The 144,179-nt window shown below is 38.9% G+C and overlaps 2 protein-coding genes across 2 annotated transcripts in view; one reads left to right on the plus strand and one right to left on the minus strand.

The window, feature by feature from the left end:
- Positions 1–19,184, plus strand: part of cadpsb (Ca2+-dependent activator protein for secretion b) — a 59,005-nt gene extending 39,821 nt beyond the window's left edge. The window contains 16 exon segments of the mRNA XM_034532248.1: positions 781–882; positions 991–1,054; positions 1,157–1,280; positions 6,152–6,258; positions 7,869–7,877; positions 9,755–9,911; positions 10,020–10,161; positions 10,879–11,040; positions 12,550–12,705; positions 12,844–12,991; positions 13,096–13,170; positions 13,731–13,814; positions 14,251–14,283; positions 14,473–14,580; positions 18,821–18,925; positions 19,008–19,184. Coding sequence (XP_034388139.1) covers positions 781–882; positions 991–1,054; positions 1,157–1,280; positions 6,152–6,258; positions 7,869–7,877; positions 9,755–9,911; positions 10,020–10,161; positions 10,879–11,040; positions 12,550–12,705; positions 12,844–12,991; positions 13,096–13,170; positions 13,731–13,814; positions 14,251–14,283; positions 14,473–14,580; positions 18,821–18,925; positions 19,008–19,184 — 1,753 coding nt within the window.
- A 4,025-nt stretch (positions 19,185–23,209) lies between these two features.
- ca16b (carbonic anhydrase XVI b) lies at positions 23,210–115,011 on the minus strand. Its single transcript, XM_034532247.1, has 29 exons — positions 114,363–115,011; positions 94,784–94,888; positions 65,669–65,848; positions 60,470–60,618; positions 54,465–54,560; positions 52,502–52,568; positions 49,956–50,113; positions 48,680–48,872; positions 44,356–44,540; positions 41,166–41,274; positions 41,040–41,089; positions 40,177–40,921; positions 39,327–39,465; positions 36,408–36,499; positions 34,594–34,685; positions 33,011–33,107; positions 32,821–32,903; positions 32,343–32,477; positions 32,111–32,245; positions 31,421–31,593; positions 31,153–31,288; positions 29,369–29,515; positions 28,852–28,945; positions 28,229–28,305; positions 27,914–28,042; positions 27,546–27,692; positions 27,238–27,380; positions 25,938–26,073; positions 23,210–25,244 (listed from the first exon to the last, which is right to left on the minus strand). The coding sequence occupies exons 1-29, from the start codon at positions 114,445–114,447 to the stop codon at positions 25,098–25,100; spliced, it is 4,224 nt and encodes a 1,407-aa protein (XP_034388138.1). The 5' UTR covers positions 114,448–115,011; the 3' UTR covers positions 23,210–25,097.
- Positions 115,012–144,179: the final 29,168 nt, after the last annotated feature.

A 144,179-nucleotide genomic window follows, 5' to 3' on the forward strand; every position in this document is an offset into this window, starting at 1 on the left:
CCCTAATCCTTTCTTTTAACTTGTTTGTGCTTTGTAAGACACATTGCTGAACAGGATTTGAAGATGATAGTGTAGATTGTATTCCTTTAGGCAAACTGATAGTTTGTAGGTAGATACACTTATTTCCACTGGACAAGAACAGAATAGAGAAGGCAGCCTCATGGCATCCTCTGCATTTTTTGTCTTCCATCTATGTCATTTTGCCATATTTATGTTTGTTTAATTTTCTGTTAACTTTTTTTTAGCTTTTTGTGTTACATGTTTGGTTGTTAATCAATTGTATATCTACACATTTCCTTGTTTTCTACCATTTTTCTTTGTTTTCTTTTCTCTCTATCCTTTGTTGCCATAGTCTCTTACTGTCCATATTATTCATCCTCCTATGCGTACGTTAAAGTCAGAGAGGGCAACAATTACTGGGGTCCGCTGGGCTATGAGGCCTCGTTGTCCCCAAAGACCTCCCAAAGCCCAGATCCTCGCACTGCCTCTAAACAAGCACGCATATTCAAGTTTAGAAAGCGAAAGGATTCCAAAATACCACTCTTTCAAGGGCAAACAAGGTGAGACATTGTCATCTATTTGTATATGTAACACAAAGGAAACAAAAAAATACATCTGACACAATTTTGCAGGCAGGTCATTGGGAGCGCTTAGCTTTCCACCAGTGTTTTTAATTAACTCTTTGGTTCTTGCTCCCTTCGGACTCAGATGAGAGGTTGCATAACTTGAACCTCTTCAGGGTTACAGCTGCTTTAAAGTGTGTGGGTGTGATCCTCATAGGCCAGACGGGCTGAGCACGGTGAAAGTGGACGAGAAGGAGCGCTTTGAGGACATCAAGGAGAGGTTGCGTGTGATATTGGAAAACCAGATTGTAAATTTCAGGTGACTGCCGACTCTCAAACAGCATGTAACCACAAAAGTCCCAAAACACTATGCCTATCGGTATGTTTCAACTTGAATTACATTTTATGCCTACATCTTCTTTTGTAGATATTGTTTCCCCTTCGGTCGTCCAGAAGGAGCACTGAAGGCAACTTTATCTTTGCTGGAGAGGGTTTGTAAATATATATAAAAAAAGCATGTTATGCTCCATGAGACAACAACTGTGTTATTTAATAAAACAGGTTACATAACTCCTCTTTAACGTGGCCTGCAGGTCCTGATGAAGGACATTGTGACCCCAGTTCCACCAGAAGAAGTTAAAGGAGTGATCCGCAAATGTTTGGAGCAGGCCGCTCAGCTGAACTATGAACGGATTAAAGAATATGCTACAATTGAAGGTAACCAGAAACACACAACCTAACATCGCAAAATGACTGCTGGAGTAAATGAGTTCATTATATAATGATGACACCTGTTATAAATGTAAGTGTATGCCATGCAGTCATTTAACCATGTATGCTTTCAGATTGAAATGCTCAGCCAGTGGTTGTCTGTGGAATAAGAAAGGAAAAAAACACTTTTTTACAATTTTCTTTTTAACAATGAACTACAAGTATATTCTCAGACGTCCTCTTTCTTACTCCAGGATGAGATTTTACTTGTCACTGTTATTTATTTATTTACACATGGTGAATTCACTTGGTATATGGTATATTTGTGTCCATATCCCAAATGATTTGTCGCATCCCAAATTATTTGTGACAGTGTGTCGGTCACTTTCTGTCTCTCAGTCCAATAACTCTCTCCTTTGTTTCAGGCCTGCTTTAGCTCTGTGCTGTTCTGTAGGTCAAGTTGGCTTTTGTGTAGAGGTGTGTGAGTAAAAATGCATTCAAATCCAAAGCCCTGAAATCTGTTGATGTGCTGATCTCTCATTGTGCCTTGACTATTCAAGCTGTGTAGTTTCCTGGCCTCTGACATTTGATGATTGGACTGTGAGTTCAGCTTAACTGAATGTCCTCTCTGACTCCCAGCTCCCAGTCGATGCACCTGTCCCACTATCTTACTGTAGCTTTTACCTCTCTGATTGGACTCTGCCCACCCCCCTTTACTCCCTTGTCTTGAAATACCAGCAGCTCTCCTTTCACCTCTATCTTATGTTCTTTCTAAATACCACAATCTTCCTCTCCCTCCCTGCTCTCTGCTCCTGCTTTTTTCTCCTCCCTCACAGTTGTGGGCTTTGCCACAGTTATCACTTTATTTGTGGCTTTTAACCAAAGGAATGCTGGGATTGAACACCTACAAACCAGCATCAGCCACCTGCATGTGCTTTGAGACATAACAACACAGCCTTTCTTTACTGGCATGGATTACATATCCAAATCAATGACAAGACATTTTTATAATGTCTTATTCTCTCTTGCTGTGTATTTTGTTTCCAGTATCCCCATTAAATGCATTGACATGCATTTAGTATTTTCATAGGAAACTCTGATGTTGTTTATGCCTTGAACCAAATCCCCCAGGGTGCTAAAGATACTAAGGACTTAAACCTTATTATCTTGCCATGCTATGTGAATTTATTTTTCCACTGTCCTTGTGAGGCGCCGGTTTCAAAATAAACCAAACATTTGACTTTGCCTCCTGGCCAACAGAATTTCGTTTTCACCTGGACAGCCCTCTTCCCATTAGCCTCTGACCTCTTGCCTTCCCACCTCTGACCCCAGCCTCTTGCATGCCCCGATCCTTTTTTATAGGAAAAAAGAGGGAAATGTTTGAGCACCCTGTCTTCTGCTTGGCGTCTCAAGTGATGGATTTAACCATCCGTGAGTACCTTCATCATCATCTACCCAGTCTCTCTCCTCCTTATTTAAGCACTATGTCACCTCATCGCCCCTCTGCCTCTCCTCTTCCTTCAGAGTTGTTGCTCTTGCCATGCTTGTTTTTATCTGTGCCTTTGTCTGTGAGAGTGAGTGGGGAGCACACCAGTTAAGAGATCTGAGCAGTACCACACTGAATCAGTCGGGGTCCTTTCTTAGTAGTACCATCTGTTTGTGATGGACATGAATGAGCAGTCTGGTCTGTAAGCTTCTTTCTTTTGGTTGGATGCCGATTCCTTTGACTTGAATGCATTTTTACATTGCTTACATTGTTATCTCCTCCAGCCATTTGGTCTGTGTCAATGGTGTGCTGTGCCAAACAGGTAGGCTTTCCTTTCACCGTGACGCCACAGATAGTGAAGGAGCATCTATTGTATGGGGATGACAAGACAGCTTCTGTTTGTGTATTATATTCACTCAGTGTGTCCTGTCTATGAAGTTGGCAGCTGTTTGTGTGTCTTACCTGTTTACAATAGTCTGAGCCTTGTCTGTTTGTTAACAAACATCTTATCACTTTTTTAATTTCCAATTTTCCACAGGCTAATATTTCAGTGTGTCTGTTTTTTATTGTATGTTTGTGACGTTTGTCTGTAGCCTAGAAACCTCACTCCCTGGACCTGAAATTGTCCCAGCAGATTCTTTGAAGGGTCACATGGTGATGAATACCCCCCCCCCCCCCCCCCCCTAACCCTGTATCGTGAAAATAACCCTAAAACCGTGCTAATTCTAAACATCTCCTCTTTATCTTTTCTCTCCCTTTTTCTCCCTGAAGTTGAGAAAGGTCAAAAGGATCAAAAGGATCCAGGTGAACCCATGTTTAGCTTGTGGTTTAGCCACAGTGCACACATACATGTACATGCACTCAGACCTCACTCCTCCACACACAATAGATACAAAACATATGCATGAATGCACTGGATTTACCTGTAGCACATCTCCATATAGTATATCAAACACCCTTGAAATATACATGCTCATTCAAGTTCTCAAATGTCTTGGCATGTTTAAAGCATCTTTTTATAAAGTAAATACTTGGAGATTGTATTACTTTATATAATTTCAGATGTGGCTCAAGACTAGTTTGTCCGAGAAGTGTTCTCACCATTTAATTCAGCTTTAGTGGAATGTTGTATTCACAGAACAGTTATGTGGTTTTGGGGTTGTATGTGACTGGAAAATATATTTAACTGACATTTTTACATAAAGAATTATAGAGTAATACAATCTCTTTAACAAAAGTCACATATTTTCCTACATGTTAAAGTATAAAGGTAAAATAGGGACATAATCAACATGTTATTGTTATCCTCATCATCATGCAACACATGTCAAGATGATGAACTTGATAATCATACATTTATATAACATTTTAGATACAAATAAATGTCATTTTAGATACTTAAAGGGTCAAGTTAACTATATTCAAAAAAGAAAACAAGAAAATATGTCCTACTTTCCTGGTATATAGTCTTCCAAATAGTTATGTTTGTATGTTACCTAAACTTAAACTGCACTTTATTGTCCCTAAGGAGAAATGTTGGCTTGACAAACAGTCATAAGCAAACATTATATGTAACATAATAAAAAATCATAAAAAAAGACAAAAAAAATACAGACAAAGTGTTTGTCGCTGGTTTCAGATGTCTCACTTTTGTCACAATCCAAAAAGATTTGCATGGCTAAATACCACCAAGGATTTGTTTAAAGTATTTCTTTTTTTATTGTTTGTTTTACACTTATTGTAATATTGGTGAACTGGCCCTTTAATATCCCATACTAGTTAAACACATTGTATATTGGTGTTTGAGCAGTGCCATAATAGACGTATTACATACTTATATGTAATACGTCATGCATAGCTTCTGATTAAAATGCGTTCTCGGTGCTGATGAAGCCACAAAGGTTCACTCTGCTTTACTTCTAGACAAAATACAATACAAGCATTTTTCAGATCTGCTCCCACTGCTGCCCTTCACAGGGCCTTATGACCACAAAATATATAGCTACTGTAATATAAATCCATGTGATCCAACCATTAGTATTGATTAAATGTCCCCAAAGACAATGTCTGGAGTATTATCTCTAATCTTAAAATAAACTTAGAAAGTGGCAGATTCAACTTTTTAAAATCTATTTAAGCCAGGTTTCCAAAATAGATGCAGGTTTCCATTTGGCTTGAGTATAAATATCTGAGAACATTTTTATAAAATGCTACTCCTTACTAAAATAATAGTGAAAGCAACAAAAGACCCCCAGTCAGAACTGCAGTGTAAAGACCACAACTGTTGTATGTAGAGCTATGTATATATGTGCTTTTGATTTGCGTAGCCATTCAGTTCCATGTTCCAATTATACACTTATCATTCCATATAGTCGTGCTTTTTGAATACTCCCATTTCATGACGTTTAACTGTCTTATCAGATCATTCCGTTAGCAAAGGTATAAGCAAGTGATTTGGAGCTTTTGCAAATTTAGATCAATGTTGATAAGTAAAAGAGTTCCAAAGCCATTTTCAGTGTGCCAAACTTGATAACAAACCCAACACCATCACACTGTACAAAATATTCATTAAAACATAACTGAAAGTCATTCATTCAAATGATTGGTTACTAGTTTATTATTTATGAGCTAATAGCAGACTTATAAAAAATGTTTAAAGCATCTAATGAAACATACATATATTTTATTTTAGTTTCTTTAGACACAAAATCCATGACCTTGCTTCAAGAAAATTATTTTGTATAGTATTGTCCAGAGATTAAAAGATGAAATTCAATATAATGTGCAAATGTATTTAAAGAAAAATCTACATAATTGTCTTTAAAAGTCTTTAAATTACCTACAAATGGCTATAAATGTAATTTGAATACATTTGTATAGTTTATGCACATATATTGCTGCACACTATTGTTACTTTTTATTTTACCAATTATTTTACCAATTATATATAATTCTCTTTTTGGATAGGAATTGAAACTCTTCAAGTTTCAACAGAAGTAATGAATCATCTTTACAGTGTGCGCTCATTGAGTGTTGTTGTTACCATGCGACAGCTCCTTATGCAGATGGCTTATTCACGACCACTTCACAATATGCATGTTTTCGATGCCCCATTGCACCTTCATCTCAAGACCACTATGCTCTTGCCTGATTCTCTTCCAACATAAGTCTGATTATCCTTCAACATACATACATTATCTTGCCCTTTGTCATGCAGCCCAAAATGCATCTAAATAAAAACACATTTGACTTATTATGAGGGTATGGTTTATACTTTTATTTAAAGTTCAAATATAAACAGGAAAAATCATCTCAGTAGTCACAATCCCGCTGGAATCCTTCTCTGTGCTTAACTAACCACTCATCCCTCATCCTCATCCTTTTGTCTCAGAGAACGTAGGCCGCTTAGTCACGCCTGCCAAAAAGCTGGAGGAAACAATTCGCCTGGCGGAGTTAGTCATAGAGGTCCTCCAACAGAACCAGGAACACCATGCGGAGGTGAGTGAGAACCCTCTGCTCCTCAAAACACTTTCCCTCTATACTCTCACTCTTATCTCACTCCGCCCGTCAACAGGAGAGTTAGTCGTATTATCAGCCCTCTATAAATAAAGCTGCTTTCATCTGTGAGTAACAAAGATGAATTTAATTTCAGAGAGCTCTAATTGGTATTCAACAGACCATAGCTACATGGAATCAAAGCGTCGTGTTTGAGGAGAGACTGTAAATTAGGCATACAATTATATCATGCAATTCTTTGCTCTGATTGCAGTTCATAACTCTGTGCTTCAATGTTATGTAAGCATTAAAAAAAATGGTAATAGTTCATCGGTAGTTCAGTATAAAGGCAGAAATACAGCACAATAAACATTACTCACAATATCTGCGTTCTCTTAATACTTAATAATAAAAACAGACAAGACAAAATAGCCAGTGGAGGAAGAAGTGCTCAATCTTAAAGTAAAATTACCTATTTAATAATGTAGTAACACACCTTCCCTTGAGAAGTCCTGCATTCAAAATCCTAGTTAAGCTGAAGTACAGAAGTATTATCAGCTAAAGATACTTGAAGTATCAAAAGTGAGATTGCTTAGTTTATAGAATATGAGGGATATATCAAGATAACATTATTAAATTGTTATTACTGATGAATGAAGAAAATACAATGAGTCAAATTTCATTTATTTTAATTAAATTCCGTTTATAAATTTTGTAAAATATTGGAACGCACCCGTTTATTCCATAACAATAAAAAATATTTCATATTTTCATCATTTGTTTTTTATTTTTTGTTAAATTCTATTCTGAAAAGTAGCTAGTGAATAAAGCAGTCAGATAAATGTAATGGAGCAAAAAGTAAAAGTACAACTATAAAGTAGCATTGCCACCAATGATAATAGTTTATTTATTTTATTCAGTTTGCTTCTATAAACATTGAGCTGGTAGGAAAGCATGATGAGCATGTGTAGTTGTGTAGATCTGAAGGTGATCCGATGTGATCTTAGAATATCCAGATAAAGCAGATTTATTGTATCTCTCTGAATATGCTTGACAGGCGGCAGTCACAAGTTCTGGAGATCAATCGGTACAGTATTTGTATTTCTTTTTCCTCTTCAGTCCCCATCACGACCCCCCTGTATGGCATGTGCGCCATTATGGCAAGAGGCACCTCTCTAGACAGAGAATGATGTCATAGATACTGTAGCAATGGGTGGGATTTTAGGCATAGCAGTGAGAGAAAACATGTTTTCAAAATAAAAGGCACTCTAGCTTGCGCAACATAATTGTGATCATAAAGCATGTTCATCGGGCCATAAAGAGGTTTCCTTTATCTTCAAGCATGCTAAACCAGTAAATTTCCCAAAGTATGCTCCATGTGAACTTTTTGAAGTTTGATCCACCATGAACATTTGTTTCCCCTCCATCCAACAATTAATTTCACAGTCCGTCCTTGCTCAAGCATTACTTCCCCAGCTTCTCCTCCTCCATCCCTCTCTGCTGTCTATTCTTAGTTTAAAACCCTTTGAAGAGAAATGGCTCAAAAAATACTTTATTGTTCTGTACATCTTCCTGTGTTCTCACTGTCATATGATTGGTGACTGTCCAAGCAGGGAAAAGAGGTATGTAGTAAAGTTGAATGAGAAATTCCCATAATGCTTTGTGCATGTCCAGTAGATGATGCCACGTCTCCTTAACCCCTCAGCATCAGTACCCTCCCTCAGGATTGTTCCCTTGACACAGTTGCATTGTTATAGTGCTAAAAGTCTGTTTGGCTGAACACTGGGTCTGTCCAAAAGCTTTCAGGGCCCTGTATGTGTCCCTCAACCTCTATCAAAGGTTGGACGCCTCTCCGCCTGGCGACCTTTGAGCATTTCCCTCTCCCTCATCTATCGGAAACATTTAATCCCCCCCCCCCCCCCCCCCCCCCCCGCAATAAGAGTATCACTCCTTGAATGTGATGGAGAAGAGCTTTGTTTGCTGCCTGTTTCTAGAACTGTCAAGCATTTTTAAATGTTGGGAGTGGGCAGGTAAGTAGGCAGGTAAGTTAGGGTTTGACTGCAATTGTGACAGTAAAGCCACATGGGAAAATAACAGACACATTGTAAAAAATAAAGCATGCAGCATAATTTGGAAAGATCAAGCTACATGTATTGAACTTGGCAACATGATATGTCTGAATGATAAGCAAATAAGCCAAGCCAAGACTGCCAGCAAAGCAACTACCGTACTCCTGCTGTCGACGGGTGCGCAAATCCTGACTGTGCTAGAAAACGGTCAGCTGAGTCTTCGACTTATTTAACTAATTTGAACGGATGCATTCCAACTCAAGAGATGCTGTGTGCTGCAGTCTTTGGTGTGCCGACTAGAAGATGCGCATGAGTCATATTCACATCTAGGGGGGAGCTATGGGTTTGTCAGTGATCTGAATGGTGGAACCACTCATCTCTTAGCTTGAGAGAAAAGGCATGCATGGAGCTCCACATTTGCATGAGAAAAGCACCTTTCCCTAATATCTATAGATGCTGTCATGTACATACAAGGCACGGACATGCAATCCTACTCTGTGATTAATTTGGTACAGATAGACTCGATTAATCCCACCCTTAAATATTTATCAATATGAACTGTTAATCTCAGAGTATGTATGCAATTGGAAAAACACACACAATATATAAATAATTCAGACAGTTGTAGTATTTTTTCTGTGAAAACTATATTTGAAAGGAGTCCACGTACAGCACAAGACAGTTACTCAGTATTCATCAGAGTGAGTTAGATAAGAAGATAGATAGATACCAATTTTATAACTATTAGTTTTGTATAAAGCCATAGCCAGCACCTGGTTGGCTTAGCATAACGCCTGGAATCAAGGGGAAACCACTAGCTGGCCTCTGTTTAAAGGTGAAGCAAAATCCACCTAGCAGCTCACTAATTAAGAAGTGTTATGTTGTTTGTTTAATTTTATGCACCACAATGTGTTAGACTGCCGGAGGCTCTGGTAGCCGTGGTGACTCCAGGAGGTCACTGAGCACATAACCCTTGTAGAACCACAATGTGTTATTTATACACTTTGGTTTTAATGGATCAAACTAACCAGATATAACATTTTATTAATGAGTTTCAGAAGTGCTGGTCGGATTTTTAATTTAAATGTTGTACTAAAGATAGAGCCAGGTTGGTCTGTTTTCCCCTGTTTCCTACTAATGGACTGCTGGTTATAGCTTTATAATGGGAACAATATGAGAGAGGTCAATCTTCTCATCTAACTTTCAGCAAGAATACAAATGAGCATATTTCCCACTATTCTATTCCTTTGACATAGATTACCATAAAGCATACAGAGCTCTCGAGGTATATTTTCTTTTAAGAACAAATGAGCTCCAGCTGTGTGTATTATTCCCTCCTTCCTTGTCTTTCTTTATTGCGTCTTTACTGTGCATCTCTTAACTGGAGCCCTTTTTTCACATGTGTTTCCTCCCTCCTGCTGTGTCTGTAGGCTTTTGCATGGTGGACAGACCTCATGGTGGAGCACGCAGAGAACTTCCTGGCCCTCTATGGCATCGACATGGATGCCGCTCTTGAGATCCAGTCCCCTGAAAGCTGGGACAGTTTCCCCCTCTTCCAACTTCTCAATGACTTCCTCCGGACAGACTGTGAGCTCCCAAATTATTTTAGACACTTAGACACAGGTTATTTTTATGTGTAAACAAATAGACTAATATTCTTCTGTCACTGCCTCTTTTTTCTCTTTTTTGACACAGATCATCTGTGCAATGGAAAGTTCCACAAACACCTTCAGGATCTGTATGCTCCTCTGGTGGTTAGATATGTGGATCTGATGGAGTCCTCCATAGCCCAGTCAATTCACAAGGGCTTTGAGCGAGAGTCCTGGGAGCCTGTGAAGTAAGGAGCTGCCGTCTTTATAGTGAGGCTGTAGGATTGGGGATGGAAGGCTTTTATATTCAGATGTGAGACTGACTGTGTGGAGGCTGACAAATCTGGGAGAGCAGCTGTAATGTTCACCCGGGCTTCCTGTAGGTTCACTTTTAAAGAGTGAGCCATGAGTGGGCTGATAACCTATTTTCTCTCTGAAATAAATGGGTTATTTATTCTGAAAATAGTTTTTGACTAATGTATGTGTCTTACCAATTTCTCCCCGACACATTAGGGTCAGGGCAACACCTCATATCCCTGTTGTTTTGTTTTGTGAACTAACCTTCATAATGTGTGCTTTAACATGTTGCCAGAAACAAAAGGCCTCCAGTCTGTTATGTTGCTGTTATAATTTATAAGTTGTGGTGTTCACACTTTTGCTTTTATTAAGGGATTTCTTTTTCTTGGTCTTTATTTATGTTTATTCTTTTCATTATTAATTTGCTTCTCTTTCTCGCTGCATTTAATACAGTATTTGTGTGCATCCTGAGACCTCTTTACTATTGGAGGTCTTTGTATAATGTACATCTTTGACAATAACTGTTGGTCTTGTTTATGTGTGCACCTGTATGTCTTTACCTAATTTCAGATTTTACATTACTTTTATGATGAATGTTACATGGCTTTTTGGAGCTCCCACACCACTGTTATGGATTCTTTTTTTCTTTTTGTCTGTCTTTTCTGCAGGAGTTTAACAAGTTCTCTGCCCAATGTGAATCTACCAAATGTGAACCTCCAAATTCCCAAAGTACCAAATCTGCCAGTGCCAGTAGCAGGACTATCAGTTAACCTTCCACAAATGCCTAGCTTTTCTACCCCGTCATGGATGGCTGCTATATATGACTCTGAGTGTGTATTCAACTAGTTTGCTTTAGAAATATTAAGCAACCAGAGACTGCCTTGGTATGAAGATGCCCTCAGCCAAAAATTAAACAAAAAATTCAAGTAAAGACACATTTCTTCTGTATGACTCTTACTGGAGATCAATCAATCAATTGCTGTATGTTTTCTCTCACTTAAATACTCCATGGCGTCCATGTTCATGCCAAGGGCACTCTGAGAGGTGTTAGAGTAGATGCTTTCTAAAATGAGAAACACTCTCATTTGTCTCAACATGCATGCTGTTGAGCTAAGGTGTGGAGATACAGGCCAAAACAAACAAACAAACACACAAAAATTGAATAAATAAAATAACGTATATATATATATACACACACATTTGCAAGTCAAGTTCTCAGTTATAAAAATGTATCTCCCCTGAGTTGTTGCCCACAGACATTTGCTTTAGTGATTCTTAGCACACTGTAGATTGCAAATGGCCGTAGATTCATCCCTGACCTTGACCACCTGCTAGTAGTCTGATTGGGAGGGAAGATAAGGGATTGGAGATGATAGTGCGGAGAGACTAGGCGACGGTTGTTCAGACCTCTACCCCTCTGCTTTATCGCCTCCCCTCCCTACTCCCCATCTTCCCTGCAGCTCTTTCCCAATGAGTTCTACTCAGGATGCCCTAAAAGGTCTGCATGGTTTGTTTAGTAATTCTTCCAGGGGCCCCAGCAGCCTGGGGACATGGATGTTGAGAGAGGGCCTGTGATAAAAAGAGAATCAATTTGGAGAATGTTTTTTGTGGGAAAAGAACTTGGCCTATGAATGCCATTTGTACATGCCCTCTCACTTCTCCATTCCCATCTCCTTTGTCTTGACACAGTGTGATTAGCAGCTGTATCTGCAGTGACTTTACCTGCATGTGGCCACTTCACATCCCAGTCAAATATCACACTCTACAGCATGGTTATTGAGTTGTGACAGTAATCCCTGCCCACTCATTTTCACCCATACACTGACTGTCCACAAGCACCTGTATTGAGGCAGATATTTAGACAAACCAGTCAGTATATGGTCGGAGTATAGTTTGACACTGTTAAGGTGCGAAGGAGCAGCATCCTCCTCTGCACCTGCCACAGCACCCCCACCCCCATCCCCTTTCCAGCAGGATGGCGTTTGTCCTCTGACCTGTGTGTGTGTGTGTGTGTGTGTGTGTGTGTGTGTGTGTGTGTGTGTGTGTGTGTGTGTGTGTGTGTGTGTGTGTGTGTGTGTGTGTGTGTGTGTGTGTGTGTGTGTGTGTGTGTGTGTGTGTGTGTGTGTGTGTGTGTGTGTGTGTGTGTGTGTGTGTGTGTGTGTGTGTGTGTGTGTGTGTGTGTGTGTGTGTGTGTGTGTGTGTGTGTGTGTGTGTGTGTGTGTGTGTGTGTGTGTGTGTGTGTGTGTGTTTGTGTGTTTGTGTGTTTGTGTGTTTGTGTGTGTGTGTGTGTTTGTGTGTGTGTGTGTGTGTTTGTGTTTGTGTTTTTGGGTCGATGGTAGTAATGGCTCCGGAACGTCAGAGGACCTCTTCTGGAAGCTGGACGCCCTCCAGACGTTCATCAGGGACCTACATTGGCCTGAGGAGGAGTTTGCCAAACACCTCGAGAGTCGCATCCAGCTTATGTCAAGCAACATGATCGAGAACTGCGTCAAGCGGTGCGTTTGTGTGTCCCTGCATGAGAAATAGAAGGATTGACAGACACATAAATACTAAGAGGCACCAAATGTCAAGAATGAGTTCTTCACTAAATATTTTATATTATAGTGGGTATAAATATTTCACTTGCATTGCAGCACTCGAATGGCATTTGAGTCCAAGCTGACAAAAAGCAGCAAGTCCACAGATTTCCGCATTTCTCCAACATTATGCACCATGTTTAACGTGATGGTGGATGCCAAGGACCAATCAGCTAAATTGTGCGCAATGGAGATGGGCCAAGAGGTAAAAACTGTACATGGGACACAGACTGCATGTTAATAAATAACAATTAGTTTGTGTAGTTAGTATCTGTCACACTGATGTTTTGTTCAAACTTATCTTCACAGAAACAGTACCACACACAAATAGACGAACTGATTGAGGAAAGTGTGAAAGACATGATCCAGCTTCTGGTTGCGAAGGTACGACTGTATAGCAACTGTGAAAATGCATCGATTATGTATTATATTATTTGTTAGTACAAGTTAGGATAGTTAGAAGTCTGTCTGCGGGTCGGTACGTTATTTAATGAATTGCCTTTACATTTTGTCGTGATCCCCAAAGAAATCCTAATGACGTTGGTGACCCCTTGAATTTTCATCTTGTGCCAACATCAGATCTAAGTTTATACTTATTCTGTGATATAGCTCCATATCTACAATATCACTAAATTGTGGGAAGACAATCACGTTTTCCAGATGATGAATCCATTTATTTGAAGTTCTACGAAATGTGCATTATCACTTGGTTTATGACCCACAAACCTCCTGATATTCCCATCACCGTCAGCTAGTCTTTGTATTTATTGCTAATGCTAAACTAAAGAGGTGAACATAGAAGAAACACACTATCTGCTTAACTTCAGCATGTTAACAGTGTCACTGTGAGCATGCAAAACATCTAAACTATTATAGCAGTGCTGTTAGCATGGATTGCCTTGGTAAATTATTGAATGAAACTTGTTATTTTTCATGTTTCTCAGTTTGTTGTCATTCTGGAGAGCGTGTTGGCAAAGATTTCCAGATATGATGAGGGCACCCTCTTCTCTTCATTCCTCTCCTTCACGGTGAGATGCAGCTTCTCTTTATTCAGTCCCTCATTGTCCCATTGACATTAATGGGCTGATGCAGTTATATTTAGGGGTGGTTATTGAACATCAATAGAAATGTGTCTAGCGAATATTGTAGTTCATAAAGCTGGCATTAAAGGCTGCCTCAGATTTGTACTGTTCTGTACTTTTTCTTTGATCAGAAAGGTTCCTGTCTTTTTTCAATTTTAGACCATATTTTACTTCCAAGAGGGTATTTGTTAAAAAAACATGTCTTTCATAGTAAGCTATTGTTAAAGTTCTGCTAAAACTCATGTGCTATATCTGCACTAGAAGAAAAAAATGTAAACTAATTAAAATGAAAATGAAAACCAGCGCAAATTGTCTAAATATGAATTAAAATGTTCTTAAACAAACTCTCAGCCTGTGTTTGACAATATTGTTCTGTTTTCAGGTGAAAGCTGCCTCTAAATATGTGGATGTACCTGTAAGTGCAATTACACCCTACCTCCCTGTGTGCTCGTGAGCTGCTGCGTGTTTACTTACAGTTGAACAAGCTACTTTTTGTTTTAATCATCAACAATATTTCTTTTCTGCCTTTTTTGATTACAGTCATTTGCCAGTGTTTCCGTATTCCTCTCCTGAGGCTCGACCCTGTTCTGTTTCTGTTTTACAGAAACCTGGGATGGACGTGGCCGATGGCTATGTGACCTTTGTGCGCCACTCTCAGGATATACTTCGTGATAAGGTCAATGAGGAGGTGTATATAGAAAGGTTATTTGATGTAAGTAAGATGCCGTCTCCTCCTCACAAGAAGGGAGGGGCCTTCCAAAATGTGGCAAAACAACAGGGCAGAGAGGGATAAGTCCCATTTTGAGAGCAGGAAATGTATTTCAGCTTTTCTGATCTTCTACCCCTCTTGACTTTTCTCTTTCATTCTTACTTTCTGTCCCTCTTGACCTTAGCTGCTGCCCTCTGCATTATGGTGTGCGTTGCCACAGTGCTTTTGGGCTTTTGTGTATTAAAAAAAAACAACTTTTATTTACAAAGAGTCCATAAAAGCATCCTCAAAAAAGGATTATCTAAAACAGTGCTCTCTGGAAAGGACAGAACTATAAGATAGTGATCACATACTACACCAACTTATACATTTTTTTTAGCTCACCACTGCTTTTAGATACTTCCCACTTAAAGCATGTCAGCCCCCTAAGTAAATGACACTCAGCCCTCTTGGCCTCAGTCCACAGTGGAGCACCCATGCAAATTTCTCCGTGAAATGAAAACGCTGGATGAAGGTTGCACTGCTGGATGGGCCAGGGTGACATAATGATGTCAAACTCTGAGGCTGACATGTCGTATACCCTTGGTAAGTTAGAGCAGTGGTTCCTAGCCTGGGGATTAAGGTCCTGCTATGTGGCCATCAAATAAATCTGAAGGATTAAGAGATAATTTACTGGATGGATAGGCAAACAAAATAATGTAAATTTTTCTTGACCTTTCCGAAATTTGAGCTTTTGTCTCGTGAAATACGTTCAGCACCCTGTTGCACCAGTTTGAGTATAAAGTCAACACTATCTGCTCTAACTACTAACGAGTTTGTTTTGCAGTATCTGAATTTACATGAGCAGAGCATGATGTTTGACCTATTTATCATTCTGATTAAATGGGAGAGAAAGCATCTACTAAGTAGTGACAGAAGTTAAGAGACCTATACTGTTTAATTTAAGAGGAGGAAGTCATCTATGTTATCATGTTTGAAATAACATAATGTATGATACAACACATATTTGTCCTCATTATTAACATAAGAATCATTTATCGATCGCTAAAGATAAGCCACGTTAGTTGGCTGGATGACACATAAATAGCAACGGGTCACAATAAATAACAACATAAACAAAAATCCTCCTCTTTCACGAGAAAAGCATTTCAACTGCTTCTCACATCATTACTGTCTGTAGTTAATGAGGAGCGACTCACAGGGAAGGTGTCTTTTTTTTTTTTTTTCAATCTTCAGAGCTGATTAATTGATTTGTTGATTGACAGAAAAATGATTGCCAACTATTTTGATAAACAATTATTGCGTGAAAATGTGATTTTTCAAGCCAAAAAAAACGAATATTACTAAATTTAAGCTCTGGGAGCATGTACTGCTCTTTCTGGTGCAACAGCTCACAGTTAATAGGAATACATGGGGGGTTATGAGTAAGCGTGATATGGCTGTAAAAGGTTGGGAACCAGTGTGTTAGAGGATCAAGAGAGCACTGTCTTACAAAAACATAATCCTAATAGGATACATTGACAATAATGTCTCCTCCATGTGTGATTCAAACGACACATAATGCTGTGATGTGTGTGTGTGTTTCATGTCATTCAGAAACTATTTGTACAGACCTGTGTCTCTACAGGTGTGTTACGGCTTTATGTGTTTGACTGATTCTCAGTTCTGTGACGCAGTGACGTGAAGTTTTGATGTCTGAGAGATACTCAGAAGTCTCCCTTTGGTCATATTTTTTTTTTTGTGTTTGGCTGTAGAAGCAGTCTTGTGTCTCCGATAAATATAATTTTTTTTCTGTTTGTTTTGGAGTGAGGAGTGATGCTGTTGTGAAGTGGGTCTGCTTTTGTCTTTGAGGTCCACACTAGCTCCCCTGTCTCCGTCTGTGTGTCAGTTTTTCTTGTGTGGAGTTGTCCCCCTCGTGTCCTCTGTGTGGCCCCAAAGTGCACCAAAAACCTACTCACTACTGTAACGTTAAATTCTTCTCACAGATTTCTCAAGCTGTGAATGTTTCAGTTTTAGCATTTTAAACTATACTTCAGTTCAAGGATGTCTATGTTTTTCTATTTCATTTGAATGCATTTCCATCCATCCATTTGCATGCATGTGAAAATCAGTTCCTTGGTGTTGGCTCTACTTTATCTCTCTTTCTTTCACTAATTAATTTCAAATCTTTTTATCTCCTCTTTTCTGATTAACACCATTCCTGCTGCCTCCTCTATTTAAAAAAAAAAAAAGTGGCACTTATCTCTAGTGTTGCGTTGCGTTGTTTTATCACATTATGTTGGTTGGCATGATTTGAGAGTCAAATAATCTTCCTGTGTACATCTTCTAGCATGACCCTCCTTCTCAGAGTTCTGCCTCATTTGCACATAGAGCAGTCTTCCTTAGCACGCACTCTGCCACCCGCCCACCTGCGAGGTCTGCATGCACTGCACGCTCAACTGGACTGTGAAGTGGACAGGCATCTGCATATCCGGCCTCAAGTTCAAACCTTTCAACCATTCACCTAAACTTCTTCTTCTAAAAAAAACCTTGACTCAAAACTAAACCTCAACAACCAAACAAATGAAAACCTCCCACTTCTAATTCGGGCCAAAGAAACCTTTTTCTGTGCTCCTGCCTACTCACATGTTTAAAGTTGACTTCTTTATCTTGAAATTGGGGGGTGTGACAACTGTTTCTACTATACTTGGGTGCTGTTCTCTTGTAACTTTAAACTGGAAAACTGTCACCCAAAGTAATGCAGAGAAAAGGTACAAGAAAATAGCACCGCTGCTCCCTGCCTGCTAACCATTTACTCACTCATTCTATTTTTCTTTTGCTAATGAACTTGTGTCAAAACTATAATTTCAATTCCCCATACAGTAGTAGTTTTCTATCTTCAGTGTAGGGTATTTAAATGCAGCTCTGCATTTCTACTTGAATAAATTATAAATATAGGCTAAGTAATTTCCTTCAGTAATTGATGGGCCATGCAGCATTTACAAAATATTGACATGCGGAACATTTCTTTTAAAATATCTTAAAGGGTACAGTTTGAGACAGATAATTCTGTCAATGCTTCATTTATGTCCTCGGTTTCATCATTTTCTTCAAGTAGCAATAGTATCAGTGCTCTGAGTAAAATTGATCTTTTCAGCTCTTCAGAGTGCTTTATACATAAATGGTGTGTGATTTTCACGCTCATAGTGTGCCTGAGTGTGTGTTGACAACATTACTTTAACAGTAAGGGTCACTTTCAAGAAAGTCTCAACTTACTTTGGTAAATATTATTTAATGGGATCATTATTTTCTTTATGGTCAAATTGTAACTGGTCCAATTTTCATGTTTAATTCTTAAAGAACTCAGTGAATACTATAGATGAGGTTTGTGTTCATTATATATGTAAACGCCCTGAAAACAGTTTTACAAATCAGTTTCTTACAGATATAGTTTGACCTTTTGGGAAATATGCTTATTGACTGGAAACAGTTCGTGTGACTCTGTCCAATGGTAACAAAACGATAATTCAACAATATAGAGGTTGGGGGTGGAGCAGTAACTTCATGGAGTTTCTTCCTTTTGTTTGTACATATTATACAGACAGGTGTTGTGTTTGGTATGTGACAGAAGCCGGCTAGTGGTTTCCTCCAGGAAACTGTCTGCTGGCTGCGGCTTTGTACTAAGCTTACAGACAAGAGAGTGGTATTGACCTCCGAACATAAAACCTCGGCAAAAAGTGAATTAGCGCATGTTTATTTTCCAAACTTTTGATCTTATTTAGTCATTTATATTTAAATATATTTTGTTTTTGTTTTCAGGGGCTTTAAAAGCACTAGATAAAGGCAAAGAGAAATCATAGTATAGTACATTTGAATAGCATGATACAAAGAAACAGTCGGAACAAGTACACATAACTTTAGCTTGTAATTCTTACCAATTTGTTTATTTTGAACATGACTACATTAAAGCCGCCTGTTAACCTGCATTCTGAGGAATGTCCGTCTTGTGAAGTCAGATAGAGACTTGACACTAAACCTTCCCAACTCGTAGACATACTGGTCAAATGGGCTAAATGAAATGTTTAATATTTTAAGTGATGCTTGAACACTCGACTAGAGGATGCTTGAATGTTATGGTCATATACTGTATGTGTTTAGTTGTAGTTCTTTATGTGTGTCGTAAAGGTTAGTTTTATGTTATGATACCTTGAGTATGTGTGTGAGTGTGTGTTTTGCTGGAGAGTGTTGTGCTTATGTGTTTCAGCAATGGTACACTGCCACCATGAACCTGCTGGGGACCTGGCTCACTGAACGCATGGAACAGCAGCTCCACGTCTACCAGCTAAAAATCCTCATCAGGATTACGAAGGTAAGGCTGGAAACACCCGACAGGAAGATGAATTACCCAGAATTCTTTGTGGCTTTGCTTATGTATCTCTGTCCTGTTTTAGAAAAAGTACCGGGACTTTCGCCTGCAGGGTGTCCTCGACTCCACCCTGAACAGTAAGATGTACGATACGGTGCGCAACAGGCTGACCATCGAGGAGGCCACAGCTTCAGTGAGGGAAGGAGGCATGCAGGGCATCTCCATGAAGGACAGCGATGAGGAGGATGAAGAGGACGACTAGAGCCCGTAAACTGACAGTCCAACCCTCGCCCACGACCCCCTTCACCCCGACCCCCTTTCACACTTTTGACTTTAGCCTGGTTACCGATGCATGTACCAACTCAGATAGCCACTCTAGGACCTCTTTGTCAGCTCGAAATGCCTATGAAGGAACTATTAACTATTACAAAATAGTACTTATACTGAGGAAAATCTAAATAAAAATGTTAAAAAAATATCGATGATTGGCAGTTTAGCTGTCATAAAGATAGCAGCTATCTTTGATTCATTCATTTCTATGTTACTAAGCAATATGGAGAACTATTTGTTTGACAATGTTGAGTGAGATTAATAGGTGTGTCCCTGTCCAATGCAAACCTATGTGGCGCTTCTTTGTCGTATTCTACATTCATTAATGGTACATTGTCGTGATGATGAGTGTGTGGACCCTTTTCTTTGTCTTGTCTGTTTTTAAGTGAATGCCAACTGCTTCAAACTCAAAATAAACCTCTGTATTTGTTTACGGCTGTTACAGATACACCGTTGTCTACTCACTGTTTTTAACATCAACAGTAAGTCCAGACCTGCATTTCTATCATGTGTCAATGCTATGTGATCTTATCTCAATTACTAATTAGACACGGTTCAACAGGACTCATGAACTTCAACGAGTTGGTATTCTAGAGATGCAATATTCTCAAAGGTCAATTTTGATAACTTGGGAGATTCTATTTTTATTTCAACATAAAAATGGCCTTGAAACAGGTTCTATTTTAATTCAGTTGCACTTTTACAGAGAAAAAAAAAAACGTTGGTATGTCTTTGTTCTGTAATTGTGTAGAATGAGATGTCTGGCATTTGTTTGGGTCTCACTGTTGTTTTGTATATATTATATATAAATATATATATAAATATAAAATGCTGTACATTGCATTCTGAGCCATCGCTGCATGCCTGTGGGTTCCCACCCTCCCTAAACGCTTTCTGTTTTCTGTGTGAATTAGCTGGTGGATTCATTCTTGCTTTTGCCTTATGAAAGCCAACAGTTGTAATATGCAAGAGCTGTTGCCTCTAAATAAAAATTACTGTACATGTGCATTTGCTGTCATGTTTACCAGTTGCATGTCCACCTAAGATACACTGAACAGTACTTTAAGTGTTGAAAAAAATTAAAAAGACAAAGTTCATCATGTTGAAAAGAAATCATAGAATGTCCAAATATTTTTTTTAAATGCTTTGTAGTTTGTCAAAAAAGTCATAGTATAGTAGGTCGAAATAAATTTTAGATTAGTAGGTCATGAAAAAGCCATAGTATAGCATTCCAAAAAAATAAATCAGAAAAAGTACTACTATAGAATATCTAAAAAACAAATTTAAAACTCAGAGTATTAAACAAACGCCAATGTTTATCATGTTGAAAAGAAGTATTAGTATAGTATTCATTAAAAGGCCATAGCATAGTTTTCGTAAGAAAAGTCATAACAAGCCACCTGCCATATTATACTAGGTTGAAACATGTCATAAAAAGACATGGTATAGTAATCTTAAAAAACATCATAAAAAAGTAATTATATAGTATTTTGGAAAATAGTCATGAAAAGTAAAAGTATAGATTGTTGAAAAAAGTAATAAAAACTCAAGTCACAGGGTAGTATTTCTGAAAAAAAGTATTAAAATAGTCAAAGAGAGAGAACTCTATAGGTACATTTTTTTTATAAAGATTTCATATCGAAAAAAGTCATGAATGGAAAAAAAGTAACATAACAAAGTCATGAATAATAATGTCACAGGATAGTATGCCACAAAAACGTTAAACAAATGCCGTAGCATAGTATGTCATGAATTAAAACATAAATGGAATAATTTAGTATGCCAAAAAAATTTAACAATTATGTATGATGAATGTCATACAATATGTATTATATGCAGTTATAAAATAAAAATGTAAATTATTAAATCATTGGAATAAATATGTATGTCATAAAAATAATCTTTACTAAATGTCATAAATTATGTCATAGTTTAGTTTGTAAAAAAGTCACCTCATATTATACCGTAAAATGATAACATATCTCATTGCATAATAAACTATGAATGTCATAACATTTTTTGTATTTATTATTTTATATTTTTCTGTTGCGGGGGAGAGGGATGTCTGGAACACCCTCCCAAGCCTGTTGCCACCACAAGCTTGCGCCGGATAAGTGGAAGCTATATTATGCCATACATAATTAAAATAATCATATTTTATGTAATAAAATATAGCATGTCATAAAAAATGTCAGTCATAGTCAAGTATGTATAAATCTGTATACATTATTAAAAAGTGGTATTAGTACTTGTTATAGTAGAGATTGGAGTGTTTTAATATTGAAAGAGGAGATACATATTTGAAATGTTGAGCTCTTTTCAGTTTAATGGAGTTCAAAAATAGGTTTTAATATATTGCCAAATATATACTAGTGATAAGTTTATTTTGCACACATATTTATATATTAACATAAAAAGGCATTTTACTACTTAAGTTTCCACAAATTGCTTTACAATGTTGTTTATTGTTTATCAATTTGCTGGCCTTAGCTTTGCCAGCATATATTACCTCAAGTGAAAGTACATTTATTTTAAAAAGGTTTCCGTGTGAAATCTCTAGTTTTATTCTGCACTTTTTCACCGCTGGTCAATTTCTTGCTGTATAAAATATTCTTTTCACGACCACCATCAACCCCCCACCGTTGAAGTCCAAATTTAGCCCCTGAATTATACAAACCAACAGTATAAACTCTTCAAAAGTATTTTAAGTGCATGCTGTTGCTTATGCTGTACTTTTATCTCGAGTGAACATTTTGTATGCAAGACTTCAATTCTTCTCCTACCACCACTGTGTCTGCTGACAGGCTGCCAGGGGGCGGCTGGATGAACAGCTTGCGTATTTGCTTTTCATCAGTTGAAGTGAAAACTCCTCCATCAGTAGTTCCATGTAATACAGATGCTGTGCACCCAAACCCAAACTTTATTTCATGAATATCAATACAGTTTACCTATTAAATAACACTATTACACTATAATATGATATATGACAGCATCATAGAAATATATGGCTATGATAGTATCATATAAACATGTGATATGATGGACAAAACCATTTTATTTAAGTTACAAAATAGACTTCACTACCAACCTGGCAGAAATGCACTGAGGCGAACACACTGGATCCCTGGACCATTGAGGAAATGTCAGGAAATGTCTGATTTAAATATCAGCATGGACCTCAGAGGGGCAGGTATGACTGTGGGGAATCTGCTGTAAGTATTTGGATAGTAAATTTCCCAAAAAGTACAATCTTTTACAGGGCCACTATACAAACCAAATATTTGTATGAAAATATAAACTTCTATGATCACAAAGATTACATTAAGATAATTGTTTTTTGAAGCAACAGTGTGCAACCACAGTACTCCACGAGCATAGAAATATCAAACAGAAAGGACGTTGGAATCCATACAAAAGAAAAACTTTTTTGTTGCAGAGCTAAGTGATCAGCAATCTGGACTTTTGTCTCCAAATGTTGGAGAGGTTTTACTGACATTAGCAAACTCCCCTTTGTCAGAGAAGTGGGTGTTTAAAGATTTCTTTTTTTTTTATTTTAACCAGAGAGTACATCACAGAGTATGAGGATATACATAAATCAATCAAGAGAGCGGGATGTTCAGGGTTGAAAAGGGTATGTAATTAATAGTCACAAAATGGTGCCGAGACAGAATATCAGCCCAAATAAAATATATTTTACAGTCTGAATTTTTTAAATCGTGTACTCTGGTTATTTACTGTGAGGTGAGTTCCTGAGGCAGGAACAGAAACATGCTTAACTCTTGTTCAGTTCACACCTCTGACACCGGTAATCTGCACAGGAAGAGTTAACCATTTTCATTTTAAATTCTAGTTGATTAAATAGATCTCAAGACAAAACCACTTACATGTCGCAAACTAGAACCACATCTTTGGTTACAAATAAAGCATCAACCCCCCCCCCCCCCCCCCCCCAACAAGAAACTACAGTGCCCATTAGAAAGTATTCACCTCCTATTCATCTTTTTATGTTTTATGTATTTCTAACTTTGAGTCACAGTGGATGTAATTAGAATGTTTGTCTCTACTCTGATCAAAAGAAAAAGCTGCAAACTAAATAAGACTTATAAAAAACATAAAACAATTGATTGCACACATATTCACTCCTTTACTATGTGATCTAAATCATCACTGGTGCAGCTACTTTTTTTTACAAGTGGAATGGAGATCACCTGTGTGTAATCCTGTGAGTTATTTTAGGTAAACTATACCTGGAATCAACAGCCATGAAGTCAATTTCCCAGCCAAAAATGCACCATGTCAACAAACAAATCTGAGTTTACTGAAGAGTACTAAACTGGGGAGGGACATAAGAACGTTTCCAAGGCACTGGATATCCCTAATATAATTATAAAAATCTGCCTCAATCTCAGTGTGTTGAGGAGAAGGGCAACAAGTGAGACCATAAAGAGGTCCCACGAGAGGAGTGTAAGCAAATCCACATCCGCAGAAAGACAGCGTCCTCATCCTGAGGCCTGGTGAGGACGCTTCTCTCCAACAGGCAGTAATAATATAAAGCAATCTTGGGAGGAAACCTCGGTTCTCGATGTCAGAGAACGGCAAGATTACATTTTTCATCAAACCAATGTCTCCAAATATGAAGCCACAGCTACATAGGAATGTCATAAAAACATAATGATAATGTTATGGAGAGATCAGTTAGGTCTAGAATAAGTGACAGGACATGACACTTTGCTGTTCACTGTTCAAATGTGATAAACTACATACATTTTAAGATATCCAAATAGAGTCACTGTAAATACTGCCAATGTGTGTTTAACACAAAATAAATAGCAATCAATGTGGAGTTTACTATTTGTAATGAATTTAAATGGATTTGTGGACATTTATTTTCACTTAAACAACATAAAGTCGTTACTTCTATTGATTGGCAACAACACATTTATCATAATTTCATCCACTGCAATTTAATGTTGTGAAACTATAAAACATGGAAGTTTGTGTCGGGTGAATACTTTTTGTAGACATTGTACTGTGTTGATACGGATACCCACTACACATGTTAACAGTTGAGCTTTGACAGTTGAGGTTTAAGAAGCTGGAAAAAATCATGACAATCTCATAAAACATGAATCTATGCCCTGCTATTGGACAAAAAGGCAAGAGCACTAAAAAAAGAAAACATCGCTTGGCTGCTCAGGAGATATATAACAATGTAACAATATAAATCCCTGTAAAAAGAAATTAATGTTCACATTAGATCTTGTGACACACTTTAACATTGTACAAGACATCAGTGAAATATTTGGACAATAATATATGAATATTAAGCAGGTAAAAGTCTCTTAGCATGTGATAAAGAGCTTTAACCGGGTGGAGCGGAGCCTCAAAACAGTTTGTTTTATTGAGGGGACAAAGTGACAAAAATGCGTGCTGGGCTACATTGTAATGTGATGTTTTTGTTTTGAGAAATTACTGGAAGTGGATCGCTTTAACTCATCCTGGTCTTCATGCTTCAGGTTTGTCTCAATACGGTCCAAAGATCTCGGTTGCGTCGTGATGCCACCATTTAACTGTGAAACGTCTTCACTCACTGGACAGAGGCAGTAACACTGATAGTATAGTGCAAACTGGACAGAGCTGCTTTTTCTTCACGTCAACTTAAACAGGTGCAAACGCTCAGCAGGATAACATTTAAAACAAGAAATAAATGACAAAAACATAAATATCAAAAACTTTTATCAGTATAAAAAGTAATAAGGTTATTCATTTTAATCAATAGTCTGGCAAAAAAAGGCCTCAGAAAAGTTCTCTGGTTTTTACAAATTAAGTGCCTGTGAGAACTTCCTCAGACGAGCGACTCCATGCTCTCAGCGGGGTCCGACTCGTCTGCAACCACCACGACCCCGTTAGTGTCCATGTGCATGGGGCTCAGGCAAAACTCTCTGTTACTGACCAGGCTGAGCATGGCTTTGTAAAGGTACTGGTACTGTTCCTGTGCACAAGAACACAAACACACAATAGGTTTGCATTACGGATCACATCCTGGAGCAGAACAGATTGTGACATTTCTTTCTGCATTAAATCAACATTTTTGATGCAATCATTGAATTAAATGACTGATATGAAAGGTGGCATTGGTAGTGATGAACCCAACTCTGCACGTCTCTGGACCATTTGGGTTTATTTTAGCTAATTGTTTTGCTTTTACATCCACATTACTGGATGGTTTTGTGGAAACAAAACTCTGCCCTCCATTAGATAACTATAATCGGAATAACTAGAACCTACCCAGCACTGAATGGCTAAAGAGAAAGTGACCAAGTGCCCGGTGAACATAGTGGAGCATTTCGCAGCTAACGCCCCAGATATTTTAGTCAAAAGTTGATCTGAGCTGAATATTGGACTTACGTTCAACAGGTTTGGTAAAACGTGACTTCAAATGAATGCCAACAATGCTCTGTGTCTACTGGATGAGAAGTGGGCTTGTTTGCCAACATGTCAGCCATAAAAACGTGAGCTAGTGACGGTGGTTGCTGTGATGTGTTCTAGTTATGAGAAATGGACCAATGCAGCCTTAAATGTTGCTTAAAGCAGTAGTAATTTCATGTGTTGGCCCCTTGGGGAAAGCAGAACAAGCTTTAAAACACAAAGTTGATATATTATCATCTGATGAACTTGAACTTACAATATCAGTGAAGACTCCCGGCCTCATGAGATTGATCATCTTAGCCACCTGATAGATGTCGACAACGCCTTCGTTCTCCAGCTGCTGGGACAGCGTGGTGAGGGCACAGAGCATGCCTGCTGACACGGCTCCATACCTGTGTGGAAATGTTCAAATTCAGCACTGTGGGACAACTGCGTGTCTAAACTGTGTTCCTGTTCAATTGTTCTTAAACATTGTTACATCACACCTACTAAATCCTTAGTTCAACGGCATCACACATGACAATGTGTTTGGCTGTTTTCTTGCGTGTTCCTCTGTCACAAACAAGTAATTGTCGATAAAACACACCACAGTATATGCAGGTATAATGTGTGAGGTAAGCAGTTACTTCCACACAGATTTTTAGCAATTAGCTTCCCATCACGTTAGCATCTGGTGTAAGTAGGTTGGGAGATAAGAGTGGCCCGTTATTTAGTCTGCGGCAACTTCAGATACAGCTCTTGGAAAATGAGGGATGAAGTGTGATTGATTATTAAGGCCATTAGCTGATGCTTTCAGTAACAGCAGCTGATGTGCTGAAGGCACAGAGGTCTGCATGAAAGACATCAGCTGGGAACATTTGTGGAAATTGTTATGGTTGCCTGGTTTCTAAGAGACGTCAGATTGATACTTATGATTATCTTGGTAGATGCCTGTAGATTCTCAGTGCTGGCCTACCCCAGAGGACTCTCAAACCTGATGCAATCGAGAGCACTCCACATTTACTGGCTTGTTTTCCATCCTACTAGTGCAGACACGAAAGTATGACATGGACAAATCAAAGGTAATTAAAGGTCTCGGGATTCTGTTACTACTTCGGAGCCCTTAAAATACATATTAAACATTAAAACAATAAGAAGTAGAGACCATCTGGCGATGAGAACACACCGGGGCCATAACGTGTGGAGGCCAATGGTCCCTTCCCCAATTTCTGACCCTCTACTCAAACTACACCCATCTTCTAATTCAACCTTCATTTTGATCTCAACTACACACTCACAAAGTGTTCCAAACATGATTCTGATAGTGCCAACAACTCTCTCAGTGGGAAGTGCTGGATTGGATAAGAGTCCTGCATGCATATATTGCATTGACAAAACTAGACAACACCTAGACTCACAAGGTTAAAACAACGACAGTGTTGCTGTCGCAGCAACAGTGTGTGGAAAAAACAAATAGATATCAATTCACAAAGTCCTGCACTAGTCTATGACTGGATCTTTGGTACAAGTAGACTTTCCCTGTGGTGACAGAGGACAACATAGAGATAAACACTTACTCATCATGCACAATGGTGGGGCCATCTCGAGTCATGGCCTCCTCCTTGATGACACTGATGAGCTCAAAGGTGCTGCTTAGAGGAGCATCAGGGTTGGGCCATTTAGGGCACTGAAAATGTCTCACCTCCAAAACGTAGTCGTCCTGTGACACAGAGGAGTCAGACTGTCACTCATACACACGTCACATGACATTGCAATCAAAACACCAGGAATGGCCAAGAACACCTGACCTGTGATGCTTCGTTTCACTGCAATCTACGTACGGCTGTGAGGAAGAAGAGGAGAGGACAAGAAAAGCTCCAGGTACCTGTGTGGCCTCTAGGATAAAGTCGTGGATGATGATCTGCTCCTCGTTGGAGAGGCACAGTCTGTCCTTACTGATAAGTGTGACAGTAAAGGCGATGCAGTTCATGGCCTCCTCCCGACTCGGCCAATAGACAAATTCATCCTCAGCCTGCAAAGAAAGAAAGACGAGTCAAACCAAGTCTGTTGCAGGTACCTTCATTTATCAATTATATAGCTGATTCTCTGTTTCACTTTAGCTGTCATTATGCTTTTCATCTGTTTGTAAATTATATTACAGTTTTGCCCTTAATTAGACATTCTGGATCTAATGGGCAAATAAAACCAACAAATAAAGACTACAAGTAGTAGTAACTTTTTAGGGTAACTTACCAGGCCCTGGTTGTCAGCCAACATGACAATTATTTGAGCGTTATGGTCCCAAATCATCCTCCAGAAGTCTGTGGTGGTGTGGGGCAAAGGATGCTGGGTAACGATGAACTCATTACTCCTGAAGTAACCCTGAGGTGACAGATGTGAGCGGTTAGTATTTCTGAAGCTCAGAGTATTTATACTGATGGATGACTGTAAAGGCTGACAGACTTAACTGATCATTTTCAGCAATATTTGTAAGACCTGACAATACAGTTCTTCAATAAAAAAAACAAAAGTGAGCAAGTATGATGAAGCTGGACTATTACACTGTACCATTACGTAGGACGCATTAATGTAATCTGTTCCTTTCATTCCAGGCAGAGTGGTGAGTCCGACCCTTGCTCGCTCCGCTGAAGAGAGGCAGAGAGATAGAAAAAAAAAAAACACATTAAATCACAAACCCAGGCCTCTATGGTATCGCACTGGCTGATAATGCAGACATTCATTACCAGTCTTTGCTGTTGCTATAGCAACAAGTAAGTCCTTTTCCCTGTCAGGGCGCAGAGAACGCATAGAAAGATTAACTTATAGGATTATAGGAATAGATTGTAAATTTGGTACAAGGATTGTCTTTAATAATTTACAGACTGAAAAATAGGAAAATGTAAAAATCTTAGTCTTATTTTCTTACATTTCCAAAATGAAAGAAAAGTAGCCAACACATAAAATATTCTATTCGTAGATAAGCTTTTAATGGTGTCCACATTTTTATCATTCAAATTTAAAAATATTGTTGCTCTATGACTCTTTTCAGGACAGCAGCCCCAATAACTAAACTCATTCCAACCGGCCCTCTTGACATGAATGCAGACTCCAGCAGCTTTACATGTTCAACATGACCTTGGTTCTCCAAAACCTTGGCTCTACTGCACCGTGGTAAAAGATAAGATACTCACAGGGAACCACTGAGGAATTGCGGTTCTTCTCCTTGTTGCAGTCTTTGTGGGCACTAAAGCACTCCACAAAGCGTGCGTTGCACTGAGTCAACAGCTGGTGAGACAGAAAGCAAAGACCAGAAGATCACTAAATCGGATTTATGTCCTGAGAGTCACTGTACATTAAAATCATAAGTTACAATGTTGTGTAACAGCCAGGATTAAGTCTTTCACATTAATGCATGTGATGTTCGGCACAGAGTGACATTATGACATTATTATTTGTTTTCCTGATCATTCATCACGCTTTGCAAAAGGCAGCAGAGAGCAGACATGACTTTCATTTTTATTTACTTTAATACAGCCAACATCAGAGACGCTTTCAATCTATTCCCGTCTCAAACTGGAAAGCCACCGTGCACGTTGCTAACAAGCTTCTGAACCAAAGACAGCCTTGATTTCAGCTGGCGGTGGTGACACTGCAGATGATGACAGCTCATCTAAACATACCAGTGAGACTCCCAGAAGATTTACTCACCCTGAACTGCTTCTCCAGCAGTGTGCGGCCTGTCGAGTTGGGCGTGAGGATGCTGTTGACATAACTATGCAGCTGCCAAGCGGGCACCTCTGTCTCTCTACTCATGATGGCCTCCATCAGAGCATCGTGGATGAACACATACTGTTCCTGAGGGGAGACAAATGATATTGAGACGGAATGGGTTTGAAATACACAAACACGTAATGTTAATAATAATAAAATATATATATATATATATATATATATATATATATATATATATATATATATATATATATATATATATATATATATATATATATATATATATATATATATATATATATATAACCCTATAAAAAAAAATGCTCAAAATGCTATTGTGAAATTGTATTTCATCCAGCTTTTTATCGTAGGTCATTTTTATTCATTTCCTGTTTGTCACAGGCCAAAGGCATTCCGTGTCCTGTAACACATTTACTAAGTCTGATCTAAATGTATTTTTCTCCTGTGGCTATGACTTTAGAGTATGTGAAAAAAAGGTTTTGTTAGTATAATTTCTTTAAGTTCCTTTAAAAAAAAATGGTAAAGGTGAAAAGTGTTTGTTGCTGTAATACTAATTTCAGGCACAAGAGCATCATTAAAACCTAAATGTGAATAAAATTATATTTTCTTCTCAGTGAGTTTTCATTTGCCCATGCACTCCAAACTATAGGTACATATAGTACCTATAGGAATGCTATGTCCTATTTATAACATGGGGCAGTGGGGTACTTCAGCCTCTGGTTGCCGAAACAACTATGACAATAACTAACAATAATAAATAATGTTTTCCAAGATGGAAGGAAAGTTAATTGGCCAAATTATCCTGACTAACTATCCTGAAACACCTTTTCTTAAGTCATAAACACAAGAAGGAAAACTATTTAGGTCAGACTTTAAAAACATGTATCATCAGAATGTGTGTCTCACTTGACTCTCAAGGCTTCCATGATGTTAACTTATCCAGATGGAAGCAACACTCAATGACAGTCAGCCTGTTTTGCTTTTGATTGATGGACAAATACTGTGATGATAACTAGCATCAGGAAATAAAGTGATAATTGGGAAAAATAAAACAAATTGTAACTGAAATGAATTTACTGAAGTAAATGTAGCAAAAGCACAGAATATAAATGCTCAGTTCTGCATTCATGTTGTGCATTGGAAATTCTACTCAAGTAAAAGTACATCAAGTATCAGAATCAAAATATACTTAAAGTTCCAAATGTAAGTGCTCATTTGGGATTTCTGGATGCTTTATGTGTCAGCATTACTTAAATATTGAGGCTGGTAAAATGGATGGGTCTCATTTTCATTACTGCATATACGTAAGTAGCTAAATCTATAATAATCACTCAGTAGTTCATTATATTTTGTATTCATAATTTGAACCTGCAAATTAACAAGTAACTAAACCAAACTTTTGGATTAGAATTAAAAACAGTTATTTGAAACTTGATCACAGTTACAGAGCTGCGTGTGGACAGACCCTGATAGTGAGTGTAGGAGGACACAGAAATAACATCAACCCTCAGTTATAGAATCAGATACATAACTGTGCCCTGAGGACAGTCAGTATAGACATTTGTCTATATTGTGGTGATTGTAAAAAAGTTTCTGATGTGTCTTACAATTAAATTGCAGTACGTGTGACATAAATCTCAGCCTACAGTATCAAACTGAACAGCTTTCATAACTTTCATAGCAAATGTAAAAGAAGGAATCCAGTTTCACAAAATAAGGGATGATTTAGGGGTTCTTACCTCAGTCTGAACTAGGTAGTTGCGTTGTGTGCGGATATGTTTGAGAAAATCCAGGACGCTGACTGTGCTTTTGTCCTTGATCTGTTGTAGCATGCTGTCAATGACAATGTATGTTCCTGTGCGCCCAACCCCTGCACTGAGGAGCAGAGCGTAAAGCAATATGAGCACAATGGCAGGCTCATAAAGGGAGCTGTTAACAATGAGGCTCCAGCACTCATAAGTAACATTCATTCAGCACAGGAGCTTGGTAATACGGTAAGTAGCGTACCTGCAGTGCACCAGGACAGGGCCCATGTCTGCAGCGCGAGCCGCTGATGAGCGGTTGATAAAGGTGAGGACGGGGAGGGTGTACTCTGGTACTCCCATGTCAGGCCACTGCGTGTAGTGGTACTGGACAACGATGCGCTCATTTAGCTTCCCTTTTGGGTTCCCCTTCTGACCCTGGAACACGAGAGAAGATGTGTGATCATAGTGAGTGTACAATATAGACTATTCATTCAAGATAAAATACGTTGTTTTATATACTGACATACCACACAAATATAACAATATACCTTTAATTACAAAATGGGTTGTTTTACCATTATGTCTGAACATGTATATACAATAAAAAAACAAAAACATACCTGTAAATGGTTAGAACACAAGTTAAATATATTGCTTGGCCCTTACCACTGTTATTTTAGGAAGTTATGCTGCACCCTGTGATACAACAGAGACTTCCTGTTTACTCAGTTGATTGCTCTGATGTTTCCTAACAAACTATTTACAAATTACTAAAGTCTTTTCTAGCTAAGACATTCATACATGTACATGGTGCAACCCAATTCAGTAAATTACTAGTTTGAATCTAATCTAAAAAGGATTTTACACACACACTTAGTAATAAATACCTAATGCAACCTGATTACAAATGTGAAATCAAATTCAAACGAAACAAAGTCTGACTTTTAGTTACCTTTTTAACTTTAGTGTTCCTTATAAGGAAACGCCGCAGTGTGTAGCAGGCGTGTACTTTGGTGCATTTCGGCGTCACCACAATGTTTCCATACTGCTCGGTGTTCTCTGTTGGCCAATACTGGTCACATTTCCTCTGAAGGACACAGCAGACACAATACATGATATACCGAATACAGCAAGGGATTTGTTTTGTATGTTTACTCCTGCAAATGACATTAAAGTGAACTTACTCTCCCTTTCTCCACCAGGTTTGTGATCATGACGATGATTCCTGTGTTCTGCTCCCACACCATCCTCCAAAAGTCCTCAAATGTAGACTTGAGAGGTCCCTGAGCAGCTATATAAGCTCTGGGCCGGTTGTAGCCCTGAAAAAGGAGAGTAGTGGAATATATTTACCGGTAAGATGCAATCAATAGTCCACAACCACTGATGTGGGTAATAGAACTGGTTTACTGACACAGGTAGGTCATGCAATCTAGTCCTTCAGCTGAATAATTGTAAATATTCATACGTTAATCAATATTCCTAAAATAGACACGTTATTGCTCTGTCTGTCGCTGACATTATGTTGATACCCAAATAAATATTCTAAAAAACAAAGTCAGCATTTATCACCATTTAGCAAACGACACAAGACAGGACCATGCAGATGAATTTCACAACCTTTCTAACACAAAAAACTAAAAAGAAAGAAAACTAGTCACTAACATCGACGTAGTTGGCATTGATATAATCCGAATGTTTGGCATCTTTCCCCGCCAGAGCTCGTAATTTCACCCTGCTGTGGTCATCTGGGGAGATAATTGATATATTTTGGTGGATTACTTAAAGAATGAAAACATGTTATGAACAGATTATTGGATTGTGTAATCATAATCAGATTGTACAGCTTACTCACAGGCCACAATGTTGATGTATCGGTTTTTGTGCTTGTTGTCGGGATGATTCGAGTGTTCTGCAGTGATTTTCAGGTCTGCTATGGAGCGTTGGACCTCCTGGAAAGAGAAAACACACAGATGGATTTTATTAAACAAGGAGAAAAAATGTAATGGAATTACCCTCGCTAAATGTTACAGGGATTTTATAAAAAATCAAGTAAAACTTGTCCGATTTCTATTTTATTCTATTTTTCTTCAAAAGGTAAATGTTTCTTCTTGCAAACTTGCTTCCTGCATAAGGAGCTCAGGATTAACTGCAAAGCAGAACCACTGGCAGAGATTCAGTGTCTCGGTCAAGGACACTTCAGAGGAGCAGATGCTTTCTGCCACTGGGGCTTGAACTTAGACCTCCAGTGATACAGCCCTCATCTCCTCTTCTTCACAACACAACCTCACACTGCACCAATCCACGCCTAAAATCCATTTTCCAACACAGCTTCATTGCAATGCATTTGAAAATTATGCACACGGGCTTCACATCAAATGACCCCAATTAGAAAGAATCCTCTGGGAGCAAAACGTTTGCCTTGTTTCTTAACCTGGTTACACAGAGAATGTGTTCCCATCCAGTCAACCAGCAGACAGACCTTCTCTAATTAACCTCTGTCTCTCTTTGATCTTTCACTGCGTCTCTTTCACAACCATCTGCTCAAAAGTAGTAACCCCGCACACAAACACATGCATAAAATAATCTCTAACCAGTGTTCAGAACAAGGCCCACTTGCAGCCATGTGTTCACAGTAGAGGGGGAGATGAACAGTGCTGAATAGTCAATCAGAACTTACGGAACCACAGGAAAAAAAAGACTCTTTGTTTTCTGCAATTGGATGGTGCTTTCACACCAAACATGTTTGGTTCCGTGCAAACTAATATGTGCACTTGCCTGTTCGGTTCGTTAAAGGTCCAATGTGTAGGATTTAGGGGCATCTAGTCTAGACTGAGAATCGTTGTGGTTTTTTATTGCCCCGCCATGTTTCTACAGTAGCCCAGAACAGACAAACCAAACGCTCGCTCGATGCGACTAAAATCATACACACTGGACCTTGAAGGCTGGTGCGAAAGCTGTAATCGGAACTTTGGACCAAACAACCAGACCAAGACCACCTGAAAAGGAGGTTATTGTTCGTTTATCTCCAAGCAGAAGCTTTGGTGAGGTTTGTTTGTGGTGTGTAAGCAAAACAGAACAAGCACTGGATTTTACTCTTCGGTCATTGCTGATTCATTGGTTCATTTTAAATCATTACAAAGCTGAACACTAATTCATTCATCTGCTGATTGTGAACTGTCAAGAAAACAATCCAGCCACTAACAATTGAGTGAAATGCATGACACTATTCATGACAATGCTCATTATCATTTGTTTCTTCATGAGCTCTTTAAGACACTCAATGACATAAATGAACACCTATGGTACAGTTAAAGTGCTGCGTGACTTAATATACTGCCTATTTCTCTTGCTTCGTACGGACTGAGCCAAACTCCAATGTAAAACCACCATTAGTTATATAACAAATGTGGCAAACAATGCATCAAAACGATGTACCTCGAAATCCTCAGAAAACCCTTGCAGGTTGTTCTTGTAGAGCTCCATGATGTGTTTAATAAACTGCTTAACGGGGATGGCGTCCATGTCGTCTGCAGGACAAACAGAACAGTTAGCAGTGTGTCCATGACTGTGTGTGTGGTTATACAATACATGGTAACCATAGTGATTTATCTTTTATTTTCTATTATTATTCTAATGCAACCAGGCACAAATGTAAAAAATAAATGTAAAAGAAAAGATAAGAAGAAAAACCTCAATCACAAATATACAGATTTGGTATTTTTAGCATTTATCGGCGGAAGCATCTGTTTCATCAGAGTCAAATCAGCCCCAAATCACACATGAGGAATCCTTGACAAGGCTGGTCACCATCACATTGGGACAATAGGTTAGGGGACCCAGCTGTCATTGCTGCTGATACTCGCAAATGTCTTAACTACTACACCCTCGCAGCTGGGGCTTTTAGGGGATCTTACTTGCCTCAGTGGTTACGACGTAAAGGTGAATTCTGGATTGTTAATCTGTCCATTTATCAAAATGTCCTCCTCTCTATTAGTCTTAAGAGTCACTTATCAGTCTAATCAGTTCATCTGGAGGGTTCTGGTTGAAATGTGGCTTTAGGGGCTAGAAATTGAAATGAAGTAAGGTTGATTAGGCCTTACATTTGTTCTTTTTTTTAAAAACTGTACCGAAGTATGTTCACATGTATTCTTGCATGTACCATAGTATTATGTGCAATTCAAATGCTTTTAACAGCCAACACATCCTGTCATTTTGCACTTGAATGTCAACAAATATCCATGAAGATAAGTGATCTAAATGTTGAGCACTGTTCTATGAAATTCATTTTCTTGCACATTTTCAATTCCAATCAAGCACATGGTCAGTCATGCAGAATATATGTGCTGTAAGACAATCGCCATCGTTTGGAGCATAGCAGACAGAAAGAAATGGGGAAGAATAAAGAAAGGCACAAAGAATGAAAAAGACGAGTAATAAAAGCCTAATGAATGTGGAGTCAATACTGAGCTCTTTAACTGTGATATCACAGCCTTGAAATGTCCCCGAGCAGTCGTAAAGTCTGATATTGATTAGCTGCCACTCCGCTGCTGCACGAGACATTAAAGGCAACAAAAGGCCAGTTATACAATTCCTACAGAGGTGCTCTCAGAGTCATGTAAATGGGCAGGAAATGTGCAAATGCAGACATCAAGGTAATAGAGAAAACCATTTGAAAAGCGTTCATGGTGGTTTGTACATATGACCTTTAGCATATATTAATTATATACAAGTAAATCAAGATCACTTTTACATGTTGTGGATTTAATTTCAGTCTTCAAAATCACTAATAATATGAATATTTGTTTGTCCATGTACACCTACAGTCCTGTCAAATGCTTATTTATTTCAATCGTTTCTTGTATTACTTTTATCTAGCTATTTTAAATATCTCGATCCATTTCTTTCAACACACTTTTTATTTATTTTTTTACTATTTAACCATCAGCTATTTATGTTGGTCATTCATCGTGTCTATGTATTACCTTACATTAGCAAACTATTTCAACTTTGCTTGTTTGTTCACTGTTAAATATTCTGTATCGGTATTGTAGTATTCATATGAGGATGCATTTTTATATATTCCAATTATAATTTCTATTTGTTCTAATTTTTTGAGCTATTCCATAATCGGCAAAGTATTGCTATATACCCCCTGGAGTACACAACTACCACACATGTACCATATAATGTAAGTGCCATGGGAATCGGTGATCAAGAAAACTGAATATAATGAAAGAAATATGACATACCTGGTATAGGGATGATGGGTATATTCTCATTGGCCACCACCCGTGGAGAGCTGCTTTCCTCCACATAGAAGTGAGCTGTCTGGAAAAACCTCCTACAGGGACACAGAGAGAAGAACACTCATATGCCACAGTGAAGTCTATTAGGGAGTCGTTATCACGTTGTGCTCAGAGCCAGTCTGTCAACAACATCCTCTACAAGTTGAATATTTTAGAATGACACGGTGGGGAACGACAGAAAACCGCTAATGAAAACCCCAGAGTGAGTGGGAGACAGCTGATCGCACAGCTCCTGGAAACAGTCTTACGGGGGAAAGGTAAACAACTCACAGCAACACACAGAGCAGCGGCAAATTTAGCTCTCTACTCAAACTGAAGGCAACTTATCCGAACACAGATTCGGTCTTCAGGTCAACATATACTTCTTTCAAAAAATCCCACTCCACTTGAGGACAGCAAAATCAACTCAAGTAAATGTTTGGGATACAATGTGCATGACTGCTGCCAGTAGATGATGCGCAATGTGCCAATGTTCAAATTAAAACCTGTATTGGGAAAATGTCATGATTGAGACCTTGTGAAACATTTGACACGTGTTACTTATCCACAGGGATAACATGTTTGTGCAGCTTCTTGCATATTTCCAATGTTACACAGTTCACGATTCAAAGTTCAGACTGAAAAACTTGTATGCTGACTGCAGATGGGCTGCAGGCAGCCATGCTTTTTACAGAATATATATATATAACTTGGATATAACAGCTTTGTAAATAGAGGAATTGCTAAAGAAAATTGGGCTAAAACGTTCCACATTGAAGATGTCCTTCCTCAAATGAGCACAAACAAATAAATAATACTTTAATAAGTATCAAGATGTCGTCTAAATAGAATAAATAAATAAAAAACAATTGGTTTCCTTTCCAACGACTGCTGTCTGTCAGTGATTCATTTTTAAGGTCCTGAACTTGCACAGCCTTCACTCCTTCATCATTCACAGACGGTGTATATGAATGAATGCATATAACCCGGTTAGTTTCAACCCAGCATTTCCTAGGTTTAATCCTACCTGTACTTGATGCAGAGGAGAGAGCAGATGCTTGTCATTCTTCAAGTGAGATAAAGCAAAGTATAGAGAGAAAAATAAAAAAATGGCTGAACTGCATTTAAAAGATATAGAAAGAGAGGGAAATAGAGAAAGACTGAAAGGGGAGGGTGAAAAACAAAAAGGGATGGGAACCCCCCCCCTGGCTTGCGTCACAGCCTCCCAATCCAATGGCCCCCCTGTGGGTGTAGATGTGGTACGGCTAACTAGACAGCATAGTCGACACCCCCTCTATGGTTCTCTTCCATGATTTCAAAAGAACAGTTTGCTTTTGGGGGAATGCAACTGGGATGAAATAGGCTTTCTGCATGGATGTCAGTGGAGAGGTGCATCCCATTCAACACTGGTGTCAGCAGCAACGAGTCACTCACACACACACTGGGATTTGTTTTCTCAGTTGAACATCTGCTGGTTTTCAACAAACACCTCGAGCCTATGAGGCGTCCAGATGTGCACTGTAAGCAATTAATTCCATTGTAGACTAACTGTGAAAATGAACAAGCTAAAAATAGGACAAAGCAATTCATCTTCAAAAGATGCACAACTGATCACATTTTAAAGACAATTTTCAAATGAGATGGATTGTGATATTAAGTTGCTAATGACCAAAACATCTGTGAGCAGAGAAACACACTGGCTATAATAGCGGCACTGTCACTAAGAGAGGCTAGTCAGAGATTGAAGAGTGAAGCGAGTGTGAATGGCTTGATTTCATCTTTCATCGTGGTCTTTTCCCCAGAGGAAGCAGCCATTGTCTGTGATAGCCATTTATAATCTCAAAGCTGCCCCTGCTCTTCTACTCAAATACCACAACTCTCAGTAATCTATCCACAGACTGAATCTGCTACAGTCGTCTTGCTTTCAACGGCCTCTTTTTGAACACCTCTATGGAGCTGATAATCAGGCTGTTATTTATACCACGCTCCTATATTATCTCACACCACAGAATGCCGCAGTAAGGTTTTGTTGGCCCATAAATTTGCTGCAGTGATCTCACACTTAGAAAAAATGTCATGGGTGTAATAATTTATGAAATGCAACTAACACATTTCAAGTATGAATAAATCCCAGGCTGTAAATAAAGAAAATGCTACCCAACCAGAAACAGACCTTTTGCAGACAGTAAATATGCATGGGACCAGCTGAGGATATGGTCCATAGTGCTATTTGTAATTTATTACCCATCCCACATGTGCCAGTGGCCTGTGTAATTACAGGGACTCCAATAGCATTGCTGGAAATTAGCCCAGCAGATGAAGACACAGCTGGGACCCCTGCTGGCTCTGCCGGGCCTCCGGGTCTCATGACCCTCACCCAGGTGGGTGATGGGCCTGATGTACGACACCAAGGCATGAAAGCAGTCTCGCTACCAGACTGTTTAAGATTGACGCACACTCATGCATACATATGCATAAAAGAGACGCATCCAAACTAGACGGGTCTGAATGTGGAGCAGACTGACTGGAGAAATCAGACAAGCATGTAGGCTTGTCAGTTAACCTGAAATGTGAGATTTATGGGAGGAGTCAGTGTAAGTGAGGGGCAGCTAGTTTTTCATATCACTGAGGGAGGCATCAATGATCCCCTTATCAAGATGAGGCATTTCTGTATGTATGAGCACTTCATGTAAAGTAAATATGTATGGTTTCTATTATTATTGCTTATTAGTCTCTTCATCTTCTCTCCATTTTTGTCTTGTCAATCATTTGTAAAGCACTTTGAGTTGATTTGTTTGAAATGGGCTATATGAATACAACTTGATTGATTGATTGATTTTACTATTGTCCCATCTGGAATGACATTTGGTTCACTGAACTCACCTCCAGTAGACCATCACAGTCAGCAGCATTATGAGGCAGAGCAGAGTGAGAGCAGACACCACAACCAAGGGGACGATCCACACCATCCTGCCTATCCCCGGGTGAGGGGTTCGGGTCGTGTTGGACAAAATGGTGCTGTCTGGAATGTAACACAGGCACATAAATACATGTTAAGAAATATTCTACTGAATTACACAAGCTCATTTGCCAACTTTAAATGCCTATGTGCAGGATCTTTATCAGCGGAGAGGAGGGGTGTATTAGCATACAGTGTCTGCTAAAGTGTGTTTAAAGCTAGCACTGGAAGTAGTCAGAAATGGTTAATTCTACTAATAGGGGCTTTCACCATACGTCCCTATACATCTAATGTCAACCTGAGCCTGGTCTGAGATTAATATTTATGAAAAATAAACCTGTCATGAATAATAAACCCATAGGTCTATCATGGTAAATCACACTGACATCTAACATTGTGAGGGTACAACATCGGGCAAAAGAAATCTTCAAAATGCTTTCTCTCCAAGCAAACTCTTTCAAAATGTGCTAAAAGGGATTCCTCGAGGCAGAATCCCTATGGCAGATGCCTTCAGGCCTCTGTGTTGTAGTGACACAAAAGCCTGGAGCTTTATCTTTGACTAACATAGTAACCAGTGTAGTCACTGTCTTAAATCAATGTAATTGTTATGCTACATGGGCTCAATAACCTTTGGTCGTGATTACAGATTTATTGTATGATAGCTGACAACAAGGAAAAGAGCCTTGCAGCAAATTGAAAAGGGATGTGTCTGTTCTGGGAGGGACAACAAGCAATATCATGTCATATCTGTGTGGGAGCGAGAGGTCTGCTCACCAGTGTGGACAAAGAAAGGCCAGGAACTCTTGCCATCATTACTGATCTTTGGAGACAGTGTGGAGCTCTGGGGAATCTGCATCTCGGCCGTGGCATTACGAGGCTCCGCAGTGGAGAACGCATTTACATCTGTGGAATTCCTCTCTGCGTTGAGCAACTGATCATCACCAGTGCTTGTGGGTACCGTGGTGCCTTCGACTGTAGGCTTCCCTTCTCCTTTCTCTTTGGCTGTGGACGCGGGGGTGGGGATTAAAGGCTCTTTGACCACAGTGCTGTTGGCTTGCTTTTCCTCATTATCAGGTGCAGTCTTGTTCTTTCTCTTCTTCTCATCCTCTCCCTCCTCCTGCTCTCCTTCTCGCTCCCCCTCCTTCTCCTCCTCCTCATCCTCATGTGCAGCCTGCTTCTCCTCAGACGGACTATCTGTCTCAGAGCCCTGGGACGCTGCCTGCTCGGTGCTGGACTTTGCAGGCGGGATGGATGGACGGGTGGGATTCTGCGTGGCTTGGGGAGCTTTTGTGGGCCAAACAGAGCTGGGCAAAGAAGAGATGACTCCTCCGCCCACGCCCAAGCCTGCCAGCAAGGTGCTCGTCACCACTGATGCCACTGTGGCCTGGCTGCCACTAGAGGAGGGGCCCATTCCCGTTGCCATAGAGACAATAGAGAAGTGGATGCCAGAGGATGTCCAAGTAGAGGAACCAGAGCTGATGGGAGCCATGTCTGCTGAGGACGCTGGAGAAATTGTAGGCTGACAGATACAGGCAGAAAAAAAGCGGTTATCCAACAGAACCATATGAATTACATTACATACACGAGTTACGAACGTACAAAAATAAATTTTCACTGCCATCTTCTGGTCAACTCACCATCCCAGTCTTCACAATACGAGACCCTTCAAATATTCTTGTTGTATTAGCTGAAAACAAAGAGCAACATTAGTTTTTCTTCAAAAGAAATAATGACTCGGTGGCTGGAGGGTTTTGACCAGATACCTCTGAAGAGCAGAGTTTGACTGAAGTCACTGCGCAGGTCATGCGGACACACTGCCTGCACTCTGAACAGGTACAGGAGATCAGGGGACACATTCGTAATGACGGCTTTCTGCAAAAATAAAAGATGCACACATACATGTACACTTAGGACCACATGTTGTAAATACCGTTTAAATGGGTAAATTAAAATACATTTCAAACTGTGGATGTTGTTAGTTTATACTGGCCAAAAAGAAAACAAGCCACTGTTCTGTCAACAGCTTATGACCAACAACTTTGATTCATCATTTCCTGCCTAATTTTTTGTGTTATGCACTTCGCAGATGGCTCTACTTATTTTTAAAATTGCCCTCAGAATGGATGGGTGATTGCCTCTTGTGTTAAAATGAATTCAGATAAAAAGGTGTCCAGAGATAGAAAAGGAAAATTGAAATGGAAATGAAGTGAGCAAAATAAGAAAGACTGACAGCAGAGAGAGAATACTGTCACTCCGACTGAGTGTATTTATGGAGTGTAACCACATTGAGCACCTCATGGACACATTAATCAGTCTTTCAGTCAGCCATCTGTAATAAATGCACAGCAACATACACTTACAAAACTTCAAGCAGAAAATAAAGATATGATATAAAAACAACAAATAAATATTAATTCTGAAAATTGTTAGTCATCAAGTAGCCAAACACATCTCACCAGTCGACTTATGTGTTCAAATGTAGGTATTAAGAAATGACAACTTCATATTTGACGCCTAGGTTTCTCAACCAATTTATACTACAGCATGGGGGATGCTAACAGAGAATGCTGGAGCCTCATGTCAAGGCCACAGGATATAGAACATGAATACTTGGGCTGTAGAGATACAACTGCTATGCAAGAGGACCTAAGAGAGCAGTATGGCTGATAAGGAATTAAAAGGTCAGTAAATGTAGCTGGAGGAGGATGCTGAGAGTAGCAGGTTGAAATTGCGGTGAGATGGTTTCTATGTTTAACATCAGACAGAACTGTTGTGGCAGGCTGGTCTCTGAACAAGCTGCAGGAGGGACGTGGACCTAAGGGGCACAGGAGTTAAACTAATGAAATACATGTTAATGCATCTCTAGCTGAGGATAGCGTTAGTTACATTTTGTGGGGATGCCCTTGACTGCAGGAAGCCTGATTGCCTATTAATTTCCACCTGCTTATCCATAGTTTCTATGCCTTGGTAACTATTTTAACAAGGTTTTTTGATTATCTTAAGTAACTGGGTAACCATATCTGGAAAGAGACATTGCGGTTGAGTTTAAAAAAAATTAGGCCCATTGAGCACCACAAGCTGAGTGCCATATAGTCCTTTAAGAGATACATATACACTGCATTGACTAATAGTATGTTTGATAAAGTAGTTCCACAAAATTACATTTACTCCTCCTCTCTATCAGAATCTATGAATATGCAATTAAAATGTTTAACCACGAAACACGAGGTGTCTCCTAATTCACTTATTGGCCCATCCTCAGTGTATCTGTATTGTATGTAAGCTGCAATACATAATCATCAACATTCAAGTGAAGTAAACTAAACACATTATTGGGTGAAATGGGTTATTAGCAAATGCATTTGCTAGTATTTAAGCATTAGAAGGAAGGGAGGATGAAACGTGCAACGGTTTACGTCAATCCCTTCGCATCCCACTTCCTTTGTGCAGTTGCTCCAATCAACCAGTAGTAGTCACTGCAACATTGCATGATCCCTCACCGGCTACCCACACATGATAACTGTGTTTACTGAAACGCATCCTGGATGTAGTCCTGCCTCAAGGGAACTGATCTCCGGTCTCTGAACCAGTCGGTGAGTGTTTTGCCCCTGCACTGTTTATATCTAAAGAGTTAGTCATGCAGACTGTCAAGACAGCTGGGGGTCAGTGGGCTTTAAAAGAGATGCACAGCTGGGTACTCGATTCCCTCAAATGGAAGTTATATGTGACCAGGGAGAAAAATATGGAGTGTGGAAAAAGTACAGCCCTTTAGGTGTAACCTCCTGCAGGGGGGAGGATATATTTCAGTGGAGACAGTAAATGTTCTGTTGGAGATATAAAAGAAGGAATGATGTGGTAACGCAACGTTTAAGGCTCACAAGCAGAATTGTGTGATCACTGGTGTCAAAAACTTCCCTGAGATCTAAAGGACTACACTTGCACAGTTGCCTGAGTTGGTTGATAAAAGATGACAGTTTGTCATCAAAAAGCTGCTTTCAATGCTTGAAAACAAACTGTATTTTTTTTAAATGTGAAAAAGCTTTCCAATTGTGAAAAATAAATACTTGTACAATATGGATTTTTTTCCCTGTCATTACCAATAAGTACCTACTTCTCAACTCCAATATTGATAGGATAAACGACAATTTTAAAATTACTAGTGTTATTACAAAAAAAACAAAGAATAGGTCTGCTTCATCAACAATTCTTTTATACATAAAAAAAAACATGGATTGTAAATTGCAATTGTTTTATCTTCCTCTAAACCTGTAAAGAAAACATCCACACCGGCGACATGTTTGGCTCTAGGGAGAGCGCTTGTTTCTTTTTCTCTGTTTTCTAGAGGATTTTAAAAAAATAACGAAGCGCATACGGCCACCTACTTTATTAGAGTGATGCACTTGTTAACTCAATGAACGAAATGTGGCTTCCGTATTATAAGTGATCATTTTTTGGCTATAATTTAATTATCGGAATAATATATAATGATATAAATGTACCATTATCTGCCAATAATGTATGCACCTCACCCTTACATTATTTGGTTTATGTGTCTGATATATTTTGCTCTAAACGACTACAGTAAATAAATAAATGGAAAATGTTTTAACTGAGACATAGCCACAGGCACATTTGCCAACACATTACATATATATCAGTTAAACTTGTCAATGTGTGCGACAGTCCTGCGTGTCTATTTTCAGACAGGTGAGTGACAGGGGATTGTCTGGCCTCTCATATCAAGCGACAGCCGAGTGCAGAGTTCATCACAACCTGTCACCTCCGATACACACTGTCACTGATCAAGCCACCCTGTGATCCGGCCTGATACATTAGAGGCTCTGCAAACCAATCAGAGCTGTTAAAACCATATCCATGAAGACAAGTCTGAAAAACTGCTTTGGAATGGTAGGAGCAGTTGTTAGTGGCAGCTGATGAAACCTTAATACACACCATGCTCTGGTCCCCAGTCTTGGTGAAGGTCTTTTCGTCAGCAACATCACGTTTCACCCAGCTGTAGGAGACCATGTAGCTGGTGATGGGCGGGTGGTAAACAGCCTTAGGGCGCTCCCAGCTCACCATCAATGCTGTCTGGTTCAGCGGCTTGATCTTCATGCTCACTGGGGCACTGCTGCACACTGAAAGACCAGAAAGTAGAGGGGAGTACGATTTTTAAAAAGCAGCATGAAAAGAAAAGAAAGACATAATCACTTTTTCACTGCATGAGTGAAAATGAAAAAAGGCTGTGTTGGGAAGACTGCTTGACCACATGTGTTTGTGTTTGTTGATGCATGTTGGCAGAATGCACGTTGCCTTTTAACAAGCCTATCATTACTGTTTGCTGCTGACTGTACTCACAGCCATTTCTACTTGAGGAACCTCAAGGTGCACGATAATACAGTCACTCAATAAGTAAAAACACTCCTGGAGGCTTGACTGGGGTCAGGTTCGGTGTCAGAGCAGATTATCATTCTGGACACTTTTCATGCCATATCACTGTCAGAGATTCCAGGTAGAATACCAAACAGCTGGGTGTAGTGCTAAACATGTGGTACAGACAATACAGCAATTTCCTGCCCGTACGTAATTATGGAGGATGAAAACCCGTAAATCAGCCTCAAGGTGGCAGTGTAGGCTGCAGCACGGAAATTTACACAGGGATCAGTCAGTATGAGTAAAGGACAATCTGGACAGGCTTCTCAGCACATCAGGGCAACAACAATCAGGAACCAGAGTCAGCTGATTAGGTGCACAAAGGGTTTCTGTCAAATTGAAACTGTCACCACAGTGCCACATTTACATAGTGACGCTCTGGTGCAAATTATGCACCATGATATGTGAAAGGAAGACAGGGTGGGAGGAAATCAGACAGGAACACAGGGAGGGAAAAATACACAATAGCAAGAATATCTTGGGGTGTTGATGAGGTGTGACAGGTGTGAAATGCATTATAACCCGTCAGATGTTCGTTGTCAACTACAGTAGCTCAAAAACAGCCTGTTTAATAACAGCTGAAGACATCATGATGGTTTTACTGCCTGCATCATTACCATCACGTCAGCCATCATCCTTTTTACCAGCAACACAGGTGCATTAGTAGCCCTAAAAGCAACAGCAGGTGCATCTCGACACTCTTATTTGGCACTCTTTGTATTTTTGTTAAAAATGTTGAGTTTGTTGAAAGGGCAATATAGGATTTCTTTTGCAGATGGCAATACAAAACACAATAATGAATTGCTGTGAATTTCCATTACCGAGATTATAAACTTTAAAAAAAACAACAACAGTGTATTTATCCTATATGTGTGCAGCGGGGCCCAATGATTTATGGTAACCTTATTGAATTGTTAGTCACTTCACATCCCATCTGTGATGCAATAAATACATTTTTTTCTGAATAAAATGTAAGGTAAAGTGATTTGAGTATGTTTTAGTGCCATTTTAAGAGTTTTACGCATATCTTTGATGATTACTGGGATAACATCGTGAATCGGAATTAATTTGGCCATGATAATAGGGACATGAAATGTTCATATCATCCCATGCCAAGTTTGTTCACTTTTTTTTAAATCTGTTTTACTGATGAGCAATCATGATGTCTCTGTATTAATTATAAACTTCATTGATCTAAGATAGTTGTTCATTTCATGAAAACCTTTTAATAAAATGGCAGATTGCCAGCTGAATTAACAAGTCTAAATCTGTTAAAAATGTCTATGCAAAAGGTTCAACGAACAATGTTGAGTATAAATCAAATGAAAAAGTTCCTAATGCTTCTTCACTGGCACAATCACTTATCATGCTAGAGTAAAAAAATGCTCGTAAAAATCCTATTAATTTTCGGTTCTATTGTAACATAGTGGTTTCACCTTAGTCTGCAACACCACTCAATAGAGCACGGATTATTTCTCCTGGCAGATCCAACTATAGAGGGGATGTATTGACAGTTGTAAACAAACAGCAGTTCCACTGCTTCTCTCCTATCAAGGCTGATCAATCTGTTTTAAGGAGGCAGTGTATAGTCACTGGAATAGTAGGAAAAACTACAATTTCATTGAAAACAGAAAGAACGCTGATTCTGACATAAATAATTGTATTCTCTGAACTTTGCAGGAAAGTCAAGGTATGCATGTCTTCTGAGGGCTGAATACCAACACTGCAACTACATTACTTATTTCATTATAATATGTCACTCTTGCTTCAGCTACCGTCAGTCCTAAAACAAACTGACAACATTTCCATAGAGGAAATGTTAATAATGTCCTTATTTGACTGAAAAAGAATACACTTGAGTCATTGCTACTATGTCAAACATTCTTTGGTTCCAGTTGCAATTTGAGGATTTGCTGCTTTATAAAATTGCATTCACTGATTTTGTATACTAAGATGGACATGTTTAGTGTATTTATCCCTATTGACTGACACTTTATAGACAATGTATCATCCAAACAAGAGAATGGTAATTAACAACAAAAAAAACAAAAAGAAAACAGAGGTACGCCAAGTCTGTCTCCTCCTGAGAAAAAGCCTTGCATGCACAGGGTGATAGAGCATTGTTTTACATGTGCAGATATAAAGTATCAACACAATAAAGCTAATTGCCCTAAACATCTTGGCATCATTACTTGACAAACTAATTTGCAACCTGTTAGTTGCATCAGAAGTTATACATTTCTAATGGCCAAACAATTTCCATGACTGTAAAAGCCAGTGAAGGGACATTCAGACAAGGTATGGCCCTGGCTCTCACAACATCTACAAGCCAAACAATCATTTATTGTGCGCAGATAAATTCCCCCCCTATACAACCTTGACAGATCTCACCCCTGAAGACAAGACCGTTTACTCCCAGTGCCCCCCCCCCCCACGCCCGTTAAGTATGAATTCTTACATTTTAGCACAGTGAAATAGAAATGTGAGAGAGACACAAAGAGAAAAAGAGCAAGCGAGAAAAAAAAAATGGAGACACACTTGACCACATTCATTCTGCCTACTGACATAATGCCACAAAAGCAATTTCACAACTTAATTTGTATGGGTCTATTTTAGCTGTGCCACGTATTAATGATGATTGCTGATCGGCCTTGTGAGAGTGCTCCAACTTCATCACAAGCATTCCCAATCAATTCTCCCCGCCAGACACCAACAACACCACTTTAAAGCGCAGCAGTCTTTCTCATTAGTCACCATAGTTCCTGTACTGTTCTGTTAAAGCAAGCGCTGCCAGATGCTCACATAAAAGAGAGACAAACAAAAACACTCTAATCAATCCCTGCATGAGCTCTGTCCTTTGTATTAATATGTTCTTAAACATACAAATTAGTTGGAACAATGAGAGAATGACATGTGCATTAATCTTTATCTTAAAGCCTTTTAATATGGTGCTTTTAATTCGCAGAATAATGTGTTCTGGGATTAACTTTTTACCCTACTGAAAAGAAAGAACATTCTTTTTATGGTCCTAATATATGTATTGATCTCTTGATTTGGTTGGGGTCTATGGATAGGTCTACATACTGAGCAGAAGCTTCCTGAAATTGTCGCAAAACACTATCGAAGTTCAAAATAATAACTTTGGCTGAAGTCCCTAGATTGTTGACCAGCGTAAATAGTGCTGGTAAATCAAGTTGTCTTTGTGGAATAGTATGGAAGATATGTGAAAACTTTAATTTACACATTATGGACATCCAGGGCTGGGCAATAAGGCGAAAATCTTCTATCACGATAAAGGTTATTATATATATCGATCTATCTAAAGACGATGCATTATTATAATGAATTATCACCCCGTCCTATGATCATCTCAGATTCACACCGAACTGAGAACATCAATACTATCTGCAACAAATCACATGACCACCCCAGGTAATGCTAGCTCTGTGCAGCACAGACTGTATTCACTCAGAGGTACTGTTGAAATACTAATACCAATTAAATATAAAAGCTGATCAATTAAGAAGACGTTCTTTTTTGAACTTTCATTCTACATTAGTATGGAGGCATCATCGGACACAATTTAAATTGACAGCTTGACAGTCTCTGCATGAGGGCCAATGTGGAACCCAACTGAGAGATCTGTCAAAACTCTTCAAATGAGGAAGCGATGAGAGTGTCACTCGTACGACATCATCGATTGCCATTTAACGAGTTTGGTGGGTGATGTTTTTTCTTTATTTCAGCCTCTCTAAAACTACAAGAACTAATAAAAAAGTCATGATTGTAATTACAGGAGACCCTTGGGTTAAACCGTGGTGCAACTGCAGGAAACAAAGCTTACCTCTTGAAGCTTCAGTGCTGTGAGGGCCTCCCAGGACTTCAGTTAAATCTTTCTGCCATGCATCTTTTACAGCCGACTTAAAGACTTTCCTATTGTCCAAGTCCTGCAGGGGCCGGAAGTTGTTCCTGAGGTACTCGACAGACTTGACGTGGTCCTGTTGCTCTGTTGTAAAGATGGAGTAAAAAGCCTCCAGCTAGATGGAAAGAAACAGAATATAATATATCATACGGGACTGCATTTGTAGCCACTTGACAGCAGCTGACGGTTCACAACTGGAGCAGAGGATCTGCAAAAAACATTCACACCACAGGCACAGACCTCAATCATCATCCTGGCTACCTACCGAGCTGTAACTTCTCAATGGGGCAAATTTGTGGCCATTGATTGCCATGAATGATCTCCTGCCGCGTGCTGTAATGACTACACATTACAGATACTGTGGAATCAATGTGTCCTATGCGTGGTTGGAGAAATAAATTGCAGGTTCATAACAGACTCTCTGTAAGCGTCACAAACATTGTGGCGGTGGTCAATATTCTTGCAGCAGAAGTCATTTCTGAACAAAAGATTTGTCCTACTGCAAGTTAATAGAAATTCCAGTGAGCCCTGCACATTTCTATAGCTCAGAACGCTCTGGAGGATATGCAGCTGGGTAACCTAAGAATTGTATGTATAAAAGATGTAGCAACAGTGTATGGGATCAGCAAAAAGCGCGGGGAATGATTTGGCATATATTACCTCTCAAAATTGCAAATTGGAAGAAAAAAACAGCTCGAAAGCACATCGTGAATCCTGTAAAATACCACATTTTGCATCGAGCATATGTTAAACCTTTACTACAATAATTTAAATTAATGTACATTTAAATGAATGGACGTTATGCATTTGAACAACTTTAATAATGTGATAACCAGCCTCCATGGGCAGCAGTATTCTATTTAAGACCCTATTGTCACGGTCTCAGACCAAAAATATGATACGTGTGTGTAAAGGTTATCTCACATTATCATTTAAATGCCAGTAATTGGCACCCACTTCCTGCTTACTCATACACTATATCTGCAGTTTTGGTTTCATACGCAGAGGAGTTGGGGAGGAACGAAAGAAAAGGGAAGATGGGGGAAAGGGAGATGAGATGCTTGTGTGCCGATACTGTAGGACAGCAAGTGATACTTTAAATGTGTGCCAATGGAGAATATAGCTGTCTGGGCCTGTGTGTGTGTGTGTGTGTGTGTGTGTGTGTGTGTGTGTGTGTGTGTGTGTGGACTTAACGCACCTGTGAGTGGGACAGATACACAGGCCTGGAGAAGATGATCCACTCCACTACCTTGATGCAGGGCGGTGTGGTCAGAGAGCCAGTGTATCGGTAATAACTGTCTAGTGACGATGGCAGCAGATCCCTCAGGATGAACGACCTGAGGTTGGTCTCTTTTTCTGTGTAGAGTATGGGATCAAAAACATCACATTTTTACTGCCCTTAAATGCTTTGCCAAAAACCCTGAATATCTTCAGTTGCATTTTAAATAGTTGTTTAATTTCATTCTCCCTGTGGCATTTTAACTGCTTTCCTGAAACCTCAACTAGTGGAATGATGGTGACAGCAGTTAAAAGCCTCACCACTTGTTATCACTCTGGCCAGATCTCTGTACTCAGAGATCTCCCTTTGGTCCTCTTTATAATGGAGCAAAGGGAGGGGAGTCAGATAAAATGGCCTGCTCTGACAGCTGATCTGTGGCTGGGTGGTTTCCTGCTCTGTTACGTGTAACAACTGTCACATGGGCCATGGGGATTAAGACAGATCCTAATGATTACCGGATCTGTTCCACCCTTTGTGATCAGAACCATGGAAGGCCGTGTAAAAAAGACAACACAGCAGGAAGATCCCTTCATCCCCTGGGTGAGCTATGCAAGTGGACTTGTTTTTTTATTAAATTATGACGCTAAATCCCCAAATAAAGCAAACATTATATAAAATCCAATCTCTCACAGTTTATTAATTTATCTAAAAAAGCAGAGGCTTTGGGTGATAGGACTGATAGAACTACTGAAGGACTGGATGCCTCGCCTCATCTGTACTCAAAGTCAAATTCAGTATTCACAGCCTTTCTTCTCCCCGTCTTCAGACAGTGTACGTGCCCTATCGCTCATGGGCCGCCGAGATGCTGATGGATGGATGACTGTGGGATAACGAGCTAGCGGAAAACCATACACCCTAACGGGTGAGGAGGCGAGAAGCATTTAGCGGCCAGCAGGAAGTGAGTCCAAGGAAAACCCACACCCACACTGAGCTCTCTCTCATCTGGGAGATGAGAGATACTGTGGTGTTAGCATGGAAATCTGTGAAGGGTTCAGACACTTTTAGAGGCTAATGGAGATTCATAAAAGAATCTAGCAAAAACCAACATGTTTTGGCAACCGGCCTTTATTAAGGTTATTCAATTCAATTCAGTTTATTTTGTATATCACAATATCACAAATTTGCCTCAATCTGTACACATACGACATCCCTGTCCCAGGACCTCACATCAATTATTAATAGTTATAACAAAAGAATACCGGAAATACCTCTGTGAAATTAAAACCACAGGTGAAACAGCCTCCCAGCTGATAACGCGGCAATCAGAAAATAGTCAAATTTCCTTACTGCAATTACTTCAATGGAATTTTGAGTGTAGACATTTTATTTAACAAAGCAACCAATGTTCTGAATCTTAACCAATTGACATGGTTTTTGAGAATCTCTAGTGGTCTCGAAGTGAGCTTTTTTAACCTCACGTCTGTCTTTTCCCACTCATTCAGAATGTTGTTAAAGTAGTTTCCTCACCTACAATGTTCAAAACCGTACAAGTGCACACCAACCATCCATCTCCACAAAGTACATGGATTGAAATCATAATTAGAAACAGCCCAACAAAGCCCAGGACTAGTCTTGTGAAACCAGCATGCAAATGCTCCTATATATCCTCCTCCATTGACGTGTCCTTGTCAGTGTATGATTATGCTCACATACAGTTAAACACTGTCACCGGCAGGTTGTAAAACAAGCCATACGTGTCTGTGTAAACGAAGCTGCTGTCCCAATATGCAGTAAAGGATAAAAAAGTCATGTTATATCATCTGCTTATGGTCCACAAAAGTCATGCATGCAGCGCTGCACTGTCAATACGCCATGAAGACAGTTTATGTGTGAGCCTCTGCAGGAGCCACAGGCCACAATGTATGTCTGCGTCAGAATGCTGTCTAATTGAGGCTCAGATGTAATTAATAGCTCTTTGTCAGTAAGTGAGACTCCTCAGAGGTTTCCCATTGTGCAGCTGCACAAGCAAAGGAGAGGCGGTACCTTGCAAATGTTGGCTCCTTTTGAAGTTAAACTCTGTTTATATCTTGTGCTTAGACTCTAATTTGGGGTTTTAAAAAAATGAAGACCAGTGGTTACGCAGCTGAAAGCAAGAGAATCAATCTTTGTTGTATGGAGAAACAGCAGGGGAGGAGCACGATGTCAGCACTGTCGCAAGGAATTTTCCTCTGGGATCAACCAAGATCAACCAAAACAAGAATGTTCATGTTGATGTTTGTGAGGGATTTTATAAGGGATATCAAGGGATTGAATATTCCACATACAATTAATTTCCACAGTATTGCTTCCTGTAGAAGATTTTAGTTTGACAGAAAAAATCAGTAGATAGTAAATAATATATATATATATATATATATATATATATATATATATATATATATATATATATATATACACACACACACATATATATATATATACATACACACACACACATATATACAATCTAATTTCCTATTACTTACCATGATGCACTACTCCTTTCAATCCCTGGATGATGGGCTCTACAGCTGGATTGTCTTTTTGCCCAAGCTGCAGGAAACATCCAGAGACAAAGGATTACAAAAGGGGATTACAAGATTTGAGGAATAATCTAACATAATGACTAAGGACAATCAATGTGAAGAAAATACTGCAGGTGGACTCAATGAGGCCAACATCTCTATGAGACAATATAATCTAGCAGCATCTAAATCCGTCTTTTGTTTTTGTGAAGTCTGTGATAGTTTTTTTGGTGAGATTTTGAATAGATGGTTGATGTAACAGACGACTTGATTCAGTCCCCTGGTCATTTACAACACTGTTGTTTCTGGTGTTTTGCTAGATGGCTTTATTGACTTGTATTTTGAAGGACATGTACCATTAAATACCTTGTATTAGGAGGACTAACACGAGTGGTGATTCCCTCCTTTGCTATAAGGCCGACTGTTAATTCCTTGAAATAAGTGAAGATCATCAAATATTGTAATGTCCTACTTAAGGGACAGGAATGGACAAACCAGTATTGGGATGCAGGGACCAATCTTCCCTTGCTGAACCTTAATTCAGGTCAGTCAGAGGAGAATAATTGTGTGGAACTGAATGCTGAATGTGGATAATATGCACACCTGAAAGGCTGTTAATAGGCCTTTGGGGAGCTAAGGAAGAACTCTGCTCATTGATTAGAAATGGTAGACCTGAGCCAATGTGTGTGTGCCCGCTTAAAAACTATGGCACTGTAAACTGCTATTCAGCGGATTGTGTATGCGGGTGCTAATTGCAGTAAGCAATAGGGCTGTCAGGACCCAGCGGAGGCATTTAGGTCCTCGTACAAGTGCGGTGTATTAGTGTCCAAGAGTAGACCTACATTACAAACACCTGTGTCCCCATTCTAGCCTCCCTCTTCCTGAGAGCTGACCCCTGCCTACATGCTATTAAGCTGAATGTTAGCCCACATTGATTGCCTGCCATCAATTGCAAAAATATTGCTACTAAAAGTAAGAGTGTAAAGTGCTGCTGGTGTTTGCTTTTTCCCGGTTCATAAATCTCTGAGGTGTTTTTAGTGTTAACAGAAATTAGGACCATTCTTGTCCATTAAGAGCTTATGTGTGCAGACCTTCAGGGGACAATTTGTTGTAAGGTAAGCAATCTGCAATGTGCCACAGAAAACTGAAAAATAATCAGCTGCAAAGTGAAGAGAAACTACGCTATCGCAACACAGGTGCCAAAGACCACTTCTAATAAATATTTATAATTTATTCACCTCAAAATTGGACTAATACAAATCACAACAATCCGCTGATATCATAATTGTCTTATTGAATTAGTTTTCCAGAACATTTGAGTCTTACTCTTATTTTCTTGGTATGATTTCCTATTTTCCTCTCATTTCCGTCATTTCATCCGCTCTTGTTATATTTGTTCACTCATCTCGTTGCTTCTGTAATCTATTTCCAACAGTCCACTAGGCGGTAAGCATAGTTTGTGTAAATAAAGTTATTCAATAAGCCTGCGAAAAAATATATTTTCCAAGAAGGCTACCAACAACTAAAAGCAGAGCCATTATAAAGGTTTCCTTTCAGAGCAGTGTAACTCTTCTAAGCAAATAAAGTTGTATGTTTTAATATGACTAAGAGTCTAAAGCCACGCTAGCGACTCAATGAGGCTGTACATCAGGGGATCCTTGCTTTTTATGCATTCTGGGATCTTGTTTTATCTTAAAAGTAAAAAAATAGATCCCTTTGTGAATCAATCAATTTTCATATTGAATTAGAAAATGGTCGGCAGACCACCTGGCACCCGATAGGGGTCTTAGTTGAATATCACTGCCTTAGAACCATGCTGCTATTATGGATACAAATGTTCAAGTACACTCTAAGTACAAGTGCACTTGTCTCTGATTTCTTCAGTTTACATTTGTCTTGACCTTCCGACCCGGTGATACCTTACCTCAAAGAAGACGACCATGGCAGCAATGATGCGTCTTTCCTTGATGGCAGCACTGAGGCTGTCAAAGTCATCTGAATTGTAAAGGTAGATCTGCATCTGGGATGGGAAACAGAGCATAAATAGCTTGAGGAGTGGACAAGGAGAACCAACAGTCCTGTCATTAATCACTTGGACACACTGCTGGGGAGCTGATGAAAAGCTGTTTTGAAGGACATAAAAAAGGGTGTATTTATCACTCCCATAAATCTCCCATAATCTGTGTCATTCCTTTTTGCGTTCTGCCACTCTTGGGGGATGTTGGAGAAATACAGCATCCCATTCCTCAGGGCAGATGTCCTCACAGAGACAAGTTACGAACTGAGAGGAAGAACTATAGGAATGTGCTCTTTTCCTGTGGTGAGATCGAGGAGAATTGTATGCATATAATTGTTGCTTCCAATTACCTCATATCACCGACAACATTACTTCTGATTTCACAAAAAAAGCTTTGGTGATGTGTGCATATAATATGAAAACCATCATACACTGAATGCATCATATATGTGTCATGGCTCTGGTTTTCCAATAAAAACTTTCATTTCGAAGCAGACATATTATGGAAGTGCTGATCGAAATCGGCAAATGATTCTAAAAGTAGCAATTGGAGCTGTCCATCATCTTGCTGTCTCTAGCCTCTTTAAAATGAAAAACCCTCTCATGTCACTGAACCAAGTTAATTGGCAATACAAAAAGGTCCTCGATGTTGGGTAGGCTTGCCTTTTTTTCTTTTTTCAAAAGAAAATTACGGGGGGAGGGGACCCAGCCACAATTGTCTGTACAGAAAACAGATGCACAAAGTTGAAATAAATAAGCTTGTGACTAAGGATAAATCCATCACTACATATTGGAGGCCTAAACCAGGTAAATGACTTAATCCAGAACATTCAAGAGCATCAGTTTCCTTCAAAGTTCCTTTAACTGCAGCCTTTAATGGAACTAATTTGTTGTGCGAGAACTCTGCAAGAAAGAGCTTCAGCTATTCATCACCCTTCAGATGTTATTAACTACATTACCCAATTAAGCTGCCCCCTTAGGCTTCATTTACTCAGTGACATTGGCTCACGTGACCTGCTCTTATTCACAGCACACTGGGAAAAGTAATATTCGACTGTCAAACACTTTCATTGCAGCCAATAAAAATAAATGTTGGCGAATGCAATTGAAATCCCTTGATTGCACGCTTTGTTCCTCTGTATGTATGCAAGCTCTGGCACAAACCCCCCTTCTTAGAGTAAACTTCATTCACATCCTGAGATATCGCAAGTTGTTGATAGAACAAGTTGTTGATTTTAAGCAGGACAGACAGGTGGTCTGACCAATTTTTAAGCTCTCTTAAATCATTCAGATACACTCATACATGTTTGTTTTGTCAGCTCAAAAGTGCCAAACTGTTGTACAGAGAAATATGTAAAAAAAAACAATCTGAAAAAAGCTGGCGAAAGACCAGATCTAACTGGCGGAAACTGAAAGAACAAACAAAACATTATTTGAGCTTTATAATTTACCTCCAGTTTTGTCTGTGGAGCAGACGTCCTGCAAAGTGAGTGCAAACACACGCTCTGAAAGCTGCTCTGCATTCCCAAGTTCCATTTAAGTACAAACGTGTGCAAATCAGAGTCATGTTTGGCCTGATTTTCCAAGACAGCGAGATATTGAGGCAAGACAAGCAAACTACAAGAGATGAGTTTATGTGCAGAGAGATTTTAGATTTATCACAGCAGCACAAATATATTCTTCTTTCCTCACTTTACAACAGTGCTACTGCAGCATTTTGTTGTTAACTGTTAAATGTGTCTTTTTCTTTTAACACCTTATGATTATCTCATGAACATCTACCGTATCCTTCGACCGTATACTTGAGCATCTACTAAGTGCAATAGCATTCATTTAAAAAAAGGATTAAGTGTCACAAAATGTGTTCAGTACGTGTTAGTGAGCTAATCCATGAAACTTGGTGTTTCACATCCAGATCACTGACAGAACTTCATGCACAATTAAAAAGAGAGCACACTAGAATATGATGAGATTGGATTATGGATTAGTAAACAAATATAATGTAATTACAATCCATGCATGTACATTACAAATGACAACAACAAAGCCCCAAGAATGCAGAAAGACTTACCACAAGATTTACATGACTTTGCACATTTTCATGTTGACCTGATCCTAATGCTGCTAAACAATTACCTGGTCAACACACATTACAACTGTTCCCAGCAGAACAACCAATCATATGGAAACATTATCATATATTAAAATATATCCATTATGTTGATGATTTGTTGGCATTGCTATGATGCCTGTTGCGAATCAGATGCTATAAACGTGCATTATTCTTTTGTCCTTTTATTGCTACGGTGACCCTGAGAGCAGTTTAACACATGAATATTACACAATTCAGATATTATTGCAGATGTTTGCTTTCTAGCCAACCAGTTCATTGTCCACTGGTTTTCCAACACCACTGATGGGGCTTTTGGCCACAAAGCAGTTGCCTATTCATATACCAGTTTTTAGCTCCATCGCATTTATGTATCGTGTTTTCTGTGTTCTTTCCTTTTAGTATGTGTGTTGAGCTCTCAGGGTCGCCATATCCACCTTGATTGGTCTTGACTGCAGATATACTTTCAGTGCTACTGGAGCTTTTCTCTTTCTGAAATGGGCCACACTGTACACCCACCCCAACACTTCATACAGCCCCAGTACTGTGTGTACCCTCCCGAGGTGTGATTTGTAAGTCATGTATAATTAATCTAACTTTGGTGACACCCTAATATATTATTAGAAAATATCTCCTTATGGCACCCTGAGGCAGAAAAATAAATCCACTGTTTCATTTTTCATTGTGCTGTTTGAGCGAACAGGTGGTCCATCTATCGATTTCCCCACTTCATTCCCATGAAAGAGACCGTGGTTAGATTAATGTCAAGCTCATGAGCCAAAAGCTGAGCTGCCGCCGACGTTGTTTTTTTTGTGTGTTTTTTTTTTTTTACACTGCCTTATTACAAAAGGCAGAGCAGCTCTATAATACAGCTTTATGTTTTTGTCTTTCCAGCCCTTGTTCCCATGTGTGAACTGAACTGTATGTGTTTTCAAGCAGGTGGAATAAACATTTTTGAGGTTTTGTTTCTTGGGCCATAAGAATAAATGCTTCATGTGGTATGTGACTCAGGGCTGAATGTGTCTGTTTAGCAGAGAAATTTAAGCCCTGGAGCTCAACCTCCAAGGTCATGCTGCTCTACTCTCGAATAACAGAATATATACAAAACAAAACAAAAGCCAAGCTCTACTGTGAAAGATCACTGGCTACGTCGAACACAAACAATTATGAACATAACATTTTCCTGCGTATCTGGTGTCAGATGTAATATAAAATTAAATACATCAAACTCTGTCAAGGCATGGATATGAAAATGTCACATCTTACAGGATGACGTTTAATGGCCAAAGGCTAGATCCTGTATAACCACGTCCCCTTTCAGCCATACATCATTTCATTTCCCTCCTTCACTTTCTGATTCAGAGTGTAAAATAATACATCATGTTTGATACATTTAGTCGAACCTAAGGAAAAAAGAGAATAATTTTAAAACGCAGACCTCCCATTGCACGCTGTTTCTGCATATATGGTGCACATATACAGTATGTAGTTAACAGGAAACATCTTTGCGGATATGTGGATGGAATATTCTTTTTTGTACTTCCTGTATGCATTTCCCATGAGGATATGACTGCTATGTTGCCATGCGTGGCTGTCTTTTATTGGGCCTCTTTTCACTAATGCTGAACTTTCATGGTGTCATTTACGAGGCCTCAACCCCATCATACGCATGTCAAGTATGACACTATGAGGGCTGTGTTCAAAGATTAAATAGTACGAGAAGAGGGTCACTCATCCTTTGGGTTCTAAGAAAATAATCACACTACCTCTGCATCCAAATAGCACAGCTACTGGCAATATAAATGCCTTTACATTAGCAAGAAATACACAGACACATGAGCAAAAACACTCTGAATCAACCCTTTTTGTCATATTATTTGTTTCATTCTATGTTCCCAATTTTTTTCTTTAAAATGCATTTAAACTGATAGTTATTGAACTCTATCAGTTTATAAACATGGATAGAATTATTATATGTTTTTATACTGTACCGGACAAAGTAATCCTGTTATTGTCTTGATCCCTTTCTTTGTTTCAACATGTTTGGTCAAAGTTTACATTCATATTGTATCCATTACTTTTTAGTTGTCCATTTCAAGATTTCTACTTCCTTGTAAACTAGTTTTTATGCACTCCTAATTGTAGCACATAGCGTTCAGGTTTTACAACTGACTCACGCAGTTACAACATGAAATATCAAAACAATATAACATTTTAGTTTAATTTCCTCTTATACACACACACATTTGTGGACATATTTAGACCATATCCTTACCTCTATTTTGTTCTTACTTTCATTAGCTGAGCGACGTGACAATTTTTCCTTGATGCAAAAACCTTGGACTACACACAAAAATATACAAAGCTACAAATCTATATTTTACATTTATAAATGATGAATGTAAAAGGGCATAATTGTCTTCTTCTTGCTCAGCTTTTTTTCTAACGACTGCCTAAATTGGTCATTAAAGAAAATCTTATTGTCTTATTTAGAAGCACGCCATCAAAGGAGCCATAAACACAACAGCTTTATAGTGGCTGTATATAATCTGGTGCCCTTTAACACTACATTGAACACAAAGTGATGTGGCAAAAAAAAAATCTAATTACTCAGCAATTCAGCATCAAAAGCTGTGCTTGCTTAGAGGGCCAAAGAACAGGGCCAAGAAACAAACACAGGAGAACTCTAGCTGCGTGTTTTGAGATAGAGGCACACTAACAGCCATTTCCTGTTTTCCTACGCTGTTATATTTACACTAATTATTAGTGTTTGACAATAGAGGGAATAAAAAAACATTCTGTATAACCCCACACAATTTACGAGTAAGACACATTTGCTAATTCATTTTAGTTAATGAATAGAAATGGCATTGTAAATCATAAACATTTGAAAGGCACTAATAGCTCATTCTCTGCACCACACAGAACTAGTCGAATTTCTGCTTTAATCCAGGAGCCAGAATAAATAATACCAAAAGGTTTCAGACTGAAGACCCTTTATATCTGAGCCACAAGAGTGGATGATAATTTCTTTTCTTCTTTCCTTCTTTTACTTCTGCAGTCTCATCTCCCTTTGTTTCTTTTGTCTGCTCTTTGGCACAAATGGCATTGAGAAATTTGTTGTGACCTTGTGCAATATGCATTTTTAGAGAAAAGTAAAAACTTCTGCTTCAATGATCATCTTATATAAACTCTACTAAATGTCGCCTTTTCACTCTGCTTTCATTGATGACATTTTTCAGATTTTCTATTTTAAATTCAACAAAACAATATCTGATTCCGACAGTGGTTCAAACGATATTTCAAAGAAAGATGTTATTATTGTATTTTGATTAACAACTGACCATTAACAGTGGGAAGATTTTGAAAAATAGAAGCCATTTTGTTTGTTTTTTGATTAATGTCTGTTTCTTGTACTGTTTTTAATATCTGTACAGGTTTTAAAAGGGTTCTCCAGTAATTTTCTCAAGTAATATTTTATATAGACTAATAAAAGGGTTAGAATCAAAGCAGTAGAGACTGAACTAGCCATACTACTAGTCTCTAGCATGGGTTAAGTATCAAGAATGCTGGATTCTATGCTTCCCATAATGCAACTCAAATGCCTATGTATGTGAGGCTTCACAGTGGTGCTTCTTAGAGACGAGGTATACTGAATTTTAGAAGCATCAATGTGCTGCCTCAATTCTGCTCCAATATTCAATACGGACTCTTATGGCCCCATATATGGACCCTTATGGCCCCCCTTATGGCCCCGTATTGCACATTTGTCAAAGTGTATTGTGGTGACAGGATATGTTACCTCGACAGGAAACCTTCTGCCATTTATGCTGTGTTCTGAGCCTGCTGATCCATTGCTATGGCCCCAGTGAAACTCCATCTTCTCAGCCTTAAAACGCCCTGGAAGTCCAGCACCTCTTACAAAGTAGTCATCCTTCAGGAGAACAGCAACTAGAGACAAACAGGGGTGGAAAAGATGTAATCAAACAAAGAAGGAAAATGAAGTACACTCATAGCAGCAAAATGGAGATAGTCAAAGATCGGATTCTACAGAAGCTCAGAGCGTCGGAGGCTGCTCATTTTCTTTGTTATTCGTTATCTCAAGATCAAAACTTATTATCTAAACTCTCATCAGTTTTTTTCTGTATAACGACAAATGAGTAATCGCATGATCTCAAAATATTACAGTTAAATTCTGGGGTGTTCATATTTATTCGATAAGCTTTTGATCCAGAGATGATGAACTTTGCTATCTCCAAATATCAAACATAATTTGTTTTCTATGATAACATGACACAATGCAATTTCTACCTGCTTCAGACACTGATTCATTTGTTTATCAGTCATAGTCTCTCCCTGTGACATTGTCAGTATGAACTAACAACTTGGAAAATATTGTAGACTCTCTCTGATTAGTTTTAGTGTTTAATGCATATGGGAACTGTTCAAACTCCACATTTCCATTGCTACTTAAATGTTCTTGATGATATTGTATGTTAAACAAGCTTCCTTGAAGACAGACTTGGTTTTGTTTTGAAATTATTACACAGAATATATATTTTAATTGGGACTCATCAATGTGCTTTTATAATTCCTTCAAGGATTTTCAAAGGGCAAAGGAATGATCAGCAAGAGGGACAATCTGCTACCTGGCAACCCACAGCATGACATAATGTGTTTCTGTAGAATATACATAGTCAGTGCACATTTACAATGATGCCACTGACACACCAGCCTCTCCCAGTGTCCTTGACGCCCCATTGGTTGACTGTGGGGAACTGTGGTGAAAAGCTAGAGGCAAGGCCATTGTCTCTGAAACTTGTTGCTTGGTGTTTTAGGAAGACATATTGGAATTTGCTTGCTTTGTTATCTTCTTTCTTTGCCTAGCTTTCTGTGAGGCTGTAAGGCCGTTGCTTCAGCTGGAGAATAGCAAGCATTTTAAATGGTATCTCATGCAAGGTTACGACCAATGTCTGCATTGCTGAAAGTTTGACATTTTGTTCCACAACTTTTGCTTATAGGCGTTTGCTTAAAGTGAGCATATCATATCAAACAGCATCATCACAGAGGAAATGACACCTCAGCTTTGCTTGTTATTGCCATCTGCCAAAAAAGATCCATTAATTTTCAAAAATTACTAATTTCTGAGTAGAAATATATCATTGTTACTAGCTTGAGCACTTTTAAAACCATGCAGTGGCTTCTGAGAGTATTTCTTAATTTAAAGTGGGCCCTGTAATCCGCATCCTGAGGTTAAAACAGACATTACTGACAACAGCTATTTGGATTCCCCTTAATAGTTCAGCGCGTCTGCTTTTCCTGGAAGCCTACGTTTTTTAAGTGTACTCAGCGTTGTCATGAACGGGCGAGTTTAAGCTCTATAAGTTCTTCAGTTTTCCATGACATCCAAAACACCACCTTGACCAGGCATATAACATCCTTCTGCTATCCTGGCTGAAATTATTCGTTAATGTATCATAAGTCTTTAACAAGTCTACAGTAGACATCATTAGCCAGAGTAGTACCGGTGCTCTGTCGGCTGATCCCCCGTTACAAGCAAAGTCAGCCTCTCTGAAAAGGGACAGCCCACTTTTAATTATATCACACGAAGCAAACCACGGGTTGGATCGTTTGTACAAGCAAACAGACTGTCAGTAAACACAGATGACATGATGAACAAGCTGTGCAGAGGGAATGGATGACATCAATATAAGTGAAACAGATCACCACTCAGGGATTACTAGCAGGAAGAATCTTCCAGAGAAGAGGACGAGAGCGAAGCGGAGATCTGAAGAGAGGAGAACCTTGTGTGATGAAGGATGAGCTGAGCCCCTCTCGTGAGGCAAGAAAGAATCTTCCAGCAGTAGTAAAGTGCCAGTGCTGCTTAAGCTGATGGCCCACAGTATGAAGGAAAATGGCTTAGATGGAGGAGATTTATGAGAGTAAAAGCATCAGGTCAAAGAGAAAATCAGTCCGTATAAGAAAGAACTACCACATGTTCATAATTTGAGCAACTCCTTTTACAAAACACATACATATTCACAAGGATGGTAATACATCACTGTTTTGCTGATGTTGAGTTAGTGTAATCCTGTCTGCAACACAGGGAAAGACAAGGAAAGGGGATACTGGCTGGTCATGGGAGTTTCATTAGAAATGCTGCCCAACAGCAGAGCAGGAATTAGAGGCTAAGCCAAAAAGACCTTGAAACACATCCAGTGAGAGACGAGGACTGTGTGTGAAAGAAAATCCTTGATCAATGCAAACGTCTCTGAGGCCTTCCAATTCCATGAATTTGGTTGAAAGTTGTTTGAAATTTTACTGAGAAATGTTTTGTTGAGGAACACTGTTTGAATGGCAGCAAGTCAGCTCAATCTCAAAGCAGGTCAAGGCACAAGGGAACCTTGTGAAATCAATCTGAGGAACTTCTAAGATCTATTCACTCACTTCTTAATTACAACATTTACATTTAAATATAATGAAAGATGTTAAAGCCTAGGATTTGACCATTTGGACCCTCGTGGCTGCAGTAAAACACTGTCAAGGATTTTCCCGATTCAGAATTTGCCGAAGCATGAAGCACGACAGAATGCATAATCGGTCCATGGACAGTAAAGGCAATTTATCTGTGTTACTATATTAGACATAAATCTATACAAATAGCTGGACAGTCTGACTATGGATGGTAAAATTGAGATTAAACACTACCGTTAAAAAGGAACAGTGTGCCGCCTTTAGGGGAATCTATTGACGGAAATATAATATTAAGAAGTATGTTTTCTTTAGTGTTTTATCACCTTCAAATAACCGTTGTTCTTCATTAACTTCAACTAAGCTGTATATATGGGAGCGAGTCATCTTCAGGGAGCCTACTGCCGTGTTTCTAAAACGGACAAACCAAACAATAGCTCTAGATAGGTACATTCTTTTCAGGTTTTTGCATCAGCCACTTTACTTAAACGCTTGGCACACTAACAAATAAAAAATATAATTTATGACAGGTTTACATCAAAAGTTAAATGAAATGTTTACATGTGAGCACATGTAGATGTAAAATAGTCATACTCCGATGCACATCTGACTGAAGGTTTTACATATGAGACTTAATATTTGGGACTAGAAGTGTCCCCCTTCATCACTATGTAGCAGTCCATGTAAACAAATGAAGCCAGCTAAAAGTAGTCCTCGTCATGACAATATTCTGTATATGAATGGACAAAGGGGCATATTGTGATGTGTGTGAAACACTGCAGCTAAGATTAGAGGACAGACTGCATGGTTGAATTTCCCTGAATCAAATTGATCAAATCCATGATCAAAGTTGAAGTGTCACTAACGGGCCTCTGCCCGACTCCTAAAGGACTACAACGCTGTGACAATCACACAATAGGCTTGGATACACTCGGCCATGTTCAACGTCATCTTTACCAACTTCAGTACAGATCAAGCAGAAAAAGCTTGTCAGGGACAGCGCATGAACAAAGATTGTCGACTGTTCATACGCAATGCACCAAGGAAGCATTAAGACCATTCCGAAGGCCAGTGATTAATTTGAGGAGAACGCATCACATTCAAAACTTTGAAACTGTCTTCCAAGAACATGAAGGATGAATATCTACTAGGATCAATAACACACACAAAAAAACTAACATTAAATGCGTTCATCTACATTTCAAGTGATACAAACGATCAAATTCAGCCCTGAAAATAAATGTATATATATATATATATATATATATATATATATATATATATATATATATATATATATATATAAAAAGTAATCTTTCAATGAGCAATTACGTCTACCGGTCATGTCATGTCATGATTTTTCCAAAAGAGTAGTTGTGATGGCAAAGTTTAATAAAACAAATTAAAAGCTCTCACATTTAGGGGGAAATTTTTTAGAAGCAATTTCACAATACTGTGAGGAGAATTTGCTTAATATTAGGTTGCCCTCTTCTAAACAGTGAATGGATAATAATTTTCGGTGGTAACATTGTTCCATTTTCCTGATTTTCACAGTGCTTAGCCATCTAAAATTCCCTCTGTGCTGTTTGTGCCCAAAATTACAGCCAGCCGTGTTATTTCCATCTTTGTAAATAAGCAGCCCGCAGCATAGCTCGGCTGTCCCGGCGGTCTTGGTTGTCATGAAGGCTAACAACTCTCATTATGATCAAACGCAAAAGATGAAACTACCCTCAGAGAGAAACAGTGCCAAAAGCAGAAGAGATCAATTAAGGTCAGGATTTTCACACCAAAGGTCCACGAATTAGCCGATTGAAAAATAAAATGGTGGCAATGGTTTGGAGTAGTTTATCAAGTAAGCTTAAAAATGTTTCTGTAAACAAGGCATGCCGCATGGCTGATACAAAGAGGAAGGGGCAGAGAAAAGGAGAGCAGCAGGCAGAACGATAAAGGCAGTATTAAAACAAAGATAGATGTACAAGAATCATTACAGATTGATATGATTATGAGTGATTGTTATTTGCTTCACTGAAACGTTACATTTTTTAATTCAGAATTTATATCTGATATGGATACAGTCTTTCATCACTGTGTATACATTTATTACATTGTTAGTATACTGTAAATTGTGGATTGGTAAACTATCTGGATATTCAGCTGATGTAAAAATGTGACCACTTGTATTTTCTACTTTTGGCTAATCCAGTAAATAAACAACTGTGATGCAAAAATCTTTTAAATCTGATATTGCCATAAGGCTTTCCTGCTAAATGATCAAGCAACACGGTTTGCAATGGCCTAATACAATCAGAAGTAAACTAAAATGGATAGCCATCATAAGTTTATCAACTGACAATATTTTATCCACCTGTAGTCATTTGTAGTCTATTGCAGTCATATTGTCCAACTCTACGCTGGTATTTAAAAAAAAAACTGTAACTGTACAAAGAAATCTAAATTTTTGCATTATTATATTATTGTCTAATGCAATTTAGGGACAAAACTAGTCCGTAACTAAATCTGTAATGCCGACCTGTCTTTCCCGTGTTTTTCATGGTGGTCTGGTTGGAGGTCTCAGCGTTGAACTTGTCAAGCACCAGCTCCTGGTACTCCTCCGAAACCGAAGCTCGTTCCTCTGCAATGTCCACAGGTGATTGGTTCCTCGCAGCACATTCTGGGTATGAGGCAGGCCAGCTTTGAGGTCCATGGCTTCCTGTGAAAATAGAAGAATCAAGAGTTTAACAAAAATGTAGACGAGTCCACAGAATTCCCTTTTCTCTCAAGATACTAGCTATAACACACACACACACACACACACACACACACACACACACACACACAATTAGAATCACTGTGACAAAAGTACTATTACACCAGCGGCCAGGTTTCAATATGCCCTTAACGGAAATTGAGAGAAAGAGAACAATTATTCTTTTATATTCATTCCGCTGCAGTGCCCTCTAAACCTCTCCAACAGCTGGGAAAACATGTAAACACAATGAAAATTCATTATCTGGCTACAGGCAATTCCTGTGTTAATTGTCCATATATGATATAAATATCCAAATGAGGCAGATTCTACAGTGATACACAAACTAAAACTGAGCCTAGAATGGGTACAAAGTTAATGTGGGTCTGTGCCTCGGATAGGTTTAAAAAACAAAAAAACATTACACCAAATAGGCTTTTCAATAAAAAACACTCAAATGTAACAATGAATGTGCAGTGTGTGCTGCAAACGAACTTCCTGTAGAATCCCCAACCACTGTCTGCTCTTTTAATCCCCGATCCCCTACAGTGGCGCTTCTACAAAGGAATAATCCACAACCGACAGGGGTCCCCTTGATCTCTTCTCGGGTACAATGGGCCAATGCAACAACAAAAGCTGAGGGATCAGGGGAACAAGGAAGCATGCATGGATTTGAACTTTTCTGGGTTAACACAATATTCATGATCGCATTCCCTACAGATAAAGGGCAACTTTTCTCCTGGCTCATTGCAAAGATATGAGAACCCCTCTTTACTAAAAACACGCTGGATAAAGGGTGGCTTTATGTCTTGATATGTATAAACACCTTGCACTGTGCTCGGGACCCTCGAAAAGACAGTGCCAATCAGGATTATTTTTGAAATATCCAATGTTTTACCAGTCAGCCATTGAGCAAGCAAGGAATCATGTCATTCATCTCTCCAATGAATATGTCACTATGTTAGGAAAACACTGCACTAAATACTGTTAAGCGCTTGGAAATATCTCCAATTTGTCCATTGACAGTCAAATTAAGATACATCGTCATCGAAAAACATCACCCACAAGATTATTTGCTTGTGAGGTCTGGATTGCAATTGAATGTTGGAATGGGTTTGAGCTGCATTTCTAACAAATGACTGCATTAGCCAGCAGGATTAAATGTGTCAGTCATGGCTTTAGACTAACCAATATGTCTGCAATAGTATTATTGTTAGGCAAGAGAACGCTGCCTGCCAATCATAAATACACAGAAGGTATGAGATATCTTCTATTTCATTTGAGTTGTGCTTTCTGGCAGGTTAGCCATAACCTTTCCATCAACATGGAAGCTGTCAGAAACTAAATTAAACTAAATTAGCTCCAATAAACAATATATTGATTAAAGGTTAATGCTTTGTGAGGCAATATTTTTTTATATCATCACTAAAGCAAATGACTCACTATAATTGAAAAGCCTCGCTAACAAGGCCAAGAGCTGAAGAAATGTAAAAGTAGGTTTGATGAATAAATAAACCCAGTCATCATTACATATATTGTCCACACTGACAGGGATATGTTTCAACTAAACTTTTATATATATATATATATATATATATATATATATATATATATATATATATATATATATATATATATTAAGAGTTCATGTTCATGACACTTTTGACCTGTGTATTAGATTTTGTAAACTCCTAAATATCCGTATTGGAATCAAAAATCCAGTATCTGTCGGACTGTAATATGTATTGATCAATGATGACATTTGTGAGACAAGTTATATTATTAGTTCACTAGTAAACCCACACATTTTAACTAGTTTTCCCATATATGTTTCAGAATATTTCTAGGACAAAAAATGGAGCTCAGACAGTGCAGGGTTGGTTGTATATTTATGGAGTACACACTTGAGGCAGTTATGCAATTGGTTATGACTTCCATCCCATTTGTGTTCCCAGAAAATATACATTCTCTTTGGCAGCGCTGTGTGAATCACCATTCCTTCAGTTGCTTTGAATATGTACCATTCCCTGAACCCGAAGTTCTCTGTGGACTACCAACAATAAACAAACAGAAAACTTTTCGGGTTCTCCAGGTGGCAGTTCCAACGCCCATTTCTTGCATTCCTTGTTTCTCCTCTTGAATCGTGAGGAAAAAGTTACAGAAAACATTGTAATGATGCTACTGAGATATATAGTGCATACAATGTGACATACCTCACAATAACAACAAATGATATTTGTCAGATGTGTTGAGACAGGTTTGATGTTGACTCAGAACATGAAAGGAAGTCGGGGCGACTGTGGGTCAGTGGTTAGCATGTCCGTCTTTCAATCAGGGGGTTGGCAGTTCAATCCCCGCCCTAGTTGATGTTGACACTTAACCCTGCATTGATCCCTGTAGCTGTGTCTACGGTGTATGAATGTAAAGTGTCTTTGAGTATCTTAAAAAGCACTATATAAATTAAAATGGATTATTAAAAAAAGAGTCTGGGATTTACTGTTGGTATACAAAGATAAAGCTAAGATTGAAATAAATATCATTAACATGTCAATATCTTTTTACATCAGAACCACATGGTGTAATAAGTAAAGTGCACTGAACCCAGTAAAATGTTTCACAGGCCACTTTTATGCAAAGTGTAACTAGCGAAAATTCTAATCTTTTGCTAATTTTCCATTAAAAAACACATTACACCCCATTTACCGCCAGAGAGATAATTCTGCCTTTTCAAGAACAAAAAGGGAGGAGCAGCGTTAAAATCAGATAAGTGAGGGTTGCACAGCAGTCGATTAATCTGTCTCATTGCCATCCATCAGAATGGCTATAATCCTAGTGGTTAAACCTTTCCCACCACAGCCCTTCCACTCTATATGGCCGAGGTGAACAAATAAAAAAAAAAGTACATGTTCAAACATATTGTAGATTGATTTATGTATAATATTACACGACACATTTTCAACTACATTCAGCGTATGGCTCTGAGAGCGTATGACACTTATTCTAATGAAAATCTTTATAGGGGCTATCAGGTAATTCGCGCGGTATGCTGATCGTTTTATGTACTTATGATGGACAAAGATGAGCCACTTACACTGATGTTACAGCTCACCTTCCAGGAATATGACAACATTTAGCAGAATTTATCTGTAACCATCAACGCAGATGAAACTGATGAATCTGATCAACACAATACAACAGCCTCGCAGCAAATCTGTGACTGTGAGGTCGGGATTATTTTTGAGTATTTGTGTTATAGTGTTGCTGTTATGTGTGGTCTTTAGGGTTGCAAAGGGGCGAAAGGTTTCCGGTAAATTTCTGGAAAGGAGGACGTTGATGAGGTCCAGGAAGAAAGCATTTAGACCTGAAAGGATTCAGGGAAAAACACACCAAAAACAATTTGGGTTGGGGGGTGGTGATCATAGGGAATACACCTTTTTTATTCAACGTTCATGTTTTTGTTGTTCGATGAAAGAATAAAGTTCTACTCACAAAATGTCAAAAAAGTTGTATTATAAATGTTTGCATGCATGTCTGCTTATGACAAGGTACATACAGTTAAATTACCACAAAATTCCCAGTTTATTCCTGTTAATTCCCGTGGAAAGTTTCCAACTTTGAATATTCCCGGAATTTTGCAACCCTAGTGGTCTTTGTCTTTTTCTTTAAAATGAATTATCGTATACCTCAGAGAAACAAAATCTTAACAAAAGTCATCGTTCTCGAAGACGGCTTTTACCAGTTTCACTCTGCACCATGTTAAGGTGTTTTAAACCGTTGCAGCAGTTTCAATGACAACACTTCTACATCAATATTTTGACTGAATCAATAATACTTTCCTTTTAGTAATTTAAGATCTATGCTGGAAGTAAGATAAGAGGTGTTTATACAGCCCATACTGTTTGTTAATTCGACCTGTTCTGAGCTCACTTCTGTGTGACGTGACGCCACTCTTGTTTTAAGTAAAACGGGCACATGTTTCTCTCAATCTGGCACTTTCAGTTCCAGGCGTCATCCCATTAACCTTGGGATAAACAGCAGTGCCTGTGCTACCATGGCAATGCTGACAGAATGGCAATTGCCTTGTCATTTCTGTTTTGTCCCTCTGAGAGAAAGCATCCGTGCTGTACGCCGCCTGGCAGACCTTCCAGAATTGGCACACGAGCGCTCGCAAAAACCTACGCTGATCAGTCCATATGTGTGAGTGACACTGACAACATAACATGGCCAGCAGCTATAAGACACAGTATGGGCAGCAGGCAGAGGGGTCACAATAGAGCTTCAGCTAGAGCAGTGTTAAGAGAGTTTAAAGCCTTGTGTATGCTAAAGAGACCCCTTTCGCAAGAGCATCGGAGCAACATTTTGAACAACATTCCTGCTGTATAGCTGCAATATGCTGCGAACACTCCAGATGGTGGAGACACAGGCTTTGTAGGAGCAGTATCAAGCGTCCAGGTTAGACAACTGATGAGCTCAGGGCTTGTGCAATGTGACGCAGGCCAGGATAGTCACGTCAGTCAACTGATTTGTTTTTCATGTCAGTCAGTAACGCTTACTGCACGATGGTTACTGACATCTTTAAAATCACCAGACTTGCTGGGATCTCGAAGCCCTGCAACATCACTAAAAAAAATAGGTCCATTGGGGCAACAAGTGTGCAAGGTTAGATGATCACACAGGTTGAACATACAGTTATGTTGTAAAATACCGTAGCAGCCCAACTTCCTGCTTCAACCATAACATTTCATATGCATTTGTTCACAATTTTGAGAGATTACTGGTGTGCTCAATTTTAGTTTTACATCAAATTTAAATGGTAGTTACTCTGGTAAACTAGCAGCGTGTTCACGACCTGTATGCTCATCTATGGGGTCAGATCAGTCTCAATAATCAGATGTCGCCCTCATTTTCAACCAATCACATGAGCGCATCATCATCCCCCCCCCCCCCCCCCCCACGGGGCTGCCAGCGTTACAGTTGCACAATTTGCAGAGGGATACACAATTAATGTACACCCCACCCCCATTGTTGTAAGTCATTGAAAGTTTGGTATAATCTTGTAAATCTTGTAGAAAATCTTGGCGCGGCACGAATGACGCGAATAGAGCGAAGCGAAAAGTTCACCCGCAGTCATTCAGACGTCGTCGGTGAAAGTCACCGAGCTGTGATGTTATGTATAAATATATACATATTATATTAATGTTATGAACCCAAACACGAGGGCGTTAGATGTTCCGACGTTTATGGGATGTCCACAACAAGTATAAAGCAGAAATAGTGGATGACGAAAGTTATAACTGTTTCCACGGAGTAAAGCCACGGAGATAAGCCACGCCCCCTCTAAGGCGCAAATAAAGTGAATGACGCTCATGTGATTGGTTGAAAATGAGGGCGACATCTGATTGGCTACAGCTAGGTCTATGTTGAAAAAACGCATTTGCGGATCTAGCCAGGGCAGGGGAGTCTCATAAATCCACACACACACACGTGAAGAATCCACAAACAAATGCAGTGCGATTGACAAATAAATAAACACAGACACGTCGTTCTGCGTGCATTTGTGAGTCTAATTTATTTGTAAATCCTTCTGTGTGCATTTGTAAATCTAACATATTTGTAAATTGTTCTGTGCGCATTTGTAAATCTTTGTGTTTGCATTTGTAAATCCTTCTGTGTGCATTTGTAAATCAAACATATTTGTAAATTGTTCTGTGCGCATTTGTAAATCTTGTGTTTGCATTTGTAAGTCTGTCTGTGTGCATTTGCAATTATTGAGACTGATCTGACCCCATACTCATCTGTCTGCTCACATTTGTTGACCTGTTGGACCTTTTTTTAACGACATCCCTGTGTTTCAAAATCCAAAGCAATTAATTTGGTGACGACGACGACATAACTGATGGCGGATGGTATGAAAACGATAACCTTGTGCAGCAAATGGAATACGACAAATCGGAAATGTTATCATTGAATTTGTCTCAAATCCCTTTTTTGTCAAGATGAGAACCTTCTCAACAGTACGTTTGGCAAACATGGACCATTTGGTGCTGCAAAATATTTTTTTAAATACATAATCCTTTTTTTATCTCAATTTTGACTGATTGACACTGAGATATTTCAGTCTGGACCAAAGTGTTGGCCCAACGGCCTAACAGACAGACGGAAATTGCTTTCCTTATAGTCATGCTGCGGGGATGGCAGGCCTTTGTCCTTTTTTTCCTCAGATAAGCAAGGAATTCATAAGCACAGTGCCTCAAACATGCCCTTTTCCATTACTAAGATACTCCAGATACATATTCTTACATCTATTCAGAGAAGTATAGACTAATTTAATATTTTTCACAATGCATGGCGCGTTTACTGGATATGCGGGGTGCATTCAGAATGAACTCTGAGGCATGGTACTAACACGGCCAGACGTCAGCCCCGTCTACTGTAAACTCCAATAACAGAGCTCCTTTGCACAAGCCGACAGACTTTGTCCCGTCCTCCAGCATCACTTCGTTCCACGGTCTGTGTCCTGCAGATCTCTTTACATGCTTCCTGGCAGCTCTGTGACCTAATGGCTGGGATGTGATGAGGGAGGGAGAGCGCTCAGCTCACAGCTGAAAGGACTGCGAGAAGAAAAGAGCGGACTCAGTCGACTAAGAACGATGCCGTTGGTGAGCGTTAAACAACAGTCATACAGACTCCCAACCACACGGTATAACAAACAACCAGGGGTGGATATAGTTTGCAAATCCAATCACAAGCTTATAGTTTCATAATTTCTTGCCTTCACGATCGCCTTGGATGGGGCTCAGTCTAACTCTTATTTTCTGTGCCATGTGATATTCTTTTCATTTTTTTCAGATAGACACAAATAAGAGAATGCATCCAACTACAATCAAAGTGAGGGAAATCATCCTGGCAAAATTGGGCCAGACAATTTTGGTGGATGACTGTTTTCCGGGAGTAAATGAGGCCATGCTGCTAAACTAAAGACTGGTGTCACATGTGACTGAACACCAGTTCAGCCTAGGAGAGAGTCTTTTATTGCTGCCTTTACTTTACTGTTCAACAACTGAAATCTATTTTTAATGACAAAGTTAAACATGCCCACGAAGTCTTACTGTGATAAAACAGAGGACACTTTCAGGTGAATAAAAGTATTTATATGGAAGTGGAATCATCAATTGCAACAATTAGCCCTCTATATCCTTTATGAGTGATTTTGTATTCATAGAGAACTGTACTTTCAAAGGATTTTCTTGTTTAATGCCTTTACTGGCTTATATGCTTAAGACAACTTAATTATCAGTGAACCATGAAGGTAAAACAAACACCATAATGCCCTGAGTGGGCGTCGGAAGGCTCTGCATTTTTACCAAGGAATTATTGAACGTGAACATAATTGCAGTCTTCTTGGATGCTTTTGAAAGCTTTTTCTCAGCATTGTCTCACATACACTTCTCAGAGGAGATCTGAAAGAACAAGTATTCCATGAGCGCAGTTTTCAAGAATACAAAAGGGCATCTGTGGTCACTACGGGGCACAAAGTGACGCATGAGTGAGTCTTCAGTTACACTTCACCAAATTAAAGGTGCGTTTGTTTGACCTTGTCAGTTCTGTCATGAACAGAGGCAAGAAGCAAGCACACCAAAACTATTTTCTTTGTCTTCATTCACTTTATTGTAGAGATACTACAATCCAGAATCGAATCCTCTTTATCTAACCCTAAAAAGCTCTTCTCAATTTTTTCCAACATCCTTGACCCCCCTGGTCCCCCCCCTCCCTCCAACCTTCTACCAAGCCACTTTGTTGACTACTTTACAAAGAAAATAGACGACATACGCTCTTCATTTACTAATCCATCTTCCATAACTACACCTCCAGTAACTTCACCTTCTTCCCCCTTGTTTTCCTCTTTTATCCCCCTGTCTCCTAATCAAGTTCTTACCTTGGTAACCTTTGCCCGCCCAACCACCTGTCCCCTTGACACCATCCCTTCTCACATTCTCCAGTCCATTGCTTCGGACCTTCTTCCCTTTCCCTCTCAACCGGCTGTTTCCCTAACTCTCTGAAGGAGGCAAGAGTCAACCCTCTCCTGAAAAAACCCACTCTCGACCCATCTGAAGTCAATAACTACAGACCTGTCTCTCTCCTCCCCTTCCTTTCCAAAACTCTAGAGCGAGCTATCTTTAGCCAAGTCTCCTCCTTTCTTCACAGTAACAACCTTCTAGACCCCCACCAGTCTGGATTCAAGACAGGCCACTCAACAGAGACTGCCCTCCTTGCTGTCTCTGAGCAGCTTCACACTGCTAGAGCAGCCTCTCTCTCCTCTGTCCTCATCCTTCTAGACCTTTCCGCTGCCTTTGACACAGTGAACCACCAGATCCTCATGTCCTCCCTCCAGGACCTGGGTATCTCAGGCACAGCGCTCTCACTCTTCTCATCCTACCTCACCGACCGCTCTTACCGGGTAACCTGGAGAGGATCTGTGTCTGAGCCTTGTCCTCTGACTACTGGGGTCCCTCAGGGTTCAGTCCTTGGTCCTCTTCTCTTTTCTCTGTACACCAACTCTCTTGGCTCTGTCATTCGCTCGCATGGCTTCACCTACCACAGCTATGCTGACGACACCCAATTGATCCTCTCGTTTCCCCAATCCGAAACACAGGTAGCAGCACAAATCTCTGCCTGTCTGACCGACATCTCTCAGTGGATGTCCGCTCACCACCTGAAAATTAACCCGGACAAGACTGAACTTCTCCTCCTTCCAGGAAAAGGCTCTCCCACCCACGACCTAACTATTAACTTCAACAACTCAGTGCTGGCTCCGACTCCGACTGCCAGGAACCTCGGAGTGACGCTCGACAGTCAACTCTCCCTGACTGCCAACATTACCGCAATAACACACTCCTGTAGGTACATGCTGTACAACATCAGGAGAATACGACCTCTTCTCACTCAGAAGGCGGCACAGGTTCTGGTCCAGGCTCTGGTCATCTCACGGCTGGACTATTGCAACTCCCTCCTGGCAGGTCTACCTGCTAATGCCATTCGGCCTCTACAGCTCATCCAGAATGCAGCTGCTCGACTGGTCTTCAACCTCCCGAAATTTACCCACACTACTCCGCTCCTCCGCGACCTTCACTGGTTACCGGTGGCCGCCCGCATCCGCTTCAAAACATTGGTACTTGCGCACCATGCTGCGAACAGATCGGGTCCGGTCTACATCCAGGACATAGTCAAACCGTTCACCCCAGCCCGTTCGCTTCGCTCGGCTTCAGCCAATCGGCTTGTAGCTCCTTCACTTCGAGCTAACCACTCAACAAAATCACGACTGTTTGCTGTGCTGGCTCCTCATTGGTGGAACAAGCTCCCCATTGAAATCAGGACAGCAGAAAGTCTTTACATCTTCTGTCGCAAACTAAAAACACACCTTTTTCGACTATACCTTGAATAGGGAGGGTAGAGCCGTAGTAGCACTTAAATGTCCCTTACCGATAGCACTATGTTGTTTAGCACTTTAGTAGCACTTAAATGGCACTTACAGATATTATTCTGTAGTTTAACGTTATTGAAGAAATTGTACTTGCTTGATTCTTGTTGTTTAATGCACTTATTGTAAGTCGCTTTGGATAAAAGCGTCAGCTAAATGACATGTAATGTAATGTAATGTAATGTAATACTGACACAACAATAGGTAAACCGGCGAAATTTGTTGACTCAAATGGAATCAGCTGGAATCAAGACTACGGCCTGAGTTTCCAATGTTGCCTTCATTTCTGGAGCTTCCCAACAGAAGCTCCACACAGAGGCAAATTAGCGTAGACTCGGCGCTTGTTGTTCAAAGACACGAGTGGAGGGAATGTTTATCCTTTTTTTGATGACACAAAGTGGTTAAATCATAAAACACAGAATTCATTAATTAAAATTATAACAGAAAAAACTGAAATGAAGGAAAAAGATTAAACAGATTGTGGATAAATAAATTGTCAAAAAACAGTCAAAGGGAATATAAACATATGTCGGACATAACAGGCTGTTACAGCAGAGCTGCTCCCACATCTGGACCAACACATCTGCACAGATCATTGATCGAGTAGCAGAATCAGCACACACATTGATTAATGACTAAAACTATTTCCAGAGATCAAATTGAGCTATTGTGCTGTTTTACGTTGTACCACATGACATGTAAAGGGTAAATTAACAAAGTGCGCCTACCTCCACTATTTTGGCTGACACTACTTTATTGTTTTTAAAGTTAAAGTTTTTTTTTTTTTTTAACTAATTTCATCCGTCAAACTCCTCAACCTTCCTTTGTAGACCTTTCACAACACTATATCACCTGATAAATATCTGCACCAATCAGTAATTTTAACTTCCCATCATTGCATTGAACCAGTACAGTATCAGCTTCCTTGGAGTTACTGCAGACACTTACTGTGACAGGTGATTACAAGTCTAGCTGCTCAGGAGGTTCAGATAAGGCAACTACTTTCCCCCAAAGTGTAACACCAAAGCCAACATAAAAAGCAGACAAGATCCTATGAATCATCAAATTCATTGGATCATCAATAATCCTTTGCTATCTCAACCATCAAAATTAAACTCCACAAGAGACATTTTGAAGTTGCACTCCCTGAGGCTGCAGGTCACTTACTGACGACCCCTGTTACATAAGTTCAAATTGCTTTTTTGAACTTAATATATCATATAACTGGGAGTCAGTAAGTCTATATGTTTGTGTAGATGACTGATGTGATAAGACACAAGTTGTGTGAACTGATTCGGTTCTTTCAGTTTAAATTATGAGTCTTAGGCCTCTGACTAGTTCTTGAGGTTGTCCGAAGCGGTACTTCACTTAGCCAATCTATAGATATGAATCTGCTTTATTAGTCCGGAGGATCTGCATTTCATCAGAAATTGGTAGAAGCGCCCACAACTCAACCACAAAGGATCAGAAGAGCAGAGTGGTCATCTTAATAAAGGCGATAAAGCAAACCAGTGTCAAGAAAAATCTTTTCTACTTCTAGCGGTTTCTCTCCAGCATTTCACGCCAATCTAATGGCCAATTAGCAGGACTGGAGCCAAATGTTTTAAAAAAAGAAGTGGAGGTTAAATGTCTCATCTCCAGAGAAGTAATAATCACAACCTAGAGTGTGATGAGGACGTAACATGGACTTATGGTGGGAGGCTGCTCAGTGAAAGCTGAGATCACGAGCTGAGCTATGTGCGTTTGTGGAGAAATACAGAATCTTGCCTCGAGAAAGACAGAATTAAAAAAAAGGGTTTGACCCTTATTACTCTGACTAACGCCACCATGTTTACTATGGCAATTAACCCAAAAAAACAGCAATACAGTTAATGCAGTTTTAATGTTAATTCTCTTTTCTTGTCGAGTAACATTATCTTCCCCTGACTGACACTAAGTACAAGCCCCCATCATTTTTTTAGTGAGCAGCTTTTGAGTTTGCAGTGAAAAGAGAGTGTGGGTGTGTGACACAAGTTAACCAATCTAATCTGGAGACTTTGTCTGTCTGTCTGTCAAACAAAATGTGGAATAAAAGGAAAACTTTCAATTTTCAACCGCCATTGTGGTTGCATTGTGGGTGGTTTGTGCAAATTAACAATGTTCAGCTTTCCTTCGTGTTCCCTTCGTGCTATGGGCACAAACAACATCGAATAACATTGTTCATACAATGGAAGCAAATATAGTTGAGAAAAATGAGAATGTGGTGGCATAGTATATAATTCCCACTATTTGAAAAGAACACCAATAATAAAGGGTCTATTTTAGCATAATTCCAGGAACTGAGAAGCTCTAAAAAGGGAGATATCATCCAAAGAAAGTAGCAAAAAGCTACATTTACTTGGTATAGATTCTGAACTCGACCAAGTGGACTTGAAATGAATCAATGACTAAAAGGCTCACATTAGATGACATAACGGCATCCTCTGAATTTCTAGGGACAGGAAGTAAAATATACTTACAACATCTATAGATTTATTTCATATTTGGTCACTAATCTTTCAATCAGTGCCTGAAATCTACTTTCTGTCTTCGGTCTGGTCACCAAGTGAAATGCATGCTTATTTGGTCTGAGGTCAAATGACTTGGCCAGTCAAGAGCACTCATTCTCATGAATTGTTGTGGGTCAGTTCATCTGGGACAATTGTGATACTCCATTGTGCTTGAATTGATGGTTTATTTACACAAACGGCTAAAAAGCCTACACTGTTCATCCACAATAGATACCCTAAAGACATCCTAAAAGTTAAAACGTCAGCACTTCAAGCTGATAGTAAGCCGTTACATTTCACAAACATATACCTGTCCGAATTCTGTCTAACGAAGCATTTTCATCAAGTTGCAAACAGTTCCGATTTCAGGTTATATAACGGTATTTCTGAGGCGGTATCTTAACCCAGACATGTTTCATTATGCAATTAACAGTGTGACCTCATACCCCTCACTCCACACGGCCATTCAAGATACGGGCTTCCCTTCCAGCTTGTGTCTACAGGAGAGGGTGGAGGAAAAGACAAACAACACATCTGCATATACAAAGTGTCTCAGTCAATGCTTTAAAAGACAAAGGGCCCTTGATAGTTAGCCACTGACCTTTAATCCTATACTATATACGTTTTCAAGTTGATTATTCATGTATGTGTTCATAACGGCCCTTTACTCAATATTTGATCTCTTTGCAATGCTTGATATCAAAGAGTGCTTCCTATTACTGATTTGTAATTGATTAGATGCTTGTATGGGACCTTTTGGAAAGTGCATTTCAACATAGCATTGGTATAATAATATTTTGTTACAAAACTAATATATATATATATATAAATAAATAAAATAAAGTCTAAATATGCTCACTGCTTGTGCGTATGTTGGTGTGGCAAACACAACCATTGATTTCAGGTGGTCTTGCTGAGTTCTGAGAAGAAGGCATCTGATAAGGATGGCGCCACAGCCGTCTCAGAGCCTGAGCTGAATCTTTCATCAGGGGTCATTGTGTTCCACACAGCAGCACCACACACATAAAAGCAGGTAGAGGAAGTGGTAAATCATACAGGCATTGGGGTCTAATTGGCCACCAGAATGAGCTCCAGCCAAAATATTGTTTTCCCTTGGCGCTATCTGCTTCCATCTCGTGGACTTTCATAGAAATTGTGGCTTCCTGTTCTTGGGTGTTGGCCGCTGCATAAGTACAACATCCCCTAGTCTGTAAAAATAATCTCCAGGACCTTGTGTGAAGAATAAGAGAGACAGAAATACACTTTGTCCCCATGAGGGAGAGCTTCCCCTTCAATTCAAAAACGTTAACAGTTTCCCCTTCAATATGGCAAAGAGCCAACATGCCTACATATGTTTCAGAACCTTTCCTCCTGTATGGATCTCTGATTGATCCCCACACAATACATTTGACAGAAATCCAACAATGAAACATATATTCTCATTAAGTGTGATACAGAGTTTTGCAGGTGTGAAAGATAAAGCAAGACCATGACAAAATCATGAGTATCCATTGTAACAATGCATCATTGATAAAGCTACTAGATGCTCAAACCTGACTTGACCCCTTGGTTAGTATGTATGTGAAAACAGGCGCGCACACAGCCAGAATAAGTCAATACCCTACAGGCCCAGTTAGACTCGTTCCGAGTTCCACACCTCTCTTGAATACAATGGTTGTTGCACAACAAACTTATGTAGCATGCTGGAGAAAGTGGAGATGGGTGCAGTTTGTGCTCAATCACTCTTTACGTAGCCCTGTTAGTCTGTTCTGCCTCACAGCACAGCTGCTGTTCAGAGACAGGCGAGGCAGGTGATTGGAGAAGAGGCAGCAGGCGGACAGATCGCTCTGTCAGTTCAAACAGCTGTAGACTGCAGTGTTTTTCTGCACACAAAATGTCTACAAAGTAATTCAGTCCGACATTAACTTTTCAAAAGGAAAGAGAAAGGGGTGTGACCCAAAAGTGATTACTGTCCACAGTGTGAGTTTCAATGGTCAATGCGTGAGAGTTCATGTTTAATTGGTTGACCACACTTTTAAACACTGATACAGTATGTGATATATCTGCTTAGCAAAGGAAGAAGATTGGGCACATTTTGCCTGAACTCCCATATTCTGCTAGTCAAGTCTTTTACATTATGCTGGAGATAAAAACAATAGCAAGACTAAGAGTTTTTCTGTATTACTTAAAAAGACAAAATGAAAAGGGAACTAATACTGTGGCAAATGCGTATCCTATCGTGTAAAAGTAGTCTTACACCACTGTTAGCTTTAGACCCCCTATAATACTTCCCAGCACCCTGTTATCCTTCAAATTAAATTAGTTAGAGTAAACCCCTGATTATGTAGATTTTTCCCATGTAATTTTCTCAAATACAAACAAGTAAGACAAAAGGTCTGTCCATGTAATTGTGCTGCATGGACACAAGCATGTTTAAGCTACAACCCTTTCGGTTGTCAGAAGAATGGCTTCAAGTGTCAGCCAATGCACGCAGTTCAACTTATCAATGTTTATGCAAAAGTGTGATTTTTAAATAAGTGAGTTGACACAAACTCATCAGGGCCCTTAGGTGTGAATTGAATCTGATAAAAAAATGTCTAGGAATCTGAATTCAGACACTGAATGTTGGTGAAAAATTGTAGTTTGTAAGTAGACAGATTTGTTTGTTATTTGTTTTGCCTCCAACGTGTCAAAAGATGACCTTGTGACAGAAAAAAAAAATCAACAGATGAAACAGCCTACAAAGCCTGTCATAAATATTAACATATGCATTTGTGTAATCATGTCAAAAATGCATGCCTTCTGGAAAGGTGGAAGGTGCCATTACATTTTTAGCTATAGGGTATATTTAAACATCTATTTATGTGTGTGCATGAAGGCATTGTCGTGATGCTGTAATGTAATGGTGTTCAATACAATATAGGCAGAAGATGTATGCAACTCAAAACAAAAATAAATAAATACAATGTTTCTTGTTTAGGTGTACGTCTGTGAGTGACTGAGTGAGTATGCCCCTCCGTGTCTGTCCACGGTTAATACCGCATTCTGCTGCAGCAAACTGCAGAATATTTTGGGTGGCCAGTCAAGGCTGTAAAGTCCTCTCAAGTTAAGGTGACTCACACGTTCTTAAAACATATTTTATTGCTTGTTTTTGACTGCCATTGACAGCATGCTGACTCCTTACTTTCAGTTTCATTTTGGCAAGATGAAATGTCTCTACGATGACTTCAAGACGATTAGTTGCATACATCACCGAATGATTTTGAGTTTGAATTAAGTGTGTTTTGCGATCCCTGACAGCCCATTAGTATCTCCACACAGAGTTAGTCAATTGTGGGTTGTATTCATTCAATTACACAATACAAAAGGGGTTGTTGCACACGCACCGAATGGAGATCTGCACTTAGAGTTCTATTTAAAATAATAACATTTTGCTCTTGGCCTATACATTACTGTGCTAACAGTTGTTGTAAAAAAATGTCACTCCTTTTATACCACCAATTATCAAATCAATATCTTAAATCAAAATAAAAGGGCTCTCATAACAACTTCGACAGAATAATTCCTTCGACAGTCTCATTCCTGAAGAAATGTATTTTTTGTTTGAAAAGGACAGCGATGGTAAGGACCAATTTAAGACATCAAAAAAGAATGGCCAATAAAAACCTTCACAAATCGATGGTCTCTGTTTAGGATTTCCAGCTTTCCTGTAGCACTTGATTCATTAACACAGCTTCTTAGCTAAATTTGACTTTGTCTAACAAATCATCTCGTCTGCAGTGATTTTTATTTGTGTTTTGGTCCCTGAAATTCCAAAGTACTATTTTTAATGTAGAAGATGTAGTCTTACAATACACGTTGTCATTACAAACCGTATGTCTGCAATGACACCATTTGAGGAGAGAGGGTTTTGCATAACTGAAGTAAATAAAGCAACTAAGCCCATTCTATTTCTCTTGGACTTCATGGTTGCTTTTACGTACATTTTAAAGCAGCTTTATACTGTGGAAAAACTGCTGTGTCAGAAATGCTTTCTCTCAGGGGTTTGCCCTCTTCGTGCACATTGACACCAATCCAACACTGCATCAGTGCAAGGAAACCTCTTGCTAATTGCAAACCGGAGGGAAAGGTGAGCACTCTGCCGAGCAGAACACAGAGCTCTCCTCTGTAGAGCCGCAAAGTGAAACACTGATTAGTGACGCTACATTACTCCACAATGTCCAAGGGCAACTGTTTCATATCAGCTAACTGTCGGAAGCACAGACGCTAACCTCAGCGCACATAAATGTCTTGCAGCTGGTCGTGTGATGGACGTTTTAATAGAATAAATAGCAATTGCATTCAGATCACAGTCAATATTATATTATGGAATAATTAGTGAGTATTTCAGTGGTTATTATAATTGAGATGAAGCACTGAGGCTGAAGTAGATATGATACTGTCATGTGTACAAACAACTGCACAATATGTATTTATGTTAGTAATCTGTTTTTTGAACAAATCAGGGCACTGCATACTTGGACTGTGCACTAACACACACACACAAACACACACACACACGCACACATACACCCACACACATGCACACACCAGAAATACAGCCGAATCCATATTTAATCTGTCACATCGCCCTTTCAATCTATTCTTATTGTTAAACTTCTTTTCAGTGAGCACCTTATCTCACACTGAGCCATCACCTCTTTCTGAGCTGCTATATACCCTCATATTCCATTCAAGCAGCTTCATCTATTAGTTTAATTATCTCTTCTTTGGCTCTAGGAACTTCAACTAAGCTATGAACTTCCACACCTGACAATTAAAGAAGGCAAACTTTGACCACTTAGTTATCTCGCTAGCGGAAGAGTCATTAAATCATTTTGGTCCAACTGGGTATAAGTGAAAACTGTAAACTCAAGATGATGTTCTTAAGTACACATTCGGTTAAAGTAGAGCAAAAGACCAAACTCCTTTCTTCTCATTTGGTTGCCTTTACACTCTTCAAATACATTCATGCCAAATGACAAAATACACTGCTGCAAAAGGTCTTACAGCTTTGCAGGACTGTAATTAAGCAGTGATACTAACATCAACATGCCAACATGCTCATTATGACAATGCTACCATGATGATATTAAGCAGGTATAACATTTACCATATTCTCCATCTGAGTTTTGGGTGTTCGCATTACAACAATTCCTAATTAGCGCTAAAAACAAATTACAGCTCAAGCTGATAGGAATGTTATTAGTGTTGCGTGTGGTCACAAATGATGGTGGGACGAGAGGAAAAGTGAAGACATCACCAGAGTGATTGTAGTTCAATTTGAGGGGCATAAAACCGATTAGCACTTCAGTGGCACTTAAATGGCACTTACTAACCTTTTGTAGTTTGGCTTTCTTGAAGAAATTGTACTTTCTTGATTCTTGTTGTTTTCAGTTTGTACTCTCATGGTTGAACACACTTATTGTAAGTCGCTTTGGATAAAAGCGCCAGCTAAATAATATGTAAAGTAATGTAATATGAATAACAAATATAATGGCATACCATACAGTAGATGTTGAGACGTTTCACTCAAAATCAACAAATATGATACAAAGTGATGAGGATATGTCCTCTTAGAACCACAACTATCGTGCACATTCATTCAATTTTAACTATTAACTATTTAACTGGATCCAAGAGATATTTACACTCCGGACCAAAGGGACCGAACAGCAGGCGATGCCATCTCTACAGCCATGCAGTAGAATGGTTAAAGATGCCAAACACATCCAAAACATTACAAAACTAATTGTGTCACCATTCTTGCATAAAGCAGCTGAACATCAGACAGGGAGGAGGGAGCAGCGGTAGAAGCCTGCCAAAGTGCTCTCTTCCCCTTGACTGAGGGACGACGCAACGGCAGGAGGACGAGTTAACTGTGGGTCACTGCAGAACGATAAACCAGGACAGGCATAAGGAGGCAGGCAGGCTGCGGTCTCCCAGGGGACAGAGGTTGTGAGACATGCAGAGGCCTCTCACTCATGCCTGTCAGGGCAGCAGGATGTTCCCAGAGCATGAGGTCACCAGTAAGCAGACCATTAGCCAGCCAGCAGGTAGAGGTGGAAGATCTCCACTCACACGGTGAACCTTGAGATGACATGGTACCTGGTATTTTATGTTGCTTGCTTGTACATGTTATTTTAGGAGAGCTGCCATTTTAAGCATTTGGACTTTTAATGCCAATTTTACACTGTGAAGACTGGCAATAATAATTACCCTCCCGAAATTAAAAGTGCACCCCCTAACAAAATGTCTAAAGATATCCTGTGCAATACATACATTATGTCTTCTTTACAAAATATGTGGAGGACACATTTTGTCTCTAATATTAGTAGCCATTGTCCATATCAAATACAGATTGTGAATGACTGAATTGGGTAGGGAGTATGCAATGCAAAATCAGATTTCCATCTTTCATCACAAAGTGGAGATCAACTCTACAAATGACATGTACACAAGCTGTCTGGGACTGATACCGAGATACATGCACGGCCCTGACATTTTTATTATCTTCCAAAGGCTTATGAGCTATACTATTTCTCTATTAGTTGAAACAGAAACACACAAATGTGCACAAACACAGACGTACACACTATGACAGAGATTCACTGATGAAAGATATAAAAATAACAATTAAATGACAGAGAAACAACAATGAGATGTTACTATAGCTTTTCCTAGAAGTACTACTAGAAGTAGTTGCAATAGTAGTACTCGTGTCATATTTTCACTCACTAACAAGAATAGATTGATGTGCAAATAAGCAAGGATAATTCAAATATGTATGGAAATCAAAACAAAAACCCACTGAACAGTGTGAAAAGTCAGAATAATCTGGTTAGATAACACGGCAGAGTGTTGTGATTGCATAGGAAAGGTCACACAGTCCCCACATTTAATAGGTGCCTTCCTCTTTGTTGTATGAGCGCTCTGCAGGCATCACAGCTGAACACAGTAAAGCCGAAGTCATAGTGTGAGATACAGAAAACAGACAGCCAGGGGCCATCTTAACATAACCTTCTTTGCAGAGTTATGCACCGATTTGAGCCAAATTATCTTTCCATATTTCACCCGTGCACTTTGACCTGAACCAAACAGATCGTATGCATTTACTAAATGGGCTGTATGGAGCTTCTCCATCTACACGGCTAAATCCTCTGCTTATTTGAGCTAAGCACAGCAAGCAGCCATTTTAAATCCAGCCTTAATCTACGCTATGTCTCACCCTCCTCACTACCCCCATAGCATTCACATGCAAACCCCTGCTCAGAATTAAGATGCGGCTAGCATTAGGAAAGATAGATGAGGAGGGAAATTAAAGGACAGAAGGGAGGAGGGAGCTCGCGGAGAGGAAAAGAAAATTGACTCCAGGAGAGGTGAGTGCTGAGGAAGATCGGTTAAATTCATTCCATAATTAAAGCTCCTATGGGCAGGTCTCCCAGGTATCTAGGTATGGACATAAAAATACAAAATAAAAGTTAAAAATTACATGTTTTAATTCTCAAATCCCCTCCAGTGATGCTCTTTGTTGCACCTTTACTATGCATTTCTCCTACAGACACATGCACCAATCTTACTGTATCCATCTTACTGTAAGTGCCACCTAAATGAAATGTAAATATGAGCTTGTGGTTTCCACAGCAGCTATTGGCTGACACAGCAGAGGCTGTGGTGTGCACATGGTTAACCGCCTAAATGGTCCTTGGCCCTCTCTGCCTTTAAAGTGCCCCTATGCTGCCAGAGGCCAGAAATGCACTTTTTTAAAAAGGAAGTAAATGGCTACATATATAAATATCAGAAAACTGGAGACATTAGCACACTCAAAATGTGTCCAACATGAGGATTCCTTTCTGTTCAATTCAATTAAAGGTACTTTATAAATCCTGCCTTGTTGCTGAATGAAAAGTGTAATTTTCAGCACTCTGCTGTAGAAACCGAAACATAGTGAGAGTGTTTGGATTCTAAAATGTGTGATAGCTTTCTTGCAATATGCAATGAGTAGCTTCTACCCCAATAACTTCTTGATACATCTATATTATTTATTACCCCTTGCAGGTATATGAGCTCCCATTTAAATGAGTCATGAGACTCTACAAGACAAAGAATGACAGGCCAGAGTGTTCTTCCTTCTGGCTGCTACTGTTGGAATATGAAGCTGGATTGTATGTTGTTGATGTGCGTGCTATATTTAGAGTGTTTAACTTACTTCATACTTGAAGCTATCCAACAAGAAGTGTGATTAATGAACCGCATTACAGACCCAATATTTACAAAATTACAACAATCTTATCTCATCCATATTTATGACAGAAAATCTGAGAAAAAAAAATAAAATATCAACCAGCCCTCAGGCACCATTAGCCAACAAAACAACACAGTACAAAAAAACGTCTTGAACCACTCTGAGCTATTGCCCTCTCTAAACTCAGCTCACCCCCTGAGCAGTCATTACTCTTCTATGTTGCAGTTGTTCTGCACGCTAAGCAGGGACAACAATGGCTGCATGTTTACACAGCAAGTGTCCTTATAATTTAGAATCCAGACAGGAATCAATTGTTAACAGTGTAATTCAGTAAGCTAGACATAGTAGCACAGGATAAACAATCTAACAAGCCTGGGAAACGTCAGTGAACTGGAAGCAATGCAGTACTAAATCCCATCAATTGCTTCTATACACTTACTACTCTCTTGCAGGTGCAATCTTATTCTAACATACCTCTCAGCATTTCATCATATGATTGTCAAACAGTTTTAAAAGTCAAGCGAAGCATTGCACATTTTCCAACATTGTGCCAATATGCAACAATTATGGCCTTGCCCCCTGCAGTTAACTCCTCACCTCTTGGGGGGGTATATACTCATTACAAAGTAAGTCATCATGATTATGAGTTTAAAAAATTGCTGAGCTGCTAGCTAGCTCATTCCAGTTCATCAGCATAACCACATTAGAGAGGAAACCTGTGGGCTGGCAATCGCACACTTCCTCAATATTGAAATCCCAGCAGGCCAAGCATGTCCACATCCATTATGTTGGACATGAGCCACCAACAAGGCCTAATGTGGTGCCGCGAGGTGCCATGTGACACCTGAAATTAAATTAATTAGGTTTACACAACAAATCTGTCGTACCAATACATAAATCTGCCCAATACAGGGAAGCTAGAATAATTGTCTGTATGTATTGATGTTGCTATACATCGGACCTTAGCTTTATGTATCCTAATGACACATGCCCAGGACACTGTTCTCTTGACATGACAATGTGACAATACAAACAATCAACTCAAAACAAAACCTCACTGATGCAGTGTTAGTTCAGGGTACAGGAAGCCCTAATTTATTTCCACCCTAACATATTTACCTCATCTGGAGAAAGGAAACAGATTGGCAGAAGCAGTGGGAAGTAAGATGATTTGGAGCTCAATTTTGCTAAATTGGTTGCTGCCAGCGTGATACATCATAGAGAATTAAGATGCCTCTCCCCAGTACCGAACTTCGGCAGCCATATTGGCACATATGTCTTAGGCCCACCCCTGACGAAGACAAATGGACCAATTGTGGCACATAAAGGCTGATCCAAACTGCTAGCAATAACCAAGATGAAAAATGAGACAGCTTGGGCCCTGGCAAAATTCATTTTTAATAATTAGTGTTCCTACACCTCTCATTTTCTCAGAAAATGAGTGCAGGTACAACTACAGGTTGATGCAACACATCAACAAGACTAGAGGAATATAGATGACGTTGTGTTGTGCTTCCATCATCACAGATAATGGCTGTGACTATAAATGCGGGGTTGAAAGACAGATTATTCTCTCTATGTTCTCCCAGGAGGAGGAAATTAATCAAGTCCAGAAAGAGCTGTGGCTACGGGAGGCAGGAGAGGAATGTTGCAGGATGAGAACAACAAAGTTCAAAGTTCCTGAGGGCCCTACTGTAAATGAACAGAGTTTCTATTCCTCAAATAAAGGAAAAAGGGTTCAATACAGGGCATAACTATAAAGTGCAACACAAACATATACAGTCAATTCAAGACACGTTTTCTCTTTTTTATATATCTCAATTTCACACGTTTGCCTCAAAGGGCTTGCAGTAACCAGAAGGTGACAATCCAGGAATTGAATGTGATAAAGTTGTTGCCTTCCTAAATACCTGATATGTACTGGCAGTGATGTTTGTTATGTCACCACCAGTGTTTAGGCTCACATTTAAAATTAATACATTTAATAATAATAATAATAACTATAATAATAATAATAATAATAATACTATAATGCTATAATATAATATAATATATGCACTTGCATGTGTGCGCGTGTACTTTCTCGAGTAAGTCTTTTCCACGGCTATTCTCCCATTCTGCTGTAGCAAACTGCACAATAATTATGGCCGCATGCTCAACTCCTCTCGTTGTTGAAGTGGCTCACACTTTGTCAAAACATTATTATTACTGTTTTATATCATCCTTGACTGCTGGACGACTCCTCACTCAGTCGTCCGCAAGAAGCAACACAGCCGAGTGCATTGCCGAACCTCAGCCACCACTCTGCAGCCAGAGACACCGAGGGTGAAAACCCTAGACTTCATGCGGATGACGAAAACTGTTTGCCCCCTTTTATATTTTTGGACGGTATAATAGGTTACCAGCTAACGGAACTAACAAACACCTGACTGCATCACCTTGGCTAAGCAGCCAGAGACACAGTAATGTTGTGTCTTTTTATTGTGCATCACGTTTACGCACGTTTTGTCGAAGAAATACCTGTGAAGCCTTAATAAACCTTTCAAGTCATGGTTACGCCTGTGAGACCGAGCTGAGACGCTATCTGTAGAGATCAAAATGAGAGGGTATCTGTTGTTCGGCTTAGACCGGCCGGGGGTTAGGCCAGGGTTGCATTCATTCAAACACACAATGCAGCAGTTATTTTTGCAAACACACCTGGCGGAGATCTGCACTTCACTGAGTGCTTCCTTCCATGTTGGTAAGAATTGATTATTGATGTCGTAGGGAATGGCACTTCAGAAAAAACTGCAATCAACAGTCCCTTTGGGGTTAAGCACAGCCTGAGTAACGGACCACTAAAGCAGAACCTGTTGCTTTAAAGCTTAACTAAATGTTAGCCGGTGAGGTTGGGAGCAACGCAAAGCTTCACCAACCAGCAGACTGGGTGCACCACTTAGTCAAGCAAAAAAGACAGACATATTATGGAAATGAATGGTGATTGTGCTGCATAGAGATGGAGTGATAGAATATGTTCACCAAAGGACCTACTAATGTATATTTATATTACTAGGTAATGCAACAAATATTGCTGAAACAACTGCTTCTGAAATTTATATTACAGGGCATATATAAGGTTATTGGACTGGATGATAATTGGAAATGTTATTCAACTGTGATTTTCAGCTGCCATTAGAAGTATTTCATCCTGGCAGAAATCTGATTTAATAATTGGTTTGCAGTGTTGCTTCGGACAACAACAATTGTGGATCATGATTCACTTCACAAAACAAATCCCGCAAAAACCTTAATATATAATATTTGATTGTCTCAAAACATCATTATTTACAATAAATCAGATGTCAATGGGAGTGTGGCAATTTCTCCGGAGTTCTTGTAAAAATCACCCTCATCTTCTTATCTGTGAAAACTCATAGGAAAACCTCAGTTAGGGCTGGTATTTTTAGCATCATCCCTGAAGAGTCTGTCCCTGTATCCCTGTATAATATGCCCCATACTTTATCCTCCATGCATACCCCCATCACAGCCTCATAGTCAGGGAGCTTTGCTTTAAAGTCAAGTGCTTCTCATACATGGAGGTCTACTGGGAGCAATCCTCCTCTCGATTCATTAACTCCAGGAGGCAGAGCTCCTTCTGTCGGGCACCATGACAACATGGCATTGCTCTTTTCCCTCCAGTCTTTGCAGGGGGGTGTCACGGCGCTAGAGACAAAGTGCACTGCCTTCACAAGCATCAAGCCAATTTAAGGTTGTATGAATCGTAGGATTTAACACAGTGACCAACATAGTCACATTTTGAAACAGACACAAAAACTCTGAACAAATTCATCACAGGTTTTTAAAGCAAACAACTGTGTCTTTATAAAGATTATATTAACAAGATCAATTGTCCAATTGCAGAATAATGTATGATTGACATGTTATCTCAAAAGCTGGGGGTACCTCCTCAGTGCAATTTTAGTTTCGTATTTTTACCAAAGAATTAAGAGAATAATGTGATAGATCTGAAACTACAGAAAGTGGTGCAGCATTAAAATTCAGGGTCATTTCATGCCAAAACAAATAGCCCTGGCAATCAAGAGCAGTGAGTTACCTAATCTTGTTTTGTATCCTCTAAAGTGCTAATTAAGTTGGATCAACATACCAATTGATTGAAAATGACACTTCATTCACTTCATTACGTGAGACATGAGTGGAAAGATTACTAATGATCACAGGAAACCTCAGTGAAGTGAAATAAAACAGTCACGCATTTGGGAAATATAATCCACACGTATCAGACAATCGCAGGCTCTTTCAGTGGCTACAGCAGCTTGTCAGGATGGCTTCCATCCAAACATCCATGACTGCTGCAGTCGGAGCTCTATTACTGCACAGCACAGAGCTCTGAGTAAGTAGTGCATGTGAAAAATCACTGGAGGTGCAGTGTCTAATAGCTACATTATTCATTTGTGGAGGTAGACTACCATAACATCTGAGGGGTTTGGGCTACAGTAACGTGTACTCTTTACTGCATTTTGAATTCCCTTATTAAGCACAGTTTGCATTTTTTCTAATCAACATCAAGAATTCTTCCTGTGTGCACAGCAAGAACATCAATATTTCATTCGAAATGATTGCTTCATATCAGTCTGGAATGACATGCTTAGTCAATTCAGGAACTTGACGAAATCTCATAATGCAGTGAACAAAAAAGAAGAAAAAAGTGTGTAGATTATCTTCTCGGCGTTAATCTATATTGTTCCATATCTAATGCCATTACTGATTTGCTTTGCTTTTTATTTGTTTTGTATTCTACACACTGTTAAAGGGGATCAAGCCTAATGCTTCTGTAAATGCACATTAAGATACTCCAACTGTTGTACTGTAATTAAACTAGAACAATAAATCAACAAGAGTGCAATCAAATGCAAACTACTGCCTGTATTGGCCCAAAACCTAAAACAGAGGAACTACCAGAAGATGTGAAAACCTGCAGAGATATAAAAAGGGGAAATGATGCATAGCCCTGTTCCTGGTGAGTATGATATCATCCCTCACACATGCATGCACGCACGCACGCACACACACACGCTCTAAATAACTTTTAATCAAATTTCAGAGTGCAGGTTTTTAAGGCTACTTACAATGAGGTTCATAACCGAAGCACACAGGAAGGTGACATGTCATGAAACGATACAAGCTCCCATTGCAATGTGTGCCTTATTCCTCAATGCATTGGGCTAATGTGTGAAATACAAGGGTAATCTTTCTCATCATGAAGACTTTAATATCATTACGTAATAAAAACAAACTCAAGCCACTATGTCATATACTACCCAATATTTAAAGCAATGTATAAACTTAGCAATCAATGTTATGTATTATTAGATAGAGTGTCCATTTCATCTTCTACAGCTCGGACATTTAATCAGAACAAAACTAAGAATTCAAGACACCTAAACTGTTACTCCACTGTATTTCCAAGCAAAATTGTTGCACAGTCTTCAAACAGCTCTCTTCGGCAGAAGTTTGTTGACTGGAGGATACATAGTGAAGGATGTGGGAGGTCTGTGAAACAATGGGTGCTATTCTCCCCTGTATGTTGTGTGTCTAGCTCATCGAGATGAAGTTTGTTTTGTATCAGTACCTTCTAGCTTCAGGCTAACCCGACTGTGTGCATTTCTTTTACACTCACTTGCACAGAGAAAATGCCCTTAATAACCATTTAGCTGCTACGGCACGCTCGTCTGTCGCCCATTCACATCCTTAGCCACTAATTACCTTTCCAAAGCAATGGACAGTGTTCCCTCAATGCTTCCCCTTTTCTCAGTACAATCAGCCAGCTGCCTTCACTGGTAGGAATCAGTGCTCTGCACGGGCCTGAAATGTCCAAAATCAACTAATGTCAACCAGTTCCCCAGCTCAATGTTTGTACATTTTTTGTCCGCCCTCCCAGTATAAAAATCGTTTACATTAAGATATCCTATCTTCTCCAAATTACCAGCTTGCCTCTTGATAAGAAATGATACAACTGCACACAGAAGCAAAGCTGGATATTCCCTCACAACGGTTACAGAATGTTAGTGAGTATTATATCAGCCTGCAGCTTCGACTGTTCACATAATTAAACATACTTTTCTGTCAAATAAAAGACATACAGCCTTTAATTTAACTGAACAAAGAAATGTACTAAGTCCGAAACAAAATGGATGTCTCAATTAGAAAAAAAAGCAGAACCAGTCATGAATAAGATTGGGTCCCGCTGGACTTAGGGTTGGTCCCTCTAGTAAAAATGTGATGAAAATGGTCATTTAAATAAGCAATCATTAAAGTAAAATCAAGATCTGCACAATGAAAAAAGGATACACTTAAGATGGATGGAAATATAATGCAGCTATGGTTTCCTGCAGTGTTTTATAGCAGTAGTGGGACACCAACCACTAACATCATGAAATAATGTATACACTTTTATGAAAAGACAAACATAAACCGTTCAGAGATCTTTGCTCTCTTTTTGTATTTACTTTTTTTGTTGTTGCCCTAAACCATCGGTAAAGCAGTGCCAAAGACAAAATATTCTATCACTAATAATTTTCAGAGCTGTGATCCACTCCAAGAGCAGAGGGACCAAGTTTGATATTTGCTATGGGCTGTTTTTGGACCTTGAAACCTGTAAATATAATCTAACTCACTGCTCCTCCCTTCCTGAGTTCTTCCAGTGAGGTGCCCTCGATCAAAGCACATAACCTCTATTTCCCACCGGCGCTGCTCAATGGCCAACAGAGGGCTGTGTTTGCTCTGTGTTATTGTGTAAAGCTGAATGTGAAGCAGCGCTCTTAAAGAACATTCATGTCTGCTTATCAGAACAAATGCCCGCCAAAAGAACACATCTGCTGGTCTGCCCAACGTGTAAAAAGCTAAGAAAATAAGAATGTACATACTCAAATCTGATTGGTCATATTGTCGAATCAGGTGTTTATATGTTTTTGCTCATTGACCACCCTCGGTTTAAAGCTTCCCTATACAGGATCAATATATTAATATATGAGTATTATACATCAGCAAACTGTTGTTTGCTATGTAAGGACATAGTTTGGTGATGTTTACCTGAGCAGGGAATGAAGCGCTCCCTCAATGTATGCTGTAATCTGAGCTATATATATATATATATATCAAATGTGGCCACGGTACATGCAACTATCCCATAGCTGTTGTTTCAAAATAACGGACCGTGCAATTTGATGTGTGTAAGGTGTGTGTTTGTGTACATGGGTCACTATTTGTATAACGAATAGCCTGCCAATTATACCAAATAGGCCATATATCATGATTTATGGGAAAAACCCAAGCAATTATAAGTCAAATCAGACATTCAGCACCCCATCTAGCCCAACTGAAATTATCCTTTGTTGCTTAACCACATTTTACAGCCACTGCAATGATTTGACTGCAAGATTGGCAATTGAATCAGGAACCTTAGATTGAATTGTCGATCATTCGAGGTAAGCCTCCTACTTTTCAACAAAAAGGGATTTATAATGCAGAAGGAGCTTTTTCTTATTGAATTTCGTCTCCTCTATGGTATCTTAATATTGAAATTGGAGTGGATACAAAACTACTTTTTTACACAACATTGCATGTTGGTAGCCTTTAGAGTGTAGATTTAAAAATAATTGATGCATTAACTGTATATACAAAATGTATTTTACAGTTGAAACTACTGACATCTGTATTAACACAAATATTTTCAGAATTTGGGTTAATTAGTTTTTTGCAGACAACTTTCAAAAGCTTATAACGAAGCTGCTCCCACTTAAAGACTTCAGTCTTTACACATCAATGTGCCGTTTTCACTTGAAAAACACAGTTCACCACCCTAATACATAATTACCACTGTGAGAATATTTACCAGCATTTAAGTGCAAAAAATGAATCATTCATCAGAGCGTACATCTGACTGTTCACTTTGGGCTGCCACTTCCGACCATTTTTCCAGTATAAGGTAGACAGCTGAGAGATTAAAAGGAGGAGGAAAGGCTAAATTCCTTTGCCATTAAAAGGATGCATATTATCTATAATAAAAGCATTAATTAAAACAACTAATTAAGCTAGGCTTTCACAGCTAGGCCGAGTGTATTTCTCATACAATACACTTTTATACAAATGGAGGTCTGCAGAGGACAGCTGCCAACTGCACAATTAAATATAACATCCTATAGGTCCCAATCATGCTTTAGGCAACTTGTTTCACTTTTGTGTTTTTAAACGTCAAGTGTTGAAGAGTAGGGTTAAATATACATGAACTGATGGTCATGATCTGTTAGCGATTTTTTAAGGAAAATATGGCTACAACATGAACATTAATTCGCTTTTTTCAGTGTTTTTTTTCTTCTATCTGCTGAATTATTTTAATTATAGTTACTAAGGGTAATGAAAACATACAGTACAGGTACACAATTATATAAATGCCAATTGAGCCATTCTGGCTACAGCAGTGAGGAGGAAATAGCGGTTTCTGTAAGAATGGTCGACAAAATGAGTAAAATGATGTGCAAGATAGAGCCAGTCAAAGAAATGCATTTCCCCTCCAACTGAGGTCTCTGGTCAGCACACAAATGAGAGCTCACCTGAATAGGACCAATAGGGGTCACCAGCTGCCCTCCTCTCCCTCATTACGCCTGAAGTCCCATGGTGCCTGTCTTCGGGGTGGTGAGGTTGGCCACCTGATGCAACTGTGGGAGGCAGACACAGAAGTGAGAAACTCCACAGGGAAAGAAAAGTTTCAATTAATGCAGGAACAAAATACTTTAACAGCTTATCCAACCATCTACTTAAAATGGACATGGCTGATGTCAAAAGATGGCAACAATGTGGCTAGTGATTTATAAATAAAAGGATTGTTAGTGCCAATGCAGAACGAAATGTGCCTTCAATGCAGCTTCAGTATGATGGTTGGGGTGATGGATAAGTGTGTAATGTGCCCAACTTTGACATTGCCGACTGGGGTTCATCCCCTCTCTCCTAGAGATTGGCAAAAACTCAAGAATATCTTTTCTCAATCTTCATCTTTACGATGGCAAACCTTTTATATGGGAATAAAACATGAGATACTTAACCATAATGTAGTTGCATTGTACAGATTTGACAGGAGTGATTGTAAGAAAGGCTCTGAATTTAAAAAATGACATTGAAAATATAAACGTGTCGTTATGGAACAAAATCCATGTTTTTTTTTATATTCATATATTATATTAATATTAATATATATATTTTATATTAACATTCTACTATGTATGCTCAAGTTTGTAGATTACAGTTAAAGTACCTCTCTACTTTAGTTTGATAGAAACTGTCAGTCGACGTGCCTCAAATCTCTTCCCAAATTGCAGCTGTTGCAGCTAATCCCAGGAGGGACTGTAGCCCCCAGTGCTGACAGTGACTGAAAAATACTTTAAAAAAAGGTAACTTTTGACTAGGGAAATATTTTCCTAGTCTCACAAACTGAACGAGCGCAAACCGAAACAGGAGCACAGTGGTGACAATGTGCAGGAAATAATCCTTTGCTTTCAGTCCAGATGTCATCATTTGATACAATGCCTTAATGGGTTGTAATGAACTTCACCAACCACGATCTGCAGAAAAACAAGAGGAGTGTCTCTTTCGGCCCCTATGATACTTGTTGCTCTCTTACAGTTAGAATCAAACAAATCATGTTTCACCAGCAGCAGGGCTGGGAAAGAAAAACATTTGAAATAGAACGGACGGTCAAGATGTTCGCAATGTCAGCATGTAAGGCTGAAACTTGAGAAGGCCAAACTTAAAAACTCATTAATGCAATTTCATTAAAGAAAATTCTTGATATACATTTTTTGCATCTAGGCAATTTTTTTTTAAGATGGTGGTGAACAAAGTTAGATGGAGCCTCAAAACCAATTTAATAATCAATTAATCGATTTATCAATGGAATAATCTGTGGAATAATCAATTCCTAAAATAAAGGATAGCTGCAGCACACATGCATGTGCAATGTAACAATGGCTGGCCTGCTAAGCGCCTATGCGCCTAAGTTCATTCAGTAACATCCAGACCATGTATGCCATCAGCAGTGTAGACAATCAGCCCTCTGTCTTCTGGGCACAAATGTCTCTTGAGCTTCTGAGGGAAAATCAAACATTGTCAACAAAATGACAGCGAATGCTAGAGGCACAAAGTGTCCTTAAGCATACACACGCGCTAGTCCCAGACTTGCAATAATCAAACTCATTGGGGAAAATGTGCTCCACAACGGATGCAGCCGGTGCCAGTAGGGAAGAAAACGTCTATAGCAGAAGCCATTGTCAATCAGGTGCTCAAGCAAAACAAGAGAGTTTTGTGTTGCTTCAAGCGGTCGAAACCCACTGTCGCATTCAAAACCCAGAAATGTATTGGCTAATATTGGTTGCCTGTTGCTAGAAGGATGCAAACAATTGGGTCGGTAGATTGTTTCTGTGTAAAAGGGAATGGCAGGAAAAACTAAAACAAAAGCAGAGATGACAATCTGCCAGAATCAAAATGAAGCAGAAATCCCGTTTACCAGCTGCAATACACAATTAAATCCATTTAGATAATCCATGTTGTACCACAGCTTTTTTGTTCAACACGTTACAAATAATGAAAAACTAAAATGTATTCACACGGTTGGCGATGCCAAAATGCCCTCAAACTAACAAAACAGTCTCTTCTTGTATGTCTCAGTATTGAAAGACACCACTAGCAACAGAGCTATACCAACCAGAACAATGTTGGCACCATGATACAAATAATATGTACATAACATAATGTTATCTACCAAAACAGATCCAGATGATGCATGTTTTAAAGATTCTCCCAACAACATCAACAGTTTAAAATATTCATTTAGGTAACATATGTGACAGAAGTTCCTTTATCTTACTGTAGAAGCACATGCTATGCATCATGACACTGTAAACATGACTGATCACACTTAGTCTCATGAGGTTAAAGGTAACTTGAGAAAAACACAACTCCCTTGACTCCTGTAGCAAAACCTCCTTAAGACAGTCAGTTGGAGTTCATGAGCATCTGCAAACATCACACACACACACACACACACACACCCCTCCAGCCACTTAAGACAAGCTCAGCTCTTACTAATAGTTGCATCATTACTGGGGATTAATTAAACTAAGCACTACATCAAGCTAAGTCTTTCCCTGTACTTAAAGTCGATGCATTACTGTCTCTAAAACTGGTCTCCAATATGGTACGAGCCACTTTCAGTGTTTTCCAAATCAAATTCATGGTCTGAAGGGAGGTCACATAGGCAAAATGGGTTAGGTCATAAATGGCTGCTTTGTTACCATAACACATATCAATTCACTATAGGGAAAACAGGGGTTAACATGAAGTGTGAAACAAAGATGGAGGGTGTCTCTGTGGCAGACACTTGCAGCATATTTGAAGGCAGGTTGTGAAACAGGAGGGCTGCACCGTCTTTGATCGGAGAGCATAGGAGACAGCACCATGTCAACAGTTTACTCTCATCCATGTCAGCTGTCCCCCGTGGGCAAAGGATTAAAGCCACAGCATCTCTGATAGAGCAGAGCAGACAGACAACATAGTCGGCACTGGGCCTGAAGGAGACTGAGGAGAGCTGCACAGCATTCAAACAACATACATCAATCTTAAATCCAGAAAGCGCAAGTGAATGGTAATTATCTAGGTTAACCGATTGCTGAAATGAGATGCTCTTTCCAGAGAGCTTGCCCCAAAAGGTATTTTTACATTTAGACATTGTGAAAATCCGGCGTGATTTTTACATCTGTACGTTCTTAGGAAGCATGGAGGAAATGAAAAGCTTCAAAACACCTCCAGAACAACAACTTACAATACAATATCAAGGCATACAAAATCATTTTCCTTTTTTCATTGCCCTGAGGGCAGTTAAATCATCTGCACCACCGTGAAGCCATGCTATTTGTTCCATAATATCACACTCAACAACAAGCTAAGAACCCCTGAGAGCCCTTGAAAAACAGCAGCCTAACAACAACCACAGGAACATTTAGCTTCCATTAGTCATTGGGGGACGGAGTTAAAATATCAATCTTATTACCAGCGCTAGCATAAGGTATGAGGAGGACAGCAATGATGGCATGTCCATGTCGCCAGGAGGATTTTTCGGGGATGGAAAAGCTATTAAATGCATCCTGCATTTGCAATGTAATTTACACATAAAGTGCTGCTGTTAAGGTGTTTTAAGTAACATGTCCTCCAGCTTCAAGCACCTAAAAGCTCAAGATAGTTATGGATGCTATTTATTCCTCCACTGTGATTTTGTTTCTACAGATTGCATATTCACTCAACACAGTCGATTCCAGATTAATTAACCACAACATGGGACCAAAATGCAACAAATAAACAGAAACATGTTCAGATTGCTGTCCTAATTGTGCGGTACCACTTCTGAAGAAAATGACAAGATTCATTCATTCATTACACTAACATAGCGTTATTGCTTGGCCCATCAACAACAAACAGTCAGATGGGACAAACATTTGATCCCACATATGGCTTGTAAGTGAGTACAATGATTTAAATAAAATAACTTTTCATATCCATCATACAACTGTATTGTTTTGGGGGCCTTTTAGTTTGTAGGCCTGTTTCACTGTTGTTTATCACCGTGAGTAGACTTGGGTGTGACACCACAATGTAATGGCAGGTGTATTGCTGAGGACCCAAGGAAGCACAGTGTGGAGCGTCAAGTGTGTTTGTGTGAGCGTTTTGTGAGAAAGCGGCAAGTAGAAACACCACAGGCCAGCATTCCTGTTCTGAACAGGCATGTTTTGAACGGCACAGTAAGAATAAATAAACACTAATTAGGCCCGCACACAAGGAGTGAGTCATTAACTAATGTATTATTTGTATCCATCCAGTGAAAAGGCTGAAGCTATCCATAGGTTATAGTTTGTTATTATCAACAAATCCAATGAAAAGACCAAAACCAATAAAGCATTAGTCAGTCCTTCTCACAATCCTTCACAGGAGTTTATTGTTTTTTTTATTTTTAGACCCCCCAAGTGTATTTGTTGGGGACTATTTTCAGCTGCATGTGTGTAAGTGAGTAATTATTGAAACCGGATGGTGTATTCTGGGTTGCCTGAAAATAAACTACAGCACCCGTTTTAATAGTAATGAAGGAACGTGTCACAAAGGAACAATAGTGAGGCTCTGGCTCTTTGAAGCATTTTGGGGTATAGGCCAGGGGAAAAAGCTTTGGCACTTTCACACTTTTTAGTGGGATCAATTCATTGTTGGCTTTGGTGTTGGGATTTGTTGATATAATATATAATAACAGAATTAACCTTAAAAAGGACAATAGGATAGGGTTTGGCGATAATTCAATATTTTAATTTATCATCTTTCAATGGAATCAAATCGTGTCCAATCATGTAAGGTATTGCGATACACAACTACATTAATTAAATGGATAATTATAAGCATATACTAACTAACCAACTTAAACTCATTAATTTAATCAATTTATTGTCTTCATTTACGCTGTATTTGTGTGCATGCATGTTAATGGTCAGTGTAAAGTTGGATTTAATTTTTCTTTGTTCTCTTAATTAAATTAGTCATTCACACTTCAGTACAGACTCTACTGTTTGGTTATTTCATGTAGACTATTTATTTAGTGAACTACCTTAACATAAGATATATTGTGATATATATCAGTCGAGATATTAAATGGGTTGTATCGACAAAGAAGATATTGGCCATATCACCTAGATATGGGTACAAAAGGATAATCATTGTATTGTGCTGTGTTTTACACACACCTCATAAGCCTTAAACTGTCCCCAGCATTACTGATGTTACTTTGTGTTGTCAAAAGTCCTAGACCAAGAAAAGTTTATTTCAGCTTAATAATCAAGGGAAAGTGAACTGGGCTCATTTGCACTCTGCCAGCAATGGGTAATGTGGCCTGACACTCCTTCACTTGTCAACCAGGTGCTCAAAAAAACTAAATGTGAACCAAAACTAACTTCCCTGAAAAGCATGCACTTTATTAAGCGTGTCACCAAAATGTACATTTGAATAGTCAATGCTTTTCCAACTCGTCGTCAGTCAGCGTTGTTATCTTTAACATTTTCCTCCAGCATTGGCCTGCTTCACATTCACGGAGCTACATACAGACACCTCGAGGGTAGTTATTGAGGGAGAGGGAAGCACAACGCATGCACGTCACTCATCCCCATTTTCTCATCTATTCCTTCAATTAGAGGCAGAGGGAAGGCAGATTGTAGAGTTCACTGATTAGACAAACTGCAGCCTTAACATCTTTTACATTATTCTGTCTGAATTAGTAGTAAAGAGAAGGGAGCTGTGTTTTTCAGAGGCATCATGAGTGCATAGAAGGGCAGACTCTCTATGTATATGAGGAACAAATGTGCATACTGCGGGAGACAGCTGCTGGAACAATCTCATCTGCAATGCTGTCTGTCAAATGTGAGAACATATGCTCGGCTTTCTGTTTTGGTGAATAACTAACACGTGTATTTATGCCAAACACGTCTACATTTCAAATGTGTTCATTTTATTTCAAACGCCAAACACCTGACTCATCCGGCAGTGCGTGAAAGTTGACATGGTTACCAGGGCAAGTCAAGACGGTAAAACAATGTCGGGGGTCGAGCGTAGAAAGGGAGTGAGTAGAGCTTGATCTTCAGAGAGCATGTGTTTCTCATTCCTCAGGAAGTGGGCGATGTGGCTCGTTATTCCCAGAAGTGTTTGAGTCACACAAGGACCGCGGACTGGAACTGCCAAGATCAGCCAAAGATATGGAACAGAGGGAGCCGAGCCTTAGGGCTAAAACATCAAGCTCAGAAATAATAAAGCAACAACTCAAATCCCAATGCAGATATTTAGGCCTACACAGCTAAAAGCAAACTAGCAGTTTCAGCAAAGAGGACACTGGCACCCTTGGGCCAAAAAAAATGCTGCCATATTAAGTGAAATTAAGCACATTAGTCTAGAGTTAAAATTGTTCCTGCAGTAACTCAATGAAGAATACAACTGTATACAATGACAAATTCTAAAAAACTAACACTAAAACGTCCCTCCATGGCTTAATCCTAATCTCTTTTTTTTTTTGCAGAAATGAGCTGGTCTGTGTGCATGTCAAGGCCTGTCTGGCTTCTTTAGTCATCATGTTAATTGACAGGAAGTGCTGCCGCACATTCAACCGAGCTGAGCTTAGACGTTTTTGTCAATGCCACGCAGGGTGCTGAAAACCCTAAAATACAACTTTAGAGTGGGATATAGAGACAAGTAGAAACAGTGATGTGACAGAAACTCAAACACAACTTTTAAATTAGTGAGAAACACGACCAACCGCACCCACACACACACACACACACGCATTGTGTGCATTAAAGACTTGGATCTCCTCCCTAACAGAAAGCACTTTTATTTGTGTTTCATTGCAGAACTTCAACAACAAACCAAGCAGAATAGGAGGAAGGTCAAAGGGGGCATGCTCAACTTTCTCATTATGCCACAATTGCTTTGTAGTCTCTTCTGTAAATGTATCTGAAGAAAATCAGAAAGGGTAATCTCTTTATAATCAAATTCAAACTGTCAACCCAGTCTCACTTCAGTCACTCGCATTTCCTCTGAAAAAAGTTATATTGTGACTATTCATATTGCCTGTGCTTACAGGATACTGAAGTCATGTGTTACACTGTTCTTCAACCTTCTACGACCAGGAATAAGAGAGAAACATCAACAACTTTTATAGAGCGTGTGGACGAAAAGGTTGAGATGGGTCCGTGCATGAAGTATAATTCATTTGCTATTGTTTGCACTGTTTGCTATAACAGTGTTACTGTTGCATTGAATAAACACATGCAATGCAATTCCACAAACCAAAACATCAACTTGCTCCATTAACCAACTTGAAAAATGAGTCAAAGAAACTAAATAAAATAATGAAATAGCATGAACACTATAAAACTGTTATGAAGTCATATTTCTGCCACTTTACCACAACTGATCTTGATACATTCGCCAATGGGCTCGAACACTGGAATTATGTAAATTATTAATTATTCATAATAAACAGAGACATACACTTAACTTCTTTAACTCAATACGAGTTAACAGGGTCTCCAACAGGGTGCTCATGTGTAAGCTGCTCATAACACAGTTCTGTATTACAATGCTTTTTGAACGTATTATACAGTCACTTTTCAAATGTCTTTCTTTTTAAGAAATTACAGAGGTTTTCTGCCTGCTGCCCATTGGCATTACGGTAACATGGATTTCAGGCCAGCCAATCAGCTCCCTCCCATTGAAAAACTCTTGTTAACACTCTTTTGTCATCTATTATTAAGTAGTACTAATTTGTGTTATTGCTGCTCCTTCAGAGTAGGTTACACAGAGACAGTGTGCACATGAAAAGTGAAATTAAGTTGTGCAATAGCTTTGAGAAATATTTTATCTGTTGATTCTATGACCTCAGTATTTGTGTCAAAGCACAACAGGATTCATGCTATATAGTCATTGTAAATGAAAGAAAGAAAGAAATGTACGCTTTTATTTATCCCTGTGGAGAAATTCTTCTCGGTATTTAACCAATCCTTAGTTATTAAGGAGCAGTGGGCTGCAGTGAGGCGCCCGGGGAGCAACTGGGGGTTCAGTGTCTTGCTCAAGGACACTTCGACAAGCAACTATGGGGGAGCGGGGATCGAACCGGGTACGGGTTACGGGACGATCACTCATCCCCATGAGCTACAGCCGACCCCATGGTCAATATGCTGTAGTTAATAAACAGGTTATGGGTTTCATTAAATACATTTTAAGTAACAATAAATTGCTCCTGAACAAACTCTCCTTTTCATATTGTGAACTAGTGGGGGAGGAACTATTTTGATCCTTTCAGAGAAAAGTACTAATACCACACTGTTAAAAACAAACTCAAGTAAAAGTCAAAGTCAAGTCAAAGTCCAGCATTGGACATGTTACTTATGTAAAAGCTAATCAGGAAGGTTTTCAGGAAAGTACATACAAAAAAGTAAAACTACTTTATTTCATTTTAAGTTAAAAGTGTGAGGCATAAATAAACTTGAAGTAACAAGCTGACGTTTTGATGGATGGAATTGCATTGCACGTGTTTATTCAATGCAATAATAACACTGGCAAAGCGTTCGGCAGCATCGGCTATTGAAGAACCAACTCACAAGTAGCAGAATAAATTTGCATTAGCACAAGTAGACCTATGAGATTAGGCAATACCCCTAAACAGACATTGTTCATTATACAACGTGAACAATGGCAAATCAATGATACTCCATGCACAGACCTAGATTAAAGTCTCCAGTGTATTCAGCCTTCTTTAAAAAAATATATATATAGAAAAAAAGTATTACACATCCTGGCATTCATTTTTCTTTATTCATAAGAATCTGGTACGGAACTATTGTTCTATTGTTAAACCAAAACGGACTCTTTTATCAATTAAAAGTAAATGACTTCCTGTTGAGAAGTCTATGTTTAACATAGCCATTCACATGGCTACACCTCAGAAATGGTGAAATTATATACTAAATCTGAATTGTGTCAGTGTGCTTCAAAATACTAGTACGATAAAGTAAGTGCATTAAATAGCTGCCACGCTGGCTGATTGAGTGCATTAGGGGCTCTGATGAAAACCATTAACAAGATTGAACAAATTCCGAGCTTGTGACCTCTTTACTAGACCAGCTATAGCGTGTTCCCTTTCCAGACTACAATAAACAATCCTCAAACATTTCTCCACACACAGTGGCAGGACTGTACATAACAGCTCTCACAATGTCAATAAAATTTACAGTGTAAAGTGAGGTTTTCAATTTCCAATATGTGGCAATTGGATCGCCTAAGTGCCAAGAGCTTATGAGGTCATTCCTGAGGACACGGTGTGCAGCTCTGCATGAACTGTCTCGCAATTGATTCTGAAAGAAAACCAGATGCCTCTGGTGGATACATTACCCTCCTCATGCATTACTGGTGTTCATGAATGGTGATAGTTGATTACTGGCAACGTAGATGGTTCCATCAAATGCAACAGGTAGAGCGTGACACTGATACTGCCGAGCCGGTGATTTGATCGCGAGACACCCAGGGTGATAATTTGTTGTTGTTGTTGTTGCTTCAGTAAAGGGATATTACTTAAAATATGTGATATTAAATCAAATAATACAAAAAATAGCTGTGGAAAGGTGCTTCATTAGAAAACGCCAGCCTAGTACTGATGAAAAAGCTCACTGGCCAAATGACTCAATGTTGGCCACACATAATACCACTGCATGACTTTGCATGGATCACTTCCAAATCACTTCATGTGTGCCCGGGGCCATACAAGCAGTCTGATGTCCTCCCTTCTTCTCTAAATGCTTTTTTGGTGTTGAATTTTAATCAATACTTGAAGGTTGGATTTAGAAACGATAAATAAAACCATAAAAAGGAATGCACTTGATGCCTCTTTAGCAGCCTCACTCGTGTTTACTGTACGCAGTTCTATATTTCACAACAACCAGAAAGAAACGAGAGATGCAAACACTGTACAAAGAAGGGTACAACATACATTTTAATACGGAATGTGCAACAAAATTGATAGAATTCTTGCTAATTATGATATAATACAATGAATGAAAAATTCACATTGTTCATATGGCTGTGCCTTTTCTTGTTATTTGGTCCCAAGAAATAGCATGCCAAAGTGTAAGAAAATGAAATTATTTATTTTTCACACCAAGATAAGAGTCTCCACTCAAATAAAATGTTTCCAACTGTTAAAACTTGTTAATTTTGCTATAACAGAATGAAAAAGAATAAAAAGACACTAAAGGGAGTACCTTTAGGTCTCAGATGCAGTTTCCTCAAAAATGAATGTTCTTGTCAACTCCGGACCGAAATCTGTGATTTTAAGTGTGGCATTTCTTTCACTCTTGGCAACTGTAAAGGAAGAGATTAGAGCTGATGTCCACACAGTGGTTGTCTGTTAAGATCTACAAGTGAATTCCACTCTGGTCAAATCAACAGTAGACCATCAATAGACAACAATATAATCTCTCATCAGGCTTATTTGAAGCCACTTTGGCACCAATTTGATCGTACATGGAGTCAAACTTGCAGCAAAACCAACTCAAGGACAATTAACTTTAGATACAATAAAAAGACTGAAAAACAGCATTCAATTGAGCAGTACTTGGCCAAGACTCAAGGTAATGATTCTAATCAAACAACACCACAGCTGAGTGGTGAAGTTGTTGTGGGAGAGCATTTAGTGGCAGTTCAAATGGCCCGAAACATGCTCGGTGGAGGAAATACGGCAAAGGATCAGAACCAAAAAAATCTGCTTTGATTAAGGGGGTAGTATTTAAGTGTGTGAGCATGATTATCATCACAGTCAACTATGATGGTTGCTGCAAAAGTTTCATTTTCTCAGCTCTAGCAAGGCTCTTTCCTGCTTTGTACAAATTGAAAAACTTCCAATAACTGTAAAGATTGCTGCTGTAGAGGTGCACCGATTGATCGCCTGGTGATGGAAACCGGCCAGATGTCAGCTGATTGGCCATGGCCCATGTCAGGCAGGTCAGTCTCATATTTCAGATGTGTTGCCAGTCACGTCTACACACGTGTGCCACTGCTGCAAGATTGTTTTATGTTGACACGCAGTATCCTATATGTACAACCTATATGACCTGTTCAACATCTTGACACTAGATCTAAGCAGCTTATAATACATAAATATAACTACTGATGCCGATGATTTGTTTTAATCAAAGAAAGTATTTAAATAAAAATACGATAATGCATTTCCTGATTATTTGAATAGCTTTATGCAAATAACATTACGGAATATACTGCCATTTGCTGTAATCCATCTACCTACATTAGTTATACTTTGGGCCATGAGAACAAACCCAGCTATCGAACACAGAACACTTAAAGAAACGCTTGTATCCAAAGCACCTAAACTGTTTCCAGTCATGCCTTTCTCTTATTTTTAGATATTTAGTTCAGGTGGGCCGGCCTGACAAGTTAATTGATCATAACACATCGATGATGAGGCTATAATAACACTCTTCAAATGGCAGACATACTGGAATAAAATGACCTTTGAAATAGGACATTTACTGTATATTTAGAGTCTCCTATAATCACAAATGTAGGGCAGCAACTATCAAATTATGCTGCTAATTAGTTTCTTGATTAATTGCTTTGCCTATAAGATATTGGAACATGGTGGAAAAGGAAAATGGGTGTTAAAATGACCCACAGTTTGAAGTGATTTCTTCAAATTATTATTTTGTCCAACCAAGAGTCTAAAACCCTGAAATACTGGGTTTATGGCCAAGAGCAACCATCACATCCTGCCATTTGAGAAGAATAGAACCATGGAATGTTTGCTAATTTTTGTATAAATAACTAAAGCTGACTAAATTGGTGATTTGTCTTAGAAATTTTCTGTCAATCGACTTATTGATTAAATCAACTAATTCTTTCTGCTCTACACAAATGAGCCATCTACTGTTAGACATGGGAATGTAGAGTAAGTGCTGCCAGCACTAAGATGAATTTCCTTAATGCTGCCGCCTGAATCCTCTCTACCAAATAAAGAATACTTCAAACCTCCTATCGATCGGACAAATATAATATTCATAGGCTTGAATACAAGATAACCTTTTGGTTTTTTTAAAAATCTAAAATCAACCACTTCTATTTTATAAAAACATAATTAAGAGATGTCACTTGTGCCATTAAGCTTCTACATTTAAGCTTCCTCAACATTACAGTGATGCAGATGGTGCCTTGACAACCGAGAGGCTGTTGAGGAAGAGTGGTTGCTAGGTCTCACCTTCCTCACGCTAGCGGCAATGTGTTGGGACCGATGATCCCTGAGTGACTAGTGGATACCTAGGGATACAGTACGTCTCCTCCGCTGTGGTAAACACTTGTGTTGTGTGGTTTAGCAGTAAAAATATAATACAGTAATACAATATACAGCAGCTCACATCAGAGTCTGACAGATAAAACAGACACGCTGGAATTTGTACGACAGTGCGGCTAAAATTACCTGGGATCAACTAGGTGTTTTAATTTTAGTTTCTACAAATGTTCAACAAATTCAACTGTTGACCGCATTGTCTTTTCACCGTATAATAAAGACGAGAGTTGTCTTTTTTTGAGGAATCATTAAACAATGTCTTTCTGAAATATGAAAATGTCAAAAGGAAAAGGCCATGGTATTCCAATCCCTAGTTAATTAGGGTTCCACCGGTATGGTTTGGATGTTTGTGTGAAGAACAGAAACATTTGCATTCCCCAAAGGGGAGCGTGTCAACAGGATCGATAGGGTAGTCTCTAAACTCCTGTTCTGCCTCAAAAAACTATCTAACTCAGCACATCTTCTCTCTTGGAAGCCTCTGAAATTAAGCAACACCAGAAATGCACACTAGCTGCGTCTGTCATTTTTACAATACCACATATTTCTCTCCCAAAATTCATTTTGTGAAAGTTTCAGATACAACATGCTAAACGCATGGAAAAGGCCTAACGCCACCTGAAACGCAATAACATTGTTAAATACCAATGACCTCCCCCCCTTCCCCTTCATTATTGTTTTAGAGCGTTCTCACAAAATAGAGAAAGCTCCCATGGAGACAAAGTGTGTGAGAGAAACAAACAGATCATCAGTCTGAATCGAAACCCAAAGGAAAAGAGCCCGGGGACTGATCTCTCGGGGTGTTAACTTAGGGAGGGGAAAAAAAGATTTTTCGACAAGGAATTAATGAAGTGGGTTTAGGCCAGGAGTGGAAGAGTGGATATCAACTCAGTGTTAAACTCAACTATTCCTCTTTATTTACCACTGTCTACCACAATGTCGAATGCGCATGATGAATGATCCTTAATAAGGTACCACATCATTACCAAGTCTGATAGGTCGTGAACAACAGTACATTTCAAGACTATAATACGCTTTGTGTATATCCCAAAATAAACAATACATCAAACTATGATGCGTCGTCCCGTTGTGTCAAAGCAACCTGTTTGTCATACTCCCTCAAAAAAGAAGACGTTTAAATTCCAAGAGCCCACATTGTTCAATGCCTCAGTCGATTTATTTTCCAACTGGCTTATTTCCTAGTGCATACATTTTGTGATTGGAAGCTTCTTAGTCATTGCTTAGTCAAACACCCATTTGGAAAGATGGAAAGATTTTAAGAAATCTTTTGGGTATTTGGGTGTTGGCAACTGTTTCCCCCGCTTAGCAACGGACCTTTGCACACTTCTTAGTCAAAACCTTCAAACGGTATACAAGGTAGTTTATACAGCAATGAGATGCTATATTGTGTCTTCTCTCAACATTCACATACATGTAATCTGAAAGATGAGCTAAATTAGTTCTGTATATTGATCAAAATAACCAAACTGGAGATCACAGAGCTGCTGATTAACAGATGCTAAAGATAATTTATCTTTTGAGCTGACTATTGAAATCACACTCCTCTTTAGAAAAACTCACGACAAAGAGTGAGAGAAAATAAGGAACAGCACATGGTTTGTATGTATATCTCAGTACATGCAGTTCATTGATCACATTTCTATAATAACTTTTAACGGATCATAATCACAAACATCTCTAGTTTGGCCTTTATAAAAAATAAATGAAAAAAATAAACCATCAGCAGATATATTGACTCAGCATCATGTTGCCGTTTCATTCGAACAAAACAATTGTCACATACATACAGAACGACTACCACTGTTGAGTTGGGAGAAGACTATTCTTTTTTTATGAAGACTGTAGTGAACACAATTCTGCATCTTATACACGTTGAACTAAAAGTTACCTAAATGATTAGCAACAAAAAGTTATACAGGTATATTTCAGGCATTGCTCAAAATAACTACATAATTTATGCAATGGTTAAAATATAATTCCTAAAATCCAAGACTCTCATTCAATCAGCTTATTTTGCATTCTGCAGAGCACCTTGAGCTTGATAAAACATGCACAGCCTAATCCCATATCTTCGGTGATTGTCGCCATAATTCACGGAAGAGAAAATGAGCCTTTTGGATGGGGTAGCCTACTTTTGAATTTGCTTTTCCTCGTCTCTGAAAAAGACAATCTTGAGAGCACAAAGCAAACACATGCTCATTTGACCCACAATAGCACAATGCAGAAAAAAGGGGGGGAAATGAAGCTTGAGGGTCCCATTGTGTCCAGAATCCACAGGGCAGAGTTGACTGACAGTCCAGCTGTAAGTAAAGCTGACACTGTATCACATCGCGGCAAGACTGTTAAAAGGGAAAAGAGGACGTGGCAACTGAAGGACACAGGACATTTATTGATATGGCAAAGTCCTTGAGTGCAGCACTATACATCCTTCAGTGACGGTGCCTTATTGCCTGGACATTAATCACTATTGTCATGAAGCACAGGAAATAAGTGCACTCGTTTCCCCAAAAGCATTTATCCTCCCTCTTTTCAACCAGCCTGGTCTAAGCTGGTTTGTGTGTGTGTGTCTTGTTTTGGTTGCCTGTTGGTAGGACGGATAAAATGATTCAGTGTGAAGTGGCTGTGAGTCATTCTAAATGATTAAAATGCTACTGTGACCAGCTTGGAGTATCTTGGCTGAAGACAAAGTGAACTCAACCGTACACCCCAAGTAATGAAGTGATGACTGATTGCCTTGATTAACATAAGTTACACAAATAAACAGCTTAATCACAATTAATGTCAAATGACTATAATTGCCCTTTAAATAAAGCATTGTTCTCATAATGTTGGGCTCATATCAACTGAAACATTCCACTTCAGTATTAATGCCAGCATCTCCAGACAGGACGACCTCGCCAGTATTCTCCGCTGGATCCTTCGGTTACGTTTTGGATCCTGAAAACGGTACGCTAGCTATTGATTCTCTTCTAATTCAATTACAATAACATACAACTAAAGAGCAGTGAGAAACACGGTAAAGGTGGTAGAGTATATTTACTTCCTCTGCATTGTATTCTACATGCACCTTGCAGGGGATCAATGAAACTACTTTCATCCAGCAGTTTTTAAAATGTTGACTCTTTAACGGCTGGTAAAGCTATGAACCAACGATTACAAGGGGTGCATCCTCGTGCTGGTGACATCACATCCTGCCAGCAGAGAAGACCGATAGAATCCCAGTGTGGGATTTGAAATAATTTTTTTATCTCCTCGACAAATTATTTCATGAGGAAGTTAACACATTCAACGAATGAGTTAGACCTCAAGAATAACCACAATGCCTTTTGATAAACAACACTAGATGTAAATATAACTTGATTGTTTCCAAGAAAACTCTACAGGGCACCTTTAAGGAGCAGCACAACCTTTAACTGCCAACCTGCTGCACTTTCTTCATTTTATAGTAGCTTTTCATGTTATGAAAATATGCTCTTTAAAAATAGAACGGTCTATTGATTTAATTTCTTCGTGCTTAAGATGACTCTTTGGTATCAGAGCACTGAGCAATGTTACATCTAGTATGGGAATACAGAGCATGTATTGCTTTTTAAAAAGCTCAATACATGACCAAATATTTTTAATGAGCTGAAAAAGCTGAGCTGAAATGTGTTGAAAAAGCACTTTAATGGTTTAAAAATTCTGAAACAAATACAAGGTTGCAAATGTTTACTTACGCTTGCCCTGCTACATCGAGGGAAATTATTACTTTTCAAACAGTATTTCCCATCAGCAAGGACATTCTACAACATTAACATTAAACCCAAAAGAAATCATTCACACTCTACTGCATACAATAAATAATTTCAAACTTTAAAGTATTCTGCTTGTGTTTGTGAAAGTGTGTCTCGTTTTTCCAACCGTCTTATCTGCCTCCCAAAAAAATAAGTTTTTATTTACCTTTCCGTCATTCATTTACCATAATTATCCTATTTTGCAAAGAACCGTGTGGTAACATAAACAAAACAGATTTTATGTTATCAGTAACCATAATTTATAGAAGAAACTGAAGAATAATAGAATGTCACAGGCTGTATCGTCAAGCAAGTGAAATGAAGCCGCCGCCGATCAGTTTGAGGAAAATAATGCCGGAGTGCTTTTCCCATACCACGATGGTGGTCACTGCTCAACCACCATCATACAACACACTAAGACACAACTTTCTTGAATAAAAAAATTGCATTGTTATTCCAAAGTTTATCGAGTCTAATTAGAGACATTGATAAGCTGGTCAATCAATTTGAAAGCAATAAGGATGAGTATCTCTGGCAAAAAGGATAAACAGCTAATTAGCCACACGAGCGAAAAGTGATTACAGTTGTAGTTTCCCCATCGGACCATTAGGAGGGTGGCACATGCCGCTGTTGGAGAGACAACAGTGCGCTCAGCATATGTTACTGATGCTATTTTATAAACCAGGAGAAAGTTACTTTTAAGCTGTACATCGAACCAATTATCCAGAGAATGTAGAGGAGGACCTTGATGATAATGATGTCGTTGCCAACATCAGTGATGTCCAGACAGCTGGCATCCTGCTGGCACAGCAGCACATCAGAACCTCATTAATAACATTAATAGCACGTTTGCTCACTAACATTCGACTTGCAGTGGACAGTGATGGTGTGTTTTTTTTAAAGGACATCCTTATCATACAGTACACACAAGTGGAAATGGTCATTATAGCTGTTAAAAAGTAGTACATGGACATTATAGCTGTCAAAAAGTAGTAAATGTTTTGGTTTTTTTTCAATTACTAAAAATGCTGTTCATTAAGGTCCTTGTCTTTGCTACAAATTATTCCCCAGCTGTATCACAAGGCTTGATGCCTTTATCCATTTTTGTATGTCCGTATTCACAGAACATGCAATCATTTTTCATTACTTAAGTGATGCAATCAGGAGAATTTCTATAACTAAGGACAAGCTATGCTTTTCACAAAGACTACGGAGCTACAATTCCACCCACACAACTTTAAACCAAACAAGTACGGTCTACAGGAACCACAACCACTGATTCATCTTAACAATTTTTTTAAGTTACATATTATTGCCGGGAGTGAAATATTAGGGAAAACACACAAGAGACATTTGTGTTAGTGAGAAAAACCATTGAAGACAGCTTTTTCCAAAGAGCATTGATCATTATATAATTAATTGCCTCAACATATACTCTGCGGAATAAAATTCTCTAAGATGTCATGAAAATAATGCCAAATTCATAGACAGCGATGTCCCTAAATCCTCTGTGCACTGATTTGAGAAACAAAATAATCCCCGTCCCTTTCAAATCTTCTCTTTTCATGTGATCAAGCATCGGTTTGGTAACACTCTATATTATGTAAACTCTAAATTCATATTATTAAGATTTAGGTCACCCGGCCTAGTCGGTAGGTGGATGCATTATGAGACAGTGTACAAGTAGTAAAATTGGATTTATCCTCCACCACCTTTGTGCTGGTCTGCCGGTCAGCCTGTATTGCCTGTTTGCTGCATGTCAGAGGTCTGTTGAGACATGCCATATGAGAAAACTCAGGCGTGTTCGGGGGCCTGGAAGGCTACGAGTCAATAAAGCTGCAAACTAAGAACATGGATGCAGGGAACTGGGGGATTTTGGGGTGGGGTGCGGAGGGGTGACTCAGAGAGGAACCATTCTCCTGTGTTACATCACTGCGACTTCCCTATGGGAGATGATTCGTGCCATAGAATAAAAACATCCAATGAACTAGAAGCCCTTACAGCGGCTACATTGTTCAAATTAAATTGAACATAAAACTAGGAAAATGTAACTACTGTTTAGTTACTACTTTAAATTATTCTAATGGTATGATAATACAACCTGACTGATACACTAGTGGGTCATTATTATGGGACAATATTAGCTAAAACACATATTAGTGTCACTATATAATCACTATTAGTGTGCATGTTTGCTAACAAGTAAGACATTTGCAAAGCAGAAATGCCAATACAATTGTAGTAACATCACATAGTTTGTCCACAAGAGTGCACCACATTCATTTTATAAGTGTAAAATGGCTTGCTTAGTAGATAACCTACCTTTCACAATTCATTAATAAACAAATATAATGGATCTGTAACAGAAATGTTATGATTATTTCATAATGTCATAGCGGTCCATTATTCATTTTTTTTTTATTTTATGATGATTTCCTTACTCTCAAATATCAATGTCGGTATCAAAACCTTACAAATATTGGAGCCATCTGCAAAATCTTGGAAAAGCAGTATTGTGACAAGTTATCCCTCAACCCAATGATATCCCTCACCTGTTAACATTCAATTGACCCATCCGTTTTTAATAGTTAAATCTCTAATGGCGCAGAATCTGATGGGTTATAAATATGAGTGCGACACTATTCCTCTCAAACCTGTAGCCTACTGAAGGCGATATCCTAGGACAATAGTTGTGCCCCTGTGGCATTAATCGCCCCTCATACATGCACATCCATATCCATCCACGAGCCAACAGAGCTAACTATCTCCCTCATCCCCAGTTCGACCTACGCACATGACAGCACGCATGCACATTATACCGCCACATAAACCACGACCAAAACTACAGTAAGCCTGAAAATAAAAAATAAAACTGGTGGATTCCTTATGAAACCACAACAAAACTACAGGTTTAATGGAGAGAGAGAAATGCTGCCACAGGAGATAAAGTACCTCAATGCAATTCCACAAACCATTCCAGTGCCTGCAGGAAACATGTATTAGCGAACGTTACATTTCCTGAGATTGATGAATTATTGAGACACCATGTTGTTTGAATAACCAGTGCTGTAGCTAACACGTTAAGCGTCGGGGTCAAACGGGAGTTTGTTTAGCGGGACTAAATGTTTAGCCGGACGTTAAAGCAGCGGGATAGTTTGCGCCATTGTCCAGCTGCATAATCAATAACACGCACACAATTCACGGAGCCTGAACGTCTCGGCGTTCACTCGGCCCTTGAACGTTACCCGTTAGTGGAACCAGGCTCAACGGTGCCTCTGGGAAAAAAATGTCTTTATTCGGCCATAAAAAGTCGCTTTTACCCTTCATTATATAAACAAAACTAAACAAATACAACACTGTGGACTCTCAGTAGTTAGGCTACACACATTAAAGCTAACCCGTGTTGCAAGTACTTACCAGGATGACAGTCTTTGTGTTTGGGCAAGGTTAAAAACATTAAGGATAAAATCCACCAGTAACTCGGTTCCCGTATTCTCCGCATGTTAGACTACTCATCGAGAGCAACAAGAAGGCAACGGGTGACAAAGTTTGAGTCTTTTCTCTTATTTAAAAAAAAAAAAAAAAAAAAAAGAAGAAAAAGATCAGACACACGACCGAAGCAGGAACGAAGTTGGCACAGCAGCCACGAAGGCAGCGCATCAAAGTAACGTTTAGCGATTCGGCGTTTTTTTCTTAAAACGACAAATTTATTCGCCTCCAGTCCGAGCAGAGGCTGTCTTTAGCTTCGAGGAACGAAACGAGACGTACGCTACGGCGGTGCAAAAACAGTTCAAAATGTGCTGGACTCCACCGTGCGCCTGTAGCGGGCTTCCAGATAGCGACATTCCCGTAGTGTGGAAGGGTCAATCGGCGATCAATCGCTGTCTTTAACTACAGGGAATAAGTGGTCGAACACTATTGATTACACGTGGTCATTATAAGTGATTATCCGGGGCGTCAGCGTGACGGAAGGCCATGCACAATGCGAAGAAATGTGGTGCTGAAAAATGTCCCATTCTTCCACCCAGGAAGTGGACTAGCGGTCAGGCGTGCGTGGATATCTGGCTCCGCTGGTCCCATCTACAGGACAGGCTGCGTGAGAGAGGGAGCCAGCGCGGGGCGGGGGCAGCGGAGGGAGGGGAGGCGGCTCTTGGATTTTCTGAATGCAAAATGAGTCGGAACGGACCTGGAGTCTGGTTTCTGTCTCTCGCTGCTTACAGAAATCTTCCAGAAATCAGTGTGGCTCGTGTCAGATTGACAAATCACTGAAGTATAGACGTGATTATGATGCTTTAAAAAAAAATGTATGTTGCATCAAACATGTTGCATCAAACATGAGGGCAAACTGTCAAGGCCATTTCAGAATCTACAGAAGGTTGAAGCCTGCGGTTGAAAAGGAGAAAATAGTCTTCCTGCTAAGCCCACTGATTCCAACCCCCATCCAGCCATCTCACTGTTTTGTTGCTTCCTCCCAGGCCCTATTATTAAAACGACCCTCCTGTGGCCACACACTGATGTCCCTTTGCCTCCTGCTGGCAGAACTGTGAATGGAATACTTTAGCAGTAATCATCACCTGGAATATCATCATGTATGAGTGTGTGCTGATTGGAGAATTATGCATCCACCAGTGACGCTCCCTTAGGTAAATGTGTAGTCAGTGGTCTTCTTGCAGAACTATCCAGCTGGACATTTAATTTGAGGAATCTGATTAAATTTCTCATTTAATTACCCAGTTCTCTGCAGGGCCATTGAAGACAGTCACAAGGGCCCTTTGCTTTTAATGTGGGCCATCTGCTTCCTCTCCAAAATGCCTACCTTTTCAAAGCTCCCACAGCCTCGTGGGCATCCTTGTATGATCCTCCAGGCTACACTGCCTCCGTACACACTGAAAAACAATAGTGTATTTGACAACACTCCAGACGTTACTGTATTCTTACTGATCAAATGCAATTAACCTGAACAGTAGTGTGTGAATTATTTTCAGTCTTGGTCTGTCACGTTACATGACAGACCAAGAAAGCACTAAAACATCCCAAATAATGCAAATAACCACATACATTAGTTAGATATGTAGTTTATCTTACAGCAATCAGAATGTAAGAAGCATTTAATTTCATCATCATATTCTCAACTCAAACACTTTTGGTCCAGAGCTTTCAACCATATCTTGTTAGTGACTAGAGTTTCCTCAGTTGAATAAATATAAATATTCAATCTGCAACTGTTTTAATGATCAATTAATTGTTTAATTCATTTCTCAAGTATATTGCCAAACATTCTGTGGTTTGAGCTTCTCACTTTTCTTTGTATTCTATGATATCTTTGTAATGTGCAACAAAACAATAGCAGTTTTGAGATGTCACCATACTGTTTCATCAAACTACTTTTCATGTCGTGTAATATGCATCCTCAGAAAAAAAACAATCAGTCTAACTTTAAGTAATAGACTATCCAAAATGAATAGGATGGTAGCATTTTGTGTTCATAATTATATTTCCACACAGTCTTCTGCGAAACATTGTCTTGCTGCTGTTTTTAAATCAACCATGACATCATCCAGGCGTATAGTTTTAATAAAAAGCATGTAAATGTTCCACAATTTAAATAATCAATAAATAAATGGTATTCAAATAACAACACAACAGATGCGGGACATGCTCTTCATGACCAATCCTAACATGAGAATATTAAAAACCAAATGCAGTTGAGGAGTTCTTCATCAGATTGAGTGTGTGTACTTGTAGACGAATTGTGTGGCTCCATCTCAGCCACTGTTAAAACTCAATTTATTCCTGAACACTAACACTTATTAGACTCCAGGCATGCAGTGTTCTGTGAATTTATCTTTTTGCATTCATTTCTTTAATAATGACTGCAGGTTTACCAAAGATTTTCAAGGTCGATTCACATTTCTCCTTTTTTGACATTTTATTGTGAAGGTTTGCCACACTATTGGTCCCCGATTTAAGTATTCCATTTCCACCGTCACACCTGCACCATAACTGGAAAATTGCTTGCACTGTGCATTTCTGAAACATATGAAATAAACCACAGTATAACTGTTAATACAGTACGTTGCACTCATGGCATATCACCTGGAAGTCAAATGCACGCAGGTGATACTGCATTCATTTGGTCTCAGTCCTGCTTTTTTCTCTCTCTCTGTTGCTCTTACAAAAAAGCAATCAAATGAGTCAATCTAAAAGCAGAGCTTCATGCCTTGACCCTTGAAAAATCAAAAAAGTCCTAAACCCACATGTGTTCTGAAGTGTTCTCGTAGTTTCATGAGGCTTTTGTAACGTGTGCTGTGACATCTGACAATCCAATCTTTTATCACTTCAAGGCATTCTAACACTTCCTCTGACAAATAAACGATGCCTGAGATTTAAAAAAATGCAATATACATGATTTATGCAAGTCCAGCCATGACACCAGCATTGTCCCCACGGGCGTCTCCCTCCTCTTTGCCCTTAAGTGTTTTGAGAATCACACTTGTATTATTTTTTCAAACACATTTCACATGTTGACAGTTGGTTCATAATGTACGAGTGTGCATCAATTATGTAATACAATTCAGGCTATGACCATATATAATTGAACTGATTCTCAATCTCTTACATTATTTAATCCAAAGCTATTTTTACCATTATTATTCTACCCATACAATTGTATCTTTTGTTGGTCCGTCCTCTAGTTCTCCACATCAATGTGTGATGTTTCTTCCCTGAATCTACTCTGCATGTAATGCTTCATGACTGTCAGCAGGTGCAGGACGAACATACAAAGTGGAGCACTCTAAAACTGTAAAGAGGGATTCAAAAGTAAGCCTCTTTCAAGACAAAACTAGTTTTTTGTTTTCTTTAAAAAAAATAAGCCTCAAAACTAACAATGATTGCACAGTTATAAAACGGGATCTTTCAGTCCTGTGTATTTTTGATGGTGAACTTTTGCCAACCTAACACATCACAAATGTAGGTTATGTAATATTTGCATTCGAAGTACATTATAAAAAACAATGCTCGTCCTTTTGAGGCTGAGCTGTTTTTGAAGCCATTTCCTGCAGCTAATAATAGGCTTAGAGTCTGAAAGGGCACTTTGGCAATTATACATTCATAGCCAAACTGTTCAAATCTACGGAACGTCCTGAGTTTTGTTTCAAAGATTAAACAACTGCACCTTTTAGCCGACTTACTGAAATCACAAGTATTTGGGATGGCTGCCAACCATTTAAAATAATCTGTTGTTGCTTTGTTGGCTATCACTGGCTCAGTTTAATTTCTTCATGGTATGACAGACAACTTAATCCATGACAAAGAACATTACATCTGATTTTATTTTGGTTGAAGTTATTATTTTTGTATTGTAAATTTGAAAAGTCTGACTGCCTGTGTAATGCATTCATGTGCTGTGAAAACTCAACTGCCAAAAAAAGTTGTTTTCATGATTTATGCTGATAGGAAAGGTGTGAAGGCAATCAATAAGCAAATAGGCAGATGGTGCCATGGAAAATATGAGTTTTGTCGCAGCCAGCTAAGTCTTGGATATTGAATGGATATGGAAACACGAGGATCCAACTCCTGAGAAGCAATTGCTATCCCCTGTATTGATTATTGATGGTATTGTACCTGTCATGAAGACTTACACTGGCAATGAGTCTTAAGATAAATAACACGGAATTCTGCACTGAACCACTGTGTTTCCCATTTTTATTATTTGTTTTTAATCATTATAAGGCCATACACTTGTTTCACATGTGCAAATCACTTCATTCATCAAAGTAATACTGTACTCTCTCAAACGATGAGAGGCTTTGCCATGTTGTAATATGGTGGTGCGGTTGACCTAATTTTGGAGGATGAAGAATAATGTTCTGTAATGCGAAAATAATGAGAGAAACATGGAGAGTTTTATATTTGGGTGGTCAGTATTGGATAAAGGAGATGTGAGAAAAAGAAGGAAAAAAAAGAGTTTTGCACAGAAAAAGAGAGTTATTACTTGAATGTTTCGAGGAGGTAGTAGTTACTATTTGAAGCCAGTAGAGGGTGTCTGCTAAATTCATGTTGTCATTAATCACTGCAGTTGTTCAAACCACCTCGGACCGTCAGCGACGCTCCTGAAGAAAATAATAGATTCATTTATCACAGAAGGGCAACGAATCCCAGCAAAGGACTTGGATGGATGATTTAATAGCCAAGAAATCCAGAATATAGAGTCTGAGTGTCAATGTGTTTAATCTGGTATATTGAAGCCATAATAATTTACTTGATGTCAGTGTATAGAGAAAGGCCTTGCATAGTGTGTGTTGGTCTTCACCAGTAACCGATGGTAACCACATTGTGAAAAAGATGGTTGCTTTATACCCATACAGTAACAGCTAAACATGATGGTATTACTTTTCTATTGAGGCTACATTGAGCAGCTACATATTGAGCAGTAAAACACCTGTTTACCTTTGTTAGTGTGTGTTCACACATAGTAACCATGGTTTTGGTTTCAAACATGGAAGACAAATCAATGCCGAATAATCTGTGAGACGTCTTGTTAAACATCAATTTTTCTTCTTTTTTTTCCGTTTACAGATCATGTGTACCAGGATCAGCAAAGCTTGGGGATCAATTTTCATTTCACTTGCAACAACTTCTGCTAATTTGCAAGTCACTGAGGGTTGTTGAAAGTTATCACCGTTTATCATATGACGCACAGCTGATGGAGAAAAGTGAGAAAAGAGAGCGAATAACTGAACATTTCTTAAATTGCTCAGGGAACTTACCGACTTGCCAATGTTTAGCGCCATCAGTTGAATTAATTAAAATGCTAACTAGGATGGATACAAAATGGTTATTGAGATAAAGAGGGGAATAATACAGTTATGGTTTAAAACTACAAACAATTCTTTATAAGATGCTTTTTCTCACTGTTCCTAAATGACGGCCGTAACAGTAATATGATCATCCTCCACAATCAGCACAGGTGTGTGTGTCATCATTGAGCCTGGTTTCAGTTGATTTGGGGTCGCTGCTATTTCTCGAATAGATTATTAGCTGTCTCCTTGTTAAATTAGAGAATGCTTGTATGTCCTTGCTCGGATTGAAAAGAGCACTGACAATCCTCAAATTCCCCTTATGTCCAAAGTCATTAAAATTAAGATACTTCTGACTTTCCTCAATAATTCAGAAGTTGCTGCATTTATCTCCCTCCTGGCGCAAGCTGGCTTCTTTTTAGGCACAGAGTGACTGCTAGAGCTGGCAGATGTTTGGACACATGGCCATACAGCGCTGCACAATATAAGCTGCCAGAGTAACGCGTCCTGATAAAAGAAATCAATGTGTCAGCATCATGGCAGGGAGCTACATCCCCTGTGTTGTACACCAATTCCATGCCATGAGCTGAACATGATATATTGCACATTTGTGTTTCAGCTCATGGATCTGTTAAAGTCTGTTGTGTTAGTTAACCGCAGACATTCACTATGAAGCTCCTCAGAGCTTGATTGGTAAACTTCAGTTAATCCACCGCCCCCCACAAACATCAGGGTTCCTGCCACTGTTATTTAGATGAGTCTCCACTCACTTGCATAATTACCAATATAAAACACCAAATATAAGCCTAACATTGTATATCTAATAGACAATTTATTCCAAGACTTAATAAACCTGCTGAGGTGGCGAGTGCCGGCCTGATGCAGAAATGTATTATAATAAACAAGGACATATTTTTAACCTTTCAAGTAGGCATAGCAGGGATGCATATTTAATTTCTCAATATTTTTTTCTGCCCCTTTCATCCTTGATCAAATGAAACAATCTCAAAGCAGGTGCTTTCACTTTTATAGGACTTTGTTTCACTCCGGAGAACCCAGAAGGTCTGACCAGAGAAATTGACGCTTGAATTGTCGTTCAGTTTGATAACGTCAGAAGGTTCTAATAATTCATTGCTGTAAGCTTGAGCAACACATTTTCTTTTTGAACCCATTAATAAAGTTGGTTGGGTAAAGCTGACCCTAGACATGAATGGCATGAATCTATTGAATAAAAAATAAATATATATTTTTTCAGCTTTTAAATTTCTTTATATTTAAATTGTCCATTGGAGTAAAATAATGTTTTAGGAGTGCAATGCATAATCAGTGGGGTACCCTTAGGATTATGGGAAGGTCTTATCTCGGTCTGTATAATGTGAATATTTTAACTGAAACTGTAGAAAGGACATACATTTGTCGGGAATGTATGTGCTCAGGGAAAATATGTCACACGCTCTTCACAAAATAAGGCATAGATGTTCAAAATAAAGAACCAACTTTAAGTATTTCATTATGTTAATTTTGACCTAAACACCACATAAGGGTTTATTTCTCGAATCACAGTTTTTCTTTACACAAAGAAACAGCATCAAATTAGAGCTATCTCACCCAGGAAAGAAGACAAACTGTGCAGAGGTTGAAGCCAATTACACAGAAACAGATGAAAGTGCTATAACATTAATAATATCTGTAAAAGTATGCGACTGTATGCACAGCTGATAATGAGATGTAATTTATGCAAAAAGGAAGAATGAATATTTTACTAGCTGGCTTTTTGTGTGTGAAAAATGACTCGCCCAAGTCTGAATGCAGCATAAGTGAGAACGCAAAGCAGTGGCAGCTTCTGGGTAGGTGCCTGGAGTTCCATTTGAGTAATGTAATTATCAAAATCGAAGTTATGCAGATGAACAAAGGGATTGCTATTGGGAAATGTGCCACTGTCTTCTACTCGCACAGTTATAACAAGAAGAAATGTAGCAGAGTATATTTGCTAGAAACTACAACTCTGTATCTAAGTGGAACAGCCTTTCTCTTGTCTCTTATGTGTCCATGGTTTTATTGACCCAATCCAGTTAGGAGAAAAGAAAAATAGATCCCAGGCATTCGCCATGCTCGGCAGTGGTTAACAATCCAGCACCAAGGCCAAACCGCTAACAGAACTTTATTAGTCTGAATTAGCCTTCTTTACTTTAACAATGTAAAAGTAAGAGTATGTTTTCATTTTAATTAAACAACATTGTTTAATGTCTGAACACTACCCTGCTTGTCTACTGTCTGTGTCTATTTTCATTTGAACATAACCCACAGGTAGGACGCACTCTGTGCATCTATGCCACAGACCATGACGGAGGCAGAAACAAACCAGAGTTTACAGCTCGGCTTGCACAGTTGAGTTGAATCCCATCCTATTTAATGTGAATAAGGATTTATTTTTGACGTGACAATTATGCATGGGATGGGTCTATATCCTTGCTAACCTGTGAAGCCATCTTAATGTCCTTACAATGCAATATGTCACCTGGATTCAAGGCATCAATGCAGGCACTGTGCAGGGGTGAAAGATAACATAATAACACCATGCAGTCAAGTGAGATTACAACATATTGTGGTTTTTCTATATATAGGAGATGTGATATCACATGGAGATGGAAGGACAATAATCAATTTTTACCATCAATGCACCCTCACAAGCTTTCTTTGCCTTGAAAGGTCATATACTGTTGCATTTCTGTGGTGGTCTGGTTGTAATAATGAAATCTCATTGAAATCTGTATGTGTGACCTTTAGGCAATATATTATTTACCTTTGGAATATGTTGCAGTGGTTGCACAACTCCATGCAAGAATGGCGGGCTGCTATTTATTATATTTGAAATAAGTGTTACATATATAAACAGACACATTTAATAACTATGCTTCTTTCATCATGCGCTGTTATCCTAGTGCTATGCAGAGAGCAACTATCCAGACACCGTCATTTGTTTGTTTTGCAGGGAAGCTACATTCCCTCTCCCCACCTAAATCAGTTCACGGTTGATGCATGCTGAAGATCATTTTCTGAGCATCTCGTCTGAGTCGTGGCTCACATCCAGCACATGCTTTGTTTTAGGTCCGAGGGAAAAAGATGGTTCCAAATCCAAGAGCAGACAAAAAGGAGTGTTTGCTACCTGGATGCCAGGATTCTGCCTGAATCAGATGAAATTACATTATTGAACGCACAGAGAAGACTGAAAATAAATCAGGCTTTATTGTGTGTGGGAGATAGATACATGTCCCGGGGGGGGGGGGGGGGGGGGGGGGGGGGGGGGGGGGGGGGAATATGTATCAGCCAGTTGAATACATGCAGCAAAAATAATTTAAGATTAAAGGAAGTACACAAGTGCTGTAGCATTCACTCGCAATAAATTCAGCATTTTTCTCTGTTCTTGTCCAGGTGTCTTGCATGTCTAAATATAGCTCTCAGGAAAAATCCTCAGCTAAAGTAAACACATTTGCGATAAGAAAGACAGACAAATGCATTTCGTCTAGTTTTTAAATCACTTTTATGGCAGAAAGAATGCATTGAATTTCTTCTGTGCATTGCTGCAGCATAAATAGCGGCTTACTCTGCAGATATATGATACAGGTCTACATCCAGAGCACAGATTCAATACAAACGTGTGATAGAAGGCCCGACAGTTGAAAAAACAATACGCTCCTGACACTCCCCAAGCCTTTGTTTTATCGACCAAACTCCCTCCGCAGTCATTGTGGAGTCTATAATAAAAATGCATCAGATGCATCTCCCTGTCCTCAGCAGAACGTCACTCAGGGGACGACATGTAGACCTTTATGAGAGCTAATGACCCATGGCTTTTAGAGTCCCGCAACCATCCGCATAATTAGGTTCAATGTCTGCACTCAACCTTTCGTTTATGCGCCCTTGAAAGCAAAAATGGCCAGTGATATTGACAAATGAACGGAAGTATCTGACTCAGATGGCGGGGATTGTATAGTTTCAGGTGATCCATCCACCCTGTAAGAAGGATTTCAGTGCCTGCATTCATTACATTTAACTCTGTGTAGTACTTGACACCCCCTATTTAGCATTTATAAGGCGTACATATAGACGTAATACATAATTTATTCATGCAATAATGTGGTTGTAAGCAGATATATGCTCATTTTTAAATGTTTGTTATTATATCTGTCAACAACTTCCCCTATAAAGCATATATAATTGTATTGTACAAATTAGGTTCAACTCTGTTTATCCATCCATCCATTTTCAATACTGCTTATCCTCATTAGGGTCGCGGGGGCGCTGGAGCCTATCCCAGCTGACATAGGGCGAAGGCAGGGGACACCCTGGACAGGCCGCCAGTCCATCGAGGGCAAACTCTGTTTATGATATGTTCAAAACTCATGAAGATATGTTGACCTTAATGGTTCATTCTTGACCTGGGAAATAGAAGTTAGACACACACACACAAAAAAAAAAATGAATAAACAACTCAAGGTGCTCTTCTAGAGTTTTCAGACATTGTGTGACCTTCATCAGTGGTTTGTTTTCATCGAGAGTGAAGAACAAATATATATAAATTAAATTTGACATAAAATCAGTAATAAATACTTAATATTTATATCCATATGAAGATGTATTTATATGATTTAAAATGTGTCATTATTACAAAGTCCTCCTTAGAAAAATATTTTTCAAAGGAGGACTTTGTAATAATGATATTAATAAACACTTAAGATGTCTTTTCTGTATATCTGCTTAAACATTACCGTATAATGTCCTTATAATGTGTTTTTGAATGCTGGCTTAAAAATAAAGCATCACAGAGTTATGTTGACCTATTTTGCCTAAAGGGTTACTTGCAGTATAACTTGTTACAGTATTGCAGATTTCTAGGGATATAAGAAGGACATTCTCAATAATAGGTTGGTAACAAAACACAAACAAAAGTAAATGTAAATCAACAGACTTAGACTCAGACTATGAATGTATATGATTTATTTATTTATTAGCAGGAAACAATGTCACTCAAATGCACAAGCTTTTATACTGCCACGTTCATAAAGGTATCTCCTCTTTGTGATCTAAGTTTATAGATAATTAACTGAATTGTTGATGCGATCCTGTGTGACTGGTCATAGCTCCTCCTGATGCATAACATCAATTAGCACAATTAATCTGGGAGTTGCAAAAGGAAAATGCAACAATGTGTATTGTCTCAGTTGTTTTTCCATGTTTTCCTTCTCATATTACGTTTTGTTTATAGGGAAAATGTTGTGTTTATAGGGAAGCAGTGAGGTTGAATATTATATTATTTTTCATTCAATCTAGTGCTGAGGTTTAGAAATGAAATTTCTTTTAGTTGGAGTCAATTGAAAAGTGGTACCTCTAGGATGAGTTCATACTTTTCAATTTTGTTTTAATTGTTTTTTTGATTTTAGTCAGTGTAAATAATTCAGATTTTCTTTCTTGTTATTTCTTCTTTCAAGATGTTGACCCTTTTTTTAAAGTGCAGTGAAAACAATTAGACCTCTGGACTCGTTACTCATTCAGGGAGAATATTAAGATAGATAGATCGATAGATAGATAGATAGATAGATAGATAGATAGTTAGATATATAGATAGATATATAAATATATAGATAGATAGATAGATAGATAGATAGATAGATAGATAGATAGATAGATAGATAGATAGATAGATAGATAGATAGATAGATAGATAGATAGCAGAGGATGACATATTACATTAAGAAAATTCAATAATAAAGAAAATAACAAATATATACAATATATAATGTGTTTTAAATTCTAGACAGTGAACGCGATTGCAAGGGTTATTGATGTAGATTCAATTGGAGGAGGAGGATTAAGCGTCTTCATTTGCAAATGAGACCAAATGATAAAAGATTCCAAACTTTTGAATGACATGCAACAACAATTAAAAAAGTAATGGAACTACTTGTATAGCGCTTTTCTAGTCTTCCGACCACTCAAAGCGAATACTTATCATCATTCACCCATTCACAACCATTCATACACTGATGGCAGTGGCCTGCCAATCAGGAGTAACATTCAAACACACATTCATACACCGTAAGCACAGCTACGGGAGCAATTTGGTGTCTTGCCCTAGGACACATCGACATGGGCCAGAGCCTGGGATCGAACTGTCGATCCTCTGATCCTCTGATGCCAGAGGTTATTGTAAGGCAAGGCAAGGAAAGGCAAGTTTATTTATAATGCACAATTCGTAGACAAGGCAATTCAAAGTGATTTACAGCTACATAAAATTACAAAAAGGCAAATAAAATCATTCCATAAAAACATTAAAATAATAATATATTAATTATATTAAAAGCGAAGAGTGCATATAAAATACTTACAGTTGTCAAATAGAACCGTTTTCAGCCTGGATTTAAACATTGACAGAGTTGAGGCCTGTCTCACATATTCTGGAAGACTGTTCCAGATTTTAGCAACATAAAACTGAAATGCAGCCTCCCCGTGTTTAGTCCTGACTCTGGGCACCAGCAGGAGACCACTCCCTGAGCTTCTCAGAGCCCGAGATGGTTCATATGGCTCTAACATGTCACACATGTACTTTGGTGCTAGACCATGAAGAGATTTGTACACAAGCAGAGCTGTTTAAAAGTCTATTTTCTGAGCAACAGGAAGCCAGTGCAAAGACCTGAGCAGTAGACTAATATGGTCGTATTTCCTGGTTCTTGTCAGGACTCGAGCAGCAGCGTTCTGGATGTACTGCAGCTGTCTTACAGCTCGTTTAGAGAGCCCAGTGAGCAGGCCGTGCTGGAAACAAACGCATGGATTAGTCTCTCCAAGTCTGGTTTGGACACTATTCCTTTGATTTTGGCAATGTTTTTTAGATGGTAAAAAGCTGTTTATGTTATTGATTTAATGTGGCTGTTAAAGTTAATTTCTGAGTCCAATATTACCCCGAGATTTCTAACCTGATTTTTAGGTTTTAGAGAGAGAGTCTCAAGGTGACTGATAACACTTTCTCTTTGTTTCTGTGGGCCACAGACAATGATTTCAGTTTTGTCTAAGTTTAGCTGGAGAAAATTGTTTTGCATCCACACACTGATCTGTTCGATGCAGTGACAAAGTAAATCTACAGGCCCATATTCACCTGCCGTCAGTGACACGTAGACCTGAGTGTCATCTGCATAGTTGTGGTAGGACACGTTATAGCTGCGTACTAGCTGGCCTAATGGAAGCATGTACATATTGAATAATAGGGGTCCTAGGATTGACCCCTGGGGAACCCCACAGGTCAAAGCCATTTGGTCTATCAACACAATACCTCCTGTCCTCGAGATAGGACTTGAACCAGTTTAGAGCAGTACCAGAGATTCCCACCCAGTTTTCTAACCTCTGTAATAAGGTCCATGGTCAACTGTGTCAAAGGCAGCGCTCAGGTCCAGCAGAACTAAGACTGAGACTTTGCCTGCGTCGGTGTTCAGGCGGATATCATTTGTCACCTTGATCAGAGCTGTCTCAGTGCTGTGGTGGGGCCTAGATGTACATGCTAAGCAACAGCAAAGAAAACCACAGCAAAGAAAACATTGCTTTCAGATATTAATTCAAACAGAATCTCTTGAGAAGATCTACATTGACATACTGTAGTTTGACCTTATGCTCAGTGGAATCCCAGCTGACAGTTTCCTTGTTTGGAAAAATGCATAAAACTTTGTGAGTGTGAAAACTGCTATACAGTAGAGCAGAAGCTTTGAATTGTACATGTCTTCACCACAGTCAAGCTTATGTTCTCTCCATTCCTCACTGTCAAATTAGCCTGAGACTGTGGGCGGTGACATCATTTAAACCATTTGCAGTGAATTCAAAGCTCGACTCAGATGCTGACAGAAAATGGAGCAACTCCTGAAACTAACTCACTGCCCAAACTTTGAATAATCCTTGAATGGGTTTGTTTAAAAAAGAAGTCAAACACTGCAGACATGTTTTTGAATAGAATGAAACTACCACTTCACATTGTCAACATTAAATAGCCATACATTTCATATTTTCATTTCACATTCTACTAAGAATCGTCATGGCAATCACACTGCATCCAGGCATTATAATTTGCATTGTGAAGCAACGCTGACACCCCTTTCAGTGATGCCATGGCGGTTGACATAATTTAAGCTGAACACAATCGCTGCATTCACTGAAAGCAGGATGGAGAAGAGGAGGTGTTGGTGTTCTCTTTGAATACTGCTAAATGGTTGTCTGGCTGATTTCTGCACCTATGTCACATGGGGCTAGTGTGGCTCTCTGGGTCGTGCTAACATGGCACTCACCACCTTCCGTTTTACAGATTGAAGAAAACGAGGACTTGCGCAAAACAACGTATATCTGGGATGCGCTGCGCGACTTCCTCCTGCACCATAGAAAGGTGTTTGATGATGTGAAAACATAATTAAGGGTTAGCATTGCAAACATTGTAAAAAAAAAAAGGTTTATAATAGGCATGTGGTTAAGGCTAACTGTGGTTAGAATTACAAAATAACTGTGTTTGGAAACAAACCATATACAATATCATGTTTGGTTGAGCCAGTCATCTTCCATAACCTCATCCATGTGAAGACTTTAACATAATAATATCACCTTACTGCTACTAGAGGGTTTGTCACTTGAACGCAAACACATTTCATGTTGTTTTGGAGCTCTTGCTGAAACGACAGATGCTGTTGTTGTTCTTGGGAGGACAAGTCTCAATCCAACCGGCATCACTCCCAACTTGTCAAATACCGATGGGCACTGACCAACGTCAGTGCTGATCAGCGTCTGATTCAATCAACTCCAATGTAAGCCTTCCCACGTGCCAGCAGTCGTTACAGTTGCGTGATTTGTTAGGGAGTCAAGTTAAAGTCAACCACGCTCTTTCCCTCAACCTATCGAAGTGTTTTTGTTGCCTAAACTCAACTTGCAGTCTAGACGGAAGTTTATTTGAAAAGACACGATGTAACGAGCAAATCTGACGCTGGCTAGGGCGTCATAGTTTGAAGCTTAGGGACGCTGGTCAAACGTTGGTATTGGGAGCTGGGAGTGAGAATGTGTAAATTTGGCGGTTGTCAACTTGAATATTGCTATGCATGAACACTTGTGATAATGTGAGCCTTACAATATGAACTCACTACATAACACTCCACAAATAACCTGTATTGACAATTAACAGGGGAAAAAAAACCTTTTCAAAACACAGATAGATCCAGGCTGTGCAGGTCTGCAGCCCTGACGCCTCCTAATGTTTTACACTCTGTTGTACAAGTTGTGGTGGCTCTTTCCACTTATCACCCCACACTTTTCCCCAGATATCTCAAATCAGGAACGATGCAACTTTTATCTTGCGTGACGTGACATGTCTGCACCGAGCCATCCACTGATGTAGTAAGAAGGTATATGGTATCTTAATGTTTTACAATCAGTCCTAATGTGTAAGCAACTCATTCTCCTTATTTTGAGGGTCTGGAAAAAATATGTATTTTGAGGCTTTACAGAAGTGACAACCGATGCTGCCAGTGTCTCGGTAATCATGCTCCCTCCGCCAAATTTGTCATCCAACCCTCCACTTTCTTTCTTTTCCAGCACAAATGAGTGTACCCACAGGAAGAGTTTGGCTTCTCGAGCTCCATTTCTTCTCTGAATCTAAAAGATGCTTCAGGTTATTTGTGGTGACATCGCTAGTTCCCTTAAACAAATTCAAATTAAATATCTCCGCCACAGCATGATGAATGACAAAGTTAGGTTAAGAATAAAAAAAAAATGACTGTTAGAAATGTCATAAATAAATGTGTCAGAATGTGCAATTCATCTCATGCTGGCACATGTTGATCAAAGTGAGGCTCAAATCTTCTTAATGAGTAGCGTTAATGCTTGCCACTACCATGTGGCAGCGATCACTAAGTGAGACTATTACCATGTGTGATGACGCTGATTTGGCTTTTGATGGCTTCCACAATTTTCTATTTCAAGCTGTTATTCTTTCTATAGAATTTCCTTTTTTTAAATCTGAGTTTTACATGCAATAATGCTTGTTTCATGGGATCTGGAGAGCTGCTGTCCTCATGCTGAAGTGTCTGAAAGCTATTCCACTGTTGACTATACATACCCCAGTGAGAGCTGGCAATACTGAGATGCAGAGAATTTGCAATAGAATCCCATTAGATTGATGGTCCCATCTTTTAGGTGCATGTTTCATTTCCCTGTTGTTTGCCACTAACAGCAAGGCTACATCTCGGTGTAATTTTCCTGCGTTTGGGTGAAGTTTTGCAAGTCTAATTTCTGCCCTTGAATTGAATTACAAAAAAAGCGGCCACAGACATTCAGTGTATTTGCATCTGGATCATTTAATATTTCACTGTCAAGGGTCATTAATCTTGCTTTTGTTTCATATACAAATTGTGCATGTAGAAGGTGGAGGGACAGCAACAAGGAGATATGAATCAAAAAGGTAATATCTTCGATTTATCACACATCCAATTTTTTAATCAACGAGAGGAGCAGAAAAATTAACAATGGATCCATCATGCTCGTGCTCCAGCTCCAGATGAACTATGCCGCAAAAGTCTGTGGCAGGTTCATTCAAATGACATACACAAACCCTCTAATTTGTTATTCTCTGCTTTAAATGATCGCACAATGTGCAAAGATGACAGCAACATAACTGCAGCCTTACGTTTAGATCCTTTAGCCAGATCCTTTCGCGCCACACAACACCCACAGCTTAATTAGCTCTGTCATTATCATTTGCAATTCTGAATGTTTTCACAGCATCTTTTTGATGCTTGGCTGAAAGACACATTTTCTCTGTAATTTAGGCGGCTACTAATCTAATCATTACTAAATCTTGGGAGTGTTTTCTCACTTTACTGGGCATTGAGTTGTGATTTGACGGCCTACATAAAAGCCTATGCTGTGACTGCACAACTCTGAGTGTGTGACACGTGTGAGGCACTAATTATGATGATGATTAATGAGCAAAGGCAAATCTTTACTTTCTTTCATTATGATCCGTATGGAAAATGTTTCAGAACCAAAGCGTTTCAAGCTTTTCCTTGTTAGGATAATCAACATATACTCTTCAAAACCTCAAATCAACACTCATCAGGGAAGACATACTAATTCTTAATCTGCGGATATCTTTACATTACATTACATTACATGTCATTTAGCTGACGCTTTTATCCAAAGCGACTTACAATAAGTGCATTAAACCGTCATATCTTAAAAGATTATTCAATATTTGTAAAACTTGGATTTTCCTTTTGCAGTAATTGCATGTCTCTTACCAAGTTAATTGCACTTCTCTGAAAAACCAGTACCCATCTTTAAAGGACAAGAAGTACAAGTGGAAAAACAATCAAACAGATTTTAAACAAGTCTAACCAAATTTATTAGGAAAATATAATAAGGACCAATAATAAAACTATGTTTGATATACCAAACAACGTTGTTGATACACTTTTAACAGTACGATTATGAGCTTCACTTCCACGCTACACTTTTAACTCCAAATAAAGTTGTTTGGATTATTTCCATCAATATCTGATCTGCTTATTGGGCAAACGTCACCAATCCTTTTAAATTCAGTTTTCTGTTATGCTCTCATCATCTGCAGCTGTCAGCTAACATGTGCAAAGCTGCAGCTGATACTTCATCGCTTCTTGCATGCGCTTCATAATAAACACCTTTTAATGTTAGGGCAGTGGAATGGGAAACTGAAAATGTTGAAAATGTCTTTCGCAGTTAGTCGACATTAGCATAAACTTAACGCCTTGTCTAACGGTAGATGTACATGTAGATATTTTCTCAACTTTTTGTCAAGAAACTGTTTTCACACCTTGCATGGATGGAATTCATTTTAGTACATACAGTATTTAACAAAGCTTTAGGAAGGAGAAAAGCAGGAAACGAGTACTGGTTGTATCTGCTGGTCAGTTTTGGTCTGGGGGAAAAAAGACAGGGTCACAGTGGTTTGTTGAAGAGATGTAAAAACATGTAACGACATTCAGATGGCCTTAATTAAAGCCAAAAAATAAACCTCTTAACCTCACATACAGAATACGTTCCCTCATTTGTTTTCTCATTTGCTCTCTCTGTGAACCCGGTCAACTGGGCTGTATGAAATATACATTTATAAACAAATACCCACAAAAGTGAATGCCAAGCTATTCTTAATGTATAACCGGTTTTCTTTTGCTTTTATTAAGAAAATGACAATAGATATCGATGAGAGACACCCACTTGTACTGTTAGTGTTGTTGTGCCCAGTTAAATCCTCTGTAATCTTTCCAGCTCTGCCACAGTCTACCTGTTCCTTTATACTAGCACTGGTGGATTTGTTTTAGTATTTATTTGTTATATGCTAATCAAGCATTGTATTTTCTTCCACATTTGATTATGCACACTGGAAACATTCCCAGGCTCATTAGCTGGTTGAGATAAATCGTCCCGACCATGTTTTGGTATTAATGTGATTCTCAATTGCTTTATCTCACATCAAAGCCGAGGAATTGGCCTGATGATAAAAGGTTTCTCCCAAAAAACTTATTCTTTTGACTTTTAAAAAGATAACTGTCTCTCTGGAAAATTAAACAAGATTATTAAATAATAATGAGTCTATTGTTCAAGCCAACAACAGAGATGAGGGTAAGGTTAGTGTCCATGAAATGGATATAACAAAAATATGCCCAAATGACCGTAAAAAGTAAGAAAAGTAGCTTATTATCAAATTCAAAACTATCTTTAGCATGATAAGTGAGACGTTGAAAAATCAATGTTGGACCACTTAAGGTTTTGCGATACTTGACATATGGAACCGCCCCAAAATGAGTAAAAGCCACCTTTCTCTCCATGATAACTTCAAGTTGTTTGGTACACATGCTAATCAGATGGCATGAAGCATGACTACATAGATACACATATACCTTCAAGGTTGGAACTTCACATTAGAACGGATGCAACACAGTTATTGTCAAACTTAAAAATAAGTTGTTTATCTCCCAAGGCAACTGTTGCTCGATTCAATTAATCACTGATGAGATTGTGTAGATTCAACACCTTGCTGACAGAGAGCAACAGAACAACAACATGAACAATAAAAACGGAACAAAAAAATAAGTCCTTGGGTGAAACAATTGTTAAACTCTGTGGTCTTCTCTTTGGTGGGAGTTTAGGATTCTTTATTTTACTATAAACTTGCACTTTGTAAAGCTTTTTAAGTTTACTTAACTGAAAGCTGTATCGGCTGTCTGGAGTAAATAGTAATTTGCCATTGTTGCAAATAAAATAAAATAAATCATAATAAAACTCCATGAAGTTACTTGTCCTGGCAAAGAAACAGTTGCCAGGACCTCCAGAGCAGTGAAGTGGCATTTTTACCCTTTGTCTTTTTACATGTTTAAAAATAAAGATCTTTATGTTTAAAATCACTCCTTATTCTCCTCACGCTTTGTATTGGACAGCATACCTTTGTTCACTATTGTGTAAATGATGTAAGTTAAAGTCATGGCATTCAGTTTGTATGTGATTTCAGCCTAATTGTTTCCCATTTTATTTAACATAGAACAGGAAATTGCAATGCTGACCTTTGCTTTAAATTGAAAATGTCTATGAATTACCACCCATTATTTTTTGTCGTGGTTGAAAAAGTTTCCAAATTAGCAAATAAGAACTTATTTTTACTCCCATGTCACTTGGATCTGTCAACTATGTGAAGAAATAATTCCTTAATTGGCCCCAGCTTAGGCAAAAAGACATGACATAAATCAACTGAGAAAGATTTCTGTCACAAGCAAAGTACCAGAGGTCCCGCTGTGGTCCAGCTGCTCCTCTTTAAGACACACCGAGCAGTTCACTTCTGTGCCAGGGTTCAAATGATAGACACAAACACTTTAATTCGCTACTTTGCGTTGCTTATATGAAATGTAATTACATACTGAACGCTATGAGGAAAAACAAACATAACTGCAGCCTTATATTTATCCCCATTAGACCCCTCATTTAGCGCCACACACCATAGCTTAATTAGCTTAGTCAGCACCATCTGCATTTCTGAATGTTTTCACTGCAGACACATCTCTCTATAATTTAGTTTAGAGCATCACTCCAGGTCTGGCTGTCTGTATCTCCATTTTTACGACACCGTCTAACCACCACTGTTCCTGCCGAGGCCGTCCACATGCCTTTAGTGGCCCGATGTCCACTCCACTGTTTGCTCATTCCACTGCCCCGAGTGACAAGCGGTTATTGCAGTTTTAACTTGCATTTTTTCATTTGCACAAAATAAACTCATAAAAAACATGGTGAAAACCCCCACAAAAAAACATTGTTTTCTATAATATTACAATAGAATTCCACGTGGGTCCCCTTGTTAATAGTTTCTGCATATTTGTTATTGTTGTTTGATAAAACTGCAATTAATGTACACACAGTACATAGAAGCAGTTGATTCTATATTTTTGATGAAACAAAGTTTGGAAAAGACATATAGTGCAGGAGTAATTTGAGAAATTGGACTCTATGCAACCTTTTCTCCACCATGTAAACTGCCTGTTGGAATCCATAATAACCAACATGAATTCATACTGACCACAGCAGCAATTTTGTCGGAAGCCAAGACTACAAATCTTGAGATTAATCTTTGAAGATGAGAAATGAAGATGTATTTTAGGCTGTAAATGTTGAACGCAAAGCTCTAGACTGGGCTTGATGAATAGGGTGAATCTTTAAATTGTGTCTTTGTGTAAAATATGGATTCAATAATGAAAATTCCAGTAATTGCTGAATGTACATTTAGCTATCTAATCTAATATATCCTTCAGAAGGTTCAGAGCAGAGTTTCACACAGAAGTTCCAGTGCTTCAGCACAGATATTGAATGAGACATTCAAATCAAGGATATTTGTTATGGCAGCACCATCATTTCAAATAGAAAATCATCACCAATACACTTTATACACAAACTTAAAACCCAGTATATTTGGTATCTTTTGGGAGCCTCATTGTCTTTCCAAGGATTTGAAATAACTTCAGAAATTGAAAATCATACATTTTCACATTCAGTCACTCCACCACTAAATATACAACAACTATTGTCCCACAAATGAGTTATCTGTATATGTAGCTGGATACATTATTGCCCTCATTTACAGTACAAATAGGCCCAAAAAATACACACAAAAAACAAGCATCCTGCACCTCACGCATGCTTCAGTCCAGACATACACGCCAGCTGTGAAATGATCAGTCGACAAAGAAAATGCATAGTCAAAATGTTATTATTATTATTAATTTATTTTTTATTTTTTTTATTCCAATTCGAGCCATCATTTTCCTGTGTTGTCTTTTTCCTTATGCTATTCGTTTTTCTTTCATCATCTTGCTGACTTTTGATAATAAACAGTGAAATGTCACCACTGATGATGGTTGCAGATAGCCACAGCCGTGCGTAATGGGCGTGCACAGCGGCAGCTACTGTCATCATCAGACATCATCTGAGTCTAAAACAACCATTTATAAACATTTTGTTTTGGTGACAGGTGTCTTTTTTTTCTTTTTGTTTAACTTAAGTGAGGGTTAATGAACACATTTTGAACAACAATTGATGTGGTTTATGAGAAAATATAGCAGTGTTGTGATACGGTAAGCAGAATGAACTTAACAGGCTCCCGCATCACATTGGCTGTTTTCCACAGACAGGTAAAGCTGATAGCTCTTAATTGTTTTTGAGGTAAAGTCAGGGGGTGCAAATAGCTTTTGTATATGGTGATAATGCCAAACTGTCTTCATGTTGTTCCATCAATTCTCACTGGCCTGCTCACTGGGTGCTAATAGTATAACCCATCTCCATATTGGAGCACAGCAGGAGGACATGGGAGAAAGTTTGTTGCTAACAAAATCTAAACGACAAGTTATTTTCTGTAAAGATCACAATCGCTTAGAATCAGTAGCATGAAGGAGTAAAGCCATTTTCCTTGTTAAACTTGATGTAGATGATTTTATTTATAATATTGTGCAAGCTGCTGAGAGGAGCCTAAGTCTGTCTACCAGAAACAGGTGTCCGAGTTAGACGTGTTGAGCTGAAAACAGCTTGTGTTCATTTCCTAAAGCAGCTGAAGGAAACTGGTTTTCTCTGGATGTGCCCGCTCATATGCAAGCGTGATTACAGCGATGACAGCGAGGAAGCGAAGGATTGGTGGAACCTGTTTTAGGCCCATTTTATATAAACATGTCAGTATTTATTGGCTGGTATGAACATTAACATCTGGTCACAGATAAAATGAATCAGATAGGAGAAACTGTAAGTGCAGCTGGCAGATTTAGATCATTACTTTAAGTTATGGCATGATGCTGTAGTGGTAATTGTAGTATAATGGTCCGTCATTGTACGTTTGGATGTTGGTAATTGTAGCTGTCTGACAGAAAATACACAACAAGAAATAAAGTTTTCAGTACAATTACTATTTTAGTTATCTATTGACTATTGAGTTTGGGTTTCATGATTTTAACAAGCTCAGAAAATCATGCATGGTGATGGTTTCCATGTAGATTTTCAGGGTGCTATGTTTAATTGTGTCTTTGGGATTCATTAGGACAGGTCACTGTTTTCAGCCTATTCTAATCAGGAGAAAAATAGCAGGCACTGTTTGTCTCAATTAAAAATCTAAACAGTCCGTTTATATGAGCATCAACACAACCTGTATGAGAAATAATTTAATACCACAAGTAATGTTCTGCTTGAGTGAAAGGGCACTGAAGGCCTCTCATTACTATCTGATTGGTATGCTTAATATAAGACATTGGCCTGTCAGTATCCTCTTCTTCACCTTAGAATTAATTGTTGGCTACAGTAATGACTCTGACCTTCACTAGTGAGTTGTTTGACTATATTTGTGTACTCCCCTACACCTGTGCTGCAGCCGGCACTCCGTGTCATTAAAGAATAAAAACACCAATGTTTCCTACATTGAGTGGCCTAGTTCTTACTTTTTTTAAAAACTGTTTTCAAAGTTGCAAAGGAGAGCTTAAGAACTTTGTTGATACTGACTGAAAAGTACCTGTAGCCGACCCCATCAGTGGACAAGAGTGGTATAAAGGAATGTCACTATAGACAGAGACACATCTCTGATTAGATTTTTCAACACATTTTAATGCAGGATAAATATTTAATGCTTAACCCGGTTTTATCTCAAATAAGGTGTTGGAAGTATGGAAAAAGCTCAAAAAGAATTGATACCCGCATAATTAAATCTATGCAGAGAACACTTTATTTTAAACTTTCAGTCTAAAGGAACTTCATCAGAGTATACATGATTGGTAGATGTAGAAATAAACAGATCCCATCCCAATCACAGTATGCAGTCCACCTGTGCACACGCTGCTGGTAGAGGCTCCGCCTCCTGATAACTAAAGCTTTCAAGTGCTGAACATAGTACTGAGAGGTTTACAAGTGGATGCAACCCCTTTACAACACAACAAGGGGGTGGAGCAGAGTGTATACAGAAAAAAAACATATTCAATCACGGAGCACCCAATAATAACATATAATTTTATTACATAGGGCTTTGAGAGGAATCAGGCTTGAGCCATTGTTAATAACAAATCCCCAGATCTATAAGAAAAAATATCTCAAAACAATAATTGAACATGTAGGCTATGAAGGGGTATCAGGAGCAGTTTTAAAACATAGATTCCAAATTCTACATTAAATAACTTGGATTACAGCATAACACCCATATGAGAATATCACCATAACACTCACATCAAAATCCTCATGGAGGCCAATCGGCTGAAATGTATCTAAAGTGTCAATCCTAAAAATATATCTTTCTTTCCATATCTCCCTCTCTTTGCAATTCATTATGTTCAATGCCCTGGAATTGAAGAGAGGTGATAGGGTGTGAAAATGCATTGAAATGGCGGGCGACTGGATAGTTAACCTCATGGAGCCTGATGGAGCTCTTGTGCTCACTTATTGCGTGTCATTTTGCCACATGGACATTATAATAAATAGATAATTGTCATTGTCTATGCTCTATGTGATAAAACCCTTTACAGGAACCCTACCGATCTTGGATAAAAACAAGAGTTTTCTATGTTTTGTGGCACTGGGCACAATTGCCGCATGGATAATTACCATCTTTTAGGGGAGCTAAAAGAGTCTGTTTAGGACCTGCCTTAATGATGGCTCCAACCAGCTAATTGCGTAAATTAGGACCCTACCATACACAAAGAGGGGAGGATACTTGAGCTGCAGTGTTAATGCTGGATCAGAGGTAAAAAAAAAAAGCCAATGTTTTAGAAATGTGTTCTTGAGAATGTGTGCCAGAGGGGTATAGGTGGGGAAGCAGGAGACAGAGGAGCTTTTTGTTTCACACTTTTTTTGTGTTCATAACCGCAGCTTTGTCAATATATTCCTCATTAGAATGACATATGCGTCTGAGCCTATGGAACTGACTCTCGGGTAAACCATATTTCAGATCTCTGGGATGAGCACTACTGGCTACGTGTTCCTATCTTTTTGATATAAGAAAGGAATGAGGCTGCTGTTGCATAATTCAATCCACATATCCAAAAAAGACACATGATCATATTCCACTGAGAACTTAAGGTCAGGATTCATATTGAGGAGATTGACAAAATCATTCAGCTCATTTCAAGTGCCTGAAAAATGCAAATGATGTCATCTAGGTCTGAACCATTTAAAAAGTCTATGAAGGAAGGGGCTTCTGTTAGTATTGAAAACATAACTGTGTTAAAGAAAACAAATTCATTAGCATATTCTGAAGCGAATGTAGACCTCATCAATGTTCCTTTGCATTGAAGGAAAAGTAGTTCAGTTTTAGGACCAAAGCAGCAAGCTCACAGATAAATTATATATGTGCTTCCTCAGTGCGCCTTCTAAGTAATACTCAGGGGGTTCAAGTCCTTTGCCATGAGAGATATTAGTGTAGAGGATTTCCACATCAAAGGTGGACATAATTATATAATTAGGTAACTCTTTTAATGTTGATATCTTGTTTATTAAATCAGTAGAATCTTTAATTTACAATGGACGCTTCTAAACATCTGGTTTAAGAAAATGATTAAACACACAGTTCAATAATGGTTTAAGTAGAGAATCATTACTTGTTACAATAAGTCATTTGTTGGGTTAAAACAAGCTTTTATGGATTGTAGGCAGCATATATAAAACAGAAGTTTCAGGGTTTTTGCAGTTCAGAAAATGATGTTTTTTCTTAGATTCTTAGAGATCAAATTCAGTTCCAGAGCTCGGTCTGTGGCTTCTGAGATCTTTTTTTGGAAGTCTAGGATGGGGTTCAGTTGTGTCTAAAGATATTCCTCATTAAATTACCGGTAGGCCTCATCTTTGTTGTCTGACATGTTCTGAACGACTAGGTTTGTCAGCAGGTTTGATAATAATCTCAATCTTTCGAAAGTTCTTGTTCAGCCAAATGATGATCTTGACGGAGGTTTGAGAGAGAATGATTTGGGTAGTCAAGGGTTTCTTGCTCAACAATTCGGCAAAAAGTTAGGATAGAGGGATTCGAAATATAAGGCATAAATGTGCTTTGCAGCTTAAATACAGGTGTATCAGACTTTTGTATATCAGAGTTGCCAAACATATGTTTCAGGGTATTTTTTTCTTTTTCTTGCCCCTCCTCATTTTCTTCCATGCCACTGACCATTTTTTTAATGGAGATTTCTGCCTGCTTGGTGCTGGTAGTAGTTCTGTTGGAATCAGAGTCGCTAGGGAAATCACTGTCGGTCGTAGTGGTATCTGATGTGTTAGTCTGGTGGCTTGAGGTGGATGGATGTTCAGGGTCTTCTTCTTGAATTTCTTAAATTGTGTTGCCATCAGACCATCTTCATATGACTTGAGTGGAGTGAAATCATTGACATTATTAAAATCATTGCCCGTAGTCTTTCTCATAGTTCTTCATTAATTGCAATTTATTTCATGGCGTCGTCCTTTCGTTGTAAGACCTCTTCAATAGCATTCAAATAGCATGAAATCCAGGTAATATTTATTTAATATGTTGCACCACTTCTTGTAAAAGTCCTCGTTTATTTTCAGATGCAAAGTCCCTGTGGGATGCATTTCTTGCGTCAATATTCAATAAGTGTACAGCCATGCAGTTTGAAATATGTCTCTTTCTTCTTGAGCTTTGTTTTAATTTCTTCTGATGAGGAAGGGTGTGTCCAAAACTTATTAGCAGCTGGGAAGAGGATCCACTCGGTGTCAGCTTTAGAAAAGGTCTCAGCTCCTTTAGTCGATATATTTCCTCGAAGGACATAGTGAATAACTAAATACATCAAAAATATCATAAAATATTTTTTTAGAAGATTGTAAACTGTACCTTTAAGTAATGTATCAATGGTTTTATTTCACATAGATGCCAATATATCACGACCAAATGTAGCTAGGTTTTGATGCCTTTACCTCAAAATCACTTACTTAATCACAGGCTTAATGGGATGTGTTTTTTTTTAATGTTTTTTTTTGCACAATTAACAACAAATGTCAATGGAAAGTCAACCAGGATCCTTTTTTTTATCATGAGAATTAAACGCATCCTCCTGAATATCCAACGCCTAGAGTGACTGGGCAGGATTGATGGTATTGGGTATAGAGTAAGCCAAATGACAATCCATTGTGAGACACACACGATAAGCATCTAAAGCTATTTTTTTTTTTAAACGCTAATTAGTAAACATTCACTCAATATGCATGTTAATGTTGGTGTGAGAGGGAAATGGAGAGTATGCATAACATCAGGAAGTTATTTGATTTGTTGCACATGTGTCTGGTTTGGAATTAAAATTAAACACTCATTTACAAACATAATTCAGTGTGAAATATATAGTTACAGAATTTACAGAAGTCATATGGCTCTTAAGTGAATAATCAGCAGGATTCTCTACAACAAATTGCCTTTTCACCAAATCATCACATACATAGCTTTGACTGAGGCTCTTTACTTTATGACAATTATATGAGAAAATATCATCTTGCCACCAATGTTTTTCACCCTTGGCTGCATTATCAATCCTATTTGCACGATGTGACATTTGACTTTCTATCACGGTGCGTTCATAGGTGCCGCTGCACAGTGACAGGGAGAATGTTTCTCCTCTGTGAGCAGATAACAATCATCAGCTATCACAACTCATTCAGGCCCTGCACCAATGTCAGAGGCAGCCTTTTTCAAGATGTTAGCGATTAGTAGGCCTATGGGTTGGCCTTGTCGCTAATGACATTTCAGTGCGTACTCCAATGACAATGCTCCTATGGCGCATTCGCATTCTGGCTGCAGCGGGCCAGGTCAGAGGTGGCAGGCGGGCAAGCAGGCATGCGAGCAGGACGTCTGACAGCATGCCATAGGTAGCACACCTGTCCACTTTGCTGAAAACCACAAACAGTCATCCCCAGAGTCGTGGTGCAGTCTCAACCTCAGATGAGCAGGTTGCTGCTGACTCACCCACTGCGTACAGTGGCCACAAACAGACTGTGATGAATGATGCGCAAGTCAGCTGGCAGGTTCCTTCTTCCATTTGAGTTATTTTCCCTGGAGATACGGAAGCAAAATAGACCTATGTGATGGGAAGAAAGAAGAGACATGAGTGGAAGGTGTGGAGGAAAGCAGTATGATGTCGCTCTTAAAAGTATGTTTTCATGCTGCAAGTTCTCTCTGAAAAACAAGACATGAATGCAACATAAGAGAGAAGCTGAGTCCAGTTCAGTCCGAGAAAAGTGGAGCATTCCCTTTGATGTAAGAACGCAATAGGAATAAAGACAGGACAATAGACAGGGAATGACACATTTAAAGAATTCTAGCCAGTCTGTTTCTTTTGATCCTCCCGTCATATTGTGTCATAAAATGTTTTCTTTAAAATACAGTTTCTCTTTAGTTTTCTGGAAATAATGCCACAATAATAATTGCTGCACATTCACAGTAACAGATGCTGACAGGTTAGTTGACAGATGGCTTTTCAAAGTCCATTGAGCTTCGAGAGAAAATTAATAATAAATAGAAAATAGAAAATACTGCATCATGTCAGAGTTTTCATCACCATCACTGTGAACAAAACCATTAGCACTTATTTTTCAGCAACACTGAGATGGAAATGCATGCTGGCTACGAGCCCACCGGTTTGGCATTTACCCCCAAACAGGTGCCGTGAAGCTGACTTTTGATGTTGAGTACTGAATCAGAAAGATGATCTCTGTGGTGAAAACACATATACTGGAAGGCTTTACTCTCTTGTGTTTTAGGAATTAAAACAGAAAAGCTGTCTTTTAAAAACTGACCTTCAATGTGCTTGTGTAGGTGAGTGTGTGTGTGTGTGTGTGTGTGTGTGTGTGTGTGTGCGTGTGTGTGCGTGTGTGTGTGTGTGAGTGCGTGCGTGTGTGTGGGTGGGGTGGGTGGGCGTATGATTGAAGGGGGTCTGGTACTCAAAATGGTAATCACATATCTCATTGCATGTATAATGAATCACTGAGAGTGAAATTTAAACAGCAGTCACATTTTAATTTTTACAGCCTATGTGGGGAAAAATACCTGGTTGTCTCTTTACACAAACTATGTACACACATTGTACACTATGCTTATGTACTGTTCACGTGTGGATTCAGGTGTTTTGTTTAATTATTTAAGATGATGTGTGGATAATTTATTAATTGATCTATTTTGAAGGATAATGAAAAATATTATGAAAAGAAGCTGTTGGATTCACCCCTTTTAATTGTTCTGTAGATGACACATCTTACCAGAAATAACGATTATTTTTCATACTGATGTATCCCTTGTTTAATCAGACAGTTCAAAATCCCAACTATTTTTTGTTTACTATCATCTGTGATACAGAAAAACATCAAATCTCACATTTGAAAAAAGAAAAAAGAGAAAAGATGATTCAGTTATTAAAGTAGTTACTGATTAACTTTCTGGTGAGTGATACATCATTTTAGGTTAACTAGAGCTGGTTCCTCCAGACCTTAGCTAACAAGTAACCACTTTCCATTCAACCAATCCTATTACTTATTAGCATTGTGGTCATGAATTCTAAGTGCAGAGCATCAACAAACTGCAAACAAGTTCTTGCCATGTAAAGAGATAGTGGAGTAACGTCTACCCGAGCAGAGCATGAAGTCGCTCTCCCTCAGCCTATGTTGTTATCCAAGCTTCACCCTGGTCTTGCGGGCTTGTCAGTGCATGTGAGCCCCTTTGAGCGTGTACCAATGACTAGAAAATCGCCACAGCTTTGCATATGCTCATATGGCGGTTATCTCTAATAACGCGACGATGTCATCACAGAAGCGTAGCACCCACGTTACCCGCATGGTTAACACTGTTGCCATTGTTTGCACTGTTTGTGCTGTTAGCACCATTAGCTTCTAGGCACCAGCTCAGTGAGAGCTGTATGAAGGCAATCCCTCAATCATATATCATTATGCTCTATAATTTAGCACCTTTGAACTATATAGGATGATGAATGTATAAGGTTCATCGAATACAACTTTATTGACTACTGATGTACATTTGATCACGCAGTAAGATACACAAAACAATAATAACACAAGACATCAATGATACTACTGAGAACATGTATCATCAAGAACAGCATATAACACATGAATTACCTCAAATCTATATGCACAGCCACACACATAAAGTATATGACTCATATGTGTATGCTCAGGGTGCGGTCCAGAAGAGTAGTGCGAGTAGTAAAAGGAAGTGTGGAGAAAAACATACATTTTTTAGTTCTTATCAGTTGCACTGGAAACACTTGACTTTTTGTAAATATTCTTTTTTGCCAAAGGCATCCCTGAGGGCAGGAATTCAAACGAAGCTTAGAGGGGGTGAGAGTGGTCCTTTCAAATACTCTGGGCTTTGCTTTCATTTCTGATAGTGAACAAATCTCCAGCTGATTCTGTGGTTTCCCCCTGATTGTATCACTGTGTCGCCACTCTACTTAAAGTGTTTTTTTGTTCAAACCACGGTATCCATACCAATATGTTGGATTGTAGAGTGTATCTAAAATTAAGCTTTTAACGCAAGTTCAAGCAGAAAGGCAATTATCATTATAATTCATCGTCACCTCTTCAGCTGCACCTTTTAGTGGTGCTTTCACTGGGATTTGTTAACAGGCTTTCCTGTCGTCTCGTGTTCATCTTATCTTAACAGATGTGTATTTACATCTTTTTTTATTGTTAATTTCTATTCATGATTGATTAATTTAGCAGATGCATGCCTCACTGTGTTAAATGTAACCATTTTGCACTAAAATGTGAAAGCCTACTTGGTGATAAACCTCAACCAAAGATCATTCTTTTGCCTCCAGTTGATAAAAATAACAACTAATGCCATTAAACCCTGAAGCCTGAACCAAACATGGAACAC

This window comes from Cyclopterus lumpus, chromosome 5 (assembly GCF_009769545.1).
Source record: "Cyclopterus lumpus isolate fCycLum1 chromosome 5, fCycLum1.pri, whole genome shotgun sequence".
Lineage (NCBI taxonomy): Eukaryota > Metazoa > Chordata > Actinopteri > Perciformes > Cyclopteridae > Cyclopterus > Cyclopterus lumpus.

Bases quoted from the DNA above. Each gene is read 5' to 3' on its own strand.
- ca16b (XM_034532247.1), bottom strand. From the start codon at position 114,447: ATGCGGAGAATACGGGAACCGAGTTACTGGTGGATTTTATCCTTAATG. The intron at 50,114-52,501 runs GTAAGTAATAGG...TACTCTACACAG, and splicing joins GAAAGGAGTAGTGCATCATG to AAAAAGAGACCAACCTCAGG. The intron at 41,090-41,165 runs GTATCTGGTCAA...CTTTGTTTTCAG, and splicing joins TCAAACTCTGCTCTTCAGAG to CTAATACAACAAGAATATTT.